Source organism: Papio anubis, chromosome 9, assembly GCF_008728515.1.
Source record: "Papio anubis isolate 15944 chromosome 9, Panubis1.0, whole genome shotgun sequence".
NCBI lineage: Eukaryota > Metazoa > Chordata > Mammalia > Primates > Cercopithecidae > Papio > Papio anubis.
Window position 1 is genome coordinate 115,330,388 of NC_044984.1, and position 142,691 is coordinate 115,473,078.

The window sequence follows — 142,691 nt, forward strand, 5'->3', positions numbered from 1 at the left end:
GCCTCTCATAGTGCTGGGATTACAGGCGTGAGCCACTGTGCCTGACCACAGGGCCTGTCTTTATTTAGATGTTTGCTATTTTGTTCACCACAAATTATTTTACATTAGTTAAAAAATATGTTTTGAGGCTGGGCATGGTGGCTCACACCTGTAATTCCAGCACTTTGTGGGGCTGAGGTGGGAGGATCTCTTGAGTCCAGGAGTTTGAGACCAGCCTGGGAAACATGGTGAAGATCTGACTCTACCAAAAAACAAACAAACAAACAAACAAACAAAAAACTAGCTGGGTGTGGTGGTGTGCACCTGTAGTCCCGGCTACTCGGGAGGCTGAGGTAGGAGGATGATTTGAACCCAGGAGGCGGAGGTTGCAGCAAGCCAAGATCATGCCATTACACTCTAGCTTGGGCAACAGAGCCAAACCCTGTCTCAAAAAATAAAAATAAATAAAAATGAAAAAAATAAAAAACAAAAATATCAGAATTACACACATGAAATGGGTGAATTGTATGGTAAGTATATCTCAATAAAGCTAAAACATTTTTTTTACTGATTTATATACCATCAAACTTGCCCTTTTAAAATGTGCAATTCAGTGGGTTTTAGTACAGTCCCAGAGTTGTCCGATATCACCACAATCAACTGTAGAACATTTTTATCATCCTAAAGAAACCTGGCACCATGGAGCAGCCACTCCCCATTCACTTCTCCCACCCAGGCCCTGACAGCCACGAACCCACTTTCTGTCTCTATGGATTTGCCTGTTCTGGACATTTCATATAAATGGACTCACACTATGTGGTCTTCAGTGACTGCTTTTTCACTTAGCATCATGTTTTCAAGGCTCATGCATGTTGTGGCATGTACTGGAACTCCATTCCTTTATATGACCAAATAATATACCATTGCATTGGCTGGATGCGGTGGCTCATGCCTGTAATCCCGTACTTTGCGGGCCCAAGGCGGGCGCATCACCTAAGGTCAGGAGTTCGAGACTAGTCTGGCCAACATGGTAAAACCCCATCTCTACCAAAAATACAAATATTAGCTGGGCGTGGTGATGCGCATCTGTACTTCCAGATACTCGGGAGGCTGAGGCAGGAGAATTGCTTGAACCCAGGAGGCGGAGGTTGCAGTGAGCCAAGATTGCACAACTGCATTCCAGCCTGGGCAACAGAGCGAGACTCCATCTAAAAAAATATATGTGTGTGTGTGTGTGTGTGTGTGTGTGTGTGTGTGTGTGTATACATGTCTATATCATTGCATGGTCGAGCCACATTTATTTATTCATTCATCAGGTGATGAATATTTCTGTTTTTTCCACTTTTTGGCTCTTGTGAATAATGCTGCTATGAGCATTCATGCACAAGTTTTTGTACAGACATCTGTTTTTAATTCTTTGGGGTTTTGTATTAATTTTAATTTTTAAGATATATTGCATAAAAATGTTATTTACCTTGGTGACTGGGTTTTTTGGGGCTCCCTTAAAATTTGCACCAGGCATGGTGGCTCACACTTGTAATCCTAACACTTTGGGAGGCTGAGGTCGGTGGATGGCTTGAGTCCAGGAGTTTGAGACCAACCTGGGCAGCATGGCAAAACCCCCTTTCCACAAAATATATGCACACAAGGCCGGGCACAGTGGTTCACACCTGTAATCCCAGCACTTTGGGAGGCCGAGGTGGGTGAATCACTTGAGATCAAGAGTTTGAGACCAGCCTGGCCAACATGGTGAAACCCCAACTCAACTAAGAACACAAAAAAATTAGCCGGACGTAGTGGTGTGTGCCTGTAATGCCAGCTACTCCAGAGGCTGAGGCAGGGGAATTGCTTGAACATGGGAGGCAGAGGTTGCAGTGAGCCAAGATCGCTCCACTGCACTCCAAGCCTGGGTGACAGAGTGAGACTCCGTCTCAAGAACACACACATACACAACCCCAAACACACACACAACACACACACACACAATAAACTGGGCGTGGTGGTGTGTGCCTGTAGTGCCAGCTACTTGGGTACTTGGGTGGCTGAGGCAGGAGGATCACCTGAACCCAAGAAGTCAAGGCTGCAGTAAGCCATGATTGCGCCACAGCACTCCAGCCTGGGTGACAAAGTGAGAACCTAGCTCAAAAAAAAAAAAAAAAAAAATTTGCACCTGGGGCAAGTGCCATACTCATCTCAACTCAGTCTCACCTTGAAAGTCTTGTGCCTTGCTGGCTGTGTGACTCTGGACAAGTTGCTTAACCACTCAGAGCCTCGATTTCCTCCTCTATAAAATGGGGATAATCTCCGTAACTACTCACAGCTGGCAGCAGAATGCGATGCAGTGAATTCGCCCTTACAGAGCCAGCACTGTTCTTGGCACATGGTAATCTTCACATATTTTTTCCTATAGGAGGGCTGGTGCCGGGCCGGGAGTGGGGTGGAAGGGTCCCAAAATGGCCGTGAGCGTCCTCTGCCCTTGAGAAGAGCTGGCCCAGCTGTCCAGAGCTCCCTGTGGTGGCTGCTCTGGTAAGCAGCAAGCATTTTTGGCTCTCCTGTCTCAGCATGATGCCCCTACAAGGTTCTTTCGGGGGTGGGACCCAATGCTGCTCGCCCGATGGCCTGCCTGGCTCCCAGGACCTTCCATCCCAGCTTCTCAGGGCCCCTCACCTGCGCCTCCCCCACCCTCCCCTCTGCCCACTCCCATCGCAGGCCATAGCTCCCTGTCCCTCTCCGCTGCCATGAGGCCTGCACTTTGCAGGGCTGAAGTCCAAAGTTCAGTCCCTTCGCTAAGCACACGGATAAATATGAACCTTGGAGAATTTCCCCAGCTCCAATGTAAACAGAGCAGGCAGGGGCCCTGATTCACGGGCCGCTGGGGCCAGGGTTGGGGGTTGGGGGTGCCCACGGGGCTTGGCTAGTGGGGTTTTGGGGGGGCAGTGGGTGCAAGGAGTTTGGTTTGTGTCTGCCGGCTGGCAGGCAAACGCAACCCACGCAGTGGGGGAGGCGGCTAGCGTGGTGGACCCAGGCCGCGTGGCCCTGTGGCAGCCGAGCCATGGTTTCTAAACTGAGCCAGCTGCAGACGGAGCTCCTGGCGGCCCTGCTCGAGTCAGGGCTGAGCAAAGAGGCACTGATCCAGGCACTGGGTGAGCCGGAGCCCTACCTCCTGGCTGGAGATGGCCCCCTGGACAAGGGGGAGTCCTGCGGCGGCGGTCGAGGGGAGCTGGCTGAGCTGCCCAATGGGCTGGGGGAGACTCGGGGCTCCGAGGATGATACGGACGACGATGGGGAAGACTTCACGCCACCCATCCTCAAAGAGCTGGAGAACCTCAGCCCTGAGGAGGCAGCCCACCAGAAAGCCGTGGTGGAGACCCTTCTGCAGTAAGGAGCCCTTCCCCGTCCCAGGTCCCAGGAAGAGCCTAGAGGGGCCCCCCTCAGCTCCTAACGAGCCCCCCTTCTGAGTCGAGTCCCCATGAGCTTCAGCCTTTAGCCTAGCTGCTGGGAAGGAGGACAGGGTCCATGAGAGCCCAGGGGTCCTTGCTTGGAGGGTTGAGCCTCCAGCCCCTGAACTTCTCCTCTGCGGAGTCCCAAATCCCCACGAGCTGAGGCCTTCAGCCCAGTCCCTGGGCAGGAGACATTTCCCGGGGGGTCCAAGATGGGAGAAAAAGCAGGTGAGTTCACAACTCAAATGCCTGGAGAACTGGGGGGTGGTGGAAATGTTTAGCCCCTAGGATCATGTATACTCTCCAGACCCTAACTCCTGCACTGAGTCCTCAGCGGGTAGGCTCCGGGGGCCAGGAAGCACTGCCAGGGAGGAGGGCCCGAAGCTGGGGTTTTGGGGGCTTCCCTGGCCTCCTAGGGACTCATGCATTTAGCCAGGGAAGCCCAGGTCTTTCTTACCTGAGGCAGACAGAGCCTCGAGGTGGGAGCTGCTCCCCTTTCCTGTGTGGCCACAGGCACCCCACCTCACCAGCAGGCGCCATTAGAGGCTCCCCGTTCTACATTCCCATCCACTGGCAGACTCCCCGTCTCCTGGAGAACTGGGTGGGTCCTGAGCTCGATGCCTCCCCTCTCCTCAGCAGAGCTGACCTAGTTACTAATTACCCACATGCTTTATTATTTCTCTTTTGTTTTATAAATTTATAAATGGCGAAAGGCTCTGATAAGGTCTGTGATCATTAACTTGTGGAAATGGTGGCCTGGAAAGATCTGGGCCAACCCACCTCCCACCTAGTGGGGGTGGGGGATGGGGTGTGGGGGAGAAGGAAGGGTGGCCTGGGGGCTGCAGGGGCCACCCCTCCCCAGGGGCTCCCTGACCTTCACCCTATAGCGCCTGCTTGGGGAGGTTCACTACTTCCTGGGCGCTGTGCTGAGGTTTCACAGGAATAATTTCCCTTCACGGTGAGAGAAATCCTGGGCAGAAGCTATTAGTGACTCTGTTTCACAAATGGGGAAACCGGGGCTTAGAGCGGGGAAGGAGCTGGACTAAGTTCACCCAACGGAGGCCCCAAACCTACTCTGTTTGCTGCTCTCAATTGCTATGATGAGGGGTCAGAGGCCTGCAGGGGGTGGCCAGGGAGTCAGAGAGACAGCGAGTCCCAAAGATGCTCTGAAGGGGCCCATCTCTTTTCTGTCCAAGGTCCTGATCCCAGCTGGGGTGGGGGAGGGCTGGTGGATTCCTGCTTTCCCAGAGGCCTCAGGGAGCCTCCCGAGGGCCTGGACAGGGGGCAGGGGAGCAGTCAGGGCCCCCTGACTTGGCAGGAAGAGGAGGGCAAAGGACTCTAGAGCTGCAGGGGAGGGGCAAAGAGTCAGGCATCCCAGACCCAGGGCGAAGGCAACTCGACGGGGTGGGGCTGGGCCGGACCTGCCCAGGGCCCCAGATGGGATTGGGGGCTTTGGGGTGAGGGTGGGGGCAAGGGATGCTTTCTTACCTGACTGAGTGAGCTCTCTTGGTCAGCAGCCCCCTTTGGTGGGATGGTGGGGTTGGGGGAGCCTTGATCCACAGCATTTGAAGGGGAAGCAGAGGTCAAAGTGCTTCCTAGGGACCAGCAGAGACCTGGAAGCCGAGGCAGACAGTGTAGAAAGAGGCCATCGGGGTAGATGGAGAGAGAAGCTGGGAGAAGCGGAACGGAGGAGCCGGGGGGCGGGGGCTCAGACCCAGCTGGGAGAAGGGGCACGGGAGAGAATGAGGTGCCCCAAGCTTGCAAGGAGGCTGGAGTGCTTCCCGCCTGCCCCGATTGGGTTTTCTTTAATGCTAACAGCATGCTATTTACTTTCCATTTAAATGTGAGATGTTGCTATAAATTATCAACCAGCTCCTTGTTCCTGTACAGTTTATAACTAACTACCTGGGTTACTTATTGTTCAGGTAACAAAAGGGATCGGAAAACGCCCTGAGTGAAAAAAGTGGGGCCTCCAGCGTCAGGGTCGGGGAAGGAGCCAGGGAGAGAGGGGCGGGGGACCCCTGTTGAAGGCCTGAGCCATCGGGGAGGTTGAGGCTGGGAAGATGGTACAGAGGCGGAACGTCTAGTAGAAGCTGTTTCCTGGGAGAAGTCAGTGTCTGGGAAGAAGCTGGGTGTGTCCTGGGTCCCAGGTCTCCCTGGGGTGGCCCATGTTTCTGGCCACTGCAGGAACCTGAGCTCTTTCTTCAGATCTGCCCCTTAGTTCCCTGAGTGAACTTGGGCAAGTCTGTTCCTCTCCTTCTGCCTTAGTTTCCCTTCCTGGCCAAGGAATAAAATCCAAACTCCCTGCCTTGGTTTCGTTCCCCTCCCTCCACCCCACCAAATTCCTGGATCTCCTCCCAGGTCTTTCTCTTCCTTCCTGCCTTTGCTGTAGCCATTTTGGCTTTGCTGTTCCTCAGCACCCCAAGCCAATTCCCACCCCAGGGCCTTTGCACGTGCTCTTCCTGCTGCTTGGAACCCCTTTCCAGATCTTCCCATGGCCGGTTCCTTCTCCTTCATCTCCCTGATTGCTCCATTCAAAAGGGGGCCCCACCCCCCATCACTCTCTTCCACTGCTGTCATTTACTTTCTCTGGTTCCCTGTCATGACTTGTGATCATCTGATTTATCTGTTTGTTTTCTATCTCCTGCCATGAAAATAGAAGCTCTTCAAGGACGAGGCCTGTGTTGCCTTATTCACCACTTGTACCCACATCCTGCCCAGTGGCTGATGCACAGCAGGAATGAGTGAGTGACTGGGATTCTCTGAGGCCCTGAAGATATCTACTGCCCTGTTGGCCAGGGCCCAGCAGCCTGAGATGTGGCCAAGGGAGAAACTGGGACCCAGGGTTCCTTCCTGGGTGTCCTCCCAGGTCCTTTCTGTCCCTGATCAGCTCAAACCCCAACCTGTTTCTTTTTTGTTGTTTTTGTTTTTGAGACAGAGTCTTGCTCTGTTGCCCCAGCTGGAGTGCAGTGGCACACTGCACTCCGCCTCCTGGGTTCAAGTGATTCTCCTGCCTCAGCCTCCCGAGTAGCTGGGATTACAGGTGCTCACCACCATGCCTGGCTGATGTTTTGTATTTTAGTAGAGATGGGGTTTCACTATGTTGGCCAGGCTGGTCTCGAACTCCTGACCTCAGGTGATCCACCTGCCTTGGCCTCCCAAAGTGCTGGGATTACAGTCATGAGCCACTGCCCCTGGCCTTCAAACCCCAACCTTGAAGTGCTCTGATCCTGCCCATCAGGCAGGATCAGGGCACCGAGACCCAGGAAGACAGTTGCCAAGGGAGGACAGAGGATCTGACACCCCGACAAAAGCCAGACTGCCTGCATCCTAATCCCAGCTCTGCCCCTTTCTAGCCTGAGCAGGTGATTTCATTTTTCTGAGCCTCAGTTTTGTCTACAGGGTAGAGATGACAATAACCCTTGTCCACAGGGTAAAATGGCATGGCACTTGTAGAGTACACATGTAGTAAGTGCAATACACAGCAGTCATTATTAGTGATCCCATTTTACAGATAAGCAAATTAAGGCTGAGAGAGGCAGTGCCTCACCGAACAAAACTCTTCCGAAGGACTGAAGGCAGGCCAGGATTTGGACCTGGGTCCTCCTACCTTAAGCTCCATACAGCAACCTCGAGGTTGCACTTTCCTGTCATTCCTGCTGTTCAACTTGACCATCAGCTCACTTCCATACAGTGCTTTGGAGTTCATAAAGGGCTTACAAAATGCACTGAGCTCATTTTTCCCTTCCCACCATCTCTGAAGTCTGAAATATCATTCGCCCTATTTCACAGATGAGGAAACTGAGGCACACGGAGGTTAAGCAAAGAATCAAGGCCATATCTAAAGCCCCCACACTGAGAAGTCAGCTCCCCCTCCAGATGTGGGGATGAACACCACAACCTTGCATGCCCTGAAACTCCAGGGGCAAGAGGCTCAAAGCCTTGGACATTTGATTGACCCCAGAATGGGTAGGAGAGAGAGGAGGAAGATGTGGGCGGGTCTTCACCTCTCCTGGGCTCTGCTGTGTGGGGTCAAGGGTCTCCAGGGCTGCATTAAGATGATGATGATGACAATATTATTCCACAAATTCAGCACTTACTGTGTGCCAGGCACTGCCCTAAGTTCATCCTCCCTATTTGAAGCTCATTTAATTTTCCCAGGAGCGGTGTGAGGTAGGGGTGGATTTTCCCCACGTTACAGGGCAGATGTGGGTCATACAGGAGCACGTGCGGCTAGGTTGCAGTGGTGGGATTTTAACCCATGTTGCTTTGACTCTCAAACCCATTAGAGTCAAAGCAGGAGATGCCTGGAGACTTGGCCTCTTGGTTCTTTTCTTTTTCTTTTCGTTCTTTTTTTTTGGCGGGGGGGATAGAGTCTCACTCTGCTGCTGGGGCTGGAGTGCAGTGGCACAATCTCGGCTCATTGTAACCTCTGCCTCCTCGGTTCAAGTGATCCTCCTGCCTCAGTCCCCTGAGTAGCTGGGACCACAGGCACACGACACCACACCCAGCTAATTTTTGTATTTTTAGTAGAGACAGGGTTTCACTATGTTGGCCAGGGTGGTCTCTAACTCCTGACCTTATGTGATCCACCCATCTCGGCCTCCCAAAGTGCTGGGATTACAGGCATGAACCACCGAGTGCAGCCTTGGCCTCTCAGTTCTGAGCTAGGACAGTTGGAGAAGCTGCCCTCAAAAAGAGTCAGGCCCTTGGAGACTCTGTGTGTGTGTGTGTGTGTGTGTGTGTGTGTGTAAGAGATACACAGAGAGATAGAAGACAGTGATAGCAAGAGAGTGGGGGGTGGGGGGAGAGAGAGACATTGATTCAGTAGGTTCTAGAAAAAAGTGGCACAGGAGGCTTCTCCCAGAAAAGGGAAAGCCAGGCCCTCTCGGCTCTCTGTCTCCTAACTGGCATTGAAAATTCACTTTTTTGTTATGGATTTGTTGCCCAAATCTACTAGGAATTGTTTAAAAGCGGAACATTCGTATCAGCTCACTTTAACAGTTTGCTTTCCATTTTCACATTCAAAAGCCTGTCTTCTGTTTCTAAGGGTTGCACATGTATTCGTGCAGGCTGGCCGGCCTTTGTTTTATTTTCAAGTTCAACTTAAATTTGACCTGGTATGGGAGAATGAGAGAGAGAGAGAGAGAGAGAGATAGAGAGAGAGAGAGAGAGAAACAGACAGACATGGAATCAGATGGACAGGGGCACATAGCAAATCTTTGGTTTGAGCCCAGGAGAGGCTCTGGTGAGAGGAAGACTGACCCTATTCTCTTTGGGAGAGAGAGAAGGGAAGGATGGAGGAAGGGAGGACACAGGAGGACACGGCACAGGAGGGTGATGGCTGCAGATGGGGGAGGGGAGGCATCGGGCAGCCTGGCTCTAGGATCAGATAAACATGTTTGCCACGGAGCAGCAGGCTGGACTTTGTACTGCCCTTCCCTCTGAGCTCTGACTGGCAACCAGAGAAGCAGGGAGGTGAAGGAGAGAGGATCCTAGGAGCCCAGGAAAGAAGGGAGAGAGAGAAGCTGGGGAGAGGCCCGCGGGGGGGTTCCTGGCAACATGAAATTTTTTTGGAGTCCCAACTAGATCACCTTGCACAAGTGACTGCGCCTTTCTGAGCCTCAGTTTTCTCCTCTGTGAAATGGGCATAGCGTCTACTTCGTAGGGTTATAAGATGTAAGTGGCCGCCCTCAGCACAGTGTCTGGCTCACAGTAAATCCTCAAGAAACATGAGTTTTCAGATTTTTTTTTTTTTTTTTTTGAGACAGGGTTTCACTCTGTCACCAAGGCTGGAGTGCCGTGGCGCAATCACAGCTCATTGCAGCCCCGACCTCCCAGGCTCAAGAGATCCTCGTCTCAGCCTTCTGAGTAGCTGGGACTACAGGCTTGTGCCACCACACCTGGCTAATTTTTCTATTTTTTTGTAGAAACAGAGTCCCACTCTGTTGTCCAGGCTGGTCTCAAACTACTGAGCTCAAGGAATCCTCATACCTTAGCCTCCCAAGAAGCTGGGACTACAGGTGTGCACCACCATGCCTGGCTAATTTATTTATTTTTTTTATAGAGACAGAGTCTCACTATGTTGTCCAGGCTGGTCTTGAACTACAGGGCTCAAGTGATCCTCCCACCTCAGCCTTTCAAATAGCTGGGATTACCAGCATGAGCCACCATTGCTGGTTTACAATTCAGTTTTAAATATTATATATGCCAAGGTGGGAGGATCGCTTGAGCCCAGGAGTTTGAGACCAGCCTGGCCAACATAGCGAGTCCCTGATCTACCAAAAAAAAAAAAAAAAAAAAAAAAAGAAAGAAAGAAAAGAAAGAAAGAAAAAAAAGTACAAAAATTAGCTGGCACGTTGGGACTTGCCTGTGGTCCCAAGCACTTGGGAGTCTGAGGTGGGAGGACCAACTGAGCCCAGGAGTTTGAGGCTACAGTGAGCTGTGATCATGCTACTGAGCTCCAGCCTGGGTGACAGAACAAGTAGCCTCTGAAAAGAAAATAAATACATAAAAATAAATATTGGCCAGGCATGGTGGCTCACACCTGTAATCCCAGCATTTTGGGAGGCCAACGTGGGTGGATCACCTGAGGTCAGGAGTTTAAGACCAGCCTGGCCAACGTGGTGAAACTCCGTCTCTGCTAAAAATATAAAAATTAGTTGGGTGTGGTAGCCCGTGCCTGTAATCCCAGCTACTCGGGAGGCTGAGGCAGGAGAATCGCTTGAACCCGGGAGGCGGAGGTTGCAGTGAGCTGAGCTCGCGCCACTGCACTCCAGCCTGGCCACAGAGCAATGCTTTGTCTCAAAAAATAAATAAATAAGTAAATAAAAATAAAAATAAAAATCATGTATGCATATATAGTATAGTATATGTTACGTAATTTACAAAGTACCTACGGACACCAGAGAAGACTGTCCTTCTCACTTCCATCCCCAGCACCTTGTTCTCCTCTGGAAGCAACCAGAGTCCCCAGTTCCGTGAGTGCCCTCTGGTATTTTAGATGTGCACAAATACGTAGAAATCCTCTAGAAATCCTCTTTTACCTCACTTCAAATTTTTCATAAATAGCAGTGTAGCAGACACACCAGATAAACTCCGCTCCGTCTGGGCACACAGAGCTTCCTCAGTGGGGTTTTTTCAGTGGTTGCATTGAACAGATGCACCTCCATTTAGTTAATCAGGATCCTTTTGCCGGGCTCCTTCGTTGCTTCTAATCTTTTCTATGGCAAGCAACGTGGCAAGGAATTGCCTTCTACTTGTGCCATTTGTCACCTGTGCCAATGTTAGAAGGCTCAAATTCTAGAAGCGAATTGCTCAGTGAGGCAGGGGAGAGCACAGGCTTTGGAATCACGCAGACCCAAGTTCAAATCCCAGTCTGCCTGTTTCAGTGCTGCTGTATTGAGCTGTATTTATCTGTTTTTTTTTTTTTTTTTTTTGAGATGGAGTCTCACTCTGCTGCCCAGGCTGCAATGCAGTGGCGATCTTGGCTCACTGCAACCTCTGCCTCCCGGGTTCAAGCGATTCTCCTGCCTCAGCCTCCCAAGTAGCCAGGATTATAGGCGCCTGCCACAATACCTGACTTATTTTTTATTTTTATTTATTTTTTTGTAGAGATGGATTTCCCCATGTTGGCCAGGCTGGTCTCAAACTCCTAACCTCAAGAGACCCGCCCACCTTGGCCTCCCAAAGTGCTGGGATTACAGGTGTGAGTCACTGCACCCAGCCTATCTGTGACATACTGGTAATATAAGTTCAGGAGAGGGAGAGAGAGAGGCGGGGATTGAGACAGAGCAGGAGAGGAGGAGAGAAAATGTATATGGCTCAGGCTGTCTGATCCCTTCTGTCCCCCATGGGGAGACCTACAGTGAGCAGAGACATGAGTCACAGGTGGCATCGGGTCCCTTGAGTCTCTCTGGTGGGAGAATCTCAGCCCACAGGGTGGCATTCCAGTGTTCACATGCATTTTTGGTACTATGAGGCCTCTGAATGTCAACCCTGTCACCTGGGACTCTGTGGAAAAACCAGCCGCCTGTTCTGGTGCTGTGGGGAAACTGGCCTGGCCACAGCCAAGGGTGCAGATTTTCAGGAATCTTTTTTTTTTCTTTTAGACAGAGTCTCACTCTATCACCCAGGCTGCAGTGGTGAGATTTCGGCTCACTGCAACCTCCACCTCCCAGGTTCAAGCAATTCTCCTGCCTCAGCTCCCCCAAGTAGCTGGGATTATAGGCTCCCACCACCATGCCCGGCGAATTTTTGTATTTTTAGTGGAGACAGGGTTTCACCATGTTGGCCAGGTTGGTCTCAAACTCCTGACCTCAGGTGATCCTCCCACCTCAGCTCCCAAAGTGCTGGGATTACAGGTGTGAGCCACCGCACCCAGCCTCAGGAAGCATTTTGACTTTGTAATTTTCTGCCTGAAAGGCTATCTTAGAACTGAATCCTTTTAGGTGGATGGGACTCTGCTTGCCCTGTGACCTTGGACAAGGGACAAAATGATGCAAATTCTGTAAGCCTCAGTGGCTCTGGGTGTAAAATTGGAGAATCCATATTTCTTTTTTTTTTTTTTATTTTCATAATTGAGATTTTATTGGTTGAGGATCAGTACAGACATTTCAATTTGTACACAGTTCTTAACATATGTAACGAAATTCTAAAAAGCCATGTATTGTAATTCTTTTTTAAAGTTATTCCAGTGACTTTCCAGCTTAAAATTTGGAAGCAAATTTTCCTTAAGAGGCTATCAAGTACCAGTATCTTCACATGTTGGTCAGCTGTTATGTATGGCCCACCAGTTCACAACTGAATAGCATGTACACTACATATTCAAATCTGTAATCTTTCACAGCACAGTAACAAAGTTATTAGGCAAACAGGACTACCACAACCAAAGCTGTTACAGAGTGCACACGAGAGAATCCATATTTCTTTCCTTGTTTTCAGATTCAATGCTTTCCTTTTTCCAGCAGTTCTCCTTCGTCCATCCATCCATCATCCATCCACCCACCCACCTCCAATCCATCCATCCATCCATCCATCCATCCATTATCCATCCACCCACCAATCCTTTATCTCACCCAGTCTATCTGTCCATAGGCCATGTGCCTACGCCTACCATGTGTGTCCATCCACCAGTCCATCCATCTATCCACCAGTCCATCCATCTATCCACCAGTTCATGACCATCCCACCCTGACCCATCCAGTCCAAGTGTCAGGCCCATCCACTCCATAACTGCATTCATGCCCACCCACCCATCCATTCACCTATCCACCCATCCATTCACCCAGGGCCCCAGCCCCATCCTATGGTCACCCATACCCGATGCTCATCATACTCTGTCCATGCCATTCCTACCCAGGTACCATCCATCCACCAGTGGCGAACATCCATCTAGTCCTACCAGTCAGCATCACATCTATCCCACAGCGGGAGTTCATCCACACCACCCACCTCATCCAGTCCCACCTCACCCATCCATCCATTCACCCATCCACCCATCCATGAAGACGCAGAAGCGGGCCGCCCTGTACACCTGGTACGTCCGCAAGCAGCGAGAGGTGGCGCAGCGTAAGTAACGACCCTACCCCGCGTCTTCCCTGGGAGGGCCCAGGACTCTCCCCTAACTCACAGGTGGGGGCTGGAAGCTTCACCATCCCCATTGCACAGACAGGTAGATGGAAAAGAAGTCCGTGGGATTCAACCTGCATTTATTACCTATTCTGCACCAGGCGCTCTGTGGGACAGGAGTAGGCTTGGTCCTGAGCATCCAAAGATGAATGAACTGGGTCTCTGCTTTCTTTCTCTTTTTTTTTTTTTTTTTTTTGAGACAGAGTTTTGCTCTTATTGTCCAGGCTGGAGTTCCATGGTGTGACCTCAGCTCACTGTGACCTCCTCCTCCCAGGTTCAAGCAATTCTCCCACCTCAGCCTCCAGAGTAGCTGGGATCACAGGTGCCCACCACCATGCCTGGCTAATTTTTTGTAGTTTTAGTAGAGACGGGGTTTCACCATGTTGGCCAGGCTGGTCTTGAACTCCTGACCTCAGGTGATCCACCCGCCTCAGTCTCCCAAAGTGCTGGGATTACAGGCATGAGCCACCGTACCCGGCCTGGGTCCCTGCTTTCTAAGAGCCCATGGTTAAGTGGGAAAGTGGGAGAAAAGATCATTAGGATCCAGTGAGACATGTATTAGAATGGGACAACAGCAGCCACAACAACAATAATAATGGCTACTATTTATCAAGTGTTTTTGGGGTGCCTGGTCCAGTGCAGAGTATTACACAAAGCATTTCAGGGTGCTGAGCTGACGGTCCACTGGGGAGTGACCTGTTCTTCCTCAGGAAGGCAGAGGTATTAGGAAGGCTCACATTGCAAATATGACCTTTAGACTAGGTCTTAAAGTGGGAGTTGAATTTTGACCCCTGGAGATGCCGGGAAGGGTGTTTCAGGCAGAAGGAACAGCATCAGTAAAGGCTCAGAGGCAAGGTCCACGCTCAGGAAATCCTCCACTGCAAACTCAGGAAGCTCTGGGAGCCCTATTACTCAGGGAATGGTGGGTTTTCTTCTCCAGGCCTCATACCCCACCAAATCCCAGGTGCACTGTCACCTTCCAACCTCTATCTATGTGTAACATTTTTTGACATTTATTAATTATCCAGGTTTTTAAAAAAAGAAATAGCCAGGCATGGTGGTGTGCCATAATCTCAGCTACTTGGGAGGCTGAGGTGGGAGGACTGTTTGAGCCCAGGGGTTCGGGTCCAACCTGGACAACATGGCAAGGTTCCTTGTCTAAAAAAGAAAGAAAGGAAAGATAGGGAAGGGAGGAAGGAAGGAAGGAAAGGAAAGAAGGAAAAGAAAGAAAAGAAAGAAAAAGAATGAGACAGAGAAAGAAAGAAAGGCAATACACATTTGGTTAAAAAAAAGAAAAACAGAGTTTATAAGAAAAATTAGGCCGGGCGCGGTGGCTCAAGCCTGTAATCCCAGCACTTTGGGAGGCCGAGACGGGCGGATCACAAGGTCAGGAGATCGAGACCATCCTGGCGAACACGGTGAAACCCCGTCTCTACTAAAAAATACAAAAAACTAGCCAGGCGAGGTGGCGGGCGCCTGTAGTCCCAGCTACTCGGGAGGCTGAGGCAGGAGAATGGCGTAAACCCGGGAGGCGGAGCTTGTAGTGAGCCGAGATCCGGCCACTGCACTTCAGCCTGGGCGACAGAGCGAGACTCCATCTCAAAAAAAAAAAAAAAAAAAAGAGAAAAATTAGATGTCTTTCCCCTAAAGCAGCCACTGAAATTCCCAGACTCTTGTGTATCCTTCCAGAGAGATTTTCTGCATATAGTAGCAATGGATATGTTGTTTTCTTGCTCTTTTTCTGATTAATGGGAACATACTAGACACACTATTTTGCACATTGTGTTTTGTCTCTTGGCAATAAATCCTGTACATGTTTTCATATTGGCACTGAGAGATTGATTGATTTCATTCTTTATAAGGGCTGCTGGCTGTTATTTAACTGGCCACCTACTGAAGGACTTTTAGGGTTTTTGCAATCTGCGAATACAACCAACTGCAGCAAAAACATCCTTATTTATATAAGTGCATGTTCACATGTGACTGTGTCTGTAAGATAAGTTCCTAGAAGTGGAATGCTGGAACACCGAATAGGTGCTTTAAAATCTGGGGTACATATTGGCATAGTTCCTTCCAAAGAAGTTATATCAATTTACACTTCCACCAACAGTAAAAATCACTGCTGAAAAAAAAAAAAAAAAAAAGTATGCAGGCCAGGCGCGGTGGCTCACGCCTGTAATCCCAGCACTTTGGGAGGCCGAGGAGGGTGGATCACTTGAGGGCAGGAGTTTGAGACCAGCATGGCCAACATGGTGAAACCCCGTCTTAACTAAAAATACAAAAAAATTAGCTGGACATAGTGGCGCACGCCTGTAATCCCAGCTACTTGGGAGGCCAAGACAAGAGAATCGCTTGAACCCAGGAGGCAGAGGTTGCAGTGAGCCAAGATCATGCCACTGCACTCCAGCCTGGGAGACTCTGTCAAATAAACAAACAAATAAATAAATGTATGTATGTATGTATGCGTGCATGCAATAGACGGCTCTAATCCTTACTCTATAGCTACCCCTCATCCCAATTATTGGGGTGTTCACACTCTACTGTGCTGTAATACACACTTGGAAAAACAGTACATTTTAGTACTATTTTAATTTGTATGAGAAGAAACAATAAAGATTTTGAAAATCTGTTAGAACTAGATTTAGTTGCTGAGAGAAATAGTGTTCTCTTAAAACCATCACTAGAAGAAATGTTACAATATTCGATAAAATGCATTAAAATTTTCTAACAGTTAGAAACGTCATCAAGGACTTCAGCCTAAAGCTGAGAATAGAGATGCAAACTGGCCCAAATAGCTTTCCCTGGGGGATTTTTAACTTAAAAGTTAAGGAGAAATTGGAGAATTTGAGATGCAGAGTCAATATATGACTCTGTTTTCTTTTTTGTTGGCTTCATTCTCAGACAGGCTCTCCTCATATAGGCAAAGATGGGTTCTGGAAGCCCTGGGCTGCCATCCTATCAGCTTAGCAACCTCAGAAGGAAAAGAGCTCTTCTTTTCAGCTACTTTCAGTTGAATGACTCTTTTTTTATATACTTAATAATATAAACTTTTATTTATTTCATTTTTTGAGCTGAGGTATTTCCATGTTGCCCAGACTGGTTTTGAACTTCTGGGCTCAAGTGATCCCTGCCTCAGCCTCTCAAGTAGCTGGAATGACAGGCACGTGCCACTGTGTCTGCTATAACAGAAACTTTTAAATGAAGTCTAACATAAAAAGTGCACAAATCCAAAGCATACAGCTCAATGAATTTTCACAAAGTGAACATTCCAATACAGATAAAAAACAGAATATTACCAGCACCCAGCCTGGTGTGGTTGCACCCAGGGAGGCAAAGTTGGGAGGATCACTTGAGGCTAAGAGTTCAAGACCAGCCTGGGCAACAGAAGGAGACCCCATCTCTACAAAAACCAAAAATAAAAATAGAAATAAATGAGCCAGGTGTGGTGCACGCCTGTAGTCCTAGCCACTTGTGCCCACTGCTGCTTCTTGGCACTGAGATGGTGAGGGCCCTGCTGCTGCTGTGCCCCTGATTCAGAACCTAACTTCCTCTCTTCTCATAAAGTGCTGTCCTGGCACTTGTGTGTCCCAGTCCTTTGGCGGCCTGCTCAGGGATAATCCAGTAGACTAGTTTCCAGTAAAGTGATATCAGCTGGTGAAGGCTGGCTGGGTCTCTTCCTCTAGCTAACATTTGCATTTGAAGCCTGATTTTCAAGTCTGGAAAGCTGAATATAATTCTGAATCTACTGAGGACATATGGCTCCAGTGTTTGCTCTACTGCATGACCCTGGAAAAATATGCAAGCCCTCTGAGCCTCGGCTTCCTCATCTGTAAAATGGGGATAGTAAATGTGCCAAATAGGAACAAATGCTAATGCTTACCTGCAGTCTTGTATTGAGAAGAATGGTGAGATCATATCTTGGGTTGGTAGGAAAGCATTCAGGGATTGATTAGTGATGTTTGCCTTGGACACTGGTTAAGAAAGTGATGGCATATGTGTTGTGTGTTTGTCATCACTGGATTAGATGATTTCTAAGTTCTAGCTGTAAGCTACTCTGGTTCAGCACCCCAGCAATGAGAAAGAATCAAGGGCAAGGTCAGAGGAACTGACCTGGGAAGTTGAGAGTGGCCAGTACCCCACTCACAGCTTTCTGTGCCTGCAGAGTTCACCCATGCAGGGCAGGGAGGGCTGATTGAAGAGCCCACAGGTGATGAGCTACCAACCAAGAAGGGGCGGAGGAACCGTTTTAAGTGGGGCCCAGCATCCCAGCAGATCCTGTTCCAGGCCTATGAGAGGCAGAAGAACCCCAGCAAGGAGGAGCGAGAGACGCTGGTGGAGGAGTGCAATAGGTACAATGGCGGGTGGGAAACAGTGCTGTTTTGGTCTGGGCTGTGGCAAGGCCAGGGAAGGGGAAGGTGACTCTAGGTCCTGTAAAAGGCTGTCCAGTCGCCGAGAACTCCTGATGTTGGCTTAGCCTGGCCCAGAAAATTAAGAATACTTGAACCTAACCCCATTCCTCGCAGCCCCCCTGCACCCTGGACACCAAGCAACCCTTCCATGGATGCCCACCTAATCTGATTCCCTCTACAATCCTATGGCTCTTTTGCTCACTTTATGGAGAGACTGAGGTCAGACTGTCACCTGCCCAACATCATACAGCAGACCTGGCATTGGAACCCAGATCTGCCAGCTTCAAACCCTCAGGCAGAGCTCAACTTCTCAGAACCCTCCCCCTCATGCCCAGGACAGGGTTCCTCTGAGCCTGGCCTGGAGACTCATGGGTGGCTATTTCTGCAGGGCGGAATGCATCCAGAGGGGGGTGTCCCCATCACAGGCACAGGGGCTGGGCTCCAACCTCGTCACAGAGGTGCGTGTCTACAACTGGTTTGCCAACCGGCGCAAAGAAGAAGCCTTCCGGCACAAGCTGGCCATGGACACATACAGCGGGCCCCCACCAGGGCCAGGCCCGGGACCTGCGCTGCCTGCTCACAGTTCCCCCAGCCTGCCCCCGCCTGCCCTCTCTCCCAGTAAGCTCCACGGTGAGTGGTATTGTGGGGACAGGGGACACGTGGGAAGGTGGGAGGGTTGGGGAGGACTGTCCCAGTGACAGCAGTCACCTAAACCTCTTAGCACTACAGTTTGGTTCCATTCCATTCACACCACTCCTTATCACTCTACTTCACTCTGTTCATTCATCCACTCCATCCATTCCATTCCACCATTCCATCCCTCCTTCCTCCATTCCATCCACTTACTCCATCCACTCCATTCAACTCCACTCCATCCACTCCATTCAACTCCACTCCATCCACTCCTACTCCATTCACTCAACTCCACTGCATCCACTCTATTCCATCTACTCCATCCACTCCACTCCATCCATTCCATCCATTCCATCCATCCATTCCATCCATTCCACTCCATTCCACTCCTTCCATCCATTCTATTCCATCCACTCCATCCATTCATCCATCCATTCCACTCCATCCCCTACTACATTCCAGCTCCTCTACTGTCCCTCCACTCCATCCATTCCATCCAACTTCATCCATCTACTACATTCCAACTCCACTCCATTCATTCCACTCCATCCATTCCATCCAACTTCATCCCACTCACTACATTCAACTCCACTCCATCGACTCCATACCCCGCTGCATTCACTGCACTCCATCTATTACATTCAACTCTACTCCATCCACTCCATACTCTATTCCATCCACCTCCATCCATTCCATTCAACTCCACTCCATCCATCCACTCTTGCTCCCATCCTCCATTCCTGTGTCCATCCTTCCATTCCATCCACTCCAACTCACTCACTCCACTCCATACCATACCATTCCACTCCACTCTGTCCACATGACTCCATTCATTCCACTCCACTCCACACTATTCCTCACCATTCCATCCACTCCACCCTACACCATTCCACTCCATTCTATTCCTTCCCACCCATCCTCTCCACCCTTTACGGTACCCATTCCACTTGATCCCACTCATTCCACTCAATTCAATCTATACTACTCCACACCATCCACTCCACTTCATATCATTCCACTCAACTCAACCTAAGTTGATTTGGGTTAATTCCATTCAATTCATTCATTTCAGATTGTATCAATTCAATTCATTTCAACTCAACTAAATTCAGTTAAATTCAATTCAGTTGTCTTCCACTGAGCACCTACTGCATGTCAGGTATAGCACTAGGCAGTGGCGGATAATGGAGCTAATAAATGCAGTCCCAGCCTTCAAGGAACTGGGAGCAGCTAACCCAGGGCTTGGCAAAAGGTAGAAACACAGGCAGATTTGCTGGCTGCATAAAGGCCGACGGGCAGCTGGCCTAAGCAGACCAGTGGAGTTTGAAGCGATGAGGGCTATGGAGGCAGGGGAGGGCTGGGAAGTGGGGTGCTGAGGCAGGACACTGCTTCCCTCTCCAGGTGTGCGCTATGGACAGCCGGCGACCAGTGAGACTTCAGAAGTGCCCTCAAGCAGTGGCGGCCCCTTAGTGACAGTGTCTACACCCCTGCACCAAGTGTCCCCCACGGGCCTGGAGCCCAGCCACAGCCTGCTGAGTACAGAAGCCAAGCTGGTGAGCATCCTGCCTGTAGGGAAAACCCAACCTCATCTTTCCTTGGCAGGGAGATTCCCAAGCCCTGTTGGGACCCCGCCCCCACCCCCGACTCACCTTGGCTTCCCCTCGTAGGTCTCAGCAGCTGGGGGCCCCCTTCCCCCTGTCAGCACCCTGACGGCACTGCACAGTTTGGAGCAGACATCCCCAGGCCTCAACCAGCAGCCCCAGAACCTCATCATGGCCTCACTTCCTGGGGTCATGACCATCGGGCCTGGTGAGCCTGCCTCCCTGGGTCCTACGTTCACCAACACAGGTGCCTCCACCCTGGTCATCGGTAAGCTGGAGGGGATGGGTGGGCACCTGGGTGGGAAGCTTATGGGGCAACCGCAGAATCCAGGAGCTGGAAGAGCCACTGGGACTCATTCATTCATTCATACAACGTGTATTTATCCAGTGCCTACTCTGGAGCAGGCACTGTGCTACATCAGTGATACCTGGGTGAACCAAACAGACCAAAATCTCAGCAACTCAAGCAGGGAGGCAGGCACTAAGCATAATACATCAATTCTGTGGTACCTCAGAAGGTGAAGGGTCTATGGGCAAATTACAGCAGGGTAAGGGGGACTGATGTTTTCTAAGTTTTTTGTTTTATGAAGAAAAATTAAGCCCAGAAAGCCTTTATTTGTAGGTACAATGATGCAAAAGTCCAGTACATAAGATAGATAGGGAGCTGCTAGGAGAGGGGAGCAGAGAGCTAACCCCAGGGCTTTTGCACTGCTGTGGAACCCCAGGGCTCCAGGGAACCTCAGTTTGACGACTTTTGAACAAGTCACTGCCTGCCTCTCCCACTAGCCTAGATAAGGAGCTAAAGGCTCAAAGAGGGGGAATGACTTGCCAGAGCCACTTAAATTAGTGGCAGGTCCCAGTGGAGGGCTGTTTCCTGATCACCCTGCCCCCTCCTCCAAACCACGGGCTCTGGGAAGGAGAGGTGGTGCCCTTGGGAGGTCTTGGGGGGGTGATGGGATGTAACTGGGGGGCCCAGCTGATTCCCGCCCCTTCCACTCCAGGCCTGGCCTCCACGCAGGCACAGAGTGTGCCGGTCATCAACAGCATGGGCAGCAGCCTGACCACCCTGCAGCCCGTCCAGTTCTCCCAGCCGCTGCACCCTTCCTACCAGCAGCCGCTCATGCCGCCTGTGCAGAGCCACGTGACCCAGAGCCCCTTCATGGCCACCATGGCCCAGCTGCAGAGCCCCCATGGTGAGCACCCTGTGCCCCACACAGGGGGAGATGATGATAGAGGTTGGCTGTCAATGGATGCAGGGGAAGGGGGTGCCTGGCAGGCGCTGCAGTCTGAGTGTGTCTCCAGGACAAGTGTGTTTCCGTGACTGAGGGTGTCTGCAGGCCACAGTGTGTTCCCATGTGAATGCACGTATCTGTGTGTGTGCACATGACTGCTTGTGTGAGCAGATCCCTAGTGCATGTCTAGGTGTGTGTCAGTTGTGCATGCGTTTGTGTGTGCGTGCCTCTGTTTCTCTGAAACTCTTAGGGCCATATGAATTTCTAAAATCTATTCAGATTTTAGAAAGGTAATCTGGGGCCAGGTGTGGTGGCTCACAGCTGTAATCCCAGCACTTTGGGAGGCCGAGGTGGGCGGCTCACTTGAGGTTAGGAGTTCGAGGCCAGCCTGGCCAACACGGTGAAACCCCGTCTCTACTAAAAGTACAAAAATTAGCCAGGCGTGGAGGCACGTGCCTGTAGTCCCAGCTACTTGGGAGGCTGAGGCAGGAGAATTGCTTGAACCCGGGAGGTGGAGGTTGCAGTGAGCTGAGATTGTGCCACTGCACTCCAGCCTGGGCAACAGAGTGAGACTCTGCCAAAAAAAAAAAAAAGAAAGAAAAGAAAAGAAAGGTAATTTGGTGGATATGCCAGCTATCACATAACACTCCTAGCAGGGTTTGAGATAGCCCACTGTGATCAAAGCACTGCTATTTCTGCAGCGAAAGTAGGATTTCTACAAGGCAGTTTAAACACTCATAACCTCATGTCAGGTTCAGGCTGGGTTTTGCCACCAAATGAGCTCTAGTGCCAATCTTAAGGAAATCTTTTGGTTTCAGACTTTTTTGGAATTTGGGACTAGGTTAAGAGATTTTGGGTCTGTATATGTCTCTGTGTGTACGTGGTTGAGAATGTATGTGTGTGTGTACGTTTTTGTCTGAGTCACTGTGAGAATATGTGGTTTATGTGAGTTTTCCTAGCGTCTGTGTGTCTCTTGTGGGGTCTGTGTGTCTCCTGCGGGGTGGGGGGAGGTGCTGTAGGCAAAACATGGGGTTTTATTTGGAGAGGTGGCCTGGAGATGGAGGTACTGCTGTCCTCTGCCTTGCTCTTTGACAGGGGCCACCTGAACTTAGTACACGGCACCTGAGTTTAGTACAGTAGCACCTGTGCTTAGTACATGGCACTTGTGCTTAGTACATAGCACCTGCATTCAGTACAATAGCACCTGCGCTTAGTACGTAGCACCTGTGCTTAGTACAGTAGTCCTGCACCCACGCCTCCCGTTCCCTTTCATACCTGCTGTCTCCAGGTGACACAAGCTGGAGTTGGTTTCTGGCCTCCTCCAGGCTCCCCTGCATCAATCCCAGCTGAGCAGTTCCCTGTGATGGGGAAAGGGTCTGTCCCTCTATCTGGAGCCCCCAGTTTTGAAAATCAGTCCTGGATCTCCAATTGCTGCCCAGTCTGGTTGTTCAGCAGGCTCCATGCCCCCCTTTCCCCGGTCCTGAGGCCTGGGACGGGGGCTGTCAGGCACGTCTGCCACGTCTGCCCCTCTCTCCCCTGCGGCCAGCCCTCTACAGCCACAAGCCCGAGGTGGCCCAGTACACCCACACGGGCCTGCTCCCGCAGACTATGCTCATCACTGACACCACCAACCTGAGTGCCCTGGCCAGCCTCACGCCCACCAAGCAGGTAAGGTCCAGGCCTGCTGGCCCTCCCTTGGCCTGTGACAGAGCCCCTCGCCCCCACATCCCCGGGACTCAGGAGGCTGCTCTGCTCCCCCAGGTCTTCACCTCAGACACTGAGGCCTCCAGTGAGTCCGGGCTTCACACGCCGGCCTCTCAGGCCACCACCCTCCACGTCCCCAGCCAGGACCCAGCAGGCATCCAGCACCTGCAGCCAGCCCACCGGCTCAGCGCCAGCCCCACGGGTGAGAGGCCCTGTCTCCGCCCCCTCCCTTACTGTCTCCGCCCCCTCCCTTACTATCTCCGCCCCCTTCCATGTTGGTCCCACCCCTTTTGTTGCCGTCCTGTCACTGTGGGGCTGTGCATGCAGCAGGCCTAGGCCATGTGGGGAAGCACTGGCAGGCATGGGGGGTTGGGTGGGGTTCCCTGCCTCCCAGACATGGCCTGTGTGCCCATGAAGCTCAAGAGGCACAGGTGACCCCAGGAAGACAGGGTTCACCTTGCAAGAACATCTCAGGGGCTGGATTGAGGAAAAAGATGAAGTCATGATAAGGAGCAGGTCTGTGAGCCAGAAGCGACTCTTGCGTGTGTCTGGTTTGGCTTGGCTCAGGGTTGAACATTCTTTGAATTTGTTGCTAACATTTCAAAATCAGGAATTTTCACATAGAAATCTGGATTTCTGGCATCTTTTGGGAAATTGGAAAAATTCATACTCCCATATAACAGCTCACCAGGCTTCACTGCATCCACTCACATTGGCTCCAATGACCCCTGGCGGTGGGGTGGTCGCCTGAGTTTGTAATCTATGATGTCATTATCAGGAGTGGGCACTTTGGAGTCAGGTGGCTGGGCTTTGCAGCCTGTCTTTTTGCAAGCTGCCCCCTTTCTATAAGGTTCCTGGACCCGGCCCTGGCAGCTGTCGTGACAGCCACCGAGGCCATTCTATGTCCTGGCATTCACCCCATGAGGCGTCTGCATGATCACCCCCATTTTACGGATGAGAAAGTGGACACTTAAGGAGGGGAGGGACTTGCCTCATCTCCCACAGCTACCAGATGGCAGGGCCAGGACTCGAACCCAGGTCCAACCTCAAAGCCCATTCTCTTAACCATGGCCATCAGTCAGGGTTCTCCAGGAACACAGAACCAATGCATTTACCTGAAGGACTTGGCGCGTGTCTGCAGGGGCTGGCAGGCCTGAAATCTGTTGCTGGCAACTCTGGGGAGTGAATTCTGCAGCCTTGAGGCAGAATTCCTTCTTCTCTGGGAAACTGGTTTTTGCTCTTACGGCCTTCCACTGATGGAGAAGGCCCACCCATATTTTCAGGGTAACCTCCTTCACTCAAAGTCAACTGATTGTGGCATTAACCACATCTACAAAGCACCTGCATTCACAGCAGCGCCTAGATTAGCGTTTGGCTCAGCCTAGCCAAGCCAACACGTACAACTACCTACCCCGGCATCTCACAGGGGCTTCTCCAGCGTTCCCACTAAGATGTACTGAGGCCACTCCCTGGGCGGCCCCGGACCCTGGCTGGCAGGCTCCCCTTGTTAAGAACCGAGGGTAGAGGTGTGACTTTGGGGTTCCTGTTATCTGCTGTGATCCAGGAGGTGTGGCTCTGCCTCCTCATCCCGAGTACCCCTCGGGACGGGCAGGTGGGGTGGGTGTGGGTGTGGGTGCCTGGTGGGTGGTCAGCAGCCTCGTTTGCCTCCGCAGTGTCCTCCAGCAGCCTGGTGCTGTACCAGAGCTCAGACTCCAGCAACGGCCACAGCCACCTGCTGCCGTCCAACCACAGCGTCATTGAGACCTTCATCTCCACACAGATGGCCTCTTCCTCCCAGTAACCACGGCACCTGGGCCCTGGGGCCTGTACTGCCTGCTTGGGGGGTGATGAGGGCAGCAGCTAGCCCTGCCTGAAGGACCTGAGCCTGCTGAGCTCCTGTGGCCCTTCCTGGACAGCTGTGCCTCGCTCCCCACTCTGCTCTGATGCATCAGAAACAGAGGGCTCTGAGGCGCCTCAACCCATGGAGGGCTGCTTGGGTTGCACAAGAGGGGGCCATGGAGAGCTAGGAGCAAAGCCTGTTCCTGGCAGATGGAGGAGGGACTGTCCCTGCTGTGTGGGACACAATCTGCTTACTTGGAACAGAAGGGGGCGGCCTGTGACTTGGGCACCCCCAGCCTGGGCCTGTGGAGAGCCCCGGGACCGCTACACCACACTGGCAGCCACACTTCTCAGGAAACAAGCCTGTGTAGCTGTGACCTGCTGAGCTCTGAGAGGCCCTGGATCAGCGTGTCCTTGTTCGGTCACCAATGCACCCACTGGGCCACTCCATCCTGCCCCAACTCCTTCCAGCTAGTGACCCACATGCCACTTGTACTGACCCGATCACCTACTCACACAGGCATTTCCTGGGGGGCTACTCTGTGCCAGAGCTTGGGGCTCCAATGCCCAAGCCCAGGGAGGCCGAAGCTAACAGGGAAGGCAGGCAGGGCTCTCCTGGCTTCCCCTGTCCCCAGCGATTCCCTCTCCCAGGCCCCATGACCTCCAGCTTTCCCGGGTCTTTGTTCCCAAGAGCATCACGCCTCTGAGGCCAGCCTGGCCTCCTGCCTCTACTGGGAAGGCTGCTTCAGGGTTGGGAAGTTGTCCCTATTCCTGTGGGAGCCTCGCAACCCATGCCAAGTCTAGGTCCTGGTGGGGCAGCTCCTGTCTCGAGGGCCCTGCAGACCCTGCCCTTATTTGGGGCAGGAGTAGCTGAGCTCAGAAGGCAGCAAGGCCCGAGCAGCTGAGCAAGGCCCAAGCGGCTGGCCAAGCTGAGGTGCCCAGAAGAAAGAGGTGACCCCAGGGCACAGGAGCTACCTCTGTGGACAGGACTAATAGAATCCTGGGGGTCTGGCTGGCTGAGGGCAGTTCGCAGCCACCCTGAGGAGTCCGAGGGCCTGAGCACTGCCAGGAGGGACAAAGGAGCCTGTGAACCCAGGGCAAGCACGGTCCCACATCCCTGGGCCTGCTGCTGAGCACCTGGCCCTCCGTGCACCGCATCCACCCTGGGATTCAGGAAAAGGCCTGGGGTGACCCAGCACCCCCTGCAGCTTGTAGCCAGCTCGGGTGAGCGGCACGTTTATTTAACTTTTAGTAAAGTCAAGGAGAAATGTGGTAATTTCTTGCTTGTCCACAAATCATTCAGACGAGGTTTGGGCAGGCAGAGGGAGGCTGGGGCAGGCCCGGGGTCTGCGAAGAGGAGATGGGCTCCCGCACCCACGCTCTCACACCCCACGTCTCTGCTTTTCTGGCTCTGCTGAGACTCGAATGACGAAGCCAGATTTCATCTTAACCTCAAGCTTCTACTTTAAAAAACAATTTCGTTTTGGAGACAGGGTCTCACTGTCACCCAGGCTGGACTGCAGTGGCATTATACGGCTCACTGCAGCCTTGACCTTCCTGGGCTCAAGGGATCCTCCCACCTCAGCCTCACAAGCAGCTGGGACCACAGGCGCTCACTACCATGCCCAACTAATTTTTGTATTTTTTTTTTTTTTAATAGAGACCAGGTTTCACCATGTTGCCCAGGCTGGTCTGGAACTCGGCTCAAGTGATCCACCTGCCTCGGCCTCCCAAAGTGCTGGGATTACAGGTATGAGCCACCGTGCCTGGCCACGAGCTTCTACTTTTTGTTGTTGTTGTTGAGATAGAGTCTCACTCTGTTGCCTAGGCTGGAGTGCAGTGGCGCAATCTCGGCTCACTGCAACCTCTACCTCCTGGGTTCAAGTGATTCTCCCGCCTCAGCCTCCTGAGTAGCTGGGATTACGGGCGTGTGCCAACATGCTCAGCTAATTTTTGTATTTTTAGTAGAGACGGGGTCTCGCCATGTTGGCCAGGCTGGTCTCAAACTCCTGGCCTCAAATGATCCACCCTTCTTGGCCTCCCAAAGTGCTGGGATTATAGGCGTGAGCCACTGCACCTGGTCACAAGCTTCTACTTCTTGCAGAATGCCTTTGTCACATGACACCTAGTCCACGAGTGCTGACACTTCCTGAAGTCTTGGGTGGGGTGAATGCACAAATCCTGGGAGTATAGAGATTTGTGTTGTATTTAAAACGTCTCAAGGTTCAGCATTGACAGGCAATACCCAAATCACTCTAAGTTTTGTTTTGGGTCCTCTGACAATTGAGTTTCCATAATCTGGTCGGCTCAGAGACACCATCATGTGTGGTATATTCACAAATGCAGACAAAGAAAATTCTAGAAAGCCAGGGGTGAAAAAGCTCTCCTTTTTCAGACAATTCCGTGAAGTCTATAGGGGCTAAGGAGAGAAGAACCAAACTTTCTCTGGGCCTTGGCCTCTTGGGGATCCCTTCTCTCATTTTCTAAAAACTGTTTCTCATACCAGGCTAAAGAGGTGGTGGGGAAGGTCTCCCTTCCCCTGCCCACCTCAGACAGTTCTAGGGAGGTGGAGGTTTCACCACTTGGCCACTAGTCTCAAATAACTGGAAGGCTCTTTTTTTCCTGAGGCCATGGAATGTTCTGGAACCATAGGCCTCCCCCCCACCCCCTGCCCCCAGCCCTCCATGGGAGCACAGAGGGGCAGGCCTTGCTTGGGCTTCTCACCCTACAGCCACTTTTTTGGCTCAACTCTCAGGCAAGCCCTCATCACCATCAGGGTCTCATGGGCAGTCTGGGTTTGCCAGCCCAGTCCTTGAACTTGGAGAGGGAGGTGGGGCCTGGAAATGCCTTGTCCCCAGGGGGGCACCTTGTCCTTGGAGCCAGCTGAGCCCTGGGCCCATGGCTGGGTTCAATTTGCAGGCACAGCTGTGGCACTCTTTGCTGGTGGGAATGGAGAGGCCTCGCTGGCCTTCTTTGCCTTTTTCTTCTTTTTCTTCTTTTGAGTCCCAAGCGACACCTGGTCCCCGTTGAGCTCACCTGACTTCTGCTTCTGGACTGTGGCCGTGCTGGCGGGGGTGGGGGTGGTGGTGGCTACAGCCGAGTCGACACCGGCCACCTTCTTGGCTTTCTTTTTCAGCTTCCTTGTCTTCTTTACCTCCTTCTCCACCGTGCCAGGGCTGTGGATGGCTGACTCCTGCAGGATGTCGGACGCCGACACAGCTGCCTCCCGGCACCGCCGCCACTCCTCATCACTGTCCTCACTGCTGCAACGAGGGCACCCTGCGTTAGCTGGAGTCAGGACACAGCCCCAGAGCCGCCTCTCGCTGTCCTCCTTTGGTCCACGTCACCAGGAGGCAGCCGCAGAGGGAGGCCGGTAGCGAGTTCAGGCTTGGGAGTGGGGCCAACCTGGCTTCCAATACTGGCGTCTGGGCGTAGCAGCCTTGTGACCTCCTTAAGTGACTTCACCTCTCTGACTGTCAGTATCATCTAGAAAACGGGGATCTTAACAGAGTCCAGGCCTCCCAGGAATGTCCCAGGAGGCAACTAGGATCAAGTGAGGTGTCTGGCCCAAGATGGGTGCTCAAAAGCAGTAAACATCCAAAGCCGTCACCAAGAGGGCTTTCCCTCCCACTGAGAGCACGAGGTATCCAGCTGCCTGACAGGGCCGATGCCTCAGCCTGGTCCTGCCTGGAGTCTGCTTGGCTATTCTGGGGAACCCACCAAGACAGAAGAGGAGGAAAAAGGATGGGACGTGAGGAGAGGTGTGAGTTCTCACCTGGAGCTGGAGGGCTGTCGCTTTCGGCGGGGTTGGGGAGACTCTTCCTTCTCACAGCCTCCAGGGACAGACGTGAAGAAAAGGCGGAAACCTAAGATTCAAACGGGCAGAGTCAAACGAAAACAAAACGAAACAAAAAGAAAGATGAGAAACAAAAAAGGTAAACAAGAAAAGAAACAAGAAAAAATTTAAAAAAGAAACAAAAAGAAAAAATAAGAGAAACAAATAAAAATTTTAAAAAGACACAAATTAAAAAAATTTAAAAAAGAATAACAAGAAAAACCCAAACGAACAACAACAAAAAAAACAAAGGGGAAGAGTCAGCACCGCCAGATGCCAACCCCTCTTCCCAGGTGCCAGGTGCTGAGGCTGCCCCACCTCTGCCCTCAGGGGCTCCTGGTCCAGAGGCAAAGACCCGGGAATCAGTCGCCTAACTACAAAGTGATTCTGCATCTGCCAAGAGTCATGCTGATGCCTGATGGAGCCAGTGGAGGGTGTGCTGGAGCGGTGATGCCTGATGGAGCCAGTGGAGGGCGTGCTGGAGCGGTGATGCCTGATGGAGCCAGTGGAGGGTGTGCTGGAGCGGAAGCCAGCAGCCACATCAGCTCAGCAAGCCCTCAGAGGCTTCTGGAAGTCAGCACTTGAGCTCCTGACCTAAGGCAGCCTTCAAAGTGGTAAATGTGTTGATACAGGACAGACGCAGATGGGCAAGGCTGTGAGGGCAGCAGTAAAGTGCTCCTGCTCGGGGTGACACAGATGAGGCCACCTCAGGCAAATGACTTTGTTTCTCAGGGCCTCAGTCGCCTTGTCTGTAAATGGGGTCTCATCATAATACCTGCCTCACCACAGGGCTGAGCGGATGAAAGAATGGTGCAGTAGGCTCATGCCTGTAACGCCAGTACTTTGGGAGTCTGAGGCGGGAGGATAGCTTGAGGCCAGGAGTTCAAGACCAGCCTGCGCAACATGGCTGAACCCTGTCTCTACAAAAAATACAAAAATTAGCCAGGTGTGGTGGTGCATGCCTGTAGTCCCAGCACTTTGGAAGGCCAAGGTGGGCAGATCGCTTGAGGCCAGGAGTTCAAGACCAGCCTGGGCAACACAGCGAGATAATTCGCCAGAGTTGGTGGTATGTATCTATGGTCCCAGCTACTCAGGAAGCTGATGTGGGAGGATAGCTTGGGTCTGGGAGGTTGAGGCTGCACTGAGCTATAATCGCTCCACTGCACTCCAGGCAGAGCAAGGCCCTATCCAAAAAAAAAAGAATATACCAAAACTGTTTTGCCCAGCTGCAGACACACATTAGGTGCTTAATAAATGATAGCTTCTATTAAGTATAACCACTCACCATCATCCTCTGAAGCGACTTTCTGTACCTTAGCTTTTGTTGGCTCCTTTGCTGCTTCTGAGATGGTAATGAAGCTAAGGGGAGAGGAGATGGTTGATTTAAGATAAGATTTTTGGATAACAACAAAAACAATTTAAAAAAATTCTTTTTGAAGTGGAGGGGATAGAGCATGTGATAAAAAATGCAAAAGCAGAAAGCATGCTGGCATAGTAAGAGGGTTGATGGTCTGATTATAATATGCTGACCAGCCTCTGCCACTCAAACTGCAGTGCTTCATTTGTTTAAAGCCCACTTTATTCCAGCAAGTGTTGAAGAACTTTTAAAGACATAATAAAACAAAATGAAAGCAATTTCAAATAGGGCAAAGAGATATAAGCGCAAGAGGAACAGAAAGACCTAGAAGTGTGGTTAAGAAGTCCTACCCACTTGTTAGAGAGAAGGCATACATTTTGCTCTGAGCTTCCTAGCAGCAAGCATGAAAAGTGAAATATGACCAATCTAGAAAACTGGTTCATAGGACAGCTTCTGGGGCAGGGCAGACCTGTTTTAATTTTTTTTTTTTTTGAGACAGAGTCTTCACTCTGTCTCCCAGGCTGGAGCGCAGTGGCACGATCTTGGCTCACTGCAAGCTCTGCCTCCCAGGTTCATGCCATTCTCCTGCCTCAGCCTCCCGAGTAGCTGGGACTACAGGCGCCTGCCACCACACCGGCTAATTTTTTGTATTTAGTAGAGATGGGGTTTCACCGTGTTAACCAGGATGGTCTCGATCTCCTGACCTCGTGATCTACCCACCTCGGCTTCCCAAAGTGCTGGAATTACAGGCTGAGCCACCGTGCCTGGCTACATTTTTTTTTTTTAATTAAAAAAGTTGGAGATAATTGTAGACATGCAGTAGCAACAAATAATGCAGAGGTTCCACAGACCCTCCACCCATTTTCTTGCAATGGTAACATTGTGCCTCACTACAGCACAATATCACAACCAGGAAATGGAAATTGATCCAATTCATGGACCTCATTCAGACTTCAGAGACCTGAGTTTTGAATCCTGGTTTTATCACTTATTAGCTGTGTCCCTTAAGTGAACAACTTTACATCTCTGAGCCTCTGTTATCCACCTGTGCAGTGGGAACGATGAAGGTCCCTACCTCTTAAGGTTGTCACAAGGATTGAAGGGGAAAACGGATATCAAGCACTTGTGGCACACGGCCTGGCCACAAATACCTGCTCAGTAAATGGTAGCTATGATGATGATGCAGATGATGACTGTCATCAAGAAAAGCTTCGGCCTTCACAGGATCTCTAACATAAAAATAAACCACATTTCTCTAGAGGCACAAGGCCGGAAGCATGTCTCTGGCGAGTGCAGATGGAGATGTCACTGTGCACCGCAGAGAACAAGGCTCTCAGCAATGCCCTCAAGGCAGACGCACCAATGCCCTGGGTGCTTTCCCTAACCTCCCTTCCTATATGCCAAAGGTGCCCCCCAAGTCCTGTTCAGGAAAAGCAACCTGGGGAGAGGGAGTAGAGATGATGCCACTCAGGCACCTGTTCTTGACCCCACACAGTGGTTCCATGGTGGCCACCAGGAGCATTTGGCAATGTCTGGCGACATTTTTGGATGTCACAGCTGGTGGCGTGAGCACTACTATCATCAAGTAGGTAGAAGCCAGGGATGTTGGTAAACATCCTATAATGGGAAGGATAGACCCCCACGACAAATGCTAGTCAAAGATGTCAACAGCGCCAAGGTTGAGAGACACTGACTTAACACAAGGGACCAAATGCAGTATCATTTACATCTTTTTTTTTTTTTTTTTTTTTTTTGAGATGGGGTCTCGCTCCGTTGCCCAGGCTGGAGTGCAGTGGCGCGATCTCAGCTCACTGCAACCTCTGCATCCTGGGTTCAAGCGATTCTCCTGCCTCAGCCTCTCAAGTAGCTGGGATAACAGGTGTACGTCACCATGAACGGCTAATTTTTGTATTTGTAGTAGAGGTGGGGTCTCACCATGTTGGCCAGGCCGTTCTCCAACTCCTGTCCTCAAATAATCCACCTGCTTCGGCCTCCGAAAGTGCTGGGATTAGAGGCATGAGCCGCCACGCCCAGCCTAAGGTATCATTTAGATTTCTTTGGAGAAACATGAAAACGCTGCAGGGGCTATTCTAACCATGGCTGGCTGGCATTTCTACTGCAGAAACACCTCTGTGGCTCAGAGCAATGCCAAGCAGGCCCTGTTCAGCCTGAAGCCACAGAGTCACAAAGAAAAACTGTGCTCCCACAGGCTGAAATGCAGCTGCCTTCCTAAACACCTCCCCTACATTCTCCAATTGAGGGGAACCCTGTGGGGTTTAGGCTGCGGGGCTCTGGCCCATTATTCTGTCTCAGGAGAATAGCTGGTTCACACTTTGGGAAGGCTCATTTGTCCTTTTTGATATCTACTTCGACTGGAATGGCAATGGCCCCAAATCCTGCCTCATCTCCCTTTCAGACCCCTGCCAGGGCTCTGCCAGTCAGGAACGGATCTAGCCCAGTGTATCTCAAGACCCGTTCCATAGGTTGTTGACTAGTCTTCCATGAAACAAAGGCACTGTGGCTAAACAAGTTTGGAAAATGCTGGGCTAAACAGTTACACAGGTCTCTTCACTACGGGAATTCTCAGAGCCTTGAATATACTACTATGGCTTGCAGTCTGCAAGGACACGTGGAGGTATGTAGATTGCAGTGTTTCTCACACTTCTTTGCTGTTGGACCTCCTTTTTTCTAGAGCCACGCTTTGGGCTAGTGCTAGAATCTAAATGTTTGTGTCCTCCCCAAATTCTTATGGTGAAATCCTCACCCCAGCTGGGCATAGAGGCTCACACCTGTAATCCCAGCACTTTGGGAGGCCAAGCCAGCTGGATCACTTGAAATCAGGAGTTCGAGACCAGCCTGGCCAACATGATGAAAACCCATTCCTACTAAAAATAGAAAAAATACAAAAAATTAGCCAAGCGTGGTGGGCCCGCACCTGTAATCCCAGCTACTCAGGAGGCTGAGGCATGAAAATCGCTTGAACCCAGGAAGTGGGGGTTGCCGTGAGCCAAGATCGCGCCACTGTGCTCCAGAGGGAGACTCTGTCTCCAAAAAAAGAAAAGAAAAAAAGAAATCCTCAACCCAGGGTATTAAGTTTAGGAGATGGGGGCCTTTGAGAGGTGATTAGGTCGTGAGGATGGAGCCTTCATGAATGAAATTGGTGCTCCTATAAAAAAGGCCTGAGAGAGACCCCTCGCCCATTCCACTATGTGAGGACGCAGTGGAAAGGCGCCATCTGTACTGGGAAGAGGGCTCTCCCCAGATGCTGAATCTGTTGGTGCCTTGATCTTGGACTTCTCAGCCTCTAAAATGTTAGAAATCCATTTATTTTGTTTACAAGCTACCCAGTTTATGTTATTTTGTTATAGCAGCCCATATGGACTCAAACAGGTTGTATTCCTTGACACCTACTTTAAGAATGCCAACCTGTATCCTTACCAACTGGGTGATCAACCTGTGTTGAGAATGTAAGATAGAGACCGGGCACTGTGCCTTGCACCCAGAAGGCACCCAAGAAATAGGAACACGGCCCTTCCTTGCCCTCTTGTGGCAGGAATGAGCTTCTCGATGTTCCTCTCTTACTCTCATGGTTGCAGGATAATGCAGGGGCTTGGCCAGGCACAGTGGCTCACACCTGTAATCCCAGTACTTTGGGAGGCCAAGGTGGGCGAATCACTTGAGGTCAGGAGTTTGAGATCAGCCTAGCCAACATGGTGTAACCCCATCTCTACTAAAAATTCAAAAATTAGCCTGGTGTGGTGGTGGGTGCCTGTAATCTCAGCTACTCGGGAGGCTGAGGCTTGAGAATTGCTTGAACCCAGGAGGTAGAGGCTGCAGTGAGCCAAGATCGGGCGCCACTGCACTCCAGCATGGGCGACAGAGCGAGACTCCATCTCAAAAAACAAAACACAAAAAAACGTGGGCTTGGAGTCAGACAAATTTGAGTTTGAGGCCCAATTCTGCTCCCTCCCGGGTTCTGAATCCTGAATTGTCACTTAGTAGCAGTGTCCCCTGGGCAAATGACTTTGCCTCTCTGAGCCTCAGTTACCCATCTGTACAGTGGGAATGATAAGAGTCCCTACCTCTTAGGGTCATAACAAGGATTAAATGAGAAAATGGACATCAAGCACTTAGCACAGAGCATGGCCACAAACAGTTGCTCAATAAATGGTAGCTATGACGATGATGTGACTTTAAGCCAACATATCTCCTTGCTGACAGCCTGTTTCCTCACCTGGAGAATAAAGGTAACAGCAGGACCCACATGATAATGTTGTTTATGAATGCAGGGAGGTGACATATGCCAGGTGCCTGCCACCGTGTCTGCTTGGACACCGTGAGCTCCCAGCCAATGTGAGCCATTGCTATTTGTATTAACAAGGGCAGGAGAGGAGAAACTCCACCTTTATTTACCTGTCCAGCAGGGCTCCCAGCTTCTTGGCTACGTGGGCTCGGAATTCAGGGGTGGTCTGAAGCTCGTTGCCATCTTGTTCATGCTCATCCACTTTATGCCTACGACACACACAAAGAGACCTCACTTCCTGCCCGCTCAGAAGCTGTCCCCATGAGCACAGGGACCATGTCTGTCTTGTTCACCTGGAAATGCCAGGTGTGTAGTCTAGCATCTGGCACACGCAGGGGATCAGTATTTGTTGCATGAATAAGTGAAACTTGAACCCAAAGTGCATAGTACCTGAGGCTCGGTTGGGAGGTTGACAACTGGTTATTTGCAGCACCTGTGGAAAAACAAAAATTGGGGCATTTATAGAGGAAACAATGACAGCAACAACAAATGCGTGCCAGGCACTATTTTCAGCAGCTTAAAATACATATAACTCATATATATACATACATATGTAACTCATATATATTATATCTATATATAAAAGTTATATACCCATAACTTAAAATAGTTACATATATAATTTAGTTATATATGTATATAATACAGTTACATATTTTATGTAAGTACATTTTATATAGTTATATATATAACTTAGTTATGTAACTTAAAATAGTTATATATATAACTTAGTTATCTATACATAAAACTTAAAAGTTATATATGTAACCTAAAATATATGTAACACACATAACTCAGTGAATCTTCCCAACAACCCGATTGGAGGGGCTACCATTATCCCATTTTGCAGAAGAAAGAGATGTAAAATAACTCGGCCAGAGTCAAATACCTAAGTGACAGAGTTGGGCTGAGGGCCCAGGCCATCTGACTCCTGAGCCCCCTCTTAACCACCACGCTATGCTGAACAGGCAGGTCTAAGTGTGATTTGACTGCACAATTTAATGCCTGCCTGGCTGTGTGCTAAGTGCAGGGGAAGAGAGAGAAGATGGCTCGTTTGTGGATCACATTTTTCAAGCCAAAATAGTGGGGTTGCCTGGCCTTTTGGTCATTCCCTCAAACCAGATACTGAACGCCTTTTATTAACCAGGTGTTGTCATTGCTGAGCAACTTACTCGAATATCACTGTCTGCATGGAGCTTACATTCTAGTTGGTAGAGAGAGATGATAAACACACATACATAAACAACATGTAAATTTGGATAATGGTAAGTGTATGGAAAAAAATAGAAACAGGGGAGGGAGGTGGGGAGTGCTGGGCTGGGGACTGTTATATAAAGGTGGGCAGAGAGGGCTTCATTGACAAGGTAACATTTGAACAGAGATTTGAGAGAGGAGAGAGAGTGAACCAAGTGGGCATGTGGGACACAGCCTTCCAGGCAGAGGGAAAGCATCTGCAAAGGCCCTGAGACTGGAGCCTGCCTGTGTGTTTAGAACCAGCAAGGAGGTCAGTGTGACCAGAGCCCACCCAGTAAACCGAGAGCAGCAGAGATGGAGAACTCAGGGGGAGCCAGATCATGAAGGGCCCTGACGTGGGCCAATAGGAGGACCTGGGCTTTGAGGAGGAGGAGCTCTGGAACTGAGCAGAGGAAGGACATAAACTGACCTGGGTTTTGACAGAGCATCTCTGGCTGCTGTGTGGCACGAGACTGTTGGGGCAAAGGCAGGAACACGGAGTCTGCTGCAGTAATTGAGGTGGTGAGAAGTGGCTAGACTCCAGATAGATACACTTTTAAGATGGAGTCAAGGCCGGGCACGGCGGCTCACGCCTATAATCCCAGCACTTTGGGAGGCCGAGGCGAGTGGATCACGAGGTCAAGAGATTGAGACCATCCTGGCCAACATGGTGAAACCCCATTTCTACTAAAAATATAAAAATTAGCTGGGTGTGGTCGTGCACACCTGTAGTCCCAGCTACTTGGGAGGCTGAGGCAGAAGAATCACTTGAACCCAGGAGGTGGAGGTTGCAGTGAGCCGAGATCATGCCACTGCACTCCAGCCTGGCGACAGAGTGAGACTCCATCTAAAATAAATAAATAAATAAATAAATAAATAAATAGATGGAGTCAATAGGATTCACTGACAGACTGACTACAGGGCGCGAGAAACGAGTGAAAGTTAGCTCTGAGGTTTCTGACTTAACTAACAAGATAAAACGTGCTTGTATATTTAAGGGGCCAACTGAACAAAGTGGACACTTGGTAGCTCTGGGCCCAGTGGAGGGCCATGGTGTATGAAACTGCTCCACGGGGGCACTGCTGTGTTTATGTCATCACCTATACACGTGGCATCTGTGTCCTAGTACCTGTGGTCTATGTCACTGTATCCCAGAGCACAACACAGAATGCTGAACATGCCCCATGCTCCTGGAGGTGGGTAATGTGGGGGCCTGGATGGACAGTCTTTAAAGACCTGGTCTTTCGTCTTCAGCACATAATCACAGGGAAGAAGAGCATCTCTTCCATCATGACTACAGTGTGATGAAGGTGAGGTACCATCAGCGAACAGAAACAGTTATTGCAGAGGGAGACAGTTCAGTTGAGTCCTGGCTGTGCCACCAAGCTGTGTGATGCTGGGCAAGTCACTTTATCTCCCTCAGTCTTTGTTTTCTCATCTATAAAATAGGAATACGATCACCAACCTTCTGGAGGTAGTGTTGGAGACACTGTTTCCATGCCCATCTCCTTCCTGGATTTGTAAGCTACTTGAATACATGGTCTGCCTCTTTTTATCTTTGTATCCCCGGATCCTGCCATAGTATCTTGGTTTGAATTAATTGCTGGAAAAATAAATCAAAGTCTATGCTACCCTAAAATTAAAGTGGTTTGAGTGACCAGTTCATCACTGGATTTAAGAGCTGTCTCTAGAGGTTACATAAATAAAATAGTGACCTATATTTCCACATAGTCATGGACCAAAGGGTGGGAGTTCTGACCACAATAGACACTTGTCCATGGCAGAGTGGCACAGCAGCAATGAAGAGCATGGACTTGGAGTCAGGTAGGCCTGGATTTATGCCTGGCTCTGCCACTTACAAAGTGGACAACCTTGGCCAAGTTATTTCACCATTATGAGCATCAGTTTTCTGTAAAATGGGGCTAATATACCCTTTTGTGGCATTGCTGGGAAGATGAAAACAGACAACAAAGTGTTTAGAACAGGGGCAAAAAGTAAATTCTCAACTCCTGGTGGCTATGACCAGACGCACTCAAGAATGTAATCTAGGCTGGATGCGGTGGCTTATGCCTGTAATCCCAGCACTTTGGGAGGCCAAGGTGGGCGGATCACCCGAGGTCATAAGTTCGAGACCAGCCTGGCCAACATGGTGAAACCCTGTCTCTAATAAAAATACAAAAAAAATTAGCTGGGCCTGGTGGCAGGTGCCTGTAATCCCAGCTACTCAGGAGGCTGAGGCAGGAGAATTGCTTGAGCCTGGGAGGCAGAGGTTGCAGGGAGCCAAGACTGTGCCATTGCACTCCAGCCTTGGTAACAGAGCAAGACTCTATCTCAAAAATAAATAAATAAAGACCAGGTGCGGTGGCTCCCACCTGTAATCCCAGCATTTTGGGAGGCCGAGGCGGGTGGATTGCCTGAGGTCGGGAGTTCGAGACCAGCTGGCCAACATAGTGAAACCCTGTCTGTACTAAAAATACAAAAAATTAGCTGGGCATGGTGGCAGGTGCCTGTAATTCCAGTTGCTAGGGAGGCTGAGGCAAGAGAATCACTTGAATCCAGGAGGCAGAGGTTGCAGTGAGCTGAGATCGTGCCACTGCACTCTAGCCTGGGCAACGAGAGTGAAACTCCATCTCAAAAAAAAAAAAAAAAAAAACTAGAAGCACAGGGGCTCACACACCTGTAATCTCAGCACTTTGAAGGTCGAGAAGGGAGAATCACTTGAGCCCAGGAGTTCGAGACCAGCCTGGGCAACATGGCAAAACCCCATCTCTACAGAAAATTAGAAAAGTACCTGGGACTACATATCTGTAGTCCCAGATACTTGGGAGGCTGAGGTGGGAGGATAATCTGAGCAGGGGGAGGTCGAGGTTGCAGTGACCCATGATTGTGTCAGCCTAGGTAACAGACTGAGACCCAGTCTTGAAAAAAAAAAAAAAAAAGAGCAAGAATTAGGCAGGAGGAGGAAAGCAGTCCATGTGGAAAGACCAACCACATATTTGCCACCATGTATTGGGCCTTTAAGATGTGCCAAGCACTGTAGATTGCATTATCTCAGTTACTTCTCAACCTTATGGGGTGGGTACTACCACTACCCACACTGTAATTTGAGGAAATTTAGGTACAGTGAGATTTAAGTACTTTGCTCAAGTTCCCACTGCTAATGAGTGAGATGGAAACTTGCAGAGAAAACTGTGGTTATGGTACTAGGGGGTGAGGGGGGCAGACTATGATCTGGAAGCTACCTACAGGAAGTGCAGTATGGTAGGAGGGAAGGAAGGGAGAGGAAGGCAATAAATGGATCACCAAAGGGCTTGTAAGTCCTTTTAAACAAATGCAGCGGTTCTTAACCTTGCTTTGCCATAGCCTTCTCTAACAGCCTGGTGAAGCCTGGTTCTCTTCTCAGAGTAATGTTTTAAATGCATGAAATGCAACATATAGGATTACAAAGAAAACCAATGATACTGAAATTTAATTATCATGATAGTAAACAACCAAACTTGTGATATATGCTCTTCTTACATCTTAGATCTAGAGATGGGTCTTAAAATTAGAGTGGCACATTTTAAATCAGGGATGAGTGTAAATGACTTTTTCCCAATATCTATCTTATTATCAATAAAATGATATATTGATATCTGTATCTGCAAAGATCGTAATGAGATACGAAAATCTGTGACTTCTGTTGGGATAAAGTAACGGTATTGCCAGAACTACTGTGGCTTAGTGCTTGCATGATGGAAAGAGACTATACAGTTCAGTCAGAGGAGAATGGAAAGCAAAGATGCAACATTTTTTCATTCCAGATTCAAGAACCCTTGCGTTCTTGAATTAGGCCCCTTGATGTTGAGGGGTTCTGTATTTATTCCCAGGGGACTAGGGAGTCACGGTCAGAGTGATGTGCTGAGCACTGCTCTTGGCAACCTCAAGGGTGGGAGAATGATGTGTTGGAGGTGGGGAAAGGCTGGGTGCGAGAATACCGGGAGGGGGCTGTTGCAGTCATCTCGAAGAGAGGGCGGCCTTCCCAGTGTGGGGCAGTGAGGGCAGACCCAAGGAAGCAGAATCAAAAGACATTTGGGTACCTCAGTTTCCCCGACTGGGAAAACGAAATACCCTCCCTACTGCACCTGCCCATGCTTTCAATCAGCACTACATCCAGTCCCTGGAGCTCTCTCGGGGAAGGAAGTCGAGTCCCAGTGACTCCCTCCTCACCATTCATCCTCTCAGGCTCCAGGGGAAGATCCCACGCCCCTCAGCCAGTCTCCCCAAACATAGTACCCTACCGGCTCTTGGCTTTACTGCCCCGTGCGGGCGTTGCTCCAAACCCCAGGCCGGCATTGCCGCCTCGCGGCACCGCTCCAGCTCCTCCGCATCGCTACTGCTGCTGCTGCTTTCCGAATCGCTCATATTGCCACTGGGCGCCGCCATCTTGAACCACCGCAAAGGATTGTGGGGAACACCGCCGTTATCAGCCCTCCCGCACGACCTCACGTGAGAGGAGAGGCGCGAGGCATTGTGGGGATTGTAGTTCCAAGACCCGGACTGCCAATGGCCTTGAACTGTACTGGGTTGGGGATACCAGGTGGGAATGGGGAGGTGGGCGGTTCTCAAACGCAAGAGCTAGAAGGGCCTAAGAGATTAACTTCTCCAATCTTTTCTTCATGAAGAGATTTCCAGAGGGGAAGGGAATCTCCTAAGGAGCTAATGACAGAACCAGGATTAGTTCCCAGGTTCTGATTCCATGTCATTTATTCTAGTAATTTCCCAGTCCAGCTGGGCCTAAGAAACACCTTAGAGAGCTGGGGATGAACAAAATCACTTTATTTTTGTCTGTGGAATGCTGTTTCATGTTTTATCTTTGAAGACAGGTATGTCAAAATTTTACTAAAATAAACTCTCTGGCCTTGAGCTTTTCTATTTCAAAAAAGAGGAAGGTGACTGATATGGTCTGAATGTTTGTATTCCTCCAAAATTCATATGTTAAAATTGGCACCCTAAAATAAACAACAGAGAGACTGACTCTCCAAAATAAAGCATTTTTTCAAGAATTGCAAGAAATTGCAATTTGAGATATGCATGCTATCGTGGACTATAGGCACATTAAAAGAGGTTGTGGCAAGGAGAAAAGACAAAGAAAAAGTCCACATAAGCTTCTTTGAAACAAGTACCATTGATTACAGGAGCCTGTTGCAGGTGCTAGTGTTAGCTTATTGTGGAGACACCCACTATTAGGCACATATCCTTGTGCAAGTGGCTTATCTATAATACTGTGGTTTTGAGGAACTTTTTTTTTTTTTTTTTTTTTGAGACGGAGTCTTGCTCAGTCGCCCAGGCTGGAGTGCAGTGGCATGATCTCGGCTCACTGCAAGCTCTGCCTCCTGGCTTCACGCCATTCTCCTGCCTCAACCTCCCGAGTAGCTGGGACTACAGGCGCATGCCACCATGCCTGGCTAATTTTTTTGTATTTTTAGTAGAGACGGGGTTTCACCATGTTAGCCAGGATGATCTCAATCTCCTGACCTCATGATCCACCCGCCTTGGCCTCCCAAAGTGCTGGGATTACAGGCGTGAGCCACTGCGCCTGGCCTGAGGAACTTGTTGAGATAATTTCTGTGACAGGCATTTGTTAGGGTTTGACATAAGTGACTCCATTTTGATACTGATAACTTCCAAAAAGTCCTCACTCCCAAGGTGATGGTATTAGGAGGTGGGACCTTTGGGAAGTAATTAGTGAAAGGGTCTCGTATTGGTTTGAACCCTGAGAGCGTGCCAACACACAACACGAGGCAGTGTGGGGCAACACACTCTTTTATTTTATTTTATTTTTTTTTTGAGACAGAGTCTCGCTCTGCCGCCCAGGCTGGAGTGCAGTGGCGTGATCTTGGCTCACTGCAAGCTCCGCCTCCCGGGTTCATGCCATTCTCCTGCCTCAGCCTCCGGAGTAGCTGGGACTACAGGCGCCCGCCACCTCGCCCGGCTAGTTTTTTTGTATTTTTTTAGTAGAGACGGGGTTTCACCGTGTCAGCCAGGATGGTCTCGATCTCCTGACCTCGTGATCCGCCCGTCTCGGCCTCCCAAAGTGCTGGGATTACAGGCTTGAGCCACCGCGCCCGGCCTAACACACTCTTTTAATGAGCACCTGTGTGCAGGTGGGCTGAGGCTTAAAATGGCGTCTGCACCACATGAGGACGGGGCAAGGGTTTTAGAGTCTCCTGTAAACAGGAAGTGTCTCAGTCTGACGTGACTGCTACGCAGTACCCGGACGGCCTCTCTCTCTGTCCTCAGGGGGTACGTGTCTTCCAGCCAGCTCTCTTCCTGCTTCTGATGTCTTGCTGATGCATGCTGCTGGCGCAAGTGGCCTTGTGCTTTGGGACTGAACCTGAGGAGAGAGGAGTTGTTCATTCTCTTAAGCTTTCAGGCCCCAGGGAGAATCTTTCAATTACGTAATGGGGCCTGAGCCCTCATGAACTGGATCAAGGCCCTCATAAAAGAGACCTCAGAGACACCTTTGCTCCTTCCACCATGTGAAGACTCAGTGAGAAGCTGCCATCTACAAATCAGGAAAAGGCCCTCACCAGACACCAAATCTGTCAGCGTCTTGACTTGGACTTCCCAGCCTCCAGAGCTGTAAGAAATAAATGCTTATTGTTTATGAGCCATCCAGCGTATGGTATTTTGTTTTAGCAGCCCAAGTGGACTAAGACTTTGAATTTTTCATTCTTTTTTTTATTTTAAACAAGAATTTTCCCACCACCTACAAAGTGGGCTGTGCTGGGCATTATGAAGGACACAAAGCTGGGGATTGGAACAGCCTGTCTACCTCCTGGAAAGGAGGCACTTTTTCTGTCCCTGAAGGCAGAGGTGGGAAATACACAGATTATGATTGCTAAATTGACCAGAGGCTGTTGATAACCAATTGAAATGTGCATTTTCTATGCTATGGTAGGTGAGTAGCCCACCAGAAAGCTAGGCAAAACGGGAGGGCGAAAGGAAACATTTTATTGCTTGGAGTAAACCTGATCACATGACATCCTTTGATAATAAAGATGCTATCATTTTCCTACACTTTCCTGACTATTATGTACTGTTTGTGTATGGGTTTTAGGAGTTGAGGTGATTTTTTTTTACACTGTATCATCCTCAGTCTCCCATTCTTTGTCTCTTTTTGCCTCAGTTTCCCCAGTCCTCATTTCTTAGAGTTGAGAAGCTCAAATGATCAAGCAATAACCATTAGGACAGCATTAGGCCCTGTGGAAATAAAGAGCACCCAAATGAGAACTAACAAAGGCTATTTATTCTCAACTTGCTGTAGCAAAGGAACCAACCACCATCTCTTGCTTTTGACAGAGATTTAAAGACAGGCAGGAAAATGGGAAGGCTTCAGGGGTACCCTGATTGAGGCTGTTGGTATGGGGAAGTTGGAAGTGCACTGACCAGAAGCAGGGCTAACCATGTGATTGGTCTGGGGAGCTTATTTGGGTTTCTTGGGTTGGTCATAAATAGGAAGGAGGATGGGAGTGGGGGCGGGGAATTAGAGAAGCTGCCAGGTGTTGCCCTGATGGTTTGGGGTTGATTGCTAAAGAAGGTTGTGGGTCAGAGTTCTGTCGTTGTATGTCATGTGGCCACTGTCTATTTGTATATTTAGTCTCTCACACCCCTCCTCTTCCTCCTCCTGGCAGGGCTGGGATAATTCTTTTTTTAAACAGATTTACTTATTTTTATGTTTTAGTTTTTAGACACAGGGTCTTGCTCTGCTGCCTGGGCAGGAGTGTAGTGGCGTGATCATAGCTCACTGCAGCTTCAACCTCCTGGCTCAAGCGATTCTTCTGCCTCAGCTTCTCGAGTACCTGAGACTACAAACGTGCACGACCACACCCAGTGAATTATTTTTTATTTTGTAGAGATGGGGTCTGCCTATGATACCCAGGCTGGTCTTGAATTCCTTGGCTCAAGCGCTCCTCCCACCTTAGCCTCCCAAAGTTCTGGGAGTACAAGTGTGAGCTACCACGTCCGGCCTGGGATAACTCATTACAAAGCTGGTGAGACCTGGGACCTTCCCAGTAGACAATGGGACAGAGTGACTGACAGGATGAGTTCTGGAGTAGATGGCAGAAATGTACACAGAAGTTTCCCAGAGAAAACTAACTGGATGGAAACAGAGCCTCTCCCTCTTTCTTCTTAGAGAGGATGAGAGTGTCACTGTCTTGGATTCCGTAGCTCCCCAGACCCAACCAGTCCTGCAGGACTTGGCCTTGGAATTCTAGCTGCTGCTGCTTCTTAGGAAGCCCCTGCTGGTCTTCAATCTGCTGCTTCAGACCCAGGATGAAGCTGTTAGGATTGATGGCATAGGCGTGGCTCCCACCATCAGGATTCTTCACGAAGACCTGGATCTCGGGGGGGATGGTCTCCAGCAGATAGATGTGAGTGTGGGAGAAGATCCCATATTGGGCTAAGGAGCATCTGCTGCTGAGAAGCTTCCTCTCACTGCCAGGAAGCTGGAAGGACAGACGCTGCAGGCCAGAGCAGCCCCTCGTCCTCCGGATTTTCTCTTTAACTTTCCTTATGGGCTCATAAGGGTTCACAATGAGGTTGAAATCTGGGTAACCCCTCTGCTCCACTGTCACATGGATGTCTCGTGCCCTCTGGAAGGGAGAGGGAGAAGGAGAGGTGTTAAGTCCACACTTCTCTGTCTGATGTGCAAATGTTCCCTTCATCTGTCCTTATCTTTGCAATAGTAGCAGCAGCAGCAGCAGCAAATGTGTAGGGAGTGGTAAGCACCTTCCAGGCTGTATACTGAGCACCTTCCATACCCTTAATGCATTTTATTCTCAGAGCATCTCTATTAGTTGGTGGGTTCTACGGTTATCCCCATGCTATTGATGAGGAAACTGTCTGAGCAGGGTTAAATAATTTGCTGAACACCAATCACATAGGTAGTAATGAGTAGAGCAGATATGTGAAGTGAGGTCAGTCAGACTCCAGAGTCTGTGTTCTCATCACCTCCAGAGGCTACACCCCAGGGCCTGAGAGTCCCAGGTGGCTGGAGAGCACCTGGAAAATGCTGGAGAGGGTCAGGCCTTTAGCTGATTCTTTCCAGAAGAAATATAAGCCTTGGCTGGGTGCAGTGGCTCACACCTGTATTCCCAGCACTTCGGGAGGCTGAGGAGGGCAGATCACTTGAGGTCAGGAGTTTGAGACCAGCCTGGTCAACATGGCAAAACCCATCTCTACCAAAAAATGCAAAAATTAGCCGGGTGTGGTGGCGTATGCTTGTTGTCCCAGCTACTCAGAAGGCTGAAGTGGGAGAATCTCTTGAACCCAGGAGGCGGAGGTTGCAGTAAGCTGAGATCGTGCCACTGCACTCCAGCCTGGGCAACAGAGGGAGACTCTGTCTCAAAAGAAAAGAAAAGAAAAGAAAAGAAAAAGAAAGAAAGAGAGAAAGAAAGAAAGAGAGAAAGAAAGAAAGAAAGAGAGAAAGAGAGTAAGAGAGAAAGAGAGAAAGAGAGAAAGAGAGAAAAGAAAGAAAGAAAGAAAAAGAAAGAAAGAAAGAAAGAAAGAAAGAAAGAAAGAAAGAAAGAAAGAAAGAAAGAAAGAAAGAAAGAAAGAAAGAAAGAAAGAAAGAAAGAAATATAAGCCTGGCATTGCCAAGTTTTCTGATTTGTCAAGATAAAAAATCTTTGCACAATGTTTTCTGTGTTTGTTTTGTGTTTTGAGACAGGGCCTTGCTCTGTCACCCCAGGCTGCAGTGTGCAGTGGTGCAATCTTAACTCACTGCAGCCTTGACCTCCCAAGCTCAAGTAATCCTCCCACCTCAGCCTCCTGAGTAGCTAGGACCACAGGTGTGTGCTGCCTGGCATTCACAGCTAAGTTTTTTTTGAGACAGAGTCTCACTCTGTTGCTAGGCTGAGTGCAGTGGTATTGATCTTGTTTTACTGCAACCTCCCACCTCCCAGGTTCAAGTGATTCTCCTGCCTCAGCCTCCCTAGTAGCTGGGACTACAGGCACATGCCACCACACCCAGATAATTTTTTGTATTTTTAGAAGGAGGAGGGTTTTTACCATGTTACAGGATGAGCCTTTGGTCTCTTGATCTTGATCTGGCTCCGCCTCGGCCTCCCAACGTGCTGGGATTACAGGCGTGAGCCACCACACCCGGCCAAGTTTTGTATTTTTGGTAGAGATGGGGTTTCACCATGTTGCCTAGGTTGGTCTTGAACTCTTGGGCTCAAGGGATCCACCCACCTCGGCCTCCCAGAGTGCTGTGATTACAGGCGTGAGCCACCGCCCCCAGTCTACAATGGTTTTTATATTCAGGAAAAATCCAGAGGCGTATATTTTCCAGCCCATGGGTGGGCCTCCTCATTTGGCCAGTGGGTCCCCATTTATACTCTCTGTACCTTACTGCAGCCTCTGACTCTGCTTCTTCCTTCTGCTCCAAGCAGGTCAGTCTCCTGTTCCTGTACACATCTTGCTCATCCCAGCCTCCCATGCTTTGCCCCCACCATCCTTTATGCTCTGTTCTGAGCATCTATATCCCCCCCTGGCCTTTAGGGCTCATTTCGACCCCTAACTTTTTAAAGGAATTTTCTCTGGTGACTTTAGTTAGCATTTATTCTGCTTCCAGACCCCCAGAGCCTCTGGTTCTGCTGCCTCTTAGCAGAATGATCTTAGTTAATTAACCTCTCTGAGCCTCAGTTTTCTCTTCTGTAAAATGGCAATAATAGTAATGATGATGACAATAATAAAGATAGTGATAATATTCGACCTTACTTTACAGAATTGCCTGTTAGGATCAACTGAGACAGACCTTGGACAAGAGCTTTGCAAACTAGAAAGTGTGATGTTAATAAAATAGATTTTTGTGATCTCTGCCTATACCATAGGTTTGGCATCACATACATATGACTTAGTATTTTTCTTTTTTTGCTTTGTTTTCAGAGTATCTTGTCTTCTCTGGTAATTCTAGCAGTTTTGTGTAAGTTTGTTTCATGGACTTACTTCCTAACGACATAGGGTGAGTTCTTTGAGAGGGAGGGTCTTGTCTTTTTTTTCTTTTTTCTTTGTTTTGAGACAGAGTTTCCCTCTTGTTGTCCAGGCTGGAGTGCAATGGCACGATCTCAGCTCACTGCAGCCGCTGGCTCCCGGGTTCAAGCAATTCGCCTGCCTCAGCCTCCGGAGTAGCAGGGATTACAGGCACCCGCCACCACGGCCAGCTAATTTTGCATTTTTTTAGTAGAGATGGGTTTTTTCCATGTTGGCCAGGCTGGTCTTGAACTCCTGACCTCAAGTGATCCACCTGCCTTGGCCTCCCAAAGTGCTGGGATTACAGGCGTGAACCACCGCACCTGGCCAAGCTTCAGGGTCATGCCTTATTTCTGTGCCTGTGTTGTCCCCCAGCCCCCACCCCCTACCCCATCCCTGAGCACAGCAGTGGCACAGAATGGCTGATTGAGCTGACTTGGCTGGACCCAACTCATACAAAGAATGATCAGGAACACGGAACTGATTCTCCAGTAGGTTATGGGGAAAAGAAAGGAAAGGAGAACAAGAATTTGAAGGTAAGAAACCCGAGGCTCTGAGAACCAAAGAATTTGTCCAAGTTCACAGAGCCCGTGGGTGGTGCAGCTGGCCCTTAAAACAGTGACTCTGAAGTTCTGTTCTCCATCAGCACAGAACTGAATGAGTAAATACTGAGTAGTTGTCTATCATTCTGAGCTTCAAGCCCTTGACAGCCCAGAGAGGAGCCGTTACCTTCACGTTCCAGCTGGTGACGGGGTTCTCCCTGTTGTCATAGCAACAGACCTGTTTCAGGCACTGGCAGGCCTTCTGAGCGACGATGTCCCATCTGTACCCTTCTGCCACGTTGTGGGTGGGGTCAGCAGGATCCAGGATGATGGGCCTGTAACACAGGAAAAGGGTGCCCAGGTTTGTAATGGTTTGGAAGCCTTCAAGCCAGAAAAAAACCTTCTCAGCAATTGTTTAGTCCAGCCACTGAGCATCGTGATGTCCACATCTTGGAGATGTTCAGGAGGGCCCCAAAACACCGCAGGATGGAGACAATGCTATTTCCAAGAATTCCTATCTGGCCAGGTGCCGTGGCTCACGCCTGTAATCCCAGCACTTTGGGAAGCCGATGCGGGAGGGTGGCTTGAGGTCAGGAGTTTGAGAACAGCCTGGCCAACGTGGTGAAACCGTCTCTACTAAAAATACAAAAAGTTAGCCAGGTGTGGTGGCACGTGCCTGTCATCCCAGTACTCGGGAGGCTGAGGCAGGAGAATTGCTTGAACCTAGGAGGTGGAGGTTGCAGTGAGCCAAGATCGCGCCACTACCCTCCAGCAGCCTGGGCGACCAAGTGAGACTGTTTCCAGAAAAAAAAAAAAAAAAAAGATTTCCTCTTTGGGAGAGTGCCTTGGGTGTTTGCAAGGAATCTGGGGGGAGAATGAGGCCCCAAGAGGCATGATAGAGGAATAACAGATGCCCATTCAGGCAGGGGGCCCTTTACGTTCGGTGTAGGCTTTGCAAGTTTAAGGTTAGAGCTGCTGAATTGCTTTGGATAATAGAAACACCACCGCCACCAACTACTGACATTTATGGAAGAACAAGGCTAAATCCTATGCAAATTAACCTATTTTAATCCTTACAGCAATTCTGTAAGGTAGGGACCGTTATTTTTATTGTTGTGATTGTCCTACTTTTACAGATCTCCTTAAGTTCTTTTATTTGTTTTGTTTTTTTTTTTTTTTTTTTTTTTGAGACAGAGTCTCGCTCTGTCACCCAGGCTGGAGTGCAGTGGTGCAATCTCAGCTCACTGCAACCTCCGCCTCCCGGGTTCAGCCAGTTCTCTGCCTCAGCCTCCCGAGTAGCTGGGATTACAGGCACCTGCCACCATGCCCAGCTAATTTTTGTATTTTTAGTAGAGATGGGGTTTAACCATCTTGGCCAGGCTGGTCTTGAACTCCTGACCTCATGATCCACCTGCCTCGGCCTTCCAAAGTGTTCGGATTCCAGGCGTGAGCCACCGTGCCCCGCCTAGATCTCCCTGAGTTCTTACAGCCAGTAGATGGGGCTTCTGCATCTGTCTACTCTCAATAGAGGGCTAATGCCCCTAAGAGTCTCCTTTCTATAAATACAAATATTTTAAAGAACATTGGTTTGAAGGGGATCTTTGTGCAATTTGCTTATTAACTCTTAAGTGACTGCAAGTCCATGATTAAGACTCAGCCTCTTTTTTTCCTCTGTTTCTAAACTGTAATTTTTTTTATTTTATTTTTTGGAATATTTTTTAATTTATTTATTATTATTATACTCTTAAGTTGTAGGGGTACATGTGTATAACATGCAGGTTTGTTACATACGTATAATTTGTGCTTATGTCTGTTGTAATCATCAACTTTTTGCCATTTATCAGGTATGCACTCCCAATGTAATCCCTTCCTCCTCCCATGATAGGCCCCAAAAGTGATGTCTCTCCTGAGTCCAAGCTGATCTGTTGTTCAGTTCCCACCCAAGTGAGTGAGAACATGCGCCCAGCCTTTCTGTCTTTGTGATAGTCACAAGAACATATCGCAGCTGCATCCATGTCCCTACAAAGGACAAACTCATCCTTTTATGGCTGCATAGTATTCCATGGTATATGTGCTTGCATTTTCTTTAATCCAATCTGGCTACTGATGGACATTATTTAAATGGATTCCCAAGTCTTTATATTAGGCTTAGGTAAGCAACAAACATAATGTGCATGTGTCTCTTATAGCATAATTTATAACTTTTGCATATCTCAGTAATGGGATGGTTGGCCATATGGTACATCTTAGTTCTAGATCCTTGAGGAATCGCTATACAATTGTTTGTATAATGGTTGAATCCAGTTTACAATCCTAGCTCAACAGTGTAAAAGTGTTCCTATTTCCACATCCTCCAGTACCTGTTGTTTCTGACTTTTTAATGATCGCCATTCTAACTGTGTGAGATGGTATCTCATTGTAGTTTTGATTTGCATTTCTCTGATGGTACAAAGTGGGATGATGAGCATTTTTCACATGCCTGCTGGCTGTATGAATGTCCTCTTTGAGAAATGTCTGTCTGGGTTATCCTTGGCCTACCTTTTGATGGGGCTGTTTTGTTTTTTCTTGCAACTTGCTGGAGTTCTTGTAGTTCTGATATTAGCCCTTTGTCAGATGAGTAGGATTGCAAAAATTTTCTCCTATCCAGAGAGGGCTGCCTGTTCACTCTGATGGTAGTTTCCTTTACAGTAGAAGCTCTTTATTTAATTAGGATCCCATTTGTCAATTCCTTGTAGCTTTTGCTGCCATTGCTTTTGGGTGGGTTTCCTAGACATGCAAAGCCCCTGCCTCCATGCTTCATGTCCTGAATGGTACTACCTAGGTTTCCTCTAGATTTTAAGTGGCATTAGGTCCACATTTTAAGTCCTCTAATCCATCTTAAATTAATTTTCAGATAAGGAGTAAGAAAGGATCCAGTTCTAGCTTTCTACCGATGGCCAGCCAATCTTTCCCAAGCACTACTTTATTGGGCCAGGGAATCCTTTCCCCATTCTTGTCTTCTGAGGCCTACTAAAGACTGGGATGCACAGATGCATTTCATTCTTGGAGGACTCTGGTTCTGTCCTACTGGTCTATATCCTGTCTTGCACCAGTACCCATGCTGCCTTTGCTACTGTAGCCTCAGTAGTATAGCTCTGGAAGCCTGCAGCTTGGATGCCTCCAGCCTTGTCTCCTTTTTCTTTGACTTAGGGATCGTCTCTGGGAGATGCGGGCTCTTTTTGTCTCCATATGAATCCTTTTAAAGCAGTTTTTTCCTAATTCTGTGAAGAAACTCATTGGTAGCTTGATACTTTGGGTAATTGAATCCATAAATTACCTGGGTAGTATGCATATTTCTACGAGTATTGATTCTTCCGCATCCAAGGAGTATTGTATGTTCTTTTCCATTTGTTGTGTCTCTTCTTTTATTTCCTACTGAGCAGTGGTTTGTAGTTCCTCCTTGAAGAGGTCCTTGGCATCCCTTGTGTTGGATTCCTAGGCATTTGATTCTCTTTTGAAGCAATTAGAAATAAAGTTCATTCATGATTTGGCTCTGTATTTGTCTGTTATTGGTGTGGCAGAACAAGTTTCTCTGTGGATTTCTTGCACATTAATTTTGTATCCTGAGATTCTGCTAGTTGCTTATCAGCTTAAGGAGATTTTATTGAGATAAATGGGGTTTTCTAAATATACAACTGCTGCCATCTGCAAACAGGGACAATTTGACTCTTCTTTCCTGTAACTGAATAATTCCACTTTCTCTTGCCCAATTGCCTCTAGCCAGAACTTCCAACACTATGCTGGGAAGGAGGGTGAGAGGGCATCCCTGTCTTGTGCCAGTTTCTGTGCTGAATTTTTCCAGTTTCGCCCCATTCCAGTATGATATTGGCTGTGGGTTTGCTGGGTAAATAGCTCTTATTATTTTGAGTGTATGTCTCCATCAATACTGAATTTATTGAGCGCTTTTTAGCATGAAGGGCTGCTGAATTTACAAAAGCCTTTCATCTAATGGAGATAATCATGTGGTTCTTGGTTCTTGGTTCTGTTTATATGCTGGATTATGCTTTATTGATTTATGCATCGTTGGAATCAGCCTTTGCATCCCAGGGATGTAGCTTCACTTGATCATGGTGATGCTTTTGATGTGCTGTTGAACTGGGCTTGCTGTGCATTTTATTGAGGATTTTTAACATGTTCCATTGTGGAGCATATTCAAAATCTCTCTTTTGTTGTAGTCTCTGCCATTTGGTATCAGGATGATGTTGGCCCTATAAAAATGAGTTAGAGGATTCCCTCTTTTCTATTGATTGAATAGCTCTAGAAGGAATGGTACTAACTCCCTCCTTATACCTCTGGTAAACTGTTTAAACCATCTTGTCCTGGATTCTTTTGGTTGGTAGGCCATTAACTATCACCCCACTCTAGAGCCTACCACACCTTATTCCAGGGATTCAACTTCTTCCTAATTTTAGTCTCTAAAGAGGTAAGGTCCAGAAACTATCCATTTCTTCTAGGGTCAGTTTATCGGCGAGAGGCAAGCTTGAGCAGTAGCATTCCTGATGGTAGCTCTGTATCCTGTAAAAGAATTAGCCTTTCGGTAATGGGGCACAGTGGTCTGCCATGCCTGTAATCCCAGCACTTTGGGGCCGGGAGGGGTGCCCAGGATCATTTCCTGATGTCAGGAGTTCAAGCACCAGCCTGGGATAACCTGTGAAACTCCATCCTACTAAAAAAAAATACAAAAATTAGCAGGCATGGTGGTGGGCAACCTAAGTAGTCCCAGAAGGCCTGGGTGGCTGAGGTGGGAGGATAGCTTGAATCCAGGAGGTCGTGGTTGCAGTGAGCCAAGATCATGCCACTGAACTCCAGCCTAGGTGACAGAGCAAGATTCCATCTAAAAAAAAAAAAAACCCAACAACAACAACAAAAAAACCCAGCACTTTGTACTCTGGGGCTTGGGAGGGAGCTGCGACTTTATCTGTGTAATAGAATGTGACACAGGCTACTGGAATGAACTGGACTTTGGGCTCCAGGCTGGCTCCTCCCAACACTGACTGTTCCCTAAAACAGTCCTGCCTGAAAGTGCCAGGCTGTCCCATGGGATGGGGTCACTGATCTAAAGTGGCTCATTCTGTTGGTTGGCAGGTGGCCCAACACACGGGGTCTGTGTCCTGTGACCAGTAATCAGACTGGTTCCTTCTGGGGTTTGGATATGGGGATGATGGAGGTCCCTTATACATGGGAGGCAGAGGGGAGCAGGACAGGTGTGGAGAGAGAAGCAGAGGCTGAGGGGAAAAGTGCTGTGGTTCATGAGAGAGAGTGACAGAGAGAGGGAGTCTCAGGTCCTGATGCTTTCTCCATTTTTCTGGGCATGGTTATAATAAATCCTCTTTTCATGAGTGGACCTGGCTTTTCTTCCTTACAAAAGAGACCCAATACTATATAACAGAACATGAAACATTGTGATATTGCTCACACAGGCCCAGAGCTTCTAACACAGGGAATTGTCTGGGTTGGGCTTCCCCTGAAGCAGATCCCCACGTAAGGATGTGGCTGATTTGGAAAGTGATCCCAAGAAGCACGAATAAGGGAGTGAGACAGAGAAGGGAAGGCAGACAACAAAGGGTGGGTATTGAAGTAATTACTACTGTGGTCAACTGGAGGCGATCTTTGGGAAAGAGTATGGAATAGGGCCCGGTGTGGTGGCTCACGCCTGTAATCCCCGCATTTTGGGAGGCCAAGGTGGGTGCATCACCTGAGGTCAGGAGTTTGAGACTAGCCTGGCCAACATGGCAAAGCACTGTCTCTACAAAAATACAAAAATTAGCCGGGTGTGGGTGGTGGGCACCTGTAATCCCAGCTACTCAGAAGCCTGAGGGAGGGGAATCCCTTGAACCCAGGAGGTGGAGGTTGCAGTGTACAGAGGTTGCAGTGAACGGAGATTGAGCCACTGCACTCTACCCTGGGTGACAGAGCAAGACTCTGTCTCAAAAAAAAAAAAAAAAAAAAAAGAAAGAAAGAAAGAAAAAGAAAAAAGCGTATGGAATGAGACCCAGATTCCTTCCATCTTTGGGGTGAGGGAGCTGTGGTATTTATCTACCAGCTCCCACCGGATCTGGTGAAGGGCTGTTCTCAGAGTGGGTCTGCTGGCAAAGGGATGGAGGTGCCGACAATTGGAAGTGAAACCAACCTTCCCTAGAACGGTAAAGGCCGAGGGGATATGAATGGGATGCTGAAGCACACGCTCCAATATAAGCATTTACTCAGCATCTGCCAGATGCTAGATATTGTGGATCCTTAACACACATCTTCTCCAACCCTTGCATCAATCCTGTATCGTATGTTCCAATTTATTCCTGCTTATGGATAAGGGATTGAGGCTCATAGCAGTAGGAAAATGGCTGAGCTGGGATTTAAACTTGAGTCTCCAAGATTCTTTCCATTTTCCCATGCTAGCACCTACAGAGCACTGAAATGGTCTTCAGAGAGCAAGAGGGCCAAGCTAAGGTGGAGGGTGGCTTAGGAAACAAGGAACAGGCTTATACCCGCCCCTTGGCCCCCCAATGGCTTTGATAAGCCACCAACTTGAGATGCCAGCTGTGTTGGTGTGGGAGGTCAATGTTCAACTATGGTGGCAGCCTTACTGCTTAATACCGCCAGTCCATAAAACTCTATACCACGTTACGCTAGCTCCTCTCTTTTTTTTTTCTGTGAGATTTGGGGGGCAAACAGTGGTCCAGTACCTCTCTTTTTTGAGCTGTTGTCTGACACAGTCCTCAATGATTGCATTCTGGAGTGTGTAGTACTTGGTCCAGTAGATACAGATGACGTCATACTCCTGGAGCAGGTCCATCACAGTGGTGAAGCCTTCGTCCAACATGAAATTCTCATCTTCTTCAGTACCCATTTCCCAGGCATAGATGGTTAGAAGTTCGAGAGCATAGAGAGGGGGCAGATTGGCCCTGGGGGACCTGGCTTTCACATACTGTTGAAAGAGATGGGAAGACAGAGAGAGAGAGAGAGACCCTAAGATTCTGTGTAAGGATGGCGTTGGACCAGAAGCTGAGAAATCCAAGTTCTAGTCCTGGCTCTGCTGCCTACTGGCTGTGTGACCTTGGCCACGTCACATTCCATCTCTGGACATAGGTTTCACCATTTTAGAATTAAAGGGCTGAGTGAGTCCATTGGGCTTCAATATGTGCTTGACAGATATAACTCCTGGAATGAATTTATGAACAGGTGTGAGCAGGCTGTGCTCGGTCACAAGCATCCTAGCCTAACCAGTCCCATTTAAATCTATTGTAATGTATTCAGCTTCTGAGAAATGTTTCTTTAAAGAAAGGAAAGGTTTCCTTAGACAGAGGAAAAAATGGTAATAGTTGAGATTCTGTATGAAGATTGGGGTTGCCTCTCTAGCAGACATTCTTTCCTTCCCCATTGCATACTAGCCATGATGTTTGGAAGGGGTTGACCCCCACCTGCAGCTCCAGGATGGACCCTGACTGGCAGAGACCTATCAGCATAAACCTTTCCCCCTTGCAAATGATTGGCTCAAGAGAAGGCATGCGATCTAAGTTGGCTCAACTAGAGTAAAGCCTAGTTCTTTTGTTCAGTGGTTGAAAGAAGAGAAGTCCTCCCTTGTGTGAATATGAGGGAAGGAACAGTTGTGGCCACTTTGCCACCAAGAGGGAAACAAGCCAAAGGACCAAGTTGGCATATAGAGGAATGAGAAGCTGAAAGAATGCCAGAGAAACAGAGCCAGTGCCCTCTCCAGTGCCTGAAGCTCCCCCCTCCACGCCCCGCCCCCCCGACTGTTTAGGGGTTTTCATACATGAGCTGACAATTCTCTTTATTGTTTAAGCTGGTTTGAGTTGGTTTTTGTATTTTTCTCTTACTTGCAAAAGAAAGCATCTTAACTGATACTGGTCACTTCCTGTGTTAAGAATTTCACTGAGGCCAGGCGCAGTGGCTCATGTCTGTAATCCCAGCATTCTGGGAGGCCGAGGCGGGTGGATCACTTGAGGCCAGGAGTTCGAGACCAGCCTGGACAACATGGTGAAACCCTGTCTCTACTAAAAATACAAAAATTAGCCAGGCGTGGTGGCAGGTGCCTGTAATCACAGCTACTTGGGAGGTTGAAGTGGGAGAATTGCTTGAACCTGGGAGGAGGAGGTTGCAGTGAACCAAGATTACGCCACTGCACTGCAGCCTGGGCAAGAGTGAGACCTTGTCTCAAAAAAAAAAAAAAAGAAGAATCTCACTGATAACATTGATACTTAGCCAGAAAGTGAAAATTTTGGTCAAATATTCAGTAGTTTGATATGTGGAAGTAAAATGGACATATTTTCCTATGGCCATCATATATGAATATTAGATCACATCCCAAGGTCAGAGGAAAAAAAACTACAACATTTTGGCCTTGAGACAAACACAGAATCATCTCGTATAATTCTCATCTCCCAAATAAATGAAACTTTGGGCCTTTCCTATAAGTCACTGACTTACTAACAGAAAAACTTTATCCCTGACTTTAGAAATTCAATTTTGAATTAAAATTTATTTATAAGGCCAGGTGCAGTGGCTCACGCCTGTAATCCCAGCACTTTGGGAGGCCAAGGTGGGCGGATCACGAGGTCAGGAGACCGAGACCATCCTGGCTAACACGGTGAAACCCCGTCTCTACTAAAAATACAAAAAACTAGCCCGGGCGTGGTGGTGGGCACCTGTAGTCCCAGCTACTCGGGAGGCTGAAGCAGGAGAATGATGTGAACCCGGGAGGCAGAGCTTGCTGTGAGCCGAGATCGTGCCACTGCACTCCAGCCTGGGCAACAGAGCAAGACTCCGTCTCGAAAAAATATATAAATAAATAAATAAATAAATAAATAAATAAATTTATAAGTTAATTTGTTTTGTAACTTTTTGTGAATTCATACTTAACACTCAAATTTGTAAACCATAACTAATAACATTATAATTTTGTTAGAAATTTAAACCATGGTAATATAACTTATTTTCTCCAATACTAGTGAAATGTTATATTCTTAAAACTTAGATGATATATAAAATGTAGGATGCCTGTAATCAGTAAGATGTAAGCCTTAGTGAATGGATAAAAACATTACCCAGCTCAACTTACTTCACCTCCTGGCTCAAGTGATCCTTCCGCCTCAGCCTCTCAAGCAGCTGGGACTACAGGAACCCACCACCACCCCCAGCTAATTTTTTAATGTTTGTATTTTTTGTAGAGACGGGGGTTTCACCATGTTGCTCAGGCTGGTCTTGAACCCTTGGGCTCAAATGATCCTCCTACCTCAGCCTCCTAAAGTGCTGAAATTACAGGCGTGAGCTACCACATTTGGTCAGTAATTGTTTTTTCTTTAAATCCCTATTACATTTTATTTTTATTTTATTTTATTTTTATTTTTATTTTTTTGAGACAGAGTCTCGCTCTCTTGCCCAGGTTGGAGTGCAGTGGCATGATCTCGGCTCACTGCAAGCTCTGCCTTGGGGGTTCACACCATTCTCCTGCCTCAGCCTCCCAAGTAGCTGGGACTACAGGTGCCCGCCACCATGCCTGGCTAATTTTTTGTATTTTTAGTAGAGATAGGGTTTCACCGTGTTAGCCAGGATGGTCTCGATCTCCTGACCTCGTGATCCGCCTGCCTCAGCCTCCCAAAGTGCTGGGATTACAGGCATGAGCCATCATGCCCGGCCTATTTTATTTTTATTGGATCAAATCTTTCCTTCTGCTGTCTGATTCCCTTGTAACTTCTCTGCAAGTTTTATATAATAAATGATTTTTGTCTCTGAGTTCTGTTTTGTAGTTGGAGTTTCCACTGATTATCTTGGGGGCAGATCTTGTTTCTAAAACTGACTGAACTGCTGCCTGAGAAATGTCCCTGAGGGCTGTTGACACTCACACATGCCCTCTTTTCGACTCCTGGGGTGGAATTAAAAAAATCCTTCCTCTTGTTGGGCCCTAACCTGCTGTGATTAATGGCCACGGAGCCTGGCGAAGTTGACATCTGCCAGTCCTAGACTGTAATTGAAGGGTAACAAGAACTTGTGGGGTGGGTGCGGTGGCTTGTGCCTGTAATCCCAGCTCTTTGGGAGGCCAGGGTGGGAGGATCACTTGAGACCACTTCGAAACCAGGCTGGTCAACATAGTGAGACCCTGTCTCTACAAAAGAAATATAAAAAAATTAGCCAGGCATGGTTGTGTGTGCCTGTAGTCCCAGTTACGTAGGAGGCTAAGGTGGGAGGACCGCTTGAGCCAGGGAGGTCTTGAGCCAGGGAGGTAGAGGCTACAGTGAGTGGTGATCGCACCACCACACTCCAGCCTGGACAACAAAGCAAGACCCTGTCTCAATAAATGAATAAATAAGAATAAAATAAAATAAAAAGAACGAGTTTACTGAAATACTGTAGAGTACCTATTTTTCTCCTTCCTTCTCTGTTTCTTTCTCCTCCTCTCTTCCTTTTCCACCTTCTTCACTGACGGTTTCACTTTACATTTCAAAAGACTAGCATTCTCTCCCTCTCTACCTGCTTCCATTTCCCCTGGGTGCAGTTTCCTGAGATGAAAATCAGGCCCTGTCTTTCCTCCCCACCCTCCTCCCTCTCCTTGCCCCCACCATCCTGCCAGCCCCCTCACCTGCTGGTACCAGTGTTTCACTAGGCGCAGGAGGCTCTTCAGCTTAGTTGGCCGATGTTTCACGAAATTTCTCTGCAGCTCGCTGAAGGATGGGGAGAAATTTCCAGGACCACCACAGGCCTTGATCAGGCTCACATAGATCTCAGGGGGTGGCTGGGAGTTGGGAAGAGAAGGCCCTGAGGAGTGAGGGAGCAAAGGGAGAGATTGGGGATTGAGGAAGCCGGAGGGTAGTAAGTAGTATTTTGGGGAGAGCCTGCTTATACATTGGAGTTATCCCTCCAGGGACACTTGAGACCTCGTATCTACAGAAACCAAAGGTTTGCCTTGTCTAACTGTCTTTTTTGTGAAATTCTCACTCTCGAGAACGAACATTGGGCTTTCCACGCGTCAGGCCGCTCCTATTGTCCTCCCTGAATGTCCTCAATGTCCCTCGTTTTCTTTAATGTCTGTTTTGGATCTCTTTCAACACTCATAGGGAGGCCAGGCACAGTGGCTCTTGCCTATAATCCCAGCACTTTGGGAGGCCGAGGTGGGCAGATCACCTGAGGTTAGGAGTTTGAAATCAGCCTAGCCAAGATGGCGAAACCGCATCTCTACTAAAAATACAAAAATTAGCCGGGCATGGCATGGTGGTGGGCACCTGTAATCCCAGCTACTTGGGAGGCTGAGGCTGGAGAATTGCTTGAACCCTGGAGGCAGAGGCTGCAGTGAGCCGAGATTGCACCATTGCACTCCAGCCTAGGCGACAGAGCGAGACTCCGTCTCAAAAAAACCCAAAAACTCATAGGGAGAACCAGTTCCATGGTACACATCACTGAGACATTCCAGCACTCTCTTCCTTGCTAAAATCAGATCCTGTCTCTTACACCTTCTCCCAAGAGCAACTCCACGCAGCCGGCCACTGCAGCTAATAGGAGTTAGCACATGAGAGGAAACCTCTAGGGTCTGGGCTTGCAGCACGTAGGTTTTACCTCAAACACCTAGGACTCTGCCCCAGGACAAACAACAGGGCCAGTGAGTTAGTGCTCCCGAAGCAGCCCCCAACCAGTGACGGCTGGGAAGCTGGCTCCAGCCTCCCACTTGGGATCCCGCGGAGGCACATTCCGTAACGTGACTGCGAGTTCTCCCAGGACGTGAAGCTGAGGGTGGTGACTTGCCCACGGATGCATGTTGTATTGAATTCTTGCCTTTCCCATCTCAATTCTGTACTTCCCTACCAGTGCTTCCTGGGATGAACACCCAAATAAACTGCTTGTCCTCACATCCATGTCTTAGAATCTGCTTCTAGAAAATGCAGTGACAGACCCCCACCCCCACTTTTAGCTCCTTCCCCTCACTGGGTGTCAGAGCCCCCTGAATGTTCTTTCCCCAGAAAGTCACTTCCTGAGCACTCTTTCTGTGGTTATCCAGGCCACCGTTTACATCATTTGCAATCGTGTTTTTTTTTTTTTTTTTTTTTTTTTTGTGACAGAGTCTTGCTCTGTCGACCAGGCTGGAGTGCAGTGGCTCAATCTCGGCTCACTGCAACCTCCACCTCCAGGGTTCAAGTGATTCTCTGCCTCAGCCTCCTGAGTAGCTGGGATTACAGGCAACCACCACCACACCCAGCTAATTTTTTTTTTTATTTTTAGTACAGATGGGGTTTCACCATCTTGGCGAGGCTGGTCTTGAACTCCTGACCTTGTGATCCACCTGCCTTGGCCTCCCAAGGTGCTGGGATTACAAACGTGAGTCACCACGCCCAGCCTGCAATCATGTATTTATCTCTGCAATTCTTTGGTCAATTTCTGTATTTCAAGTTAAGCGACATGATAGCCAGAGTTGGGTTAATCCTGTGCACTGTAATAACCCAGCCCTAAGCATAGGACACAGATGGAATGAATAAATGTGGGTGTGTGCACATGGCCATGAGTAAAGGTGAGACACTGGGAAGTCTCCTGGGATGGGCAAGTGTGTGAGTCGGGTGGGCTTCCCCTCTCCTTACCCAGGGCTCTGTAGGCAGGCACGATGGTGACCGTGATGGGCTCCGCAGTCCCCCTGGTCTGGATGGTGAGGACGAGAGCATTGGGGACTCTCTGCTCCACCCTCAGGTCCTCGAGCCCGAGGGCCAGCAGGTCCTGGCTTTGCCACATGGTTTTCCGTATCAGCCTCAGAACTTCTTGGTGGTGCTTAGCTGCCTCCTGGAAGCTGTGGAAACAGCTCAGAAACGCCACCAGCTCCACCTCTCTGGTGCTCCTGAGAACTGTGCCATTCCCGAAGGAGCCCACCTGCAGAACACAGAGCCGTCACCCTGAGGCCCACTGCCATGTGCCAGGCAACCCCTGCAGCACTTCACATGCACGGTCTCACTGAATGCTCACCACCCGCTGAGGGATGGGTAGTGGGTGGTACTGATACCCACACTTTACAGGTGAGAAAACTGAGATGTCTGGAGGATCTCGAGACATGGGACCGAGAAATGGGGCAGCCTGAAAAAGATCTTGACTCTTCCCTGTTTCTTAGCTGGGTAAATGTTCTGACTCCTAAGACCTTCATCTGTAAAATGAAAGCAATGGTGGAACATGAGTCACTGGGCCACTGGGAGGATCAGATGAAATAATGTATACCAAGGGTTTGGTGGGGTGCCTGGCACACAGGAAGTCAGCAATAGGTTTCTCTTTCTCCTCATTAGTCATTTGTCCTGGGTCTTGCAGTTTTCAGCCCTCAGAGCCCAGCCTTTTTTTTTTTTTTTGAGACAGGGTTTTACTCCCATTGCCCAGGTTGGACTGCAGTGGTGCGATCTTGGCTCAAGCGATCCTCCTACCTCAGTCTCCCAAGTAGCTAAGACTACAGGCATGTGCCACCATGCCTGGCTAATTTTTGTGTTTTTTTGTAGAGATAGGATTTTGCCATATTGCCCAGGCTGGTCTCGAACTCCTGGACTCAAGCGATTTGCCCCCTTGGATGCCCCAAATGCCCAGCTTCTTATCTACTACACTGCATTGCTTCTGAGACCCAGTCTTCTTATCCACAGAGTAAGGCCAACTCCAGAGGAATGGTAGCATCTACTCCTATAGGGTTGTTTGAGGATTCTGGGGGTGGTGGTGGGGCTGAATAATTTCATGACATTATAAAGCAAGGAGCAAGTTTGCCTGGTGGATTTAAGAGCCACAGGCTGTGAAATGGGGCAGCCTGAAAAAGATCTTTACTCTTCTCTGTTTCCTAGCTGGATAAACACTCTGACTTCTAAGACCTTCATCTGTAAAATGAAAGTAATGGTGGAACAAGAGTTACTGGGCTACTGGGAGGATCAGATGAAATAATGTATGCCAAGCGTTTGGTGGGGTGCCTGGCACACAGGAAGTCGGCAATAGGTTTCTCTTTCTCCTTATTATCCAGCTTAGACAATCCCTTCTGCTGCCGGGCTGTCAGTTTTCCCCCTTAGTAACAGAAGGAGGTTGAGAAGGGATTTTTTGATGTTTTGAGATTCTAGATGAGCTCTCCAGGCCCTGTTGCCTTTGGTATGCAAAGCCCCACAACTCTCTGGCCGCCTCTCCTGCTCATTCCGTGTCTGCAGGCGGAATTGCTACAGAGGCACCAGACCCCCAGTGGGCTACTTTTCCTGGTGGATGGAGTCACTGCACATGAATCAGATTCTAGCTGTTGCTGGATGACATAACACGCCCTGTGTGACATGAGCACGGATGCTGGATGACATGAGCACGCCCTGTGTCCGGCACCCCTGAGAGCCCTGTGTACATATTATCCCTTTTAATCTTTACTTCCCAGCCAGGCACCGTGGCTCACACCTGTAATCCCAGCACTTTGGGAGGCCAAATTGGGCAGATCATGAGGTCAGGAGTTCGAGACCAGCCTGGCCAACATGGTGAAACCCCGTCTCTACTAAAAATACAAAAATTAGCCAGGTGTGGTGGTGTGTGCCTATAATCCAACCTACTGGGGAGGCTGAGGCAGGAGAATCACTTGAACCCAGGAGGCAGAGGATGTGGTGAGCTGAGATCTCACTACTGCACTCCAGCCTGGGTGACACAGTGAGACTCCATCTAAACCACTCCCCCCAAAAAAAACCCTTCACTTCCTGTATTGAGGTGGGTACTAGGAGAATTATTTCCAATTGTACAGATAAGAAGACTGAGGCAATGGGGAGCTTGCCATGGTCTCCCAGCCAGGAGGCAGCGGAGTTAGAGAAAGAGCCAGAACTCAAGTAGTGCGTGGTTCTTCTGCCTCTTTCTTCCTCGTGACCCAAGGCTGTGAGCCAGTCCCTGCTTCCAAGGGATCACAGGCATTCAGACCCAGCACCTCCACCCCCTGGGAGAGGGCTGGAGATGGCACCCTGTGTGTGAATGAAGGACACGTTCCCCCCAAAGGCCAGTCTAGACTTCCCTTTCTTTTTGAGACAAGGTCTTGGTCTGTTGCCCAGGCTGGAGTGCAATGGCACGATCTTCACTCACTGAAGCCTCGACCTCCTGGGCTTAAGCAATCCTCCCACCTCAGCCTCCCGAGTAGCTGGAACTACAGGCATGCACCACCACGCCCAGCTAATTTTTTATACATTTTTTGCAGAGTCGGGGGTCTCACATTTTGCCCAGGCTGGTCTCGAATTCCTGGGCTCAAGCAGTCCTCCCACCTTGGCCTCCCAAAGTGCTGGGATTACAGGCGTGAGCCACTGTGCCTGGCCTAGACTTCCCGTTCTGCCTTTCCCACTGGTAAGATCCAGGCAGAGAGAAAAGAACACATCCAGAACATGCTTCCTGATTTGCTTTGGTTTTAAACGTATTTAAGCACAATTCATTTGAAGACAAGCATTCCCTTATGTGGACCAGCTCCACTCACTAGATTTTCAGAGGGTGGGGAAAGGGAGGGTTTAGACTTGAAATAAGATATATTATTCCTCATTAGTCACGGCTCTCTGGGGATTGCTACCATTTAGTTACTTCAAGAGGAGAAGTGGCTATGATGTGCAGGAAGAATTTGAGGCTTGGGTAAATAGCATTTCCTGCCGTAAAAACTCATTCTTGGCTGGGTGCAGTGGTTCACACCTGTAATCCCAGCATTTGGGGAGGCTGAGTTGGGTGGATCACTTGAGGTCAGGAGTTCGAGACCAGCCTGGTCAACATGGTGAAACCCCGTCTCTACTAAAAATACAAAGATCAGCCAGGCGTGGTGGCGTGCACACACACAAAAATAAACTTATTCTTGTAGCATCCTCCTCTTACCAGGCATTCCTTATTCCCTCCACTTTGTTCTCAAGGTTGTTGGGGAGGGGGTGGTCTGGGAGGGTCTGCCAGAGTCAAACATGAGTCCCAGGCCCAGAAGAAAGCTTGGCAAGAATTCTAATGATGCTTCTGTTTCTGAGCATTTATCATGCATGAATCATTGAGTCTGCATTGCCCCACTGGCTTGGTGAAGGAGAAATGATGAAACCCCAGTCACAGATGAGAAGACTGTGGGTTTGAGAAATAAGAGTGGGAAGGTCAAAGCCACACAGCTGGTAAGGGAGGAAGTGAAGAGTCTGTCTAGTATCAAAATTTGTGGTTTCTCACTTATAAATTGTATGGCCTCAGGCTTCATATGCTGGGGATAGGTGCAAAGAACGGATAGGGGCCCAGGGCTTCTAGATCCCTCTGTGAGTTGGTTGCCCCTAGAGAGAGAACTTGAGCACTGGGCTGGGAGTCAGGGGTCCTAATTCTAGTATTGCCTTTGCCACCAACTCGCTGTGTGACCTTGGGATATCTCTCCCCTCTCTGTGCCCCAGTTTACTTAATTATTTAAGTGAGTCATTGGTTAGACTGTCTGATTCTCCAAAGGCTTTCTAGCTCTGACCCTCTTGAATTTTGATCTTAACTAGCACAGGAGGTGGCATGAAACAGCTGGAGGAAGGGCTTGGGGAAAAATCTCAGTGAGGGGGGCTTGGGTTCCTTGAGTCAAGTTCAAATCCTAGCTTCAACACTGTGTGACCTTGGACAAGTCATCTCACCTCTCTGAGCCTCCATTAAAAAATCATTTTAGTCCGGGTGCAGTGGCTCACTGTAATCCCAGCACTTTGGGAGGCCAAGGAGGGTGGATCACGAGGTCAGGTGATCAAGACCATCCTAGCCAATACGGTAAAACCCCATCTCTATGAAAACACAAAAAATTAGCCAGGTGTGGTGGTAGGCATGTGTCATCCCAGCTACTTGGGAGACTGAAGCAAGGAAATCGCCTGAACCCGGGAGGCGGAGGTTGCAGTGAGCTAAGATTGTGCCACTGCACTCCAGCCTGGTGACAGAGCAAAACTTAATCTCAAAAAAAAAAAAAAAAAAAAAAAAAAAGAAACAAAATCATTTTATTGGACGGTCAGACATGGTGGCTCACATCTGTAATTCCAGCACTTTGGGAGGCCAAGGTGGGCATATTCTTGATCCCAGGAGTTCGAGACCAGCATGGGCAACATTGGTGAAACCCTGTCTCTACAAAAAATACAAAAATTAGCTGGGCATGGTGGTGCATGCCTGTAATCCCAACCTATTTAGGAGGCTAAGGATCACCTGAGCCCAGGGAGATCGAAGCTACAGTGAGCGGTGATTGTGCCACTGCACTGCAGCCTGGGTGACAGAGCGAGACTCTGTCTCTAAAAAAAAAAAAAAGTCATTTTATTATAAAAAAGTTAAAACATATAGAAAAGTAGAAAGATGATACAACTAACACTCATATATCCAACTAGTTGATTCAACAAGTCTAAATTCCTGGCTACATTTGCTTAATATAAGCCACGTTAAAGTAAATTACAGGCACCAAGGAACGTTGTCCCTAAAATACTCTGGTGTTCATGTCCAAACAAAAGAGAACATTCTCCCTGATAACCACAAGACTACTGTTACACCTAACAAAATCAACAATGATTTCCTATATCACATATATATATATAGTATCTGATATCTAGGCCATATGGAAATTTCCCAGTTGTCCCCAAACTGTATTTTACAGATGGTTCATTCACACCAGGATCCAACCACGGACCTTGCGTTGTATTGGTTCTGAGCCTCCATTTTGCTAATCTGTAAACTGGGAAAAGAATAGCACCTATCTCACAGGGTGCAAGAATTAGAGATAGTGTATGTTAAGAGGTTAGATGTGAACTATTGTTACTAGAGTCATTCTGCTCCAGGCAGTGGTGCAGTGGGGTGTAGACAGCGAGGTGGGATGGGGTGTTCTGCGATGTCATCAGCATGGGTTAGGGATAAGGAGGACAGGGGTCCCCAGCATCTTCAGGGACGTGGACTCTGATACTGGGTTTTGTCCTGTGTGGGGGCTGGAGGACCCCAGTCTTACCTTGATTACCTTCAGCACCTGCACATCCTGGTCCAGCCCACGCTTTCCCTGGAAATGCTCCTGCCTCAGAAACTCCTCCACGGTCCGCACAGCATCTAGAACCTCCTCCTTCCACTCCCGGTGGGGCTGCAGCCACTGAGCCACGAAGGAGTCCAGCCTGGAGGCTGGCGTGCTGTACAGTTCCTGCATCAGTGCCATCTCTGTCCCGAGAGTACCACTGCTGGGCAAATATATAGCCGGGCAGATATATAGCCAGGCACCTACCCAGCTCCCTGGCGCACACCTCCTTTTTTAAGGCAGCTCCTCCTCAACTGCCCTCCGGTGCTCTATGGGATGAAGCTCCTAGCAGAGAGGAAACCAGGTGTGATGGGCTGACTCCAGGTCCCCCTTCTTGGAGACCCCCTTGCTGCAGTAGGGGCACAGGAGGACGCTGGGCTGAGGCTGGAATGTCTGGGGCCACCTTAACAGGTTGGCCGTCTAGTCAGTCTCTCTGCTGTCAGTTTCGATTCTCAATTTTTAGAGTTCCCTTTTATGATGTTTGGAAACTGAAATTGGATAGTGTTTGACCCCAGAGGTGGCAACTTGCCCAGTAGGTTGGAGTTGGATAGTGGTTAGCCAATTCAGCTGCTTAAATCTGTCTAAGGAAATTGAGGCTTGGGAATGGAAGGGACTCACTCACGTTCAGGTGATGGAGTGAGAATCTGGAGCCCAAGATAACAGACTGGGAATTCTAGCTACCCTGTGCCAGACTCCAGCCTCTCTGGCCCTCACACTCACTATTCATAGAGTGGGTTTTTTGTTGTTGTTTTTTTATTTTTTATTTATTTATTTTGACAGGGTCTTGCTCTGTTGCCCAGGCTGGAGTGCAGTGGTGCGATCTCAGCTCGCTGCAACCTCTGCCTCACGGGTTCAAGTGATTCTCCTGCCTCAGCCTCCTGAGTAGCTGGGACTACAGACATGTGCCACCACGCCTGGCTAATTTTTTTTTGTATTTTTAGTAGAGACAGGTTCTCACCATGTTGGTCAGGCTGGTCTCAAACTCCTGACCTCAAATGATCTGCTCACCTCGGCCTCCCACAGTGCTGGGATTACAGCGTGAGCCACCATGCCCGGCCCATAGCGTGGGTTTAACAGGTATTACGATTCACGCACTGAACCAAGAAGTTCATGCATTGAGCCAGGAAGACAAAATAAGATGAGGTTCCTGTTCCAAGGGGGCTCCCAGAACGGCGGGGGAGACATAGAAAAAAGAGACTTCAAAAGTCCAGTGCGATGTATGTTAAGTAGGAAGAAAGCACGAAAATTTGGTGGGAAGCCAGCAGATGAGTTTCGTTTGGTGTTAGCAGACACCTGCTCGAGAAGAATCTTAAAGACCAGGGATCCGGGCCGGGCATGATGGCTCATGCCTGTAGTCCCAGCACTTTGGGAGGCCAAGGCGAGAGGATCACTTGAGGCCAGGAGTTCAAGACCAGCCTGGGCAACATAGCTGGGCAACGTAGCCAACTCTGAATAACACTAAGTGCTTCAGGGCTTAGTCCTGGGCCCTTCTCTCTTCTTGCTCCAGACTTACTCCCTTGGTGATTTCAACGTGTTTAAATGTTTTTACTCTGGCAACTCCCACATGTCAATTTTAATTTTATTTATTTGTTTATGTTTGAGACGGAGTCTCACTCTGTCGCCCAGGCTGAAGTGCAGGGGCACGATCTCAGCTCACTGCAACCTCTGCCTCCCGGGTTCAGGCAATGCTTGTGCCTCAGTCTCCTGAGGAGCTGGGATTACAGGAGCCCGCCACTGCGCCTGGCTAATTTTTGTGTTTTTAGTAGAGACAGGGTTTCACCATGTTGCCCAGGCTGGTCTTGAACTCCTTACCTCAAGTGATCTGCCCTCATTGGCCCCCCAAAGTGCTGGGATTACAGGCGTGAGCCACTGCACCCAGTGACTTTCACATTTGTATCTTAAATCCATACCTCTTCCCTGAAATCCAGACTCATGTATCCAACTCCCCACTCCACGTTGGCTTTGAATTCTGGTCTGCCCTTTGCCACACTCATAACTTCTCTGCTGCTGTGGTTAGGATGATTGCAAAGGCAAGAGCAGATGTAGGGAGATGGTCAGGACACTGCACAGTGGTGCAGCTGAGAGGCAGTGGTGGCCTGGAGCAGTCGCTACAAAAATAATTTTAAAAAATAGCTAGGTGTGGTGTTGTGCACCTGTAGCCCCAGCTACTTGGGAGGCTGAGGTGGGACGACCACTTGAGTCTAGGAGTTCAGGCTACAGTGAATTATCATGGCGCCACTAAACTCTAGCCTGGGTGACAGCATGAGACTCTGTCTCAAAATAAAAAATAAAAAAGACTGGCATTCCAGCCAGGAGGATGAGGGTATAGCATAAATAGAGGCTGAGAAGTGTAAATAATGCTAGGGTGTGCCAGGGACTCAAGTGTCCTGTGTGCCTTGGCACGAAAGGGTGAGCAGGGGAGTGGTGAGAAATGTACCTGGACAGGTGGGCAGCATTGAATCTTGGAGTGCCATTCACTCACTCATTCATTCATTCAACAGATACTTATTGGGCACCTACTCTGCGCCAGGCAGGTGCTGTGGATACAACAGTGAACAAACAGTAGTGAAAAATCGCCACCTGCAGATAGCTTTCTTTCTGGTAGTGGAGACAGACAATGAATAGGATAAATAGGTAAAATTATAGTAAAGAGGACAGTGATAAGTGCTAAGCAGAAAAACAAAGCAAAGGGATTAAGAGGTTGTGTGTGTGGGGGGGTGGGTGTATTTAGGTGTTCAGTCTTACATAAGGTGATTAGGGAAGGCCTCCCTGAAAAGGAGACATCTGAGCAAAGACATTAGAAGGTGAAGAGTGAGCCACGTGTGTAACAGAAGGAAGAGGACTCTTCATGGCGGAAGGAGTGGAAAGTGCGAGGACGCTGTGGTGGTGCTGCCCGGTGGCAAGGATAAGGAACATCAGTGTGCCTGGAATGGAGTGATCAAGAGCAGAGAGTGGAAGGGAATGCGGTTTAAGTAGTAAAGAATGGCAAGGCAAATAGATGCAGGATTTTGTTTTTGTTTTTTGAGACGGAGTTTCGCTCTTGTTGCCCAGGCTGGAGTGCAATGGCACAATCTTGGCTCACTGCAACCTCCGCCTCCCGGGTTCAAGCGATTCTCCTGCCTCAGCCTCCTGAGCAGCTGGGATTAAAGGTGCCTCCCGCCGTCACACCCGGCTGATTTTTGTATTTTTAGTAGAGACAGTATTTCACCATGTTGGCCAGGCTGATCTCTAACTCCTGACCACAAGTGATCCACCCACCTCGGCCTCCCAAAGTGCTGGGATTACAGGCGTGAGCCACCACACCCAGCCAGGATATAGGATCTTTTTAAAAAGATTTATTCCATAAACAAGGAGGAGGAGTGGATAGGATCTTGAAGACAACTGGGGAGCATTTTTTGTTGTTCTGTAGGAGTCTGATATCATACACTGGAGAGTTTTCAGTGGAGGAGTGACACGGTCTTTCATTTTAATGAGATTAATCACATTGGCTGCTGGGAGGAAATTAGATTAGAAGCAGAGGGTGGAGTGGAGGTGAAAGTGGAGGCAGGAGTATGGTTAGGAGGCTACTGCACCAGTCCAGGCAAGAGATCAGCTGACTTGGATCAGAGCAGTAGCAGTGAAATAGTATGATTTAATTTTTCTGATTTTGGAAAATTTCAAACAAAGTGGAATAATATAATGAACCTCCATGTACTATTACCAGCTTCAACAATGATCAACTTATAGCCAATCTGGTTTCAATTATACCCCCATCCCTAGATTTCCCACTGTGTTATTTGGAAGTGAATCTGGACATCATGTCATTCTGCTGGATATAGTTTGACTCTAAGGCTGACAGGTCTTGCTAATGGGTAGAGTATGATGAGAGAGAAAGATCAGAGTCAAGGTCTAAGTCCAGGGCTTTTGGCCTTAGCAACAGAAAGGTTGAACTGCCCTTAACTGAGGTGGGATAGGCTGGGCACGGAGATCAGGAAGGAACTCAGTTTGGGAACTGAAGTTGGGGGTGTCTGTCAGAGACCCGGGTGGAGATGTGTGGTGGGAGTTGGATATGCCAGTCTGGATTTCAGGGAGGAGGTCTGGACTTGAGATACAAATGTGGGGGTCACTGGCATAGAGATGTTTAAAGCCATGACACTGAATGAGATCACCAAGGGAGTGATAACAGCAGGAAGAGAAAAAGACCCAGGACTGAGAACCAGAGCACCTAATATTATTCAGAGTTTGGGAGTTGCATGAGTCCTGCAAAGAAGAAGGAAAAGAAGTAGCTAGTGAGGTGGAAGAGAAATCAGGAGTGATGGTTTGAAGGCCAAGTGAAGATATTGTTTTAAGAAAGAGGAAATGAGATGGGCTTGGTGGCTCACACCTGAAATCCCAGCACTTTGAAAGTCAAGGTGGGAAGATTGCTTGAGCCCAGTAATTCAATATCAGCCTGGGCAATATGGCAAAACCCCATCTCTACAAAAAATACAAAAATTAGCCAGGTAGGATGGTGAGCGCCCATAGTCCCAGCTACTCAGGAGGATGAGGTAGGAGGATCGCCTCAGTCCAGGGAGATCCAGGCCGCAGTGAGCCATGATCATGCCACTGCATTTCAGCCTGGGTGACCAAGTGAGACCAGGTGAATCTGCTTTTTGTCCTGAGGGCAGTGGCAAATTTAGGGGAGTGGCACGTAGTGGAGTTAAGATCTAGAAAGATTGGTCTGGCTGCTTCCATGGTGAGGATGGATGGCAGAGGGCAAGGGCAGATGCAGGGAAATGCATTAGGGTGCTTCGCAGGGATGCAGGTGATAAGCAGTGAGGCCCAAGACGAGGCTGAAGCAGTGCAGGTGGAGAGGAGGGGTTGAATTCTAGGTCTATTTTGGAAGAAGCGTGGGCAGGGCTTCTTGTTGACTATAGATGAGGGGCAGGGAGAAGACAGGGATGACTCCCAGCTCTCTGGCTTGCATCTGTGAGTAACTGCTGGGGCCACCATTCACAAGGAGAGAAGGAGGAGTGGGCATGGTTGTGGGGAGTTCTAGGAGTGCTTTTTGGACGATGATTTGGTAGTACCCAAAGATGAGAAGTGAGTGACCTGCTCCATGTGAAGACAGATTTGATTTCCCTCAGTATACACATGGTCATTGGTACCTCGGGGAGGAATGAATCACACCATCACACCAAAATGAACTAATGCAGAGACAGAGTCTCGTTCTGTCTCCCAGGCTGAAGTGCAGTGATGCAATCATAGCTCACTGCAGCCTCAAACTCCTGGGCTCAAGCGATCCTCCCACCTCAGCATCCCGAAGTGCTGGGATTGCAGGCATGAACTGCTATGCCTGGCCAAACCCCAGATTGAAGTGATGAGCAGAGGAAGGGAAATTTAGGCAGTTCCTGCTGGGGTGGCCAAAGAGGTAGGCACAAAACCAGAGTTAAAAAAAGTCACCCACATTGCTGAATGCTTCTGAGAAGTTAAGAAATACAGATCTGAGAAGTACCCAAGAAAGCTACTGGTGATCAAGGTGGGTGCAGTTTTAGGAGAGAGGAGGGAGCTGAAGTCAGATTAGGCTGGGTGGGGTGGGGGACATGGAGACCAGAAGTGCAGATAATTCTTTCAAGGAGTTTGTCAGTCATGACATATTCCAATTTAACTTTTCAAACTGGCTAACCCCAAGTGGAAAGCATCATGTATTTTAATTACATAAATTCCAAAATTTCTTGTATTTCCAATGTTTGGTAGTACTTGATCCTTGAGCAATACCATATTACGAGGATTATATTAAAGAGCAGTGACAATTTCGTAAAACTAAGTCAACAATCGGTTAAGACTCCAAACATTTGCCATATGGTTATGATGACTGACAATGAACTGCAAGGCAATATAGAAGTTATTCAAACAATAAACATTCAGACCTTAACCTATTCGTTTTTTCTTCGACTTGATGAAATCTCTGAGGGTTACACAGCTTTCAATTTTTTGATCGTTAATATGTTGGATGACATTTGAGGATTTCAAAAGGGAACATGAAATCTGTAATGTGTTGGTTTTATGGTTGTTAAAATACCACCCAGTTGAGCAGGCATCTGCAGGGAGGGAGAAGAGCCAGTGCATAGGAAAGGGCTGAGCTAGGTTTTGAGCAGGAGAAAGAGACACAAAGATGAGTATTGTCTTAGCTTGGATTCCTCTCAATGCAGAGCATGAGACAAGGGATTGCATGAAGGTGGTTTGTTCTGGGAAATGATCTCAAGGGATAAGTGTGGGGGATTGGGAAGCAGAGAAAGCCAGTCTGAGGAACTCTTTCTTTCCCTTTCGCTTTCGCTTTCCCTTTCCCTCTCTCTTTTTTTTTTTCGATGTTGTCTTGCTCATTCACCCAGGCTGGAGTGCAGTGGCGTGATCACAACTCACTGTAGCCTCAACCTCTTGGGCTTAAGTGATCCTCCCACCTCAGCCTCCTGAGTAGCTAGGACTATAGGCACAAGCCACCATACCTGGCTAATTTCGAATTGTTTTTTTTGTTGTTGTTGTTGAGACAGGGTCTCACTATGTCGCCCAAGCCGGTGTCGAACTCCTAGGCTCAAATGATCCTCCCACCTCAGCCTCCTGAGTAGGCAGAACTATAGTCACCATGCCTGGTTAATTTTCAGAAAATTGTTTGTGGAGATGGGTTCTTGCTGTGTTGCTCAGGTTGATGTTGAACTCTTGGGGTCAAGTGATCCTCTCACCTTGGTCTTCCAAAGTGCCGGATTACAAGAATGAGCCACCACACTTGGTCTCAAGGAACATTAAATTGATTACTACTGTGGGCATCTGGGGCTTGATCCCACTCGGGACCCTCCTAGGTACTGTGTAGAATGTGCCTTAAAACTGTCCATCTATGGCAGGCACAGTGGCTCATGCTTGAAATCCCAGCACTTTGGGAGGCCGAGGTGGGCAGATTACTTGAGGCCAGGAGTTTAAGACCAGCCTGGCCAACATGGTGAAACCCCGTCTCTACCAAAAATATTATAGGCATGGTGGTGGGCACCTGCAATCCCAGCTACTTGGGAGGCTGAGGCAGGAGAATTGCTTGAACCCGGGAGGCGGAGGCTGCAGTGAGCCAAGATTGTGCCACTGCACTCCAGCCTGGACCACAGAATGAGACTCCATCTCAAAAAAAAAAAAAAAAAAAAAGAAAAAAGAAAAAAAATTGTCCATCTAGGCCAGGCGCCGTGGCTCATGCCTGTAATTCCCAACACTTTGGGAAGCTGAGGCGGGAGGATTGCTTGAGCCCAGGAGTTCAAGACGAGCCTGGGCAACATAGGGAGATCGCTTCTCTACAAAATATTTAAAAATTAGCTGGGTGTGGTGGCGTGTGCTTGTTGTTCCAGCTACTTGGGCAGGGTGGAGGGCGGGGCTGAGGTAGGAGGATCTGAGTGCAGGAAGTCAAGGCTGCAATGAACCCTGATTACTCCACTGCAATCCAGCCTGGGCAAGGGAGTGAGACCCTGTTTAAAAAGAAAAAAATTATCCATCTGAGAGGTAGAAGAGGGGACACTGGTTCTGGCCTTCCCCTTGGTTACACGTTGCTCCGTGGGGTGTTAGCTCCCTTGAATTTCTTGGCTTGCTCCTGCATTCTAATGGATGAGTAGGCACCCACAGATGTTTCCTATGAGGTGGTGGAGAATGCCTTGATAGAAAGCAGGGCCATGTTTTCTATTCATGGAGAGAGATTATACAAGAAAATGGCTCACAGGCCGGGCATGGTGGCTCACGCCTATAACCCCAGCACTTTGGGAAGCTGAAACAGGCAGATCACCTCAGAGGTCAGGAGTTCGAGATCAGCCTGGCCAAATGGTGAAACGCTGTCTCTACTAAAAATACAAAAAATTAGAGGGGCGCAGTGGCGGGTGCCTGTAATCCCAGCTACTAGGGAGGCTGAGGCAGGAGAATTGCTTGAACTGGGAGGCAGAGGTTGCAGTGAGCTGAGATTGTGCCTCTGCACTCCAGCCTGGGCAACAGAGCGAGACTCCGTCTAAAAAAAAAAAAAAAAAAAAAAAAAAAAAAGGCTAACAATGCATAGAATAATGCTGCCAATTGGCTGGGCACGGTGGCTCACACCTGTAACCTGTAATCCCAGCACTTTGGGAGGCCGAGGTGGGCAGATCACAAGGTCAGGAGATCAAGACCATCCTGGCTAACACGGTGAAACCCCATCTCTACTAAAAATACAAAAAATTAGCCGGGAGTGGTGGTGGACGCCTGTAGTCCCAGCTACTCGGGAGGCTGAGGCAGGAAAATGGTGTGAACCGGGGAGGTGGAGCTTGCAGTGAGCCGAGATCGTGCCACTGCACTCCAGCCTGGGCAACAGAGCAAGTCTCCATCTCAAAAATAATAATAACAATAATGATAATAATAATAATAATGCCAATTTCCTCTCCTCCCTGTATACACTCCTCTGCAAGGCTGGCTTTGCAGCTCCTCCCAGCAAGAGGTGGAATTTATTTCTCTATTTCCTTCAAATCAAGGCTTGGCCATGTGACTGGTTTTGGCCAGTGGGACATTAGCAAATGTGATGCAAGCAGATGCTTAAAAAGTGCGGGCCTAGGGGGACTTGCCCTTTCTCTTGCTCCTGTCAGAGTCCAGTGACCACGTGCACAAGCTCAGGTCGGCCTATTGGGTAAGCAGAAACCTATGGTGAAGGCATCCCTATTTTTCCCAGCTGAGATAAATATATATACATATATATAGTTTGTTTGCTTTTTCTTTAGATGGAGTTTCGCTCTTGTTGCCCACCCTGGAGTGCAATGGAACGATCTTGGCTCACTGCCACGTCCGCTTCCCGGGTTCAAGCGATTCTCCTGTCTCAGCCTCCTGAGTTGCCGGGACCACAGGTGCACGCCACCATGCCTGGCTAATTTTTGTATTTTTAGTAGAGATAGGGTTTCACCATATTGGTCAGGCTAGTCTTGAACTCCTGACCTCAGGTGATCCACTCACCTCAGGCTCCCAAAGTGCTGGGATTACAGGTGTGAGCCACCGCACCTGGTGGAGAACCTCAGTACCTTTAAGGCCTGTCTATTGTGTGATTATTTCTGTCTTATCTCCTTTACAGCTTGGTCCAGAGAGCTGCCTTAGACTCTTCAATGAATTTATTCAAACAGCTGCCTTTGTGCTGCTGTGTTTTGCTTATCTGGCGGGGAGAGTTTCTGTGTCTGTTCCCAGGCATCTTCTTGCAGCTGCAGGCATCCCCGCCTCGTCTGCTTCTAGCTTCCCTGTACTCTTTGTGCTGCTCTGTGGAAATGTGTGTCACTGAAGTGCTATGCAGGTCTGTGTGTGTGATTGTCAGGGAGAGTTGACCTGCCACATAAACCAGCTGGCACCCCCTCTAGCATCATCTGGATTCCTGGATCCACACGACAGTTAATTTTAGGCATCAGGATGCCCAGAGAGTAAAACATTAACGCTGGGTGTGTCTGTAAGGCTATTTCCAGAGAAGATTAGCATTTGAAAGAGTACACTGAGGGATGAAGATCTGCCCTCACTAATGTAGGTGGGCATCGTCCAATCCACTGAGAGCCTGGACAGTTTGTGAAGGAAGGGTGGTGAATTTGCTGTCCTCCTTGGGAGCTGGGACGTTCATCTTCTCCTGCCCTCAGACATCAGAGCTCCAGGTACTCAGGTCTTCAGACTCTGAGACTTACACCACTGGCTCCTCTGGGTCTCCAGCTTGTTGATGGCATATTTTGGGACTTCTAAGCCTCTGTAATCATATGAGCCAATGATATGGTTTGGACCTGTGTCTCTGCCCAAATCTGATGTTAAATTGTAAACCCCAGCGTTGGAGGTGGGACCTGGTGGGAGCTGATTGGATTATAGGGGTGGAGTTCTCATGAATGGTTTAGCACCATACCCCCTTGATACTGTATAGTGAGTTCTTGTGAGATCTGGTTGTTTAAAAAGCGTGCAGGAGGCTGGCAGATGAATTGCTTGAGGTCAGAAGTTCAAGACTAGCCTGGCCAACATGGTGAAACCTGGTCTCCACTAAAATACAAAAGTTAGGTGGGCTTGGTGTTGGGCACCTGTAATTCCAGCTACTAGGGAGGCTGAGGCAGGAGAATTGCTTTAACCCAGGAGGTGGAGGTTGCAGTGAGCCAAGATCACGCCACTGCACTCCAGCCTGGGTGACAGAGCAAGACTCTGTATCAAAAAAAAAAAAAAAAAAAATTATGAAGGATTTCCTGCTTCTCTCTCTTGCTTCTGCTCCAGCCATGATTGTAAGTTTCCTGTGGCTTCCCCAGAAGCAGAAGTTGCTATGCTTCCTGTACAGACTGCAGAAGTGTGAGCCAATTAAACCTCTTTTCTTCATAAATTACCCAGTCTCAGGTATTTCTTTATAGCAGTGTGAGACCAGACTAATGCAACCAATTCCCCTAATAAATCCCCTCTTCTTTATCTACACGTATACCCTATTGGTTCTGTTTCTATGGAGAACCCTAATACGGCCCAGTTGTACCTAATGTTAGCTTCCCCTGGACTCTTATGGGCCATTATATTCTATTTATTTTGTATTTGTATTTTTAGAGTCAGGGTCTCACTCTTTCACCCAGGCTGGAGTGTAGTGGCACAATCATAGCTCACTGTAACCTCAAACACCTGGGCTTATGTGATCCTCCTACCTCAGCCTTCCAAGTGGCTAGGACTATAGATGTGTGCTTACCTCACCTACCTAACTTTTAAATTTTTTGTAGATATGAGATCTCTATGTTGCCCAGGCTGGGCTCAAACTCCTGGCCTCAAGTGATTTTCCTGCCTCGGCCTTCCAAAGTGCTGGAATTGTAGGTATGAGACACCGCACCCAGCCCATTCTACTTATTTTTGCTTAAACTATTTTGAATTGGGTCTCTGTCACTTGCAACCCAAAATGTCCTTAAGTTCCAGGAGTGAATGGACTGGAAAGACAAATGGGCAGAAAATTGAAGGCATCCACTAGGGAGTGACTGGCAGGCTTGACCAGGGGGTCTGGGCTGGATAGAAAGGCAAGTAAACAAGGGTGTAGAAGAAATGAGTCAGCAGCCCAAGGTCCTTCCTCCTTGAAACCTTAAGCCTTCCTTCTCTGAATCTCTTCTTGGAGCTGAATGAAATTCACTGGGAGCCTCCTGGCCTCCCCAGTGATACTGGGCTTTTGCTAACTCATATCAGCCTGTTTTCTGTAGATCCCCAGAACTCCACAGAATTGTGACCACCTCCCTGTTTAAAGGTAGGAAAATGTGGAGCCCCATCCCTGATCATTACCATAATTCATCTCCTTGTATTTTGGCAAAACAGCTCAGTTGGGCTTCTGGGTCTTAGGGACTTTCTCCTTGTGATATCTGGAGCACCACGGAATAAAGCTGCATCTAGTTTTCAACCTACCCAAAGGACAGAAACTTGCACAAAAATTGTCTCAATGCCTGATATCACATTTTCTCCATCCTCCTTCCTGACTCTAAAGCAGGAGGAAGATAGCTCCTGGAGATTCTGAAACCAACAGGCAAATGGCAAAGGTTGTCAGGGATAAACATGATAATTTATGCATAACATATAAAATAACGCCAATGGTCAGAACTTGATCACATGGTCACACCCAGCTGCAAGGGAGGCTGGGAAATGTAGTCTTTAGCCTTTGGCAATGTGCCTAACTAAAAATTCTATTGCTATGGAAGAAAGAGAGAAACCTTAAGGCTTCCTTAAGGATACTGAGGGAAAATAGCAATTTCTGCCACAACATGCATTCTGTTTTTCCATTTTGGCCCTGGTATAAAAGTAGGAATGAGGGAACTGCCAGGACTGGAAAGAATACAGCTCTTCAGAATTCCCTCCACCCCAACATGAGGATGTAAAGGGAGAATTTGGAGGGGGCAGTGGAAGGAGCTAATAACAGCTGGTAGCTGTTGCATTTATTGAGCACTTGTGTGCTAGGCACTGGGTGAAGAATTTCACCTGTGACATGTTATTCCAGACCTCATCCAAGACTTCATTCAATCTTCTTTAAATTCATCCGTTCATTCAACACATATTTACTGAGCACTTATTATGTGTCTGCCACTAGGCCAGGTACTAGGAGAGAGTGGTGAATAAGATGGCCCTCCATTTCTGGTGAGTTTGCAGCAAAGCACAGTAGTCGCAGCATGAGCTTTGGAGCCAGAGTGTCTGGGTTCAAATCCAAGTGTATTCATTGTGTGAATGTGGAAGTCATTTAAACTATCTGTGTCTCAATTTCCCCACCTGGAAAATGAGGATGATAAGAGTACCTACATCCTAAGGCTACTGTAGTGCTCCAAAGAAGTGATAGATGAAAAGTACTCAGCCCAGTACCTGGCATATAGTTGGTGCTCAATAAATGTCAGCTGTTACTCTAATGGGGGAGACAAATCTCAAATTGGAATTTTAATGAGATGAGTGTGAACAGAAAGAAGAGGAGGGTTCACTGTCTGTTAGCAGTGGCTAGAACTCTGGGAGTCATTCTTTTTTTGGGGGTGGGGCGGGGGGGATGAAGTCTTGCTCTGTTGCCCCCAGGCTGGAGGGCAGTGGCATGATCTCAGCTCACTGCAACCTCTGCCTCCTGGGTTCAAGCGATTCTCCTGCCTCAGTTTCCCTAGTAGCTAGGACTAGAGGTGCATGCCACCACGGCCTGCTTTTTGTTTTGTACTTTTAGTAGGTATGCCACATAGGCTGGGCTGGTCTCAAACTCCTGACCTCAGGTGATCCACCTGCCTCGGCCTCCCCAAGTGCTGGGATTACAGGCGTGAGCCACTGTGCCTGGCTGAGTCGTTCTTTTTCCTGGATTATTCAGTTGAGATATAACTCACACACAACAGAGCACACAGATTTGACGTGCAGTGGATGAGGATGATGGCACTTGTCACCAGATGCCCCTTCAGGACTGGGACACTCATTTCCCAGCTGTTGGGAGTGTTACTGCTGACAGCTCCTAGTTGAGTCTCTGCCAAAGCATTGCCCTCAGACAATGGGAGGTTGCTTCACTCAAGGTCATATCCTCAGGCCAGGCATTCCTGGTATCCCAGCACTTCAGGAGGCCAAGGAGGGAGGGTTGCTTGAACCTGGGAGACAGAGGTTGCAGTGAGCTGAGATTGTGCCACTGCACTCCAGCCATGGCACTCCAGCCTGGGCGACAGAGGGAGACTCCACCTCAAAAACAAATAAATAAATAAAATAAACTAAAATAAAAAAGAAAAATAATGGTAAATATCTGCAAGTTACAAAGAGTTTTTACAAATGATAAGGAACACAGCCAGCTCAATGGGAAAATGTGCAAATTACATTAATAGATAGCTCCCAAAAGTTCAAGTTGAAAGGTCAATAAGCAAATGTATTTTTTTGAAAGGTAGACTACAAAACCAGTATGCGTGATATGGGTCCACTTATGTAAGCTCTGTGTGCACCATATGCATATAGATTTCAAGAGAGGCAGGAGAGGCTGGGCGCGGTGGCTCAGGCCTGTAATCCCAGCACTTTGGGGGGCCGAGGCGGGCAGATCACTTGAGGTCAGGAGTTTGAGACCAGCCTGACCAACATGGTGAAACCCCATCTCTACTAAATATACAAAAAATTAGCTGGGCGTGGTGGTGGGCGCCTATAATCCCAGCTACTCAGGAGGCTGAGGCAGGAGAATCCCTTGAATTGGAGAGGCGGAGGTTGCAGTGAGCTGAGATTGCACCACTGCATTCCAGCCTGGACAACGGACTGAGGCTCCATCAAAAAAACCAAAAATAAAAAAATAAAAAAGCCAGGCACGGTGGCTTATGCCTATAATCCCAGCATTTTGGGAGGCCGAGGCAGGCGGATCACCTGAGGTCAGGAATTTGAGACCAGCCTGACCAACATGGAGAAACCCCATCTTTACTAAAAATACAAAATTAGCCAGACATGCCTGTAATCCCAGCTACTCGGGAGGCTGAGGCAGGAGAATCGCTTGAACCTGGGGGGCGGAGGTTGTGGTGAGCCAGTATCGCGCCATTGTACTCCAGCCTGGGTGACAAGAGGGAAACTCTTGTCTCCAAAAAAAAAAGGGCAAGAGAGAATAGTCACTGTTATTGGTATTCTCTCAGGGATTTCACGTGAATTTTATCATTTTCCTTATGCTTTTTTGCATTGCTTTAATTTTTTAAAAAAATAAGTCTATCGTGATATTCGGATAATCAGAAACAATTAATTGTTATTTTTTGAGACAGGGTCTCACTCTGTCACCCAGGCTAGAGCACAGTGGTGCAATCTCAACTCACTGCAACCTCTGCTTCCCAGGCTCAAGCAATCTTTCCATTTCAACCTCCTGTGTAGCTGGGACAACAGGCAAGTGCCACCTCGCCCGGCTAACTTTTGTATTTTTTTGTAAAGATGGGGTTTTGCCATGTTGTCCAGGCTGGTCTCAAACTCCTGAGCTCAAGTGATCCACCCACCTGGGCCTCCCAAAGTGCTGGGATTACAGGTGTGAGGCACCACCCCTGACCAGAAAACAATTTAATTATGATGATGAAAAATATCTAGTGTTGTGGACTAAGAGCACAAGTTCTAGTGTCGGAGACGTTTGTGTTTCAATCTCAGCTCCACTTCCGCTTTGGTCTCTGTTTTCTTATCTCCAAAATGGGGACAATGAATAATTGTGTATTTTCGTGTATATTAAAATAATTTTAATTTAATATAATTAAATAATATAATTTAATAAATATTATAAATAATTTAATAAGAAATTTAATATACATTTTAATGTATATTAAAATAATTGCTGGAAAGACTACATAAAAAATGCAGCATAGTTAGCATAGATCATGAACAGAATTAAGTCAGTAAATGGTGGTCTTGTTATTATTACTGATGTTATTGTTTTTATTAACATCTGAAGCCCCTGAGCTCTGAAGCTTGTTGAAAATCATGTTTGTACTCACCAGGAACCATTTTATTGTCCTTGAGGAATGTGGCATTGGAACCCAGAGGTTCTAAGCAGGACACCACACTTCAGAAGGTAACAGAGGGGCTGGGTGTGGTGGCTCACGACTATAATCCCAGCACTTTGGGAGACCGAGTTAGGATTGCCTGAGCCTAGGAGTTCAACACCAGCCTGAACAACAAAGTGATAACCCCCCACATCCCATCTCTACAAAACATAAAAAAATTAGCTTGATGTGGTGGCACATGCCTGTGGTTCTGGCCACAGAGCTGAGGCAGGAGGATTACTGGAGCCCAGGTCAAGGCTGCAATGAGCCCCGAAGGCACCACTGCAGCCTGGGGGACAGCGGGACATCCTGTCTCAAAAACACAAAAAAGATAGCAGTATAGCACAGTATGGCAACAGCAAACACACACAATGGCTATCCCTAACATTGTACGGTATCCTTAGACAATGAGGTTATTTCCATTTGTTTCTCTTAAAAAATGCTGGAGGCCGGGCGCAGTGACTCATACTTGTAATCCCAGCACTCTGGGAGGCCAAGGTGGGCAGATCACCTGATGTCAGGAGTTTGAAACCAGCCTGACCAACACGGTGAAACTTCGTTTCTACTAAAAATACAAAAATTAGCTGGGCATGGTGGCGCACGCCTGTAGTCCCAGCTACTCAGGAGGCTGAGGCAGAAGAATCACTTGAACCTGGGAGACGGAGGTTGTAGTGAGCAGAGAGTGCGCCACTGCACTCCAGCCTCGGCGACAGAGCGAGACCCTGCCTCAAAAAATAAAAAATAAATAAAAATAAAAAATAAACAGTGCCCAACACCCTGCAAGCAACGTTTCTAATCCCAAAGGATTAGAGAGAAATCACCTCCTTGGGTTGGGTGGAAACCTATCATTTGGAAGTTCCATTTATTTCCCCAGGCCATGATGGAATATGGTAACACATGCATTTACGGGAGGACTTAATCTCCAAGGTATCATTCCAGTCCTGTCTCCCCGAAAAAGAGCAACCTTCAGTCTCTCCCACTAGATTCCACTTTCCCAAACCTTCCGAGGCCAGGTTGGCGAAGGGGCCCTGACTAGTTTCTCTGGACCCAACCTGTTGCTGTCTTTACCCAGAGCATTGAAAGCTGGGAGCATATCCATATCCATCCAAATGACTCCTCTGCTCTCCTGGACTGGACCTGGAGGGACAGGGAGTCAGGGGCCCTGGTCCCCTCCCTGTGCCGGACCACAATGATATTGCAAGCCAGGCTCTTGCTACAGCAAACCAGTTCTCCTTAATAATACGGTCTCGCAGCTGTGCCTGGTCTTGGATGCTGGAGAAGCAGCCCAGGAAGAGAATCAGGTCCAGGTCGGAGCTGTAGTTCAGCGTCATCCCCTTCCCTGTGGAGCCGCTCTGTGGAGGATGACATGGGTGGGTGTCACGTCTGCTGAGATCTGTTGCTTTGGGGTTAGGAGTGAAGCCAGAGGCACCCAGGTTAGGCTGTTCATCCAGGTCCCTAAGGAGCCCTTGGTCTCCATCATACATCATGGTCTTTGCTGAGTATTATTCCTTTTTGCATTGATGCAAAAAAATTAAATACCTGGTAAACACTTCAAAGGATATAAGTAAAATGTAAAACTCCACTTCTCTTTAAGCCCTAAACTCCTTTTCCAGAGACAACCACACTTACAAGCTTCTTGTATATCGCTCCATAAATGAACGTCAAGACCTGTATCACCCAACATGGTAGCCAAGAACCACATGTGGCTATTTACGTTTAATTATACTGGGAGCAGTGGCTCACGCCTGTATTGCCAGCACTTTGGGAAGCTGAGGTGGGAGGACTGCTTGAGGCCAGGAGTTTGAAGCTGCAGTGAGCCATGATCACGCCACTGGTACTGAAGCCTGGGTGACAGAGACACTGTCTCTAATAGATAAGTACATACATTTAAATGAATTAAAATGAAATGAAATAAAACATTCAGTACTTTGGTGTTACTGATCTCATTTGAAGTACTCAAGAGCTGCCCAGAAATAGTGGCTATCATATTGGACAGTGAATATATAGAACCTTCCCACAGGGTGTGGTGGCTCACACCTGTAATCCCAGCCCTTTGGGAGGCTGAGGCGAGTGGATTGCCTGAGCTCAGGAGTTCAAGATCAGCCTGGGCAACACGGTGAAACCCCATCTCTACTAAAATACAAAAAAAAAAAAAAAACCCAAAAACAAATTAGCTAGGCGTGGTGTCGCGTGCTTGTAATCCCAGCTACTTGGGAGGCTGAGGCTGAGGCACGAGAATTGCTTGAATCTGGGAGGTGGAAGTTGCGGTAAGCCAAAGTTGTGCCACTGTACTCCAGCCTGGGCAACAGAGCAAGGCTGTCACAAAAAAAAAAAAAAAAGAAAAGAAAGGAAGAAAACTTAGTGCTTAAAAAGCTCAAGCAAATGTTGAATTATGTGCAATGTACTCCCTTCTTCCTAATACAGAAACAAAGTCCTTCTTGTTGCTTGTTTACCAATGTTTATTCAAATAGGATTTCTAGCTCCATAGATAACCTTGTTGTAGGCATTTTCTGTGCTGGTCAAAACCGTGGAAATAGGTATTCTAGGGATGTTCCCACCTCTGGAAATAGAGATGGTTGAGAGAGCAAGAGGAAAGGTAAAATATATTTTTTTCATATACAGACAAATAGACTCCATTTGACACACATCCCTGAGAGGTGGGAATAGGATCTTCAAGATGTGAGCGTTTGAGGTCATATAAATGGTGCGCCTCCCATCAAGACAGGGCATTTCAATCCGTAGAAGAACTTTATTATAACACATGTTAAAATACTTGAACACCTTCAAGCCCATTCTTAAGAGAATATGCATTCTGTTTCTGGTTCTGATCAGGATTCCCCTGTTCTTTGTGTTTTTGGTTCGGATCTGGAAAGCAAAGATGCGGCCAGAGCTCTATAGCAGAGGGAGCCTAGGGCACACTCAGATGTGTGGACCTGTCAAAAGCCAGAAGGGCAAAGTTGTATCTTTTTAAGCAACCATGGAAGCTCGAATTTCTGTTTTGAAGCTCACGGTTTGCTAGTAACACTCCTGATTATTTGCCTTCAACTCCGTATTTAAAGATTCTTTAACACTGGCACCCAGGCTACAGTGCAGAGGCATGATCACACCTTACTGCAGCCTCGACCTCCTGGCCTCAAGTGATCCTCCCACCTCAGCCTCCCGAGTAGCTGGGACCGCTGATGGATGCTACCATACCTGGCTAATTTTTTTGTATTTTTTGTAGAGACAAGGTTTTGTTATGTTGAAAGGCTGGTCTTGAGCTGCTGGGCTCAAGCAATGTGCCTACATTGGCTTCCCAAAGTGCCAGGATTACAGGCGAGAGCCACTGTGCCTGGCCTGAAGATTCGTTAAAGCTGCATTTCCGGCCGGGCGCGGTGGCTCAAGCCTGTAATCCCAGCACCTTGGGAGGCCGAGACGGGCGGATCACAAGGTCAGGAGATCAAGACCATCCTGGCTAACACGGCGAAACCCCGTCTCTACTAAAAACACGAAAAATTAGCCGGGCGAGGTGGTGGCGCCTGTGGTCCCAGCTACTCGGGAGGCTGAGGCAGGAGAATGGCGGGAACCCGGGAAGCGGAGCTTGCAGTGAGCTGAAATCCCGCCACTGCACTCCAGCCTGGGCGACAGAGCGAGAACTCTGTCTCAAAAAAAAAAAAAAAAAAAAAGCTGCATTTCCTTCCTTTTCAGTCTTATTCTTGGCAGTCGTTGCCACTCCCAGGTAAAGTCTGATTTGCTTAAGATAATGTTAGATGTCTTTCATTCTAGCAAAATGAGCCAAATCTAGATTTATGGTTAAGGCATTTTTGACTTAGGGTGATAATATATTAAAAGTTGAACTATAGCTTAGTACTTTCCCAGGGAAACCATGCTATAAATAGGTATTTGATTCCATGGTCAGCCCCTAACAAACCCTCTGAACCTAGAGAGTACCCTCTGATATTAGCTAATTGCTAGGTAGTTTCTAACAAAATCAGTCAGTGCTATTTTATTTATTTATTTATTATGTTTTTTTAGATCGAGTCTCGCTCTGTCGCCCAGGCTGGAGTGCAGTGGCGTGATCTCAGCTCACTGCAAGTTCCACCTCCCGGGTTCATGCCATTCTCCTGCCTCAGCCTCCTGAGTAGCTGGGACTGCAGGCACCCGCCACCACGCCTGGCTAATTTTTTTTTTTTTTTTGTATATTTTTTTTAGTAGAGACGGGGTTTCACTGTGTTAGCCAGGATGGTCTCAATCTCCTGACCTCAGGATCTGCCCGCCTCGGCCTCCCAAACTGCTAGGATTACAAGTGTGAGCCACTGCGCCCGGCCAGTCAGTGCCATTTTATTTATTTTTATTTATTTATTTATTTTTTTATTTTTTTTTTATTTTTTTTTTTTTTGAGGAGCTGGTCTACCGCTCTGTCGCCCAGGCCGAGCAGGTGCAGTGGCGGATCTCCAGCTCACTGCAAACTCAGCCTCCCGGGTTACATAATTCTCCTGCCTCAGCCTCCCGAGCAGCTGGGACTACAAAGGCCTGCCACTGCAGCCGGCTAGTTTTTGTATTTTTTTTTAATAGAGCGGGGAGTTTCACGGGTTAGCCAGGATGGTGCCGATCTCCTGACCTCGTGATCCAGCCCGTCTCGTACCAGTGCTGGGATTACAGGCTTGAGCCTGGCCTTGCCGTCAGTGCCATTTTAGAATGAAAATATAGATGACCTTTATCACTTTAGGGGTAAAATGGGGCTTGTTAAAGAGGAAACAAAAGGCATAAATTTTAATTTCTTAGAAAAAAATTTTTAAATAATATATTAAAAAGTTAAAAATTTTAAATAATTGAGATGAGGTCTTGCTATGTTGCCCAGGCTGGCCTTGAACTCCTGGGCTCAAGCAATCCTCCCCCCTCAGCTTCCCAAAGTGCTGGGATTACAGGTGGGAGCCACTGTGCCCGGCCAAAAGACATAAATTTTATACAAACCTGCTATCCATATTCCACTTGATTCCCTGGCACTTAAGACAGCTGGATCCCAAATCATCATCATCATCATCATCATCCAGATATGTAGAATAGTTTACTGCTTAAGAGCACTTTTCTACGCTTTATCCCATTTATTGTGCATTAGAAACCAGTTTTAGAGAAGAAGAGACTAATGCTCAGAGAGACAAAACAACTCATCCCTTACCATCCCACAGCCCCGCAGTCCCACAGGGCAGAGCTGGGATTTGGACTCCGGGGGTTCCTGATGCTCACCTTTGCCACCTTCAGCACCCTGACTTCTTGGTCCAGAATCAGCTCATTATAGAAGCACCGATCCCTCAAGAACTGCCCGATTCTGTGCCCGGCATCCTTCGTTTCATCCTTCCAGTCTCCCTGGGGCTGGAGGCTGTTTAACGAAGGCAGACTGGAAGGATGTTTTATGAAGGCATCCAGCTACTTGGGAGGCTGAGGCAGGAGAATCACTTGACCCGCAGAGGCGTAGGTTGCAGTGAGCCGAGATGGCACCACTGCACTCTAGCCAGCCAGATTCTGTCTCAAAAAAAAAAAAAAGAAAGAAAAAGGAAAGAAAGAAAGGAAGGAAGGAAGGAAGGGAGGGAGGGAGGGAGGGAGGGAGAGGGAAAATAAATCCCACATTGATACTGTGGAGGCCATAAGTATGCACCTATAGGATGCATTTTTAAAATGCCCTAATAACGCATAAATACATCACTGAGGTTTGTTAAGAATGCCCAGATTCCCAGTCTGGGCAACATAGTAAAACTCCATCTCTACAAAACACACAAAAAAATTAGCTGGGCATGATGGCATGTGCCTGTAGTCCCAGCTACTAGGGAGGCTGAGGTGGGAAGATCGCCTGAGCCTGGGAAGTCGAGGCTGCAGTGAGCTGTGATCAAACCACTGCACTCAAGCCTGGGCAACAGAATGGAACCCTGTCTGAAAAAATTAAAAATAAAAATGTCCAGATTCATGACAGCCTGTCTCTCATTCTGCTTAATGGAGTAAAAAATACTGAGTCCTGAAACACAGGCTTAGAAGATTCAAAAATTGCCTTGGAGAGGGAGAAACACCGAGAGGGAGATGCCTGTGAAGAGCTTGAGTTAAAAAATCTTTTTGAAAACTGAAAGTGGAAAAGAGTAATATTTATATATTACCCCATAACATATACAAATGTATAGTTGTATCTAAATAAATTAACAAAATATTGGAAGGGCATATTTGATTTCCCTTAAGCTTATATAATTAGGGCTATGCCAATGTATTTTTATTTTTCATTTATTTATTTTTATGTTTTTCCCCATTGGTTTGTGTGATTCTGAAACACATTTTTATTTTCTCACTGGCAAATACTTGTTATTAATCAATTGGAAAAATTGGATTTGGGGATCACCTTGCATTAGGGCATTTTTGGTATACGTACTTATATTTTAAAAACTGTGGTGGCCGGGCGCGGTGGCTCAAGCCTGTAATCCCAGCACTTTGGGAGGCCGAGACGGGCGGATCACGAGGTCAGGAGATCGAGACCATCCTGGCTATCACGGTGAAACCCCGTCTCTACTAAAAATACAAAAAATTAGCCAGGCGCGGTGGCGGGCGCCTGTAGTCCCAGCTACTCGGGAGGCTGAGGCAGGAGAATGGCGTGAACCCGGGAGGTGGAGCTTGTAGTGAGCTGAGATCCGGCCACTGTAGCCTGGGCAGCAGAGCGAGACTCCGTCTCAAAAAAAAACAAAAAACAAAAAAACTGTGGATTCCAATATATATTCTTAATAGTAAACTGTGACATTTTTGTCAATTTTCCTCTCTTCCACAAGGTGATGCTCCACGCCCACCTAAAACAATCACCATTTCTAGTTCCTAGGATCCTAGTACAGAAGAGACAGAGGGGATCTGCTTAATCCTTGTTTCTCAGAAGGCGGACAGGAGCCCAGAGTGTTTACCAGGGCTCTTTGACATTATGGTATTGATATTAACTCCGATAGCTATTACTTATCAAGCACTCTGTGTATACCAGGCTCTCCACACAGTTTATTTTATTCTTTTTTTTTGAGATGGGGTCTGGCTCTGTCACCCAGGCTGGAATGCATGGCACGATCTGGGCTCACTGCAACCTCACCTCCCAAGCTCAAGTGATTACTCAAGCCTCCTGAGTAACTGAGACTACAAGTATACATCACTACACCTGGCTAATTTTTGTATTTTTTTGTAGAGATGGGGTTTTGCTATGCTGCCCAGGCTGGTCTCAAACTCCCAGGCTCCAGTGATCCACCTGCCTTGACCTCCCAAAGTGCTGGGATTAGAGTCGTGAGCCTCCACACCCAGCCTCTTTTCACAGTTTAGTTCCCATAATCCCCACAAGACTGTGTAATGCAAGTTCACACCATGTTACATTATGAAGAAATCAAGTCTCAGAAAGATGATGTGACCTGCCCAGAGTCACACACCAAAGTGGACAAGCACTGATACAAACCCAGGTTCTCTGATTCTAAATGCCAGAGGCTTACCCACGATATTATCCTACTGCCCAAGTCACTTCTTATTTATTGAGCTCCTACTACGTGCTGGGCACTGGGCGAGACTTGGAGAATACAGAAATGAATAAGGCAGCCCCATTCTATGGGCAGTTTGGTATGTGTCTTCTCTATTGGGAATCTTCAGGGTGAGAAGCACGTGGTCCCAGGGTCTATCTAGCACAGAGCTTGGCACACAGTGGGGCTTCAGTTAATGCTGGCTGAATAAATGAATGAATGATACCATGTTTTCTAGGAAGCAAAAGCACTTCAATCTTCTGACTGTATTTTTAAGTCCATAAAAGGGATAAATGGTGGAGGACAGAGAACTTCCTGGTGACCTTCTGCTTGCTCCATCAAGGCGTCTATCAAGGGTCCCCATCTTTGAGTACGGTGGCTCAACTACAGTGGACCATCCCAAAGGTCCCCTCTGGTTCTGCATTGCAGACACTGTGCATGGTGGTGCAGGACCTCTTTCCCAGAGGTGCTTGCTTCTTCATTTACCCCAGTGTTTCTTAACATTTTAGAGTCTTGTGCACGTAAGGGACCGTCCCTCTAAAAAATATGTTTATGCTTATATATTTGCATGCAATTTCAGGGGCTTCCTGGACCCCAAGTCAAGAATCTCTGCTGTGGGGCCGGACATGGTGGCTCATGTCTGTAATCCGAGCACTTTGGGAGGTCGAGGCAGGTGGATCACTTGAGGTCAGGAGTTTGAGACCAGCCTGGCCAATATGGTGAAACCCCATCTCTACTAAAAATACAAAAGAATTAGCCAGGCATGGTGGGCGCCTGTAATCCAAGCTGCTCGGGAGGCTGAGGCAGAAGAATCGCTTGAACTGGGGAGGCAGAGGTTGCAGTGAGCCGAGATCGCGCCACTGCACTTCAGCCTGGGCGTCAGACTCTTGTCTCAAAAAAAGAAAAAAAGAAAAAAAGAATATCTGCTGTGGAAGATGCTTATTTTTTTATTTTTCAAAATTTTTATTAGAGATGGAGGGGCGGACGTCTCGCTATGTTGCCCAGGCTGGAGTCAAATTCCTGGGCTCAAAGGATCTTCCTGCTTCATTCAGCCTCCTGAATAGCTGGGATTACAGCGCATGCCAGCATGCTTGGCTGCTCCTGTGTAAGATTCTTGAGGACCAAAAGACATCCTAAACAAGAGTCACATCTCAAACCTTTTTACTGAATTCCTACTATGCACTGTGCATCATGCTGAGTGCTAAGGGATACTGTAGGGAAAATCTGCAGCCTTCAGATCAGTCAGAAGGGAGCCCTGGGCAGCAGGGCATCTAGTCATCAGCCTCTCAGTTCTCAAGTCACATGTGGGACTGGGTTCCAGGTGTTTCCCACCTCCCGAGTAAGCCTGCAACTTTTCCTTCCATCTGGCTCCCATTTTAGAGCCTTGCATAGGTTTCTCGAAGGGAAGCCTGGATAATCCTGAATCGCCTCTAATAACCACATTCTTTTTTTTTAAATTTTTTATTTTGAGACAGAGTCTCACTCTTGTTGCCCAGGCTGGAATACAGTGGTGTAATCTTGGCTCACTGCAATCTCCGCCTCCCGGGTTTAAATGATTCTCCTGCCCCAGCCTCCTGAGCAGCTGGGATTACAGGCACACACCACCACCCCTGGCTAATTTTTGTATTTTTTGTAGAGACAGGGTTTCGCCATGTTGGCCAGGCTAGTCTTGAACTCCTGACCTCAGGTGATCCACCTGCCTCGGACTCCCAAAGTACTGGAATTGCAGGCGTGAGCCACCGCGCCTGGATGTAACCACATTCTTTAATTCTTGCATCCAACAGGTATTCCCAGGAAGTGCAAAAAACAGTTCCACTCAGGGTTCTAAGTTCGAAGTTGCCCTCATCCCAACCATCATCAACAAAACGCCAGAATGATGTTCTTCTTTTCGTTAATGGTAAAAATAAGATTTTGCCATTTGTTGGGATCATACGTATTGAGCACATTTGGGGAACTTGTGACTCTGGGTCACAAAATAAGACTGGGTTTTTGGAAATGTGGCTGGATAAGGTGGAGTGAGGGGGCCGGGTTAAGTTCATGACTGGCTGCAAAAGCTTATCCAGGGTTTGTGGAGCTTCTAAAATTTTCTAGATCCCTTTAAAGAAAAATGACATAAAACAGTGAATAAAACTTTCAGCTCAAAAGTGTTGTCTGTGATCTATGTCATTTTCCTTGTCTCTGAACAAGTTTTTTTTGTTTGTTTGTTTTTTGCGCTTACCGTAAAGTTCTTTCTCTTTCACTTTTGAAGGATAATTTTGACAGGTACAGAATTCAAGGTGTGGGGGCTTTTTCTTTCAACACTAGGTATTTCACTCCACTCTCTTCTTTCTTATGTGGTTCCTGACAAGAAGTTCAATGTAATTTTTTTTTTTTTTTTCCTGAGACAGGGTTTCACTCTGTTGCCCAAGCTGTGGTACAGTGCCATAATCTTGACTTACTGTAGCCTCAACCTCCCAGGCTCAAGCGATCCTCCTGCCTCAGCCTCCTGAGTAGCTGGAACCACAGGCACACACTGTCAAGCCTAATGTTTCATATTTTTTGTAGAGATGGGATTTCTCTTTGTTGCCCAGGCTGGTCTCAAACTCCTGAGCTCAAGCAATCCTCCTGCCTTGACCTCCAAAGTGCTGGGATTATAAGTGTGAATCACCGCACCCTGCCCAATGTAATTCTTATACTAGTTCTTCTATGAGTAATATGTATATTTTCCTTTGGCTTCTTTCAAAGTTTTTTTTCTTTTTTTTTTTTTTTTTCTTTTTTTTTTTTTTTTTTGAGATGGAGTCTCGCTCTGTTGCCCAGGCTGGAGTGCAGTGGCGTGATCTTGGCTCATTGCAACCTCCATGTCTTGGGTTTAAGCAATTCTCCTGCTTCAGCCTCCTGAGTAGCTGGGACTACAGGCACCCACCACCTTGCCCGGCTAATTTTTGTATTTTTAGTAGAGACTCTGTTTCACCATGTTGGCTAGGCTGGTCTCGAACTCCTGACCTCAAGTAATCTGCCTACCTCAGCCTCCCAAAGTGCTGAGATTACAGGCCTGAGCCACTGTGCCCAGCTTCTTTCAAAGTTTTTATCTTTGATTCTACAAAATTTGAATATGATAAGATATTGACTTCTTTGTATTTATCCCGTTTGGCGTTCTGAGATTCCTGGATCTGTGGCCTGGTGTCTGTCAATAATGTTGGCGAGTTATCAGCCATTATTAGTTAAAATATGTCTTCTGCTCCTTTTTCTCCTTTTAGAATTCCCTTTACAAAGCTGTTATACCTTTTGTAATTGTCCTGCCATTTTTTGATTTTATTTTTCTGTTTTCCTCAGCCTTTTTTTCTCTTGCTTTTCAGTTTGGGAAGTTCTATTGACATTTTCTCAAGTTCCCTGATTCCTTCCTCAACCATGTGCAGTCCACTGATGGGCCCATCAAAGGACTTCTCCATTTCTTTTACGGCATTTTTTATTTCTAGCATTTCCTTTTGATTCTTTAGAGTTCTCACTTCTCTATTTACATCCCATTGGTTCCTGCATCTCGTCCACTTTTTCCATTAGAGCCTTTAGCATATTAATCATAGTTATCAGTCTGATAATCATCAAATCTCTGTATATCACAGTCTGGCTCTGATGCATGCTCTGTCTTCAAACTGTGGTTTCTGCCCTTTAGTATGCTTTGAAAATTTTAGGATGAAGATGAGAAAGTTGTTATGTTTCAAAGAAAATAGGTACTGGCTGGGCGCAGTGGCTGACGCCTGTAATCCCAGCACTTTGGGAGGCCGAGGTAGGAGGATCACCTGAGGTCAGGAGTTCGAGACTAGCCTGGGTCAACATGGCGAAACCCCATCTCTACTAAAAATACAAAAATTAGCCAGGCAAGGTGGCATGTTCCTGTAATCCCAGCTACTCGGGAGGCTGAGGCAGGAGAATCGCTTGAACCCGGGAGGCAGAGGTTGTAGTGAGCCAAGATCATAGCACTACGCTCCAGCTGAGATCGCACCACTACACTCCAACAAAAACACACATACACACACACACACAAACCAAAGAGAATAGGTACCTTTCATGACATAAATATCACAGTACAAATGTCCATCATCACTGCTAAGTACAAATTTCGAGAACAAATAAACAGGTCATGAATGATGTATACAATCTGCATTGATATAGACGATGACGTATTTTGTCCATTGATTACATAACAGAGGGTGTAATGGGTTAGTTGCTGAAAGAATAGGTCATTCTGTATTGTTATAAACTTCAAAATTACAATGGCTTTCAGATTGAACAAATATACGTATATACACAAATTTTATATTTATTTTTATATATACACACACACTGATACTACAGTTATATGTTTGTGTGTATATACATACTCAGAAATGCAGCAAAATTTAAAAAAAAACCCAGATTCACAGGTTTGAATGCCCAACTGGAGGAGAAAATTTAAAAAGAAGTAGGAAATATAGTGAGAAAATGTCCCCATCCTTTTAGAGGAGCAGCGCTTGAAAGGCAATGATGAAGAATAGTTTAAAGTTCCCATTTGAGGAACACTTTCCCATTTGAGGAAAGTCCCCAGTGATGAAGCTGGGGACTTTCCCTCCAGCTACCACCTGATTCGCCACAGTAAACGAAGAATGAACGAGAACACACAGGTAGAGTCCTTAGATAAATGACTGTCCCACTGTCCATGCTATATAATTATCCAAGTAAAAATGGTATGACACAGCTAAAACAGTGCTGAGAACAAACCTGATTGCCCCAAATGCATACAGTAATGATGAAACAAAATTCAAATCAGTCATATAGGGTCTTATCTCAAGATCCTAGAAATTAAAGAGCAAAATAAACAAAAAAGCAAGCATAAGGATGGACATATTAAACAGAAGAATAGAAATCAATGAAATTCAAAACAGGAAAATAATAGGAAAAATCTGTGAAACAAAGAATTGCTGGCTGGGTGCGGTGGCTCACGCCTGTAATCCCAGGATATGGGAGACCGAGGCAGGCAGATCACTTGAGGTCAGGAATTTGAGACCAGCCTGGCCAACACAGTGAAACCCCTTCTCTACTAAAAATACAAAAAATTAGCTGGGCATGGTGGCATGCACCTGTAATCTGTGCTACTTGGGAGGCTGAGGCAGAAGAATGGCTTGAACCCGGGAGGTGGAGGTTGCAGTGAGCCAAGATGGTGCCATTGCACTCCAGCCTGGGCAACAAGAGCCAAACTCCGCTTGGAAAAAAGAGTCTTCCCGTTATTTATCAGTTTGGGACAGGTGCCAAGGAGTGGCCAAGCACTGGAAGAATTTTACTGGTTGTCCCAAGTGGTGTCCCCAAACTCTCAGAATCTACAAGCTGTCCAAAAGCATTTGGGCTTTCTAAGTGGTTTTCATATAATGACTATGATAAACCTGTGGTATTTATACACTAATACCTGTGTTGGGCTATGTGACCACTGACACTAGCATATAATGTGGATAGTGTGTAGGAACTCTATAGGCTCAGGTAATTCCAGACATATCAATACATACAGATGATGGAAATCTTTTGCACAGTGACTAGTGGTTCCACAGCTGAGTGATGATGGTGCATCAGTTGCTCAGAGCCTCGGCGCTGGGGCCACATGCTTGGGTTCCTCCCATAGTGGCTCTTTTACTTAGGAGCTCATAAACTTGATTACATTCATCTCTTTCTCTTTTTCTCCATCCAGTGGAAGGTGAGAGTAAGTTAACCATGCCATATCTCTGTGGTGACTTCTGAATGGTTCAATATGTATAATGTTATCAGTGCAAATGCTCATGAAACTTGATTATCAGTGAAATGTCTTGCTTTAGATTGCACAACTTAACAAGCTCAAAGATTCATGCAAGCCCATGATTCCGAACTTCCAAGCCATTGTTCTTTCTGTGACATCTTCCTGCTTGGTCTACAAACAACCACTTTATCCAAATTCACACTCAATTTTGAAATAATCAGATAAAGTTGTCAAAAGTGCTGTGTCTGCCTGAGCACACACACTCAGTGGCCACTCCATATAAAAGGGCACCATTAGGAAGCCAGGCACGGTGGCTCACGCCTGTAATCCCAGCACTTTGGGAGGCCAAGGCAGGTGGATTACCTGAGGTCAGGAGTTCAAGATCAGCCTGGCTAACATGGGGAAACTCCGTCTCTACTAAAAATACCAAAAAAAAGAAAAAAAAAAATTAGCTGGGTACAGTGGCAAGTGCCTGTAGTCCCAGCTACTTGGTAGGCTGAGGCGAGAGGATCACTTGAACCTCGGAGGCGGAGGTTGCAGTGAGCCAAGATCACGCCACTGCACTCCAGCCTGGGCAAAAGAGCGAGACCCTGCCTCAAAAACAAAACAAACAAACAAAACAAAAAAAGGGCACTATAGTCCTCCAGAGTGGTCCAGTTGCTTGAGTCATGGTCAGCAGATGAGACGAGCGAATGGGATGAATACCAGTGCCCTGGGTGGAGCCGCTTATCTACTAACAAGCCTGCTGTGCTAAAACCAGTGAAAAATATCATCTTGCCTTATTTATTCCTAACAAATGTAAGTGCCTCTAACCTTAGATTCTGTCTGAATAATGGAACCAACAGTCTCTTAGCTCTAGTCACACCATATATCAAAACAGTATTAACAGTTTTTCAAAGCTGCAGCTCTATATGCAAACTTGTACAGTTATCACCTTATTATTATTATTATTATTATTATTTTTGAGATGGAGTCTCATTCAGTCGCCCAGGCTGGAGTGCAGTGGTGTGATCTCAGCTCACTGCAAGCTCTGCCTCCCGGGTTCACGTCATTCTCCTGCCTCAGCCTCCTGAGTAGCTGGGACTACAGGCACCAGCCACTATGCCCGGCTAATTTTTTTGTATTTTTAGTAGAGATGGGGTTTCACCGTGTTAGCCAGGATGGTCTCGATCTCCTGACCTCGTGATCCGCCCGTCTCAGCCTCCTAAATCACCTTATTTTTAAATTTTATCTTTATATATACATCTGTATGACTTACTTGTTTCTTGGTGTAAATAAATCTGTATATATATCTGTACGACTTACTTGTTTCTTGGTGTGAATAAATCTGTATATTCTTGGTTAATAGTGTCTCCCGATTCATTTCATGTCTCTATTCAAATATGGGCTACTCTTTGGATGAGAAAAAATGATTGTACTTGACTATATTTACCTTTGGAAAGGTAAGTAGGTTGGGTGATCAACTGTAATTGATGCCTCTATGATTTTGCATAAACTCAATTATAAAATAAACTCAAATCATAAAATAAATCATACAAATAAAAGTGTACCTTGTTTTACACACTAACACATAGACAATACACATTCTTATTATTTCTTTCTTAAAAAGTTAATTTATGAATATAAACGACATATCCCAAATTTACTAAACTAAACAAACATTTCATCAAGAGGAAAGATATATTAAAAGCAAAGAGAGGTCAACTTCATTGTGTGAAAAGCCGCAAAGACATCTGCATCTTTCTAGGTTTGCTCCAAATTTTTGAAATTAATGATTTTAGTAGATTCTTAATTAGGTAAAAAACTGCATTACAACAAACTTTGCCATATTTTCGCCAGGAGTATACTTAATTGGGGAGTTTGAGGGGTGCAGGATGTAATAGGAAATAACACATGCTCTTTAAATAAAGGAAAAGTTCAAAGGCAACCTGCTTGATACTAGAATCAAATATATAAATTGAGGAATAAACTAGAACCACAAAACACATTTATAAGTGCATACAAAAAATACAGGGGATGATTTTTAAATACATTTAAGAGGACAGCATTCAACAGGCCAGTGTGAACATATCTCTAATGCAGGAACTCGGGTTCCCCATAAGAAAGACTAAAATCCGGCCGGGCGCGGTGCAGAGTGAAACTCTGTTTCCACCGTGCCAGGCCAGAGGTTCCATTCTTTCCACCATCAGATACTTCCACCATTCCTGAGTGATCTAATATTTCTAGAACTAATAAGCAAACTGTTCAGAATTAGATAAAAAACAGCACAAATAGATACTCAGGTATAAAAGTCATATTTCTCTAAAAGTTATATTTCTAAAAGTCATATTTTCCTAAAAAGTCATATTTCTACCATTCCTGAGTGATCTAATATTTCTAGAACCAATACGCAAACTATTTCGAATTAGATAAAAGATAGCATTAGTTGATATTGTTATAAAAATCATATTTTTTAGCAATGTAATTATCAAAGTTAATTTTTCCACTTATCTCTATATATTACTATGCATTTAGTTATCTCCCAATCTTTGTGAATTCACAGACGAATTTATCTATCATTTTGTATGTAAATATCTGGCTATTCACTCAGTCTTTAGGCGGAAAAAATCACTGTTTTCACCAATGCATCTCCTGAGGAGGTGAACAGTTTGGGGGAATACATGTATTTTTCTTTTTTTGAGATAGGGTCTTGCTCTGTCACCCAGGCTTGAGTGCGGTTGTGTGAGCACGGCTCACTGCAGTCTTGACCTCTCAGACTCAGGTGATCCTCCCACCTTAGCCTCCCATGTAGCTGGGATGTAACAGGCAGGTACCAGGAGTGGTGGCTCATGCTTGTAATCTCAGCACTATGGGAGGCCAAGGCAGGTGGGTGGACTGCTTGAGCCCAGGGATTCAAAACCAGCTTGGGCAATAGGGTGAAATCTCATCTCTACAAAAAATACAAAAAGTAGCTGGGCGTGGTAGTGCACACCTGTAGTCCTAGCTACTCAGGAGGCTGAAGTGGGAGGATTACTTGAGCCTGGGAGTTTGAGGCTGCAGTGAGCCATGGCTGCACTCCAGCATGGGCAACAGAATGTGATCCTGTCTCAAAAAGAAAAAGAAAAAAGAAAAAAAAAAAGAGGGAGAACACAACTAAGCAAAAGGCCACCTAACAACCTCAACTAAATTGTAGGATGTTGCCAAGAGGAACCAGACTAACCGGATCCTATTATTCAATATAATATTTTAGGGAAATTCTCCCTAAATTGAGAACCTCTTCTGTTTTTAGGTTTAATTTCATATATTTAACTCAATCATATGAACACCACTGCAAGAGGAGGTTTTTTTTTTTTTTTTTAATTGAGATGGAGTTTCGCTCTTGTTATCCAGACTGGAGTGCAATGGCGTGATCTTGACTCACTGCAACCTCTGCCTCCTCCTGGGTTCAAGCGATTCTCCTTCCTCAGCCACCATAGTAGCTGGGATTACAGGTGTGTGCCACCATGCCTGGCTAATTTTAAATTTTTAGTAGAAAAGGGATTTCTCCATGTTGGTCAGACTGGTCTCGAACTCCTGACCTCAGGTGATTCGCCTGCGTTGGCCTCCCAGAGTGCTGGGATTACAGGTGTGAACCACCACACCCGGCCAAGAGTTTTGAGACACAATTTACACTGAATTGTGATGATTACAAACTTCCAAGGATAACTAGTCATACATTATGGCCCTAGGAGCTTTTTTTTTTTTTTTTTTTGAGACGGAGTCTCGCTCTGCCGCCTAGGCCGGAGTGCAGTGGCCGGATCTCAGCTCACTGCAAGCTCTGCCTCCCGGGTTCACACCATTCTCCTGCCTCAGCCTCCCAAGTAGCTGGGACTACAGGTGCCCGCCACCTCGCCCGGCTAGTTTTTTTTGTATTTTTTTTTAGTAGAGACGGGGTTTCACCGTGTCAGCCAGGATGGTCTCGATCTCCTGACCTCGTGATCCACCCGTCTCGGCCTCCCAAAGTGCTGGGATTACAGGCTTGAGCCACCACGCCCAGCCACCTAGGAGCTTTTTAAAAATGTGATTTAGTGGATAACTTTAGAGAAAACACCAGATGAAAGACCTCCAAGAATTCTCTCCTCCAAAAAAATCAATGAGAAAACTGGCAAAAGTTATCGCCATTAACATTTTTAGACCTCTAGAAATTAGCCAACAGCTTGCAGTAATCCAGAGGATGTTTATTAAAAACCCAGCAGAATCTCAATAAGAGCAGTGAGTTTTGTGGCAGTTTAATTTTCTCTAGTCCCATTTCCTGGTCTGCAGTTCCACGGTAACCCAGAAAATTAAAGCCCACATTTGCCATGACCAGCAACCTACCAGCCACTGCAGGGAGCAGAATAGGACTGGAGCTCCCTCAAAGCCTCATTCCCAGATAATTATCACTATTTGAAGTCATATTTGAAGTCTCTATAAGACTCCACCTTGTTAGACTGTATTTGACCTGACTTGAAGTTTGTCCAAGGCAAAAAAGCCTTTTCTGTGGCACAACTGTCAAAAACAATGAGAGGCAATTGTTTAACTTTCTGGCTGCTTGAAGTGGTGGATTACAGCTGGGGCAAACAATAGACTAACTAAAAAGCTTAAAAGGAAAGCTGGGAAGTGAGATGATCATATGGCTTGTGAAAAGTTCTGACATATTCCTGGGCATCTAGAAAATGTGCAGGGGTCCCATTCTCCGATAAGAGGAACTCACTGTGTCTAAACTGCTTTTACAAACACTATGGTTTGTGCCAAAGATATTTTTCTATCTGGGATACTGGAATTTAGGTATGGACTAGGAAGAGGACACGAAATAACCAGTCCCCACTAAAAACTGTGGGCACTTAGTCCCTAGTGAGCCTCCCTGGTGGACAATGTTTCATACATGTTGTCACAACTCGTTGGAGAAATTTCTATGCCTGTGTGATTTGTTTAGACAGGTTTCTTGGAAGTTTGTGCCTGGTTTCCTCTGGACTTTGCCCCATGCACCTCTTTTCTTGTTTATTTTGCTAGGTGTGCTTTCACTGTAAGAAATCACAGCCAGGTGTATGACTATATACTGAGTCCAGTGGTTTATCCTAGAGAATCACTGAACCTGCAGTGCTCTTGGGCCTCTCCAACACAGGCTGATTGATACACTAGAGATAAAAAGCAACCAAAAGATACCATGCATGAGGAAGTCCAGGCATTGGATTTATTAGACAAAGATTATATTAGCTGTTTTAAATGTATTCAAAGAATTAAATAAAACTATGTATAAAGCACTAAACGATAGTATGACAACTATGTTTCATCAAATAAAAAATAGTAATAAAGTTATAAATCACAAAAGAGAACTAAATAGAATTTCTGGAATTGAAAACTAAAACAACAACTACAAATTTACTGGAGGGGTCTGTATTTGTTTCCTACAGTTACCAAAACAAATCATCTCAGTGGCTTAAAACAGCATAAATCTATTTGCTTACATTGCTGGAGGATAAAAGCCCAAAGTTAAAGTGTCAGCTGGGCTGTGCTCTGTTTGAAGGCTCTAGGGAATTATTCTTCTTTGCTTCTTTCTAGCTTCTGGTGGTTGCTGGAAATCCTTGGCTTCCCTTGGCTTGTAGCTGCACCACTCTAATCTCTGCCTGTGTCATCACATGGCCTTCTTTCCTCTGTGCCTGTGTTCAAATTTCCCTGCTCTTATAAGAGAAACAGTAACTGGATTAGGGCCCATCCTAACACAAGATGACCTCATCTTAATTGATTACATCTGCAACTACTGTATTTCCAAATAAAGCCACATTTACAGGGACTAAGTAAGAGAGCCTCAAACATATCATTTTGGAGAACATGATTCAACCCACAACAGGGCTGAACAGCAGATTTCAGCAGGCAAAAAAGTTCAGTGAATTTGTAGATTGGTCAATTGAGATTATCTAGCCTGATGAATAGTAAGTTAAAAAAATAAAATAAAAGGAAAGAGCCTCAGAGAACTATGGAACCCTATCAAGCAATACCAACATATACATAAGGAGAGTCCCAGAAGGAGAAGAGTGAGAGAAAGGGGATGCAAGAATATGTGAAGTCATAATAGCCAAAATATTCTCTAATTTTATGAAAAACAATCAAAATATGCAAGAAGTTCAATAAACTCCAAGTAGCATAAACTCACATCTTTATTAATTAATCAAAAGGCAAAGAAGAATCATGAGAGCAGCAAGCAAGAAATAAATCATCATGCATAAAGGATCACTGGTAAGATTAACAGCTATAAACTTTCAGTTTAAGATAAGTTCTAAGGATCTAATGTATAGCATGGTGACTGTAGTTTCTTGTACTGTATTGTATACTTGAAATTTGCTAAGACAGTAGATAATTCTCATTTCAAGAAAGTATGTAATGTAACGAATGTCTTAATTGACTTGATTGTTGTAATCATTTCACAATACATATGTGTATCAAATCATCAAACTGTACATTTAAAATATAAACAATGCTATTTGTTAGTTATACCACAATAAAGCTGAAAGGAACAATCTATAGAGGCCAGAAGGCAGTGGGATGACACGTTCAAAGTTCTGAAAGGAAAAATAAATGTCATCCAAGAATTTTATATCTAGCAGTGGTATCCATCAAAAAATAGAGACATTAAAGCATTCCCAGATAGCCAACATTTGAGAGAATTCATTGCTGTCAGACTAGCCCCACCAGAAACACTAAACAGAGTCCTTCCAGCTGAAATGAAGACAAGAGAGTGATTCAAATTCACAAGAAGAAATAAAGAGCACAGGTAAAGTTATGTTAGTAAAAATGAGAAAGTATGTCTAAATAAATAAAATGTATGGGCTGGATGTAGTGGCTTATGCCTGTAATCCCAGCACTTTGGGAGGCCAAGGTGGGTGGATTGCTTGAGCTCAGGAGTTCGTGACCAGACTGGGCAACATGGTAAAACCGCAGCTCTACAAAAAATACAAAAATTATCCAGGTGTGGTGGTGTAAGCTTGTGGTCCTAGCTACTTGAGACGCTGAGGTGGAAGGCTGGCTTGAGCCTGGGAGGCAGAGGTTGCAGTGAACCGAGATCACACCACTGCACTCCATCCTGGGCAACATAGTGAGACTCTGTCTCAATAAATAAATAAATAAATAAACGTAATGTATGTAGTAAATATGTATAAATAATGTATTTTTCCTGTATCTGTTTTGAAGGACAACTATGTAAAGCAAATATAAATCTATGTTTTTGAGCATACAATGAATAAAAATGTATTTTATATGACAATAACAACATACAGAAAGGGGCATGGAACATGTACAGGAGAAAAATGTTTGTATGCTATTGAAATTAATTAATCATACTTAAATGTTATAAGTTAAGATGTTAATTGTAGTCTCCAGGGCAACTACTAAAACAAAAAAATTCCAAAAATATATATGACAAAAGAAATGGCATAGGGATTAAATCAGCACAACAGGAAATACCTAACACAAAATAAGATGGTAATGGAGGAATATCAAAAGCAGAAGACATCCCACATATACAAAAATAGCAAAATAGAATATTTCAATCCTGTTAGTATTTTACTAAATCCTAATTAATAATTAAATCAAATGGACTTTGATTATACACTTCAGTTAAGTGGCAGAGAGTGACAGAACAGATAAAAAATGTGATCTACCTATATGCTGTCTACAAGAGTCAAACTTTAAATTCAAGACACAAAGATGATCAAAGTAACAGTACAGGAAGAAATGCAACAAGCAAGTATTAACCAAAAGAGGGCCAGAATGTCCTTCTTAATATTAGATCAAAAGGACAAAATTATTCCTAGAGACAAAGAAGAACATTTTATAAGGATCAAAGGGTCCATCCTTCAAGGGTATAATAATTACAAAATTATTATAAAACTATAAAGGTATAAATTATCAAACTGCATTTTGCACTTACCAACAGAGCTTCAAAATACGTGAAGGAAAACTGACAGAATTGAAAGTTGAAATAGACACTTTAACAATAATATTTGGAGACTTCAATACCCAACTTTAAATAGTGGATAAACAATGAGGCAGAAAAGTTCAACAAGGAAGTAGAAGACTTGAACAATACTATCTGAGAAACCTAATGGGCATCTATAGATGCTCCATCCGGCAACATTCTTCTCAAACACACATCAAACAGTCCCCAAAATAGACCATATGACAGGCAAGAAAACAAATCTCAATAAATGTAAGGTGATTAAAATCATGCAAGTTATGCTCTTGGGCCACAATGATTTTATTAAATTGGTTTTATTAAATCAATAATAGGCAGAAATTTAAGAAATTCACAAATATAGGTTAATCAAACAATACCACTTCTATATAGCTTATGGGTCAAAAGCACCATAATAGGAATTAATAAAATACTTTAGATGGATGGATACAATAACACAAAATATCAAAACTTAAGGGATACAAGAAAAGCTGTGCATTGAGGGAAATTTATATCCTATATTAAATGCATTTAATATAGGAAATGCCTATATTAGAAAACATGAAATAATTCAAATCTACAATTTAATCTTCCACCTAAGAAACTGAAAAGAGAAGCACAAGCCAAACCAAAGCAAGCAGAATGAAGGAATAGAGATTATAATGAAAATAAATAAAATGGAGAAAATAAACGTAATAGAGAAAATCAATGATCAAAATTTATTTGAAAACATCAAAAAAATTGACAAACTTTTAGCTAGACTGACCTAGAAAAAAAGAAGACTCAATACCAACCCTGCGAAAACATGAAAAGATTGTAATACCATGAACAACTGTATGCCAACAAACTATATAATCTAGATGAAATGAAGAAGTATCTAGAAAGCAAAAAACCCAACAAAACTGAAAAAGAAAAAGAAAATCTGAATATACCTATAGCAAGGTATAGATTGAGTTATTAATTTTTTTTAAAAAAAGGTCAAAATCCCCATAAAGCAAAGCTCAGGGCATGATTGATTCACCGGTGAATTCTACCAAAAGTTTATAACAGAATTAAGTCTTTCACAAACTTCTAAAACATGTAAGAGGAGGGGTCATTTCCCAACAACCCATTCTATAATCTTAGTACCTTGATATCAAAACCAAAGACATTGCAAGAAAAGAAAACAACAGACCAATGTCTTTAATGACTACAGATGCAAAAAATCCTCAACAAAACACTTGCAAACCAAATGCAACAACAACAACAAAAAGGATGATACAAGGGTCAGGCAGAGTGGCTCATGCCTGTAATTCCAGCACTTCTGGAGGCCAAGGCAGGCAAATCACTTGAGTCCAGGAGTTCAAGACCAGCCCAGGTAACGTGGTGGAACCTCATCTCTACAAAAAATACAAAAAAATATAGCTGGGCATGGTGGTATACTACTGTAGTCCCAGCTACTTGGGAGACTGAGGTGGGAAGATCACCTGAGTCTGGGGATGTCAACGCTGCAGTGAGCTATGGCGAGCCACTGCACTCCAGCCTGGGCAACAGAGTGAGACCCCGTCTCAAAAAAAAAAAAAAAAAAAAAGAGAGAAAAAGAAAAAAAGAGAAAATGATACATGATGACCAAATGGGATTAATTTTAGGAATGCAAGGTTGATTCCCAAAGTTTGTATCAATCAATGTTAATATGCCATATTAATAAAACAAGGCTAAAAATGCATAATCATCTCTTGTGTGCCTGCGTCTTGATTGTGGAGCAGCATCCCCAGGTCTCTTCTGCAAATGGGCTCTGTGGCCCAGCTGCCCTGACCCCACCACCTGTGATTGTGTGCCAAGGCCTGGGAGAGGTCGCTGCCCAGGTCACCTGGGTTCCGCTTCCAGCAACAGCTCCTGTGGCAGCACCGAGTGCCTTGGGGAAGCCATGCCCCAGCCCCCGGGTTTCCCCAAGGCTGACCCAGGTCACTGGTGGGCCAGTTTATTTTTTGGGAAGTCCACCCTCCTATTCATGGCCATGGTGTTGGAGTTGGTAGAGCACCCGGAACCCCCCAGGCCTCCAGCAGCATGACCACCTGGGGCCTGGCTCGGGACACCCCGAGGAAGCAGCCCAGTGGCTAGTCCAGCACAGCCCCGTCCTAGACCCCTGTCCTGACCTGAGCAGCCACCACCAGCCCCAGGCCTGTGGAGATGCTAGGCCACCGGAGTCCCTCCCTCCCTGACTCCCTCCCCACTCCTCACCCTGTAGGACTAGGCAGCTGCAGCAAGCTGACTTTCATTCACATCAACACAGCAGACACCAAAAAGGAGTGAGAAAGCCCCGCTCCCTACCGCCCTAGTACTTGTGACCTCTCCTGATACCTGGAACTGTGCACCTGGCACCAAGCAGAAAATAAACTCCAAGTAACCAGAAAAACAAACAAAAAAAGCATAATCATCTCAATAGACTAAAAAATGATTTGGCAAAATGCAATGCCCTATCATAATAAAAATAGTTATCTAGGAATAGAAGCTGGCTTCCTCAACCTTATAAAGGGCATCTATGAAAAACCCACCACTACTTTATACTTAATGGTAAAAGACTGAAAAATTTCCCCCGATATCCACTCTGCCCCTTCCCCCCACTTTTTTTTTTTTTTTCTGAGACAGAGTTTTGCTCTTGTTGCCCAGGCTGGAGTGCAATGGCACAATCTTGGCTCTCAGCAACCTCTGCCTCCCGGGTTCAAGTAATTCTCTTGCCTCAGCCTCCTGAGTAGCTGGGATTATAGGCATGTGCCACCATGCCCAGCTAATTTTGTATTTTTAAGAGATGGGATTTCTCCATGTTGGTCAGACTGGTCTCGAACTCCCGACCTCAGGTGATCTGCCTGCCTCGGCCTCCCAAAGTGCTGGGATTATAGGCGTAAACCACCACGCCAGGCCAACTCTCATCACTTTTGACCCAACACAGTAATGGAAATTCCAGCTACAACTACTAGGCAAGAAAAAGAAATAAAAAGCATACAAATGGGCAGGGAAGAAATAAAACTACCCCAATTTGCAAATGACATGCCACTGTATAGAAAATCATCAGAAATAAATGAAAAACTATTTGGACTAATAAGCAAGTTCAGCAATATTACAGGATACAAAATCAACAGGTAATAATTTTTCTCACCATAAAAATGGTAAGTAATTGAGGTTGTGGATAGATCAATTAACTTGATTTAATTATTCCACATTATATTAGTAAATCACAATATCACTTGGCACCTCATAAATATATACAATTATAAACTGTCAACTTACAATGAAATAAAAAAAATTTATTGGGCAATAATTACTGTGTCAAAGGATATGGTGCATTTTAAGGATCTTGATAACTTGCCAACTTGCTTTCCAGAAAGTTTATATGAGTTTATTCTTCCACTTGTCCATAAGAGAAGATTTCAAGGTTCTTTGAGCATAATCCTATATTGAGAAATAATAATAATAAACCTTTGACGAGGCTTGAAGCCTTGATAAACAAATCAATTGTATTTCTATGAACTTGCAATAAACAATCTGAACTTGAAATTAAGAAAACAATTCTTTTTGCAATAGCATCAGAAATAAACACTTAGAGGCCAGGCACAGTGGTTCATGCCTGTAATTCCAGCACTTTGGGAGGTTGAGGTGGGTGGATAATTTGAGGTCAGGAGTTTGAGACCAGCCTGGCCAACATGGTGAAACCCTGTCTTTACTGAAAATACAAACATTAGCCAGGAGTGGTGGTGCACGCCTGCAGTTCCAGCTACTTGGGAGGCTGAAGCAGGAGAATCGCTTGAACTCGGGAGGCAGAAGTTGCAGTGAGCTGAGATCGTGCCACGGCACTCCAGCCTGGGCAACAGAGCAAGACTCCATCTCAAATAAATAAACAAACAAATAAATACATAGAAATGAATTTATCAAAAGAAGTACAAATCTTGTACATTGAGAACTACAAAACATCATTTAAATAAATTTTAAAAGATCTAAAAAATGGAAAGACATATGTTCATAGACCGGAGTGCTTATACTTAAGATGTTATATTCCCCTAATTCATTGACAGATTCAGCAAATTCCTATAAGGATTCCAGCTCCCTTGAAACTGACAAGGTGATCCCAAAACTCATAAAGGAATAGAACCCAATGTAGAGAAAATAATCTTTAAAAATAACAAGGATTCAGACTTCCCAACTTAAAAACGTAATATAAAGGTAGTACAATCTATCTGTGCAGTACCAGTGAAAGGATGGATGTATACATCAGTGAAATAGAATTATGAGTCTGGAAGTAAACCCTCACATTTACTGTCAATTTTTAAAAAGGGTGGCAAGGCCAAAGACAGAATAATCTTTTCAACAAATGGTGTCAGGACAATGAGCATCCAGAAGCAAAGAACGAAGTTGGACCCCTAACTCATACCATACACAAAAGTTAATTTAAGAGGTCAGGCATGGTTGCTCATGCCTGTAATCCCAGCACTTTGGGAGGCGGAGGCGAGTAGACCACTTGAGGTCAGGAGTTCGAGATTAACCTGACCAACATGGTGAAACTCCGTCTCTACTAAAAATACAAAAATTAGCCACGCATGGTGGCACATGCCTGTAATCCCAGATACTCGGGAGGCTGAGGCAGGAGAATCACTTGAACCCGGGAGGTGGAGGTTGCAGTGAGCCAAGATCATGCCATTGCGCTCCAGCCTGGGAGACATGGGGAAACTCTGTCTCAGAAAAAAAAAAAAAAAATTAAAAATGGATCAAAGGCTTAAACCTTTGATAAAACATAAAACAAAAAACATGAAAGAGCTAAACTATATGAATCTCAGGAAAAAAGGGCATAAATCTTCATTTTCTTACATTTGGCAATGAATTCTTAGATGTGTCACCAAAAGTACAAGCAACCAAAGGAAAAATAAATAGGACTTCACCAAACTTAAAATCTGTTGTGTTTCAAAGAACACCATCATGAAAGGGATACAACAACACAGAGTTGAATAAATTTTCTGCAATTCATGTATCTGATAGGGTCTATTATCCAGAAGAGATAAAGAATACTAGTAAATCAACAATAAAATGTCTAACAAATTTTCAAAATTAAAATAGGATTTGCATAGATACTGCTCTAAAGAAGATACACAAATTGGCAACAAATTAATGAAAACATGTTTAAAATCATTATTAGTTAATAGGGAAATGCCAGTCAAAACCCCTGAAATAGCACTTCACATCCACTAGTGTGGCTATAATTTAAAAAGCAAACACAGGTGTTAGCAATGATTGGAGAAACTGGGACCTTCCCACATCCCTTGTGCAAATATAAAAAGGAAAAGACTTTGGTGGTTCCTCAAACAGTTACAGAGCTACGATATGGCCTAGCAGTTCCAATGCTAGATATATATCCAGGAGAAATAAAAATCATATATTCATACGACAATTTGAAGATGGGTGTTCATAACAGCACTATTGATAGTAGCCAAAAAATGAAAATAATGCATCCGTCCATCACTGATAAATGGAAAAACGAAATGAGTTATGCTCCCACAATGGATGGTATTCCACCATAAACAGGTGAGGTCCAGATATGGCCACAACACGGGTGAACGTGAATACTCTCCACCTACTGAAGAAGCCAGGACACAGAAGACAGCCCATTGTATGAGTCTATGTATATGAAATGTCTAGAATAGAAAAACCCACAGACAGAAAGCAGATTGGAGGCTGGCAGGGCAGGGTGTGTGGAGAGAATGGGGTTGGTTGACATAGGCAAGGGATTTCTCTTTGGAGTGGTGAAGTACCAGAATTAGGTAGTGGGGACGATGGCAAAACCAGAATATACTAAAAACCACTGAATTGTATCCTTCATAAAGGTGCATTTATGGACTGTAAATTATATTTCATTATATTTCAATACAAAAGAATATGACTATTTTGTTTCTAAATCTGATGCACTGAATAAACTACAACAGTCGCTGGTGAATAAATTGAATGATTAAATTGCCACAGGGACTTCAGTAGAGGGGCTTGTATGGGATGATATTTGAGGCTTAGCATTGGTCCTTAGCCAGACCCGGTTTTGATGCTGTTGAACAGCTGTGGGGCAAAGGTTATATTTTCTTCCCCAAGAATCCATCCCCATGTATACTCTTTATTGGAATCCATTATCTCCTTATCACTAACTGTCCAGTGGGGACACCTGAATGAAAGGGGGGTTAGGAAGAGGGATCCTGCATAAAATGGTGTGCATAAAATACCCCACAGACAGATTGCGTGGGAAGAGTGACTTTCTTTACATGAGACAGTGTAGAAAGTCAGCACAACACAGTGACCAGAGCATGGGTGCTGGTGCCTGATGGCCTGAGATCAAAGCCACGTGTGCCTGGGACTGTCACTCAGCCCTTCCGTCCTCAGCTCCCTGTTCTGGGGTGAGAACACATTACTAGGGCTTGCTTAGTACTACCATGTTATAAGGCTAAAGATAAACTCAGACACAGCCTGCAGAAAAATGACAGTTACTTCATAAGCGCTGCCTACCTAAGTGTTCAACGATTACACGTCAGGAAAAATAAAAAAGACAAGAAGCAATGGTGACTGCCAGAGAGGAGACATGGAGGGTGACAGACGGGGGAAGGACAGGGCCCTACTGTTCCACATGGGCATGGGCACAACACTTTACAGCTCCTGGATGGGCAGAGCAGGGGCTGTAACTTTTACTTTCTGGTTCGTGGCACTGAAATTGACAGAGATTCAGTGACGTGCTCAGAGTAGCAACAGTGATGAGTAATGAAGCTCAGGCAGGGAATTTAGTTGGTTCCCAAGGGATGGAGATCCCTGAACACCTGAGACTGAGGCAGGAGATCAGCAGGACTCACTTTCCAAGCAACTATCACAGCCCTGCTGATGGAAACAAGATGTAGCGAAGAAACTGTCCCAAACAAGCTAGGACTAGGAATTCTATTGTATACGCTTGAGTCACCCCCACCAGGGCCATGACAGCTTACAAATGCCACGGCATCGACCTGGAAGTTGCCATGTGGTTCTGGGACTCCTGGTTCTGTTCCAGAAAGTCGTGAACAGCCCACCCCTTAATTGGCATATAATTAGGAGTGATTATAAATACAGCTAGCCATCACTACACTGGTGCTACAAGCCTCTGGGACAGGCCTGCTCTGTCTGTGGAGCAGCTATTTTGGCAGACACTGTTGTTCACACAAACTTGCTGGCTTTCACTGCTGGCTGGCTCTTGTTTCCTGAGCAAAGCCAAGGACCCTCATGGCCTAAGGTACAATTTTGGAGTTCACCTGCATCAAGACCATTAGATCACGCCCTGGACTCTGAACCAAGGACCTTCCTCACTCCTTTCCCAAATCCTCCTACCCAATGGCTGCTGCAGGGAGACACTGATGCCTGGAGGAGGTGCTTGGCCCAAGAGAAGGGCCCAAACCCTGACTCAACTCCTGGCTTTACATTTCAACCCCTGACCCAAGATGCCATGACTTTCCCCCAAATGAAGCCTGCTGAATGCGTGGGGTCCCAGTGTGTGTCTGTCTCCCACCACACGTGGCTGCCTTGTGAAGAGACTTTCCTGTGGTCAGGTGACTGCCCTGAATGACCAGTAGCCTGCTTGACTCCCAACCGACTTGGAATGCAGGACGTCCCCCACCAACTGCCCATGTGACCGTTGGACTTTGAATCAGATTCGCCTTCAACTGACCAAACCGGGCTGCTGGGCAGTGCGGATTCTTTCATTGAAAAAGTGGCCTGCTGGGCTGGGGCTTGGGCAGTGCAGGGAGTGAAGCCGGCAAGCTCGCAGGGTCTCAGTGTCTCTTGATCAGAGCAGCTGCCCGAGCAGCCTGGACTCAGGCCTGGCTGAGAAGAGGCAGTGGCTGCCCCAGCTCTGAGTGGGTGCCCCCCTGCTCCTGTCCTTCCTCACCAAGACTCAGGCCCTGCTGTACAAACCACAGCAACGATTCCAGTCTCCTGAGAGCTTCAGGTCCAGGACGCCTTCACTGGAGGAGCTGGCAGGTGCTGATGTCTGAGGCTCCTCCTGCCTTTGGCCAGATGCTGACGGGATGCTTCTGGGAATGGCCAGGAGGGTTTTCTTGAGCCCAGATCACTTTTCTGGCATATTCTGAATTGGAATCTTTCATGGTCTCTTCTAGTTGTACCCATGAGCCATGAGTTTGGAAATATACATTCAAAATAGAGCCCCCTGTTGATACGGTGCGGGCAGGAGACAGTGGGCAGGTGTTTGCCTTTCCCAGGTCACTCGTCTCCAGCAGCTGCCTAGGGGAGCAACCGAGTCAAAGCTGGCTTAGGAGGAGGCGTCCTGAGGTGCTGTGAGCACTTCACACAAACACCCCGATGACTGCGTGGGGACGTTTCTCTCACGAGACAATTCGGGAGGGCAGCTGAGCTCAGTGACTGAGAGCAAGTGGCAGGTGCCTGATGGCCTGGACTCAGACCCTACCTAGAAGCAGACCCAGAGGAAGCCAACGGAAAAATGACTGACACTTCATAAAGTGCTAGAAAAGTGCTCAGATACACAATGTCTGAGGGAATGAGGGAGACACGTAGTAGTGGTTGCCTTCAGAGAGGCTACAAGTCACGAGTCACTTTCCAGCCTTTCCATGGGTGGGAACTTCTCGCTCCTGAAGAGGATCTGTTGTCATCCCTCGCGACCCTCACGTGAGCCCCATGAAGTGGGCAGAGCAGGGCTGTGACCCACATTTTACAGTTGAGGACACTAAAACTGAGAGGGGCTAAGGGCATTACCCAGAGTCACAATACTCAGGAGGGACGAGGCTGAGCCAGGAAGGTAGTTAGTTTCCTGGAGTCGGAGATCCCTGAAGCCCAGATTCCTCTAGATCATGCCCTGGGCGCCTGAACCAGGGCTTCCTTCAGCCCATTTCCCAAATCCTCTTCCTCCAGGATGGCTTTGGAGAGAGGTGATGTCCTGCGGGAGGTGGCTGACACAGCCTCCTGCATCTATGTTGTAAACCTTGACCCAAAAAAGGATGCAGGTGACCCCAAATGAAGACACTTTGAAGGTTCAGGGTGTCCAATCCACGCCACTTCTGCCCCAGCACCTTCACACCATGAGCCACCTCAGGGTGAGGTTTCTGGAAGTTCCAGCGACCACCCTGAATGACTAGTGTCCTGCTTGACACCCACTGGCTCAGAGCTCAGGACTCCCGAGCCAGCCACACCCGTAGGACAGAGCCTTTAGCTTCACTGTAACTGACAAACTCTTATGAGCAGGGAAGGCGAGTTAACTGGGGAGGAGGGCTGCTGGCCTGGTTCTCTGGTGCCTCTATCAACGGAGACTGCCAGCTCCCTGCTTCCCTTTCCGTTCATGGACTGAAGATCTGAGCACTTGTCTGAGCAGCCTGGACTCAGGCCTGGCTGGGAAGAGGCAGTGGCTGCTCCAGCATGTACTGGGCGTCTCCCAGCTCACATCCTTCCTCCCCAAGACTCAGTCTCTACAAGCTCCTCCTCCCTCCCTAGACTCTGCAGGGGCAGGGGCAGAGTCCATCTCCTCCTAGAGGGATCTGTCCATTGCCACAGCCTGAAGACACCCACCCCAGGCTCCTTCCCTCTGTCGTGAAATGTGCATTCCAGGAACCCGATGGCACCTCCCTTCTTACCACTCTCCCCGGCTGCACCCAAACAGCCAAGGGTCCTTCTGTCCTTCTCAACCCCACGCAGATCCCACCATGAGAGTTCAGCTACCTTCCTTTCCAGATCTGGAAATTGAGACTGCTGAAGATTGCATCAGATTTTGACACACACTCTCCAGAGCCTTTGGCCTGACATTCCCCTTCCTTGCAGTGCCTGTTGCTAGGGTGGGGCCAAGAGTCTCCTGATGAAAGCAGCGAGCATGAGTCCCCACATCTAGTCTCTGGAAGAGTATGGAGGAGGCTGGCATTCTTTCTACCTCAATATCTGGTAGAAATCAACCTGTGCCTGAAGTTGGCTTTGTGGAAAAAAGATTTTTTGCTCTGTTTTGTTGTGAAATCGATGCTTATTTTACCATGATAAGGTGCACAAACAGGAAGTGTACAGCCTTGCTGCTCTTTAGAGCCACGTGTCTTACCAGCCCCAGTTCAACACACAGAAAGTCACCAGCACCCTGGCAGCCTGCTGTGGGAGGGGAGGGGAATCGCACCCAACGTCAGGTTTCAAGAAAAAAACCAGTTCCTCCATGTATGTTTTGAGCACAGGATGACACATACTTTGCACAGAGTGAGGGGGGTGGCACCCTCAGAGGGCGCGGGACAGGTCAGGAGAGTCTGCAGAAGCCAACAGAGGGGCTGGGGGACTTTCTGTAAGGAAGTCTGAGGGCAGGGACAGAAACCGGAGACAAACTTCTCAGGAGCACTGGGCTTCCACAGTCAGAAACACGACCGCAGCACAAAGTATAGAGCCCAGAGCAGGGCATCAAGGCCTGCCTCTGTTTAGGCTGCTGTTGATTTATCTTTTCCTGTACAGAAAATATTTTAAAAATAAAACTAGTTGTAGGGAAGGCCACCAGCATTAAAAATGAACATTTCTCAGAACAATCCCAAATCTCTATCAAAAATGAACTGCCAATGAGGTGAAGCAGCCTCCTGTCTGACTAGATCTCCCCAAAACCTGTAAAGCTCCAGATCACCCCTAGACCTGGGTGAGATCTGCACATCAGGGCCGGCCTGGGTGTTGGTACGGGATCTGCCACGTACACACAGGCACAGGGGTCACTGGGGAGGCAGTGGGGGGCCGGGGGCTGGAGGGGTTCTCTGGGCTGGGTGTGCAGGACCCAGAAGGCTCTTCAAGCCCTGGAAGGTGACCTTGCGCTGACGTCCCCAGGTCAGATCCACAGGGCACTGAGGCCTGGTTGCTGCTCTCAGCGGAGGGTGCTGTCTGTCCACAGAGAGTGCCTATAAATGTCCCGCAGCAGCGAATTAACCCAGGTGTTCACCTAGGCAGCCTTGGGGAGTCTGGCCTCTGGACTGTTGAAAAAGATGCACTAAAATGAGGAGGTCTCCAGGGCTCCCGGATGAAAAGACAGAGTCCCCTGCACCTGGACCCTGAAAGACCAGGAGGTCTGATGACACAGGGGTGGGAGAGGTGACCCTGCCCCTCCATCAGGACCCTCAGCAAGATGGGGTCAGGAACTGGCACATTCCCGTGGACAGCCTCCTGGAGCTCTTTGTTCTTTTCCCCTAATAATTGTTTTTTTCTCTCTAATCACCCAACCCAACTGGCCTGTGTGCTTTTTAACAAAAAAAGAAAATCATTCTGCTGTGGCAGGACAATCTCAGGGCACCCTCCCCTTGCTTGCACGGGTGCTCAGCGTCCTCTCATCTGCCTCTGTTGGATTCCCCTTAAGAGAAGCCGCTCCAGTGTTCTCCCGGATGGAGTTCACTGATTTTGTGGACACATCAGTAAGAAAGTGAGGGAAGCAATGGGACCATGCGCCCTTCCTGGCTTCCCCTCTTCCTGTTGCCCCTCCACACTCACACACTCTCATTTCCTCTTCCTGTTCAAACTTTATGTCCTCTACGTTTCCTCCTGCAGGGACAGTGGGAGAATGTCCTGACTTCTGGAAGAGAAGAATTGTGCATGTCAGAGCCCCCCAGTGCAGACAAAGCCCCGTGAAGGGGGTCCAGGGCAGACCCAGACTTCACTCGGATCCCCTTTTGCAGGAAGGGCCCACCTCTTCCTAAGGACAGCCCAGCTCCCTGCCTGGAGCACTTGAAGCTGCTCAGCAGGATTCAGGGCTGTGGCCTGGGGTCAGCAACCAGGGCAGCGCCAGGACAGTGGCAGGATGCCTGGGAAAGGTTTTATCCACAATGCAGACCCAGGACCTCACTCACCTGGGTGGGAGCAGGTCCTTCAGGATGACAATTCTAACAGAGGGAAGAAGGAATGGGGTAGGACTCCAAAGAGAAGCTCTTGACAATGGAAGAGGGGATGAAAAGGAAAGAGAGGATGAAAGAAGATGAGACAGGAACTCAATGACAGGCATGCTGTTGCCTCCATTCTCAGACTCTTTGAAATCTGCACATACCCGCTGCATGGATTCCTGCAGGAAGGGGAATGGGGTGGCCTTGGGAAAGGGCAGCAGGGAGAGTTAGAGTGCAGGTGGGAACCTGGGTTCCTGCTGCTCCTGGGATGATGGAGCCTAATCCTGGGAGTCTCCTGGTCCTCATCTCTACAGTCACCTCCTCCCAGGGCCTGGGTTTCTTTATATCTGTGAGTATCCGGCCTCTGATCTCCAACACACTTTTCCAGTCCTCACATTTCATAACTGTGACCAGGAAGGGTGGCCTGGGCCATCCTGTTCCTCTGAGAGTAGCTCACCATCTCCGTAACTTTCTGTGCATAACATGGACTTCCCTCTGTCCTCCCCACTTCAGGGCCTGTTTCCATTCTCTGGAGTAACACCCATTTCCTTTCTCCTTGTCACCTGCCACCATTCATCTTATTCTTCAATCACTGATGCAGTCACCGTGGGTACACTGCCACCACCTCCAATTCATTCACCAGTTCACCAAACAGACCAACCCAGGGAGCGCCTCCCACCAGCCTGGAGTTACGTTGGGTCCTATGGGAGAGAATTACATCCAACTCACTGTGGCAACTGTTTTCTGGGTCTGGGATCACTTTGGGTACCTGGAGAGACACTGAATCTTCAAAACAATTCCAGAGCCCATGAGAGAGAATGAACACAAGCTCAGGGGTCACGTAACTTGTGAAATTGCCTTAGTTCATAAGTGAAGTAGCAAGGAGTCTACAACAGGCGGGATCCTGGCCACCTGCATTGAGGGGACCGTTCAGGATTTCCTCCAAGCCGTGGGAGGACAGGGAGGGAACCTGGTGCCCGGGAGGGCTGAGCACAGGCTAGAGGCTGGATTGTGGGCAGCAGGGCAGTGCTATCTGGCCAGAGCAGTGGGCATGAGAGTGCAGAGAGCCCTTTCCCTGCTGCCAAGGACTCTCTCCTGGGCCTGGAGGATTCCAGGGATGAGGGCATTGAGACTGTGATACTCAGAATGTGCAGCAAGCCCAGCACCCCTTCACACGTCCTCTCCAATGGGGAAGGTCTCGAGGTGCAGCTGGACTCGGGCCTTTCAAATGGAAGTAAATCCAGGTTTATTCCTCATCCCAGGATTTGGAATTTGGGTGACAACCGGGGTCCAGAAATGTGCTCAGGAATGTGTTTTCCTATTGCCTTTGCCTTTTTTTTTTTTGGAGACGGAGTCTAGCTCTATCGCCCAGGCTGGAGTGCAGTGGCCAGATCTCAGCTCACTGCAAGCTCCGCCTCCCGGGTTTACGCCATTCTCCTGGCTCAGCCTCCCGAGTAGCTGGGACTACAGGCGCCTGCCACCTCGCCCGGCTAGTTTTTTGTATTTTTTAGTAGAGACGGGGTTTCACCGTGTTAACCAGGATGGTCTCGATCTCCTGACCTTGTGATCCGCCCGTCTCGGCCTCCCAAAGTGCTGGGATTACAGGCTTGAGCCACCGTGCCCGGCCCCTATTGATTTTCCATGATGCCAGGACACCTGTAGTTATCCCAGGGGAGAATTCTTTACCTCATCCAGCCCAGGGAACAGCCTTTCAACCAGGAATAGACCAGGAAGCAGCAGTCACAAGCCTGGAATTGCAGACGGAGAGGGCTAACCTCTCCACGCAACTGCACTCGCTAGAAGGTGTTTGGCCCCTGGTTCCCGTGGTGCCTGCAAGGGAGTCCTGTACCCTAGATTCTATCCATTGTAGGTCGATGCCCAAAACCCAACCCAAAATCTCTGTGCACATTTCCCAGAGGTGCTCCCAGACATCACCAAAGGCTTTGAGGTTTTGCTGAGGCAAAGGCAGGAAAGATGTGGTTTTCTGGGAAAGATCATTTTTCAATACCACAGCAAGAAAAGATGGTAACAGGTACTGCACACTCAAAGCCCAGAGGCACCAAACCTCTCCCTCCTGAGTCAGCAGACAGTGACAAGGACAAAGCAGGCTTCCATACACATTTCGTTTCTCTTTTTAATTTCATCCCCACTTCCTCAGTCTCTAAAGCAGCAGACCAACCCCAAGCACTGCAGGCACCCTCTTCCATTGGGTCCCTCCTGGGGTTGTTCCAAATCCAAAGTGTCTTCTTCATCCCTGCTTCAACTATGTCTTCTGTTGACAATGGAGTCTCTAAAGACTGTCCTAAGTGGGAAGACAACTATTCTAGAGGAAGACTCCTTCATCCCTCCTCCTCCAGCTGAGGTCAAGCTGGATCGCACAAGACCACCCTGCTCTCTCTCTCGGGCTGTTCAACCCTCCTTTGACTCTGTAGAGTCGAGAGTCTCCAACAAGACACTGCTCACAGGTGCAAACCCTCAGGAGAGAGCACCCCCTTCATCTTCCCACTTCTGCCTTTCCACTGGATCATCAGAGCTCTTTCCTCCAGTCCCATTCACCTGAAATTCCAACTTTGATGCACAGGTTTCTTAGTTAGATGAGTTTCACGAACAGACCCCATGCCAGGCTCAGAGCAGGTTCCCAAGAGTGTGTTCTGTGTGGATGGAAATGTTCTCTGTGCTGTTGCATATGGTGGCCGCTGGTACAAACTCTGTGGGGCACTGGAAATGTGGCCAGTGTGACTGAGGCTTGGAACCTCTCATTTTGTTTTGATTAACTACACTGATGAATGAGTGAGTTATACACAGCACCTCCAGGTTGCGACTCCCATGCTGGATGGTGCAGCTCTAGAGATACAAACATGAGGAAGACATGACTCACTCCCTGGGTGTCTCCTTGCAGCGGGGTTGGGTGCTCTGATCCCATCGTTCATGTGTGGCTTCTGAGGGCCTTTGCAAGGAAACAGGATTTTTTTTAGCACCTGCACAAGGGCCAGGCACCATGAGATATAGGGATGCAATAATGAGGACAGTATCTTGGCCCAGAGGGAAGCCGTCGGGGAGGGGGTGCACTTGTACACAGAGAAGTGCAATTAACCTTGTCTAGACAGGATCAGAGCAAAGGGACCCCAGGAAAATGGGGTCCTGAAGACCCCAGTGTTTGCAGGAGCCCAGCCTCACCACTTTCTGACTTGGGTCAGATCCTGGGAAGACGCCTCGTTCAGTGGGAAGGTCCAACAGGCTGAACAGTGTGAGGAGGGAACTTCTGCCCACTCGAGCTAGAACCCAGCCTGGGGGTGTTTTCATGAGACCTTCATGGGGCCTAAGACAGGCTGCCCAGGGCTGAGCGCTGTGATGAGACGAAATGTGGAGGGCACATTCCTACCCTTGCACTGAACATCTGCAGCCACAATGCGGCTCCCCATGAGTGCAAGGATTCAGAGTCTGGGCCTGAGAACTCCAAGACCGTTTCAAAGAAAATCTCAAACCCACATCTTCTGGGCTGTGAAACGGAGGAGCAAGGGTGACTTAGGCTCTGGGATCCGCCTCCATTGCTTTGCTGAGCTCGCCCTGAACGGGAGCCAATGCCCTCGCACCTGCCAGGGAGCTACAGCGCGAGCAGCCATCGTGGCCAGGTGGGGCCACACTGCCTTCAGTTTCAATGCACTTCTGAGCCAGGCAATCTTTGGCTAGTGCCGTCTACAGAAGGGCACTCGACAGGCAACTTCCAAAAGCAGGTGGAAGATGGAAACTCATTTCTGTACAGCCCTAAAAAGGTCAGCCTGGGAAGCTCTGTGTGTCTGGCCTGACCTTGAGTCCATCCCTGCTGAACTATGTCCCCCCAGTCTAGCTCAGAGGACCAGAAACCTGATTCCTACTCTGCCTCTCGCCAGCTTCCAGGATGGAAGGACCTGCTTTGTCGCACAGCATGATGAAGACGCCAGTCCCCAACTCCTGTCACAGCTTCAACAGGAAGGAACCCCCATCTCTTGAGAAATGTCAGAGATGTCCATGCAGGGTCACTCCAGCCAGGACCATCCCCCCTGCTCTTTCCCACTTAGAAGGAGCAGGAAAATCACTGGACTGAGAGGATGATGATGTCATGAGTCTCCTGACATTAAAACTCTGGGATCCATCCTCCCCCATCCCCACCCTCACCGGGCACGGGGACCCTTGTGACTTCCTTCTATCCCTCTATATCTTCTCCCTCTGCAGGCCCAGTCTGGGGCCCGAGCCCTGCCTTCTCCCGCGGAGTCCACTGAGCAGCTGTCCCTGGATTCCCGGAGCCCTTAGTCTTGTCGTCATTCCTTTTAGCATTGAGTTCCTCACCTTGGGTTTTTTCTCAAGCACCACTGGCAAAACTGCGTTCTAGAGAGTAAGAAATGCCTGGGACAGTCTTGTTATGAGAAGCATGCTTCTGTAGGCAAAAGTGACCCTTTTCAAATGGAGCATTCTCATTGTTTTGTGGGGATAAATATTAAGAGCTCAACTGCAGGCTAATGGATTTCTATGATGATACAAAGCATTTCACATGGGGTTTATGATCCAAACGGTTCCTCAAGCCATAATTTACCTGATTTTACATTTACATTTGCTTAAGCAAGAATCCTGTTTTCTTGCAAAGGCCCTCGGGAGCCATCAGACGCCTCTTTCACCCAGGAGGTTTGGCAGGGAATCGGGTGGGGATTCTTCATGGGATCCGCTGACTTGATCTTTCCCGCCTTGCAATGTACAACCTACTGTGTTCTCCTAGGAATAGAGCCACGTCCCTGTCCCGATCCTCAGCCGTTGAAGAAGCCCCTTTGTCATTTTCCATAGTGCGTGTGGCCCCACCACACAGAAGCCATGGCTGGCAGAGGTGGTGATGGGAGGCAGACTTTCCACATTCTTGGCAACATTATCTGCAGTGTAACTTTAGACTTCAGTTGAGAAGTCTGGAGAGAAATTTCGCCGAGTGCATGGAGGATCCTTTTTTCCCTGATTTCTACCAGAACTGGCTGGGCGGTGGCTGCAGGGTTACTGGGAAACTTCAAAGTGGGGTGGAGCCACAGGACTCCAGTGCAGGGGTCTGCTGGTGTTCCTGGTCCAGGCCTTGCTGTCACTGGGGGGCGCTGGAAGGGCCTGTGCAGATGGGAAGCAGCTCCCACTGAAGCCGACATGGGTCCTTGCAAGGAAAATCTGGGAAGGGGGAGTGGCGACCCTGGCATGACCTCAAAGACAGGTGCTGGCAGTGAATGAATATTGCTGAGGGGGATAAAGCCGTCTGAAAAAGTTGCCTACTCCATGATTCCAGGCCTATACAATTCTGGGAGAGAAAACTCTAGAGACAGTGAACAGGACAGTTGTTGCCAGGGCTTCTGGCAATGGGGAGAGAGATTGGCAGGGGAAACATTGGGCATGCAGCTAGTTCATATGAGTGGTGAATGGCATTCGGAGTTTGTCACAACCCATAGAGGGCACAACACAGTGAACCTCCACGCAAACTCCTGACTTCAGTTCGTAAGAATGTATCGATATTGGTCATTGTTACTGTGGGGGGGGGCATGGCAGCATATTCAAGCTTATGTACACGGCATTTGAGGTCAGGGCATGGAAAAGTACTGAGGTGCTGTGTTACTTATTTGTGCATGAGAATGAAACTCCTTGACCCTGAAAACAGGACAGGGAGCGGAGTGATAGGGAAGGCTGAAAACAGCCTCCTGAGAATGCGGTTCCAGTGCTTTTCCAAGGCCACAGGTGTCTCACGACCAGACCTCAAAAAAGCCATCCAGTGGATGTTTGTGGTTTAACAAGCCTTTTCAATAACTACGTGGGGGGTGGATTCTGGTTGCAGGGGACTCTCTTAGAAGAGCTGCCCTCCGACCCCGCTCAGCTGGAATTGTCTGAGAACTCATTCTTGGCATTCACTGCAAGCTGTAAGCTCTGGAGTTACAAATGGACCACATCACTGGAAAACTGGGTTAAGAAAAGTGTGGACAAAGGATCTGAGACATTTCTGTGATGTCTGTTCCATGTTTATGTTAATTTCAAACTGTTCTACACAATGACTATTTTAGTCAAGGTTGGCAACACTGTTTCAGGAAGAGGCTCATCTGAGCGGATGTTTAATAGGAGGCTAAATGTGTCAATAGAAGATTCAGATGTTGCTTTCCAGTAAAAGGGAATCAATCTTTAAACTGTGAACACATCTTTACTTCTCCAGTTGCAGGCATAGCAATGACTTCATTTTAAATGTGTGTAGATGAACTGCAAGAAGACTAAGGCTTAACAGTGTGAGAGTTCTGTCTTCAATACAGGACACTGAACCCCCTAGAATCTTGATGATTGAATGAACCTTACTGACTTTCCACAGTACTTCAATGGATGGTTTTCTGTGATGAACTCAATTGTCTGGCCAGTTGTGGGTTTTCCTGACCCACTGCGTGGGACCAGCAACAGATGGTGCTGACTCCTTGGTAACCACAGTCAGATCTTAGAGGCAACAGCCCCCCAAATGTGTGACGATAAAGACAGCTGTTGACATCTTGTTGGCAGGATTTATGAGAAATTCATGCGAATCGATTCACACTTCAACCTTTTGACTCCCTTGGGATCTTGAGAGATGTGGCTGAGCCCAGAAAAGAGCTCATCTCAGATGATGTTTCACACTCACCTGAGTATGTAACATTAGATTGAGATGTTGCTTTCTATGAACAGTGTCACAAATTTACATAGTATATGTGTCTTTCTTTTCTAGTTGTAAGACTAGCGATTGACTTAATAATTTAGATTTTTCACAGATGAACTCAAAGAAGACCATAGCATAACAGTGTTAGAGTTCTGTCTTAAATATGGGACACCGAACCAACCAGAATCAGGATGACTGAAGGAGCTGAACTGATTTTCCACAGTATCTTCAACTGATGGTTCTTCCCGCTGCACAGAACGGTGTGGCCAGTTGTGGATTTTTCTGACCCACGGCATGCGGCCAGCAATAAAGTATGCTGACTCCTCAGGACACTCTCCTATCCTGGAGTCAACGTTCTCTCAAATTATTACAAGACAGACATCTTGCTGGGAGAGTATCATAGAGAAACTTAGAGTAATTGATCCACAGTTCAAACTTGTGTCCTCCTGTTTTGCTATCTGCATAGGAATCCAACTGAATCTGAGTCCAGCTCTGGGAACCCCCGCAGTGTGTGTTGCACTTAGTACTCAGCAGACTGTGTAGGCAAATACCTGCCTTCAGAGATGATATAGACAGGCAGCAGGTACCAGTGAGCAAGAGCAGAGTGCGTAGAGCCTCACTGGCTGGGTTTCAATCCTGCTGAGGAGCCATCTACTGGGAGTGCTGTATAGACCGGTCTGTGCCTCAGTTCCCTATTCTGAGATGTTCAAATATTGATACGGTGTCTGTTGTCTTATAAGGCTAAACGTGACTGAATTCAGGTGAAGCCTTGAGGAGACTGGTGCTTCCTAAGTGCCCTAATGTGTTCAGTCATGAACTGCTTGGAAGAACAAGCCAGACTCTCGGTAGTGGTTGGATACAGACAGGGAACCTGCAGGCCTGTAGGAAAGTGAAATGTAGAAGCTCACTTTTTTCTTCATGTGCTGATCCTTTTCCTCTCACAAAACACATCTGAACTGCACACCCGTGACTCACACCTACAATATCTTGGAAGATGTGGTTGATCCCAGAGAGAACCTCAAATCCTAACACAGGCTCCTTCCTCCAGGTTTTCATCCTTCACCCAAAATATGACAGTTTCCTCCACTCCAAGCCTGTGTGCAGGACAAGTCCAATGGTGTGACCTCCTCCCCCAGCATCTTAACACTGCCAGCTGCCTTGTGGTGAGCATAACTGGCCAGTTGGCTCCTCCAAGTGTCCAGTGGTCAGCTTGCCTCCCAAGGTGCCACAGGACTCAGGACATTCCAACGAATTGCCACATGATGGCTGTGCCAGGATTGAACTTCCCTTCCACTGAATGAGTGGGACAGTGACCCCCACTGTCTGTCTATAATTCCGATAGCAATGTGATCAGGGTGAACTCAGGCCTGCCTAACGGGCAGTGACTGCACCTGCACAGAGTGGGCACCTTCCTGCTCACATCCTCCCTCACCAGGACTCAGTTTCCACAAACTCCTCATGCCTCCCTAGGATATGCAGGGTGGGGGACAGTCCCTCTCCAAATTCTGGAGGAAAAAGCCATTATTTGCATATTTCAAGCTCATAGTTTTACAGTTCTGTCAACCTTAGGGAGAATTCGTCCTCATCCATTCTCTCCATCTGTAGGGGAAGCATTCTAATCAATTGGACTTTGGTTCTATGTTTGTGGGTCAGGAGTTGTGGTCATGGGCTGAAGTACCATGTTTGGCCAGGATTGGGACTCATAGTATACCTGTGTCTCAGGTGATTGTAGGAAGAGTGCTAAAACGGATGACCCCAGTTGGAACCACAATTGGTATTTAGAAGCAGATGTTCTCTAATTGCAAGGAGAGGCGAGGAAGTGCTGTTATCTGAGGACACGAATGTGGGCAGCCCCAAAACAATGCATATCCAGACAGGTCCTCTAAGAGGGAACTGCCTGGCCACAGCATTTCCATTTCCCATCTTGGAGGACTCTATGGATAAGTCCCTCAAATTGCCAACTGCTAATGTGAACTCTTCCACTCACAGGGTGACAGATGGAACAAAAGGCAACATGCTAATCGGCGCATGGCCTTGGTGACAGGTCACCCAGGGATGATGAAACACACAACACAGCCTGGCTCTGGGTTCCGACTGTTCCGATCCACATATGTGTATTGTTACAGGTACAAGGGTGTGGTTTCTAGCATCTGTTTTGTTTCAAAACAGGATCATTCCCTCCACACTATTATTTTCTATTTATAAAAACAAGTTATAGGAGAAAAGGGACCTGCCCCGTCCTATATAGTTGACAGTGTGGACACACAAAGTGAACATTTGAGAATAAAAATTTCCTTCTATTTGTTATTGTGACATGGGTAACGTGCTGTTGTAAAAAAAATTTGGAGGCGGCACATCTCACATGTGTCCGTGAAAATTCAATCATCATGCTGGTGAACTACAGAAGGATCTGCCATTGCATTCTTCATTAGAAAAGCCATGCTTCCATATCTCTGCTGTTACTGAGTCACCAGACATTTGTAGGTGTGCTACTTTAACAATTTCTTAAGATCGAATAAAAAACACATAGTGGAAATGTAATTTAAGAAATTCAGTGTTCCTCACTAAGAAACATTGTGAAACTATAGAAATGGTTCTCTTATCACCCATGTATATTACCTTTGTCTGCATGCTACTAAGTCTATGTACTAAGTTATGTCTCAGTCTCTGTGAGTTCATTGAGCAATTTCACATGGATGCAGAGGGTGGGATGATAGATAATGGAGACTCTGAAGGGTGAGGGGTGTGGAGGGAAGGGATGATGGGAAATTGCTTAATAAATTCAATGTTCATTTCTCTGGTGATGGATACCCCAAGTGCCTCAACTTGACCACTGCACGATCTATGATTGTAACAAAATTGCACACGTATCCCATAAATTTGTACAAATAAAAATAAATTAAAAAATGGCACTCAACAAAAGTTTTATCCTGGGAGGATGATGGACCCTGGCTCCAGGAATATTTCCTCTGAGTCCTGCATTCCCCTCTTGGACCCAAAGCGAGTGGATCCCAGTCTGGAGGAGGAAGAGCTGGTGGACAACCCTGGAGTTCTGTGACCAGTAGAACCCTCGACAGGGTCCTGGGAGGCCGCAGAGTTGAGGTTTCCTCTCTGTGCCCAGCGAGAAGCAGGTTGCTAGCATCAGAGCCTGGCCTGGACTTGTGCCTAGGGTCTGCCTTGCTTTCGGTGGCCCTGAGCCCCCAAGTTAGAATTACAGGTTTCTCCTTGGGTGACTCTCCAGGGATGTGACTCAAAGGAGGGACAACAGTGCCTCCAAAGAGACAATTGGTCCCAGTCCCTGGGTCACCATGGGGTCCTCCGTCTAGAGGAGCCCCACCTGTTCAGGCGGAAGCTTCCCCCATAGGGTGTGTGGTGCTCAGACCTCTCTCCTTCCGGCTGTGCTGCTGACTGACACAAAGTTGGAACTCATATCTGGGGTCGCCAGTCTGCTCCCGGAGCCCATGAGTGCCGCTGAAACTGCCAACCTCAAGGAACTGGGCTTGTGCTGCCCAACGTGGAGCAGGGCTGCTCAATGTGGGGCCGAACACTGTTCCCAGTGCTGGAGGCGTAGGAGGCAGCTGCAGAGCCAGAGGCAGTGGGGGAACCAGAGGGATGAAGGAGGGACAACAAAGAACATCTGGGCGCTTGCTAGTGGGGGTGACCAAGATGGAATTTGTAGATGATGAACCTCCAAGGCTGAGTGTGTTTTGGGCTGCCCTGGCAGGTGCGCCCTGGAGCAGAGATTAGGGCTAGAGCTGGAGCTGGGCTACCAGATCTCCAAACTGGAAACAGCAGTCAGAGGTGGGGGCTGCATGCTGCTGTCCATCAAGGACTCCCAGGATGGGCTGAGTGGTGGCTGAAGGGTTCCTGGGAAGTTTAATAGTTGGGGCGCAGCTGCAAGACCTCAGTGCTGGAGGCTCGTCGTGTCCCTGGTGGAGGCCTTGCTGCCACTGGGGTATGTCTGAAGGGCCTGGGCAGATGGGAAGTTTAAGGTCCCCTTAGCTGGCCGCACCATGGTCAAGCCATCGTGACATTCCCCCGCCCTCGTGATAATGTACTTTGTGATATTCCCCTTCCTTGTGAATGTGCTCTGTAACATTCCTCCCCGCCCTGTGACAATACACCCTCCCCAGCTTTGTGAATGTACTTTATAACATCCTCCCTGCCCTTGAGAATGTACATCCATCCCCTGCCCACAAAAAATTGCTCCTGACTCCACCACCTATCCCAAACCTATAAGAACCAATGATAAATCTCACCACCCTTTGCTGACTCTTTTCTTGGACTCAGCCCACTTGCATCCAAGTGAATAAACAGCCCTGTTGCTCACACTAAACCTGCTCAGGTGGTCTCTTACAAGGATGCATGTAACACATTTGGTGCTGAAGACCCAGGACAGAACTCCTTCGGGAGACCAGTCCCCTGTCCTCACGCTCCCTCCATGAGGAGATCCACCTACGACCTCAGGTCACCAGACCAGCCAGCCCGAAGACTATCTCACCAATTTCAAATCGGTAAGTGGTTCTTCGCACTCGGGTAAGGGTTTTTTTCGCTGTCTACCTAGCCTCTGTTGCCTCCCCTCTTCAATCTCTCTCCTTTCGATTTCAGTTTCCCTTCCTGGTAGAGACAAAAAGGAGACACATTCTATCCATGCATTCAAAAACTCCGATGTCAGTCACGGACTTGGAAAGATGGTCTTCCCTTGGTGTCTGATCACCGCGGGGATGCCTGCCTTGATCATTCATCCACATTTCGTTGGTGGCAGGTCAATTATGGGGACTCCTGTTTTGGCTGCTCACCCACATTACAGCCCAAGACAAAATTAGGGATGCCTACTGGAAGCCTGGTAGTTGTTCACCTCTGTTTCTCTGTGTCTCTACCTTCCTCTTTAAACTTACCTTCTTCACTATGGGCAACCTAATCCCATCCATTCCTCCCTCTTCCCCCTTAGCCTGTGTTCTTAAAAACCTAAAACCCCTTTGACTAACACCTGACCTAAAATCTAAACGTCTTATTTTCTTCTGTAATACCGCCTGGCCCCAATACAAACTTGACAATAGTTCCAAGTGGCCAGAGAGTGGCACTTTTGATTTGTCTATCCTACAAGACCTAGATAATTTTTGTCAAAAATTAGGCAAATGGTCTGAGATGTCTTATATCCAGGCATGTTTTACACTTCGCTCCCTCCCTAGTCTCTGCTCCCAATGCGACTCATTCCAGATTTTCCTTCTTTCTCTCCCGTCCGCTCCTTCGGTCTCCACCCCAAGCTCAGAGTCCTCTGAATCCTCCTTTCCACTGACCCCTCTGACCTCTTCTCCTCATCCCCTGGCCACCCTTTGCCAGGCTGAATCGGGCCTCAATTCTTCTGCAGCCTCTGCTCCCCCACCCTATAATCCTTCTATTACCTCCCCTCCTCACACCAGGTCTGGCTTACAGCTTCATTCCATGACTAGCTCTTCCCTACCTGCCCAAAAATTTCCTCTTAGAGAGGTGGCTGGAGCTGAAGGCACAGTCAGGGTACATGTGCCTTTTTCTCTATCAGACCTTTCCCAGATCAGCCAGCCTTTAGGCTCTTTCTCATCCGACCTCCCACTGAATATATATGGGAATTCCAGTATCTAACTCAGTCCTACAATTTAACCTGGAGTAACTTAAATGTCATCCTGACCTCTACCCTCTCCCCAGATGAACGAGAAAGAGTTTATTTTCTAGCCCAGCCCTACGCAGACAGCCACCAGCTTCATGAGCCAGGCCTCCAAGAGGGCACCAGAGCAGTTCCCCAAGAGGATCCCCATTGGCAATACCAGATGGACTCCCCAGGTATAGCTAGGCGAGATTACATGGTCTCCTGTCTAGTCGAGGGGCTCAAAAACGCAGCATACAAAATTGTTAATTATGACAAGCTAAAAGAAACAACCCAAGGTAAAGATAAAAACCTAGCCCCGTTCATGGCCCACTTAGCAGCTACCCTTAGACGCTTTACAGTCCTAGACCTAGAGAGACCAGAAGGCCACCTTATCCTTAATATTCATTTTATCACCCAATCCTCTCCTTACGTTAGAAAAAAACTCCAAAAGTTGGATTCTGGCCCTCAAACCCCACAACAGGATTTAATCAACCTCACCTTCAAGGTGTTCAGTAACAGAGAAGAAGCTGCCAAGTGGCAATGTATCTCTGAGTTACAGCTACTTGCCTCCACTGTAAGACAACCCACAACCACATCTCCAGCATAGAAAACAGAACATCCAAGCCACAGCTCCCAGGGGCTCCTTCAAAACCTCCTCCTGGACCTTGCTTCAAATGTCAAAAGCCTGGCCACTGGGCCTCAGAATGCCCGCAGCCCAGGATTCCTCCTAGGCCATGCCTTGTCTGTGTGGGCCCCCACTGGAGGTCAGACTGTCCAACTCACATCGTTGCCACTCCTAAAGCTCCTGGAGCTCACATCCAATGTTCTTTGGCTGACTACTTCCCAGATCTCGTTGGCTTAGTGGCTGAAGACTGATGCTGCTCAATCGCCTCGAAAGCCCCCTGGACCATCATGGATGCTGAGCTCTGGGTAACTCTCACAGTGGAGGGTAAATCCTTCCCCTGTTTAATCAATACGGGGGCTACCCACTCCACGTTACCTTCTTTTCAAGGGCCTATTTCCCTTGCCCCGTAACTGTTGTGGGTATTGACGGCAAGGCTTCTAAACCTCTTAAAACTTCCCAACTCTGGTGCCAACTTGGACAACATTCTTTTATTCACTCTTTATTAGTTATCCCCAACTGCCCAATTCCCTTATCAGGCCAAGACATTTCAACTAAATTTTCTGCTTCCTTGACTATTCCTGGACTACAGCCACATCTCATTGCTGCCTTTTTGCCTGATTCAAGGCCTCCTTTGAATCCTCCTCTCATGTCTCCCTACCTTAATCCACAAGTGTGGGATACCTCTACTCCCTCCTTGGCGACCAATCAGGCACCCCCTTACCATCCCATTAAAACCTCATCACCCTTACCCTGCTCAGCATCAGTACCCCATCCCATAACAGGCTTTAAGAGGACTAAAGCTGGTTATCACTCACCTGTTACAGTATGGCCTTTTAAAGCCTACAAATTCTCCTCACAACTCCCCTACCCTACCTGTCCAGAACCAGACAAATCTTACAGGTTGGTTCAGGATCAGGATCTTTGCCTTATTAACCAAATTGTCTTACCTATCCATCCTGTGGTGCCAAACCATACACTCTCCTATCCTCAATACCTCCCCCTCCACAACTCATTATTCTGTCCTCGACCTCAAAGATGCTTTCTTCACTATTCCTTTGCACCCCTCATCAAGGGACTTTCACATGGACTGACCCTGACACCCACCAATCTCAGCAACTCACCTGGACTGTACTGCTGCAAGGCTTCAGAGACAGCCCCCATTACTTTAGTCAAGCTTTCTCATGACCTACTGTCTTTCCATCCATCTGTTTCTCACTTTATTCAATATATGGACGACCTTCTCCTCTGCAGCCCCTCTTACGAATCTTCCCAACAGGACACCCTCCTGCTCCTTCAACATCTATTCTCAAAGGGGTATCACGTATCCCCCTCTAAAGCCCAAATTTCTTCCCCATCTGTTACCTGTCTCGGCATAGTCCTTCAGCAAAACACACGTGCTCTCCCTGCTAATCGTGTCCAGTTAATCTCTGAAATCCCAACCCCTTCTACAAAGCAACAACTCCTTTCCTTCCTTGATGTGGTTGGATACTTTCGCCTTTAGATAGCAGGTTTTGCGGTCCTAACTAAACCATTATATAAACTCACAAAGGGAAACCTGACTGATCCCATAGACCCTAAGTCCTTTCTTCTTTTTGTTCCTTAAAGACAGCCCTAGAAACAGCTCCCACATTAGCACTGCCTAACTTGTCCCAATCCGTCTTCTTACATAGGCTGAAATACAAGGTTATGCAGTCAGAGTTCTTACACAGGAACCAGACCCACAACCTGTAGCCTTCCTATCCAAACAACTTAACCTCACAGTTCTAGGCTGGCCCTCATGTCTATGTGTGGTGGCAGCCACCACTTCGATACTTCTAGAGGCCCTCGAGATCACAAACCATGCCCCACTTACACTCTACAGCTCTCATAACTTTCAAAATCTATTTTCCTGCTTACACTTGGCACATATATTTTCTGCCCCCACTGACTCCTCCAACTATACTCACTATTGGTTGAAACTCTCACAATTACCATTGCTCCTGGCACAGACTTCAACCTGGTCTCTCACCTTACACCTAGCACCAAACCTGAACCTCATAACTATCTCTCTAATCTATATGGCATCCTCCCCATTTCCCCATATTTCCCTCTTTCCTGTTCCTAATCGCTGGGAACAAGCCCCCCAAATCTGGCCATAAACAGGCCATGAGAAACTGGCCATAAACAAAATCTCTGCATCACTGTGACATGCTCGTGATGGCCATGACGCCCACGCTGGAGGCTGTTGGTTTACCGGAATGAGGGCAAGGAACACCTGGCACACCCAGGTTGGAAAACCGCTTAAGGCATTACTAAACCACGGACAATAGCATGAGCAGTGTGTGCCTTAAGAACATGTTCCTGCTGCAGATAACAAACCAGAGCATGTCCCTTTGTTTCCCATAAGGAATGCTTTTAGCTAACCTATAATCTACAGAAATAATCCTTATCACTGGCTTGCTGTCAACAAATATGTGGGTCAAATTCTGTTCATGGCTCTCAGCTCTGAAGGCTGTCAGCCCTCCTGATTCCCACTCTGCATTCTATTTATGTGTCTTTGTCTTAATTCCTCTAGCGCCTCTGGGTTAGGGTCTCCACAACCAAGCTGGTCTCGGCACCTAATCCAGACCACACTTGGTTTATTGATGGTAGTTCTTCAAGGCCCAGTCGTCAGCCACCAGCAAGGGTAGGCTATGCTGTAGTGTCTTCCACATCTGTCATTGAAGCTACTTCCCTGCCCTCTTCCACCACCTTTCATGACTCTCAACAAGCAGAACTCATTGCTTTAACCTGGGCTCTCACACTTGCAAAGGGACTACGTGTCAATATCTACACTAATTCCAAGTATGTCTTCCACATCCTACATCACCATGCTGTTATATGGGCAGAAAGAGGTTTTCTCGCTACACAAGGGTCCTCCCCATCACCAACACTTCCTTAATAAAAATCCTCCTTAAGGCTGCTCTATTGCCCAAGGAAGCCAGAGTCATTCACTGCAAGGGGCATCAGAGGTCACCAGATCCCACTGCTCAAAGCAACACTTACGCTGATAATGCAGCAAAAGCAGCAGCTAGTATTCCCACATCTGTCCCTCACAGTCAGTTTTTTTCCTTCGTGTCTATCACTCCCACCTATTCTCCCACTGAAACTATTACCTATCAATCCCTTCCTACTCAAGGCAAATGGTTCTTGGATCAAGGAAAATTCCTCCTTCCTGCCTCATAGGCTCATTCTATCTTAAGGTCCTTTCATAACCTCTTTCATGTGGGTTATAAGCCAATGGCCCATCTCTTAGAACCTCTCATTTCTTTTCCATCATGGAAATCCATCCCCAAGGAAATTACTTCTTAGTGCTCCATCTGCTACTCTACCACCCCTCAGGGATATCTCAGGCACCCTCCCTTTCCTACACGTCAAGCTTGAGAATTTGCCCCCACCCAAGACTGGCAGAGTGACTTTACTCATATGCCCCAAGTCAAAAAACTAAGATACCTTTTGGTCTGGGTACATTCACTGGATAGGTAGAGGTCTTTCCCAGAGGGTCTGAGGAGGCCACTGCCTTCTCATTCTTCCCTTCTGTCAGATATAATTCCTCGGTTTAGCCTTCCCACCTCTACACAGTTCGATAATGGACCAGCCTTCATTAGGTCACTCAAGCAGTCTCCCAGGCCCTTGGCATCCAGTGGAAACTTCATGCCCCCTACCGTCCTTAGTCTCTGAGAAAGGTAGAAAGTACTAATGGTCTTTTAAAAACACAAATCGCCAAGCTCAGCCTCCAACTTAAAAAAGACTGGATAGTATCTTTACCATCTGCCCTCCTTGGAATTAGAGCCTGTCCTTGAGAAGCTACAGGGTATAGTTGATTTGAACTTTTATATGGACGTACCTTCTTGTCGGGCCCCAACCTCATGCCAGACACCAGTCCTCTAAGCGACTATCCTCCAGTCCTCCAGCACGCTAGACAAGAAATTCGCCAGGCTGCTAATCTTCTCTTGCCTACTCCAGATTCCCAGCCACATGAAGACACTCTAGCTAGACTATCAGTTCTTGTTAAGAGTCTTGACCCCTCAAACTCTACAACCCCGATGGACCAGACCCTACTTAGTCATCTATAGTACCCCAACTGCCATCCACCTGCAGGATCCTCCCCATTGGGTTCACCATTCCAGAATAAACCTGTGTCTGTCAGACAGCCAGTCTGATCTCTCGTCTTCCTCCTGGAAGTTGCAAGTACCCTCCCCTACTTCCCTTAAACTCACTTGCATTTCTGAACAACATTAATAACCCTTATGAGCCTAATACATCCCTTTATTCTATTAGGTCTATTCGTCCTTACCCTACTTTTTGCAACAGGGCTTTATGTAGTCACCCCCACTACTTGGACTGTGCCTCAAAAACTTGTCATCTGTACTATCTTCTGTCTAGTCATACTCCTCTTCACCATTCTCAACTAGTAAATGCCCTGCCCTTGTTTACATTGCAGGTTTACACTTTTCCTCCAAACCATCATAACTGATATCTCCTGGTTTTACTTCAAACCTCCACCCTTAACTCTCTCTTGGAGGGGATAAAAGATCTTCAGTGGCAAGGTACACTCCAATTCTTCTATCCTGATGAAGTCCTTTTTATTTTTTCCTACTCACTTTTATACTTGCCACCATTCTCCAGTCACTCTCACCACCTCTCCTACTTGCGCCAAAAATACATCAATCTCACCCACTCTCTCCTCCTGCCTCAATCCTTCTCTAGCAAAGGGTATTTGGCTATGCATTTCCCTTTCTTCCTGCTCTTCCACAGCCATCCCTGCTTTACAGGCCGACTGGGCTACCTCTCCTGTCTCCCTGTCTCCGAATATCCTTTAATAGCCCTCATCTTTACCTGCCTGAAAAACTTCTTTACTTTCTAGACAATTCTTTGCTAGAGAAGTTGAGCAGTGAGAAGTGGGTGGTGATAGGATGCTGGAGGTAAGTAAGGGAAGAGTGGTGACTGAAGAATGATGGCTGAAAAGTATAAAATGATAGAAAAAGGACTCATCGGGATAAGTGAGCCACCACTGTATCCCCAGAAAGGATTATGAAAAACCTCCACAGACACTTTGCACTAACAAGCTGCCACACTTCTCCGCATCTACTTACGGCACCTTTCTGCTTATGTCAATTCCACTCCCCACTCCATATTTGGACCCTTAATCACACAAACTATCCCTGTTGCTGTTCCTTTATGCATCTCCCAACAACAGTCTACAGGAATCCCTTCCACCGTCAAAACGTTCCTTTACGCTTCATCTCCAGAACTCAGCCACACACATTACCAACTTAGACGGGAACATTCCAACTTCGCATCACTGATAAGCCCACTATCATTATTGACAAACTAAAAAACATTAGCAGTCACTACTGTTTAGGAAGACACCTACCCTGCATCTCATTCCATCCTTGGCTACCCTCCCCCTGCTCGTCTGACTCTCCTCCTGGCCCCTCCTCTTGCTTGCTTATACCCAGCCCCATGAAGAGCTGTGAAAGGTTACATAGACACCATGCGCTTTCTCATACACCGTGAGAACCAAACCTCTCCCTGTACGCAGTTGCATCATCAATCCCCATTACAACTTCTAATGGCTGCTGCCCTTGCTGGATCTCTAGGATTTGGGGTGCAGGACTCCTCTTTCAGTACACCCTCTCACCTTTTCACTTCACATTTCCAGTTCTGCCTGACACAAGGTCTCTTCCTTTTATGTGGCTCCTCCACCTACCTGCCAACAGAACAGGCACATGTACTCTAGTCTTCCTTACCCCAAAATCCAGCTTGCAGATCGAAATGAACAACTGCCTGTCTCCCTCATGACACCAACACGGTAAAAAGAGTCATCCCACTAATCCCTTTACTTGTGGGTCTAGGACTTTCTGCCTCCACTATTGTACTTGGAATAGCAGGCACCTCAACCTCTGTCACAACATTCTGCAGCCTCTCTAATGACTTCTCTGCTAGCATTACAGATACATCACAAACTGTTATCTGTCCTCCAAGCCCAGGTTGACTCTTTAGCTACAGTTGTCTTCCAGAACCACCAAGGCCTCGATTTACTCACTGCTGAAAAAGGAGGACTCTGTATATTTCTTAATGAAGAGTGTTGTTTTCACTGAAATCAATCTGGCTTGGTACATACTAACATCAAAAAACTCAAAGACAGAGCTCAAAACTCGCTAATTGGGCAACTAATTATGCTGGACCCACCTGGCCACTCTAACTTGGTATCCTGGCTTCTTCCAATCGTTTAGTCCTCTAATACCTATCTTCCTCCTCCTCTTATTCAGGCCTTGTGTCTTCCCATTAATCTCTCAATTCCTACAAAACCACCTCTAGGCTATCACTAATCACTCTATATGACAAATGCTGCTTTTAACAACCCCACAATATCACCCCTTACCCCAAAATCTTACTTCAGTCTAATCTCTCCCACTTTAGGTTCCCATGCCACCCTTAATCCCGCTCAAATCAGCCCTGAGACACGTCGCCCATCACCCCTCCATTCGGCCCCCAAAATTTTCACCCCAAGTTTTCATGACTTTTTCCTCATTTTATTTCTTCATGATTAACATAAAAAGACAGAAATGCGAGGTCTTCTGAGCTCGCTGCACCATGGTCAAGCCGTCGTGACACTCCCACGCCCTTGTGATAATGTACTTTGCGATATTTCCCATCTTTGCAAATGTACTTTGTAACATACCTCCCTGCTCTTGAGACTATACACCCTCCTCGCCCTTGTGAATGTACTTTGTAACATCCTCTCCACCTTTGAGAATGCCCACACAAAAAAATTGCTCCTGACTCCACCACCTATCCCAAACCTGTAAGAACCAATGATAATCTCACCACCCTTTGCTGACCCGGACTCAGCCCACTTGCACCCAAGTGAATAAACAACCTTGTTGCTCACACTAAGTCTGCTCAGGTGGTCTCTTATACGGATGCATGTAATAGGAAGCAGCTCACACGAGGGCCAATGTAAGGCCTTGCAAGGAAAGGGTGGGAAGGGGAAGTGGTGTCCATGGGGGTGACCTCAAAGTCAGGGGCTGGCAGTCAATGTATATTGCTCAGTGAGATCAGTCAGTCTGAAAAAGCTGCCTTCTCCATGACTGTGAGTGCATAATATTCTGAGAAAGGAAACTACAAAGATAGTAAATAGGACAGTTTTGTCTTAAAAATGGGACACTGATCCAACTAGAATCATGATAACTGAATGAACTCCACTACTTTTCCACAGTACCTTCCATTGACTGCTTATCTGGATGAACTCGGCTGTGTGGCCAGTTTTGGACTTTTCTGACCCACTGCGTTGGTCCAGCAATAGAATAGACTGTGCTGATGTTTCAGGTACTACTCTCTGATCTTGGATGGAACATGCTTCCAAATGTATTACAGGAGAGACAACCATTGATATCTTGCTGCCAGAATTCCAGAGAGAAATTCTCAGTAATTTAGTTAGAGTTCAAACTTTGGAGCCCCTGTTGAAACAACTCCACAGGAAGCCACCTGAATCTGAGTTGGGCTCTAGGAAGAGCTTGCAGTTCGGGTTGCACTGAAAACCCAGCAGACTGATGTGTGGGCAAATACCTGCCTTTATATGAGGCAATAAAGACTACGTATCCCAGTGAGCAAGAGCACAGTGCCTGGAGCCTCACTGGCTCGGTTCAAATCCCACTGAGGAGCTCTACGTACCTGGCCATGTTGTATAGACCTCTCTATGCCTCAGTGCCTGGTTTTCAGAGGTTCAAAAGTTAATATGGTCTCTGTTATGTTTTAAGGCTAAACATGATTGAATTCAAGTAAAGTCTTAAATAGACTAGTTCCTTCTAAGTGCGCTAGTATCCACTCATTAAATGTTCCAAAGAACGAGCCGGACTCTTGGTAGTGGTTGAATGCAGACAAGGAACTTGCATGGCTTTAGGGAAGTGAAACATACAGACTCACTTCATTCTTTACATGGGATGATCCTTTCCCTCTCACGGAACATATCTGGGCTGGGTGCACGTGGTTCACACCTATAACATTTTGGAAGATGTGGTTGATTCCAGAGAACCTCAAATCTTAACACAACTTCCTTCCTCCAAGTTTTCATCCCTGACCCAAAATATGACAGTTTCTTCCAAACCAAGCCTCTGCAAAAGTCAAGTTCAATGGTGTGCCCTCCTCCCCCAGCATCTTCGCACTGTCAGCAGCCTCATGGTGAGCCTTCCTGGCCAGTTGACTACTCCAAGTTCCCAGTGGTCAGCTTGGCTCCCAAGCTGGCTTACGACTCAGGACATTCAAACCAACTGCTGCATGATGGCTGTGCCAGGAATAAACTTCCCTTCCACTGACCGAGCCTGGATGAACATGAACAGGAATTAGCTGGGGATGTGGCATCTGGGCAGGTGCTTCAGTGGATGACTGAATGAAGATAGTGACCCTCACTTTCTCACGAATCTTAATTCCAACAGCAATGTGATCAAGGTGAACTCAGGCCTGCCTAAGATGGGGTAGTGACTGTACCTGCACAGAGCAAGCACCTTCCTGCTTACATCCTTCCTCACCAAGACTCAGTTTCTATAAACTTCTCATGCCTCCCTAGGCCCTGCAGGGGTGGGGGAAAGTTTCTCTCCTCTTACAGGAACCTGTGTGTCCACAGCATTTCAGATTTCCCATCTCAGAGGACTCTATGTAGAAGTCTCTCAAATTCCCAACTGCTAACATGAACTCTTCCACTCACAGGGTGACAGCTGAAATGGAATGGAAAAGCTCATCAGCGCATGGCCGTGGGGATAGGTCATCATGGAATTTTGAAGTGAACAACAGCCTCACTGTGGGTTCCCACCACTCCCATCCAGACGTGTAGTTTTCATGTACAAGGGTGTGATTTATGAGCACCTGTTTTGTTTCAAAAACAGAATCGCTCCCTCCACATTATTATATTGTGTTTGTAAAAACAAGTTACGGGGAAAAGGACCTGCCCCATCATATGTAGTTGATAGTGTGAACACACAAAGTCAACACGTGAGAAGAAAACGTTCTTTCTATTTTTTGTTGTTAGATTGGTAATGCGCTGATGTTGTAACGAGGTTTTGGGAAAGCATACTTCACACATGCTGGTGAAAAATCCAGTCATCATGCTTATGAACTATAGAATGATTTAAACTTCCATTCTTGATGTGAAATGGCATACCCATGCACTTCTGCTAGTTCAGAGTCATCAGATGCTTCTAGGTGCTGCTGTAACAATTGCTTGAGACAGCCATAAAAATCACATTCTACGAATCAAATTTTAAAAATTCAGTGTCCCTCAGTAGGTAACATTGTCAAACTCTAGAAATCATTCTTTTATCAACTATGTACATTACTTTTTCTCTGCATGCCACTAAGTCTGCGTAGTTAATTATCTCTGTCTTTGTGAGCTCACTGAGCAATTTCACATGGATAGAGTGAGATGATAGATAACGAAGCGAAGGGTGAGGGGGTGGAAGGCAAAGGATGATGGGGAATTGCTTAATAAATTCAACATTAATTACTCTGGTGATGGATACCCTAGAAGCCCCTACTTGATCACTGCACAATCTATGCCTGTATCAAAAGTGCACATGTATCCCATAAATTTGTACAAATAAAAAGGAAATTTTTTTTTTTTTTTTTTTTGAGACGGAGTCTCGCTCTGTCACCCAGGCTGGAGTGCAGTGGCCAGATCTCGGCTCACTGCAAGCTCCACCTCCCAGGTTTACGCCATTCTCCAGCCTCAGCCTCCCGAGTAGCTGGGACTACAGGCGCCCATCACCTCACCCGGCTAGTTTTTTGTATTTTTTAGCAGAGACAGGGTTTCACCACGTTAGCCACGATGGTCTCGATCTCCTGACCTCGTGATCCGCCCGTCTTGGCCTCCCAAAGTGCTGGGATTACAGAAGAAAAAATTTTTTAAATGGCACTCACACAAGGTACCTCCTGGGAGGATGATGGATGTTGGGAGCCAAAGACCTGAGGGTCGTGACCAACTCAGCATTCCACTGGAGGCTATATGATTAAACTGCAAGCTGTTTATCATGAATGCAGGATGTGGGCAAACTCACACTGGCATCTGCCTCCAGAAGGTATGCTGAGGGCAATCACTCCCTGGCACCGTGCTCCTTGAGGTTATCTACTGGGACATCTGGAGCCTGCTGTTCAAAGAAAGCAGTCATGCAGGCCTGCACTAAATCAAGCAGCTGATTGACAACCACCCCCTTCTCCCTATCTCCTTTACTCAATAAACACAAAGGGCTCTAGAAGCTCACGGCCCTTGTTCACTAGAAGCAAAGAGCCTCCTGACGCCTTCTTCCAAACATACTCTTTTTGTCTTTGTTTTTATTCCTGCGTCTGTCCTCCTTTGTTCAGTTCAGCAAGGTCTGAGGCAGATGGATGCTGGCTCCAGGAAGGTTTCTTCTGAGTCTTGCATTCCCCTCTTGGGCCCCAAGCGAGTGGATCCTGATCCTGAGGAGGATGAGCTGGTGGATGGCCCTGGAGTTCTGTGACCAGCAGAACCCTCGACAGGGTACTGGGAGGCCACAGAATTGAGGTTTCTCTTCTCCACACCCAGAGAGAAGCAAGGTTGCTAGGGTCAGATCCTGGCCCGGACTTGAAGCTAGGGGCAGCCCTGGGCCCCCAAATTAGAATTTGAGGTTTCTGTTTGGGTGATTCTCCAGGGATGTGACTCAAAGGAGGGGCAACAGTGCCTCCAAAGAGGCAATTGTTTCCAGCACTGGGTCCCTAGGTCACCAAGGGGTCCTCCAGCTAGGGGAGCCCCACCTGTTCAGGTCGAAACTTCCCCCATGGGGTGTGTGGTGCTCAGGCCCCTCTCCTTCTTGCTGTGCTGCTGAGTGACACAAAGTTGGAACTCAGATCTGGGGTCGCTTCTCTGCTCCCAGAGCCCATGGGTGCTACTGAAACTGCCAGCCTCAAGAAGCTGGGCTTGTGCTGCCCAATGTGGAGCAGGGCTGCTCAATGTGGGGCTGAACACTGTTCCCAGTGCTAGAAGCATAGGCAGCAGATGCAGAGCCAGAGGCAGTGGGGGAACCAGGGTGATAAAGGAGGTATGGTAAAGACCATCTGGGTGCTGGGGGGCGGTGTCCAAGACAGAATTTGCAGATTACTAACCTCCAAAGCTGACTGTGTTGGGCTGCCCTGGCAGTTAGGCCCTAGAGTGGAGGTTGAAGCTCGAGCTAGAGCTGAGTTACCAGATCTTCACACCAGAAAGAGCAGTCAGAGGTGGGGGTGCATGCTGCTGTCCATCAAAGACTCCCATTACTGGCTGGGTAGTGGCTGAATGGTTACTGGGAAATTTCAAGTTGGGCTGGAGCTGCAAGACTTCAGTTCAGGAGGCTTGTGGTGTCCTTGGTGGAGGCCTTGCTGCCACTGGGGTACGTCTGAAGGGCCTCGGCAGATGGGAAAAAGCTCCCACCAGAACCAACATGAGGCCTTGCAAGGAAAGGCTGGGAAAGGGAATTGGGGTCCATGAAGGTGATCTCAAAGCCAGGTGCTGGCAGTCAATGTATATCGCTCAGTGAGATCAGTCTGAAAAAGCTGCCTTCTCCATGACTCTTAGTTCATAATATTCTGAGAAAGAAAACTACAGAGACAGTAAATAGGACAGTTTTGTCTTAAAAATGGGAAACTGATCCAACTAGAATCATGATGACTGAATGAACTCCACTACTTTTCCACAGTACCTTCCATTGATTGCTGTTCTGGATGAACTTGGTTGTGTGGCCAGTTATGGATTTTTCTGACCCACCGTGTGGGGCAAGCAATAGATTGTGCTGATTCCTCAGTTGCTACTCTCAGATCCTGGAGGCAACCTCCTCCCAAAATGCGTTTCAAGAAAGACAACTGGTGACATGTCGCTGGCAGAATTCCATAGAGAAATTCTTACTAATTTATTCACAGTTCAAACTTCTGATCCTCTTTTTCACCATTTGCAGAACAAGTCACCTGAATCTGAGTTGGGCTCCAGCAAGACCTTGCAGTTTGGGTTGCACTGAAAACCCAGCAGACTGACGTGTGGGCAAATACCTGCCTTTATATGAGGCAATAGAAAGAGGCAGCATATCCCAGTGAACAACAGCACAGTGCCTGGAGCCTCACTGGCTGGGTAGAAATCCCACTGAAGAGTTCTAGGTACTTGGGAATGTTATATAGAGTAAGGCGGCAGATCTCAGTGGCCAAAAGCACAGTGCCTGAGTCTAAAGCTCTTGGCGGAAGCAACTGGAAGACAGAGGAGCTTCCAGCAGAAAAGGTAAGTCCACGCCTCTGTGTTTTGTTTTTCCTTCTCAGATGTTTAGAAATGGGGGTTATGACCTAGGAAAATAAAAGAAATTAGTAATCCATGAATTCAACAAAGGTTGTCTGAGGGCTGCCTCCGTGTTGAAAAAGTCGCCCTGGATCCCCTCACTCTAGGAATGGTGGCAGCCACTTTGTTATTCAGTTCCAAGGATGCAGGAAAGGTGTAAATTTTTTTTTTTTTTTTTTTTTTTTTTTGGTGAGACAGGGTCTTACTCTGTTGCCCAGGTTGAAGTGACATAGTATGATCTCTGCTCACTAATTTTTGCAGTTTTTGTAGAGATGGGGTCCAGGCAGATCTCGAACTCCTGGGCTCAAGGGATCCTCCTACCTCAGCCTCCCAAAATGCTGGGATTACACATGTGAGCTACCCTGCCTGGCTCCTAATTCATATGTTAATCTCTTGCTTGGGCTCCCACAGGAGGTGGTGAAATGACCCCAGCTCAGTGCATTTCACATGGCTGCTCCTGTGTCATGGGCTCAGGTGCATCTGCTGGCACAGCTGCTGGGTTACCAGAACAGACCCTTCCTCTGCCTCAGCTCCGAGCATAGTGATGACTTGTGACTCTCTTTCCCAATAGAACTTCAAATTTCTGAAGACAGGGGCAAGTGCTTGAGCATTTGTACTCATGGTTTTGTTTGATGAATGATAGCTGGAACAGAATACCTCTAGGCATGGAAAGGTTGCCATTTGTTGCAATGAACAGGCTTTCAACTCACGGAAATTCATTCCCTTGTTCACTTTCCCTCTGGCAGTGGCTATGGCTGGACTCTTACAAGCAGCTGTCCCGTCTGTGCAGCCTACCTAGAAAAACCAGTGTCCCTGGAGTGTGGATGCACCGTCTGCCTCAAGTGCATCAATTCACTGCAGATGGAGCCCCATGGGCAGGAGCTATTTTGCTATTGCTGTTTCCACGGTATCTCAGAAGAACAAAACCATGTCCAACCAGCAACTGAGGAGGTTGTTTTCTCACATGAAGGAACTGGAGCCCAAACTGAAGAAGATTTCTACAGATAAATCCAAGGATGAGGAAGTACCACGGTAAGGAAATCTGTGTACCCTGTCCCCTTCCCACGACCAGGCCAAAAAAATCACTTGTGTAATTGGCTTCCCATTCCTTATGGTGATTAGCTGCTGTCTGGCACCTAAAACTGACATGTTCCTCCAGCATCAGTTAGTCTCAGCCCTGATAATTTACAGAATCACCTGGTGATGGTGATCCCCGAGAAAAATTACTGATGTCCAGGTCATAGCCCAGACAAGGAATTTCTTAAAACTTACTGTGCTCCAATTACCTGGGGATCTTGTTAGAACGCAAATTCTGAACTGGGAGATCTCAGGATCAGTATCCTTTCATTGGGAACTTTGCTGAGTAGCAAAAACATAGAGCAACTGAATTTGAATTTCTTTCTAGCTGAGGTTCCCAGGACTCTGACATTAAGATTGCCCTGATAATTCTAACATGCAGTGAATGTTGGCACCTATTGCACCAAGCAACCTCACCCAGGGTTGGGAAGAGTTTGGAATCAAGCACCTGCGGTGTTTGTTCCTGTGTGAGGTGAGTTGCAGACTCTAGTCTCCTCATCTGTGCCCCATGAGCTTCAACAGTGGCCCTGGCTCCACAAAATACTATCAGACTGCATAACTCTGGAGGAAAGGGACATTTAAATGAAGAGATCGCGGTCAGCCTGGGCAAAGAATTACACCTATAAATGGTAGTGGGCTCCTATGATGTCCCGACATTGCTGGCTCCTGCACGGTATCTTCCCCAACACTCATGATCTCCACTCATCCACCTACCAACACCTGACCGTCTCTCTACTGAAATATGGAGGGCAGATTCACTCTGCCCACATCTTGTTTGGAGCCCCCTTCCTCCTTCCTTGTCCATTTCCACTCAACTCATTTCTTTCACTAACTTACCACTAAACAACAATCAATCCCCTGATGTCTTACTGTAATCTATAAAATCCACATTGGTGATCATATTCACTTTTTTTTCACTTGAAGGATAACATGTTCTGTAGATTATTTTTCACAATCTTCTGGACAATTTTCTCTTTTTTTTTTTTTTTTTTGAGATGGAGTCTTGCTCTGTCACCCAGGCAGGAGTGCAGTGGCATGACTCATGCTCACTGTAACCTCTGCCTCCTGGGTTCAAGTGATTCTCCTGCCTCAGCCTCCTGAGTAGCTGGAATTACAGGCATCCACTGCCATGCTCAGCTAATTTTTGTATTTTTAGTAGACACAGGGTTTCACCAGGTTGACCAGGCTGGTCTGGAACTCCTGACCTCAGGTGATCCACCTGCCTCACCCTCAAAAAGTGCTGGGATTACAGGCGTAAGCCACCGCACCTGGTGGGTTTTTTTTGTTTTTTGAGATGGAGTCTTGCTCTCCGCCTAGGCTGGAGGGCAGAAGCATCTCGGCTCACTGCAGCCTCTGCCTCCTGGGTTCAAGTAATTCTCCTGCCTCAGCCTCCCAGGTAGCTGAGACTACAGGCGCCCACACCACACCCAGCTAATTTTTGTATTTTTAGTAGAGATACAGTTTCACCATGTTGGCCAGGTTGGTCTTGAACTCCTGACCTCAAGTGACCCGTCTGCCTTGGCCTCCCAAAGTGCTGGAATTAGAGGCATGAGCCCCCACACACGGCCTGACAATTTTCTCTAGGCCAGATTATACTGCTCCCCTTCGTTTCTTCCTCCATGAACATTGGTGGCTTCACCTGTCAACCACATACCCAATACCTTAAATTATACACCTTTGTATTTGCTGCCCCTTTTCCCTACAGTCACTGATGGTTAACAACTTTCAAATACCTTTCTCTTGGCTTTTAAATTTACCATTGTTTTGCTTAAGGCCTCACCTCCCATGTAGGATGGAAACCATTCTTCCATCTAGGCCCCCTTCCTCCCCTTGGCCTTGGATACTCTTACTGCCCGGGACTGGTACCTCTGTCATCAGACCATCAGCTGCAGAGATAGCCCATCTGCTGTCAGAACTGTGCATAATTTGTTTACAAACACGGAAAATAAAAGCCTGAAATTATGCTCTAGGGACTATTTAAATTGGAGCAAAAAAATGTGGAAAGAGAAATATTTCATTTAATATTGATCACTTGCATTGTCTTAATTATCATTTGTTCATGCATCAAGGTGGTAGAAAGAGGGTCATGATGTCTGCCTTCACAGACCCTCCACTCTAAATGAAGAAAAGTCCAATGAAGCAAACACATAACAGACAGTAAAACAAAAATTTCCACTGTGAATAAGAGGTATCAGCAGCCAGGCATGGCGGCTCACGCCTGTAATCCCAGCACCTTGGGAGGCTGAAGCCAGTGGGTCACCTGAGGTTGGGGGTTCCAGACCATCCTGGCCAACATGGTAAAACCCGTTCTCTACTAAAAACGCAAAAATTAGCCAGATCTGTGGCGCACGCCTGTAATCCCCGTTACTCAGGAGGCTGAGGTGGGATAATTGCTTGAACCCGGGAGGCAGAGGTTGCAGTGAGCTGAGATCATGCCACTGCACTCCAGCCTGGGTCACAGAGTGAAACTGTCTCCAAAAAAAAAAAAAAAAAAAAAAAAATGTATCAGGTATTTCCACCAAGCATACCTGTGAGAATTTGAACTAGTCAGGGAAGTTGCCTCATAAAAAGTTTTGAGTTCAGGATAAGCAGCAGAATTAAAGAAACTAAAGTCAAGAGATATTTGGGACTTTGAAGTAGATGGGAGACATGGGCTTGGCTTCTGTCCATTTGCTGAGCAGGTGACCTTTTTTTTTTTTTCACAGACGATGTGACCTTGGATGGGATGCCCACACGGCCAACAACTTCCCCCTCATTTCTGACGACTCAGGAGCATCCGATCTGGGCGCATCAGACCGAATCGGCAAGACCTTGCTGAGAGATTCCGTTTGTCCGTGTGTGTCCTGGGCTCCCCTTGCTTCACCTGTGGCCACCACTACTGGGAGGTAGACATGGGAACAGGCACAGAATGGTACCTTAGAGTCTGCAGAGAATCCATCCACTGAAAAGGGAAGATCCAACTGACCACACAGCGTGGATTCTGGACTGTGCATTTGAGGGCTGGTGGCCGCCTCTCTGCCAGCATGGTGCCCCAACTTTCTCTTCGTAGACCACACAGTACACCAAGTGGGGAGTTGTCTGGCTATAGGCATGCAGAATGTTTCCTTTTTTTGATGCTCAGGGTGGATCCCACATCTATACTTTCAGGAGAGTCTCTGCTGAGGAGCCCCTGAGCCCTTTTTTGGCTCCTTCAGTTACACCTAACAGTGATCAGGGTGTCCTATCTGCCCCGTGATGAACCCAGCCACCACGATGCTTCAGGCCATCCTGAGGCCAAGTAAAACACTCGCTGCAAAGTAACAGGGTCAGAAAATTACTTAGTGGTGTACGAAGTTTCTGCTTATCTGCACTATACGAAGTCATAAGAGAAAAATATGGGACATTTCATGATTACAATTAATGTAATTTGATTAGATTATAAATTGAGCCGAGTGTTATTGTCACCATCTCATTGAATCTTATGTTTTACGTCGTTTCCTCTATAAATATCCTATATTCTGGGATCCATTTCCAAATGCTTTCCTTTTTATTTCTGTAAGTTCAAATTAATGTATTACGGAAATTACGACTTAAACATTTGGAGATCACCTAATGGATGTGATTTACTAAATGATAGGAGTG

At 47.4% G+C, this 142,691-nt stretch overlaps 3 protein-coding genes, 2 non-coding genes and 1 pseudogene across 7 annotated transcripts; 2 read left to right on the forward strand and 4 right to left on the reverse strand.

Annotated features, from left to right (window-relative positions):
- Positions 1-2,925: 2,925 nt before the first annotated feature.
- HNF1A (HNF1 homeobox A) lies at positions 2,926-25,743 on the forward strand. The gene is made up of 11 exons (XM_031650185.1): positions 2,926-3,357; positions 3,933-4,020; positions 12,917-12,989; positions 17,212-17,398; positions 17,847-18,088; positions 19,493-19,644; positions 19,759-19,960; positions 20,694-20,885; positions 22,471-22,592; positions 22,686-22,830; positions 24,302-25,743. The coding sequence occupies exons 1-11, from the start codon at positions 3,032-3,034 to the stop codon at positions 24,427-24,429; spliced, it is 1,857 nt and encodes a 618-aa protein (XP_031506045.1). The 5' UTR covers positions 2,926-3,031; the 3' UTR covers positions 24,430-25,743.
- On the reverse strand, positions 25,673-40,471 carry C9H12orf43 (chromosome 9 C12orf43 homolog). Of its 3 annotated transcripts, none has more exons than XM_003907271.5 (6): positions 39,476-40,471; positions 34,353-34,395; positions 34,073-34,171; positions 29,588-29,661; positions 28,243-28,333; positions 25,673-27,730 (listed from the first exon to the last, which is right to left on the reverse strand). In XM_003907271.5, the coding sequence occupies exons 1-6, from the start codon at positions 39,618-39,620 to the stop codon at positions 27,376-27,378; spliced, it is 807 nt and encodes a 268-aa protein (XP_003907320.2). In that variant the 5' UTR covers positions 39,621-40,471; the 3' UTR covers positions 25,673-27,375. The 3 variants fall into 3 exon arrangements, with proteins under 3 accessions (XP_003907320.2, XP_009180119.2, XP_021778726.1); XM_009181855.4 differs by having other exon boundaries at positions 25,673-27,727; positions 39,476-40,470; XM_021923034.2 differs by lacking the exon at positions 39,476-40,471 and adding an exon at positions 35,626-35,882.
- Positions 40,472-43,066: 2,595 nt separating this feature from the next.
- Positions 43,067-65,180, reverse strand: OASL (2'-5'-oligoadenylate synthetase like). Its single transcript, XM_003907273.5, has 6 exons — positions 64,701-65,180; positions 59,374-59,656; positions 57,390-57,565; positions 53,479-53,720; positions 46,944-47,091; positions 43,067-43,834 (listed from the first exon to the last, which is right to left on the reverse strand). The coding sequence occupies exons 1-6, from the start codon at positions 64,896-64,898 to the stop codon at positions 43,334-43,336; spliced, it is 1,548 nt and encodes a 515-aa protein (XP_003907322.1). The 5' UTR covers positions 64,899-65,180; the 3' UTR covers positions 43,067-43,333.
- A 56,542-nt stretch (positions 65,181-121,722) lies between these two features.
- LOC116269083 lies at positions 121,723-121,824 on the reverse strand. Its single transcript, XR_004176399.1, has one exon. It is a non-coding gene; the product is annotated as a small nucleolar RNA U13 (small nucleolar RNA).
- A 12,884-nt stretch (positions 121,825-134,708) lies between these two features.
- LOC116269082 lies at positions 134,709-134,813 on the reverse strand. Its single transcript, XR_004176398.1, has one exon. It is a non-coding gene; the product is annotated as a small nucleolar RNA U13 (small nucleolar RNA).
- Positions 134,814-138,658: 3,845 nt separating this feature from the next.
- LOC101017766 lies at positions 138,659-142,370 on the forward strand (annotated as a pseudogene).
- The last annotated feature ends 321 nt before the right edge of the window (positions 142,371-142,691 follow it).

Coding starts and splice junctions, on each gene's coding strand:
- HNF1A (XM_031650185.1), top strand. CDS start 3,032: ATGGTTTCTAAACTGAGCCAGCTGCAGACGGAGCTCCTGGCGGCCCTG. Junction 4,021..12,916: donor CCCGTCTCCTGGAGAACTGG/GTGGGTCCTGAG, acceptor TCACCCATCCAC/CCATCCATGAAGACGCAGAA. Junction 12,990..17,211: donor GCAGCGAGAGGTGGCGCAGC/GTAAGTAACGAC, acceptor CTGTGCCTGCAG/AGTTCACCCATGCAGGGCAG.
- C9H12orf43 (XM_003907271.5), bottom strand. CDS start 39,620: ATGGCGGCGCCCAGTGGCAATATGAGCGATTCGGAAAGCAGCAGCAGC. Junction 29,662..34,072: donor CTGGGAGCCCTGCTGGACAG/GTAAATAAAGGT, acceptor CTCTCCCCTTAG/CTTCATTACCATCTCAGAAG. Junction 27,731..28,242: donor CGACAGCCCTCCAGCTCCAG/GTGAGAACTCAC, acceptor CCCTCGTTGCAG/CAGTGAGGACAGTGATGAGG.
- OASL (XM_003907273.5), bottom strand. CDS start 64,898: ATGGCACTGATGCAGGAACTGTACAGCACGCCAGCCTCCAGGCTGGAC. Junction 47,092..53,478: donor CAACAGCTCAAAAAAGAGAG/GTACTGGACCAC, acceptor CCTGTGTTACAG/GCCCATCATCCTGGATCCTG. Junction 43,835..46,943: donor TCACCAGCTGGAACGTGAAG/GTAACGGCTCCT, acceptor TCTCCCTTCCAG/AGGGCACGAGACATCCATGT.